Source organism: Oncorhynchus keta, chromosome 26, assembly GCF_023373465.1.
Source record: "Oncorhynchus keta strain PuntledgeMale-10-30-2019 chromosome 26, Oket_V2, whole genome shotgun sequence".
Lineage (NCBI taxonomy): Eukaryota > Metazoa > Chordata > Actinopteri > Salmoniformes > Salmonidae > Oncorhynchus > Oncorhynchus keta.
The window spans coordinates 19,822,603-19,966,781 of NC_068446.1; the positions used below are offsets into that span (position 1 = coordinate 19,822,603).

Sequence of the window (144,179 nt, forward strand, 5' to 3'; positions counted from 1 at the left end):
ACTATCCAAGGCACCTAGGCTACTATCCAAGGCACCTAGGCTACTATCCAAGGCACCTAAGCTACTATCCAAGGCACCTAGGCTACTATCCAAGGCACCTAGGCTACTATCCAAGGCACCTAGGCTACTATCCAAGGCACCTAGGCTACTATCCAAGGCACCGAGGCTACTATCCAAGGCACCGAGGCTACTATCCAAGGCACCTAGGTTACTATCCAAGGTACCTAGGCTACTATCCAAGGCACCGAGGCTACTATCCAAGGCACCTAGGCTACTATCCAAGGCACCTAGGCTACTATGCAAGGCACCGAGGCTACTATCCAAGGCACCTAGGCTACTATGCAAGGCACCTAGGCTACTTTCCAAGGCACCTAGGCTACTATCCAAGGCACCTAGGCTACTATCCAAGGCACCTAGGCTACTTTCCAAGGCACCTAGGCTACTATCCAAGGCACCTAGATTACTATGGGAAAATAAGATGTGGACTGAGTACGGGTTTAGTCAGACATTTCAGCTCCACACTGGGGCCAACTTAATCTTTGTCTAGGATCTCAACACCATAATGTGGGCATTGCGATTTTCCAAATGAGTGTAATACAAATCATATACACATGCACATGCACATGCGCACGAACAAACACACGCATACTGAGCCCTGGCAGGACAATACAGAGGGGTAGACTATGATGAACATGATTCTACTTTTGCGTCTCAGGGTATAGATCATCGTTGGGGTTCTGCTACAAACCAGCATAAGGTCAGGCAGGCGTTGAAGTCTGGGGCTGATGCCCAGAGCCATCCCTAGCCCTCAGTGTCCTGTCCCAGGGCAGGGAGAGAGAGACCTGTGAACCCCTGTCTTCAAACAACCTCCATCTGCAAACCCCAGCTGAAGGACTCAACCAATGTATGGCTGCAGTGATAATAAACTAACACTGAATTCACTGTTTAAACTGCCGGTCATTTACCATCTAGGAGTGTGTGTGTGTTTCAGTGTGTCTATGCATGTGTGCAATGTGTACTAAGTCTATTTACGTTTTATGTATATGTATGGAGCGTGTGTGTGTGTGTGTGTGTGTGTGTGTGTGTGTGTGTGTGTGTGTGTGTGTGTGTGTGTGTGTGTGTGTGTGTTGTGTGTGTGTTCATGAGTGTTATACATGAACATGAAAGGAAACATGTGTTTGTGTACACTTATTACAGTATGAATGCCTAGGAGGACCCTCGTTGGGGTGGTCCCTCGGTTCTCTGCTCACTCCTAAGTGCCTGTAATTTCTCACCCTTCATCAGTACTGTAATCTCTGTAGACGCCCTCTGAAGAACCTTCTCTAACAGGGTCCGCCGGGGACCAGGGGTTGACAAACGAAAACATAATTTATCCAGTGACCTCGGAGCTGCAGGAAATGGTTTGCTGGCTGTTTTACAATAGCCTTGAAATAGGGGGTTGGGGTGGTAGGGGACTGAGGGGGTTTGTGAAACCTGAAAAGGTGGTCTGGCCTCTAAACCTACAGTATCAGGTTTGAGTATTTCAACAAAAATGCACTCATACATTTGGAAAATCCTATATGGAACCATTTGTGTGTTTGCCAAACTGAGGTTTCCCTGCAGTGAAAATATTTAGAAAAAAAGAAACTGAAAGTGTTTATTTCAGGTCAATCTTCTGCCATGCCCTAAATGTGATTTCTGTGCTCTGTGGCCCTCTCGTCATTGGCAGTACAGAGAGAGGATGACTGGATCCTAGGTTCCATGGCTCATTGCTCTTTGTGTTCTAAGTCCTAGTCCTGTTGTGTTAGTGATCTCCTGGCCTTTTTTGATTCAGTATAATGGTCTGATAGATGTTATGATAGGACCCTGTTGCTGATCTAACCTGAATTTAGCAGTCCGGGTACATCCAGCTTTTTTAACACAAGACCTGATGAAAAGCCCAGGGAAACCGGTGGCCATGTTATGATAGTGTGTCTGTCTGACTGTATGTCTAACTGTGTGTCTGACTGTGTGTGTGTGTGTATGGTTACTGGTCAACAGTAGATGACCAGGGTTGGTCTGGATCACCTAGGGGTAGTCATGAAAGCTGAGTGAAAGTTTATGGGTAGGGGGGTTCTACAGGGGTCTAAAGAAGGAGAAAGGGTTCGTGGCCTTTAATCGTCTTGGTCCTGACCCCCCCGAGCGTGGTACTGACAGGGATGTCAGAAGGGGACAGGAGGGGAAGGGGGGCTGGGGGCACAGAAAGAGCCTCTCAGTCCACTGGTCACTCCTGTCATCCAATAGATCCACCTAGACTTCCCCCCTACTGCTCTTCTATAATGTCAGTGGGGTCTTATAGCACACCTGGAACACCGGCTAGCGGTTAGACAACCTCAAATACAAAGGTGAACTGAGACAATACACAAACAGATGAGGAGAAACAGACAAGAATTTGAAAGAATACGATTAGTTCCTTCAGGTCTCGCGTGATATAAAGGAAGGGACAAGTTAGAGCCAATTTTGTTACCGTATCAACTGCATTTCAAGGTAGCAGTTGTACAGTTTCAGCATGAACAATGTGTCCGCTTTGAATTCATGGCGATTTTGTGTAGGTAAATATGGTAGGCTACCGCACACAAACAGACACACATGCAGAGCATTGATTATTGATCATGCAGATAGCAGAGCAGAAATGGCTGTATTAAGACAGATTTAGACTTTGCATATAATTTAACAGTTCCATTTCACATCACACTGTTGATAGAAAGAATGTTTCTCACAATTATTCATTTCTGGAAAGAGGAGTGGGCTTTGGCAGGTAATCTTGGTAAATCGTGGTAACCCGGTTCCCGCCAGCATGCCACGTTCACGTAATAATCGTAACTAGGAACCTCTAAAATTTCTGACTCGCTAACTGGTTGAATGTGGCATATGTATATCTACAACCAATTAGCAAGTTGGGAATTTCAGAGGTTCCTAGTTCCAACTAGCACATGAATGCGGCATTAAACCCAAATGAGCAGCAACATGTGAAGTTCATTTTCCATCCTAAAAATCGGAATAAGCTAAATGTTTGATTTCTGGTCAGATGAAAAAGGAGTCTTAGACCACATCTACCATGTATTAGAAATACATCAAAACACATTCATGTTGAAGTTAAGACCCCTGCCAGCTAATTTCAACATTTATATTAAATTTTTCAGAAATGATTTGCCTTCTGTAAGTTTAAGAAATATTTCATTGTACGTATCATGTCATTTTGTGACAAAAAAACTGCAAATCGTTAAGATATTTTCAAATTTCCCTCCCTCATGAGTGAAGAATAACAACAGAATAATACACCAAAATGCAATGGAGGATATTGCATTTTTCTACATTTGTAGTCAGGATACATCTCAATGAATACATCACATATCTATAATTACGCATTTACAGTGCCTTCGGAAAGTATTCAGACGCCTTGACTCCACATTTTATTACGTTACAGCCATATTCTAAAACGGATTAAAAAACAAAAATCCTCAGCAATCTACACACAATAACCCATAATGACAAAGCGAAAGCTGTTTTTAGAAATGTTTGCAAATTTATATACAAAAAAAAGAAATACCTTATTTACATAAGTATTCAGACCCTTTGCTATGAGACTCAAAATTGTCCTGATTCCATTGATCATCCTTGAGATGTTTCGACAACTTGATTGGAGTCCACCTGTGGTAAATTCTATTGATTGGACATGATTTGGAAAGGCACCCACCTGTCTACACACTGAAAATTAATTTAAGGTTAAATCAACCATGTCCTTTTACAGTGTCGAGAACTGGCTCACTGCTCTTGGCTCTTCTCAAATACGTTTACCACAGGAGTGCACATGTCCCCAATGGATGTAAAGACCTGCTCATTTTAATTTAAATATGAATCAAGATTAATTAACAGGAGGTCCCACAGTTGACATTTCATGTCAGAGCAAAAAAACAAGCCATGGGGTCGAAGGAATTGTCCATAGAGCTCCGAGACAGGATTGTGTCGAGGCAAAGATCTGGGGAAGGGTACCAAAAAATATCTGCAGCGTTGAAGGTCCCCAAGAACACAGTGGCCTCCATCGTTTTTAAATGGAAGAAGTTTGGAACCACCAAAACTCTTCCTCGAGCTGACCGTCCGGCCGAACTAAGCAATCGGGGAGAAGGGCCTTGGTCAGGGAGGTGACCAAGAACCCGATGGTCACTCTGACGGAGCTTTAGAGTTCCTCTGTGGAGATGGGAGAACCTTCCAGAAGGACACCCATCTCTGCAGCACACAATCAATCAGGCCTGTATGGTAGAGTGGCCAGACAGAAGCCACTCCTCAGTAAAAGGCACATGACAGCCCGCTTGGAGTTTACCAAAAGGCACCTAAAGGACTCTCAGACTATGAAAAACAAGATTCTCTGGTCTGATGAAACCAAGATTGAACTCTTTGGCCTGAATGCCAAGTGTCACGTCTGGAGGAAACTTGGCACCATTCCTACTGTGAAGCATGGTGGTGGCAGCATCAGGCTGTGGGGATATTTCTCAGTGGCAGGGACTGGGAGACTAGGTAGGATCGAGACAAAGATGAACAGAGAAAAGTACAGAGAGATCCTTGATGAAAACCTTCTCCAGAGCACTCAGGACCTCAGACCGGGGTGAAGCTTCACCTCCCAACAGGACAATGACCCTAAGCACACAGTCAAAACAATGCAGGAGTGGCTTCGGGACAAGTCTCTGAATGTCCTTGAGTGTCCCAACCAGAGCCCGGACTTAAAACCGAAACCAAAAATAGCTGTGCAGCAATGCTCCCCATCCAACCAGTCAGAGTTTGAGAGGATCTCCAGAGAAGAATTGGAGAAACTCCGCAAATCCAGGTGTGCCAAGCTTGTCGCGTTATACCCAAGAAGACTTGAGGCTGTAATCGCTGCCAAAGGTGCTTCAAAAAAGTACTGAGTAAAGGGTCTGAATATATTTATATAAATGTTATATTTCCGTTTAAAAAAAATAATAATATGAGCAAAACATATCTAAAAACCTGTTATTGCTTTGTCATTATGGGGTAATGTGTGTAGATTGATGAGGAAAAAAATATTGAATTAATTTTAGAATAAGACTGTAACCTAACAAAATGTTGAAAAAGTCAAGGGTTCTGAATACATTCTGAAGGCACTGTATGTACAGTATAGTACAGATCAGGGACCCACAAAGTCATTCTGTTACTGTCACTACGTTATCAGATGTTAATCCACTTAATTTACTGTTTTTCAATCTCAAGGTGTCCTATCATAGCTCCCTTCCGTATTTCTTCTGAAGACATCTTGGAATCTTAATTCAGAGTAGAAAATTGACATCTGCACTGTTCTACAAGTATTTGTGTTTTTGTAAACTTTTCAGTGGAATTTTTTAAAAGTAGTGTGCGTAGTTGTCACGAATCCCGCCGAAGATGGTGCCTCTTCCTGTTCGGGCGGCGCTCGGCGGTCGTTGTCGCCGGCCTACTAGCTGCCATCGATTCCCTTTTTTGTTTCTTTTAGTTAAGTCTGATTGGTTACACCTGTTTTGAGTTTAGTTTTGTTTGTGGGCTGTTTAAGGGCACTAGGCCCGCCGGGCTTGTTTTCTGTTCATGGTGTTGGATTATTTGTGGATTCTATTTTTCCGGACAGTTTAGTCCTGTTTGTTTGGACTGGGTATTTTATGAGCCCTTGTGTTTGGCATGTCCGTTTTCACTGTCTTTGGAATAAAGATCCACGTTCTGAACTACCTGCTCTCTGAGCCTGACTCCTCCACCCACTACTCCTAGAAGCCGTAACAGTAGTTGAATGGCTTGTTTAGCTTTGCAATCAATGGTTTTGTTTTTAAAGTGAAAGAAATGGTCACTTCAGTGTCATTCTGTTACCAATGAATTGCCCATATACTATGTGAGAAAAAAAATTGGTAGTAAAGAAATGTTTTGTTTTTGTGTCTTTGAAAGGAGAAATATACACAAAATAGACACCGTTTAAATTTAACACTGAAAGGGAAACAAACAATCACCAGCTTAACTAGGATTTGGACGACGGAGTGCTGAGTCTTAAACAAATGTTCCTACCCATGGAAACTCATCCTCTTTCAAAGAAACAGAGCAGAGATGTATGCCAGTTCATTGACTCTCTAGTAAACAAGAACATCATGACGCAAAGGCACTGTGGTAACCTAGTCAACTCACACTGATCATGTGAATCAATCATGGCAGTGCGGAACACGGACCCATAATGCAACAGGAAGTCATTAAGATAAACAAGAGCTACAAACACTGTAAACAACACTATCACAATGCTGACACAACACTGATTAGAGAGAAAGGAGATTTGTTGAAGATGTGCATCCAACAACATATACAGTTCTTCAGACAGACAAACACACCAACAGTACCAGAGTATATGTGTACTTGATGACACTAATCTCTGTCCCGCGGGGTAAAAGTCAACAAATCAAGGTGGGTGATGTATTTCTCCCTCACTAATGGTCTGAGATTGAGTTTGTACTGAGACCTAATGTATTTGTGTATAGTCTCTCATCCACCTTCCACATGTGAAGTCACTTAGACAGTGTGATGTCCGCCTGCACAGATGGTTTCTAAATACAGAAAGGTATATTTTCTAGTAAGTTGGCCGTAGTATCATACTCTGACCTAGATAGGCAGATTAGGAGGTACATGAGGTCTACAACATAGAAAAAGTGCAAGATGTTTAGCTAAGGATAGCAAATCCACCATATTAACATGCACACACACACACGCACACGCACACACACACACACACACACACACACACACACACACACACACACACACACACACACACACACACACACACACACACACACACACACACACACACACACACACACACACACACACACACACACACACACACACACACACACCAGAAGCCATAAAGAGAATATACAGACAATATTGGGACAGCAATTGGATCAGAGTACCATAGTTCTTTGAAAAGGTTATTTTAAAGCACTGGAAACAAAATGCTGATTTTGGCTCAGTGTTGGCCCTAGAGCAGTAACTGATATTATGCTGTACACCCACTGTGATTGGGTTCCTACTGTTAGGCCAACACTTTTACCTTCTATCATAAGGGGTTCATAAAACTCCAGGTAAGCTAGTTTGGTAGAGGAAGGCCAAGTCAATTAGCATGAAACAGCTGCCATGACTGTTTATGCCATTATGTTACAGTTATCTGTATTAATCATAGATAAAAGCAATGTCATGGTGGAAATGCAATTATTGTCATCAAGCTTTCAATTAGTCTGGTTTAATAGGCTGTCACGTACGTGAGGAGAGACGGACCAAGGCACAGCGGATGTTGAGCTCCACATATTTATTATAAAGTCAAACTTAGCAAGAACAAAACAAATAAATCAATAAACTAACAACGAAACGTGACTATGTGGTGCACATGCCAAAACACAAAATAATATCCCACAAACACAAGTGGGAAAAATGCTACCTAAATATGATCCCCAATTAGAGACAACGATTACCAGCTGCCTCTAATTGGGAATCATACAAACCACCAACATAGAAAAATAAACTACAACACCACCTATAAATAATAACCTGGAATACCCCCAGTCACGCCACAAAACCTGAAACCAAATGGGGAGTGTAGGGTGGGTGATTAGTGTTGGTGGCGGCTCCGGTGCGGGTCATAGCCCCCCCCAGACCCCGGAACCGACCATGGCGCCGGGCTGAACGACGTGCCCGTACTGGGCATCGGCACAGAGGAAGGCTTGTGCCTTGGAGCTGGGCTGGTAGCCGTGCCTGGACTGGTCACCGGCGCTGAGGAAGGCTCGGGCCTAGGAGCGAGACTAGATGCCGTGTCTGGACTGGACACCGGCGCAGAGGAGGGCTCCTCCCATGGAGCTGGACTGCATGCCGTGCTTGGACTGGACAACGTCGCAGAGGAAGACTCTGACCTTGGAGCGGGACTGAGCACCGTGCCTTGACTGGACACCGTCGCAGAGGAAGACTCCGACCTCGGAGCAGGACTGAGCACCGTGCCTTGACTGGACATCGGTGCAGAGGAAGACTCCTGCCCTGGAGTGGGACTGGACACCTTGCCTGGAAGCTCTGGGCCGTCAACCGCAGCTGGAGGTTCCTGACTGTGGACCGTTGCAGGAGGTTCCGGACCGTGGACTGTTGTAGGAGGTTCCGGACCGTGGACCGTCGCAGGAGGTTCCGGACCGTGGACCGTTGTAGGAAGTTCTGGACTGTGGACCGTCGCCGGAAGCTCTGGACTGGGAACCGTCGCCGGAAGCTCTGGACTGGGAACCGTCGCCGGAAGCTCTGGACTGGGAACCATCGCCGGAAGCTCTGGACTGGGAACCGTTGTTGGAAGCTCTGGACTTGGAACCGTCGCCGGAAGCTCTGGACTGGGAACCGTCTCTGGAAGCTCTGGATTTGGAACCGTCGCCGGAAGCTCTGGACTTGGAACCGTCACTGGAGACTCTGGACTGCGAACCCTCGCTGGCGGCTCTGGATTGCGAACCCTCGCTGGCGGCTCTGGACTGCGAACCCTCGCTGGCAGCTCTGGACTGCGAATCCTTGCTGGCTGCTCTGGACTGTGAACCCTCGCTGGCGGCTCTGGACTGTTAACCCTCGCTGGCGGCTCTGGATTGTTAACCCTCGCTGGAGGCTCTGGACTGTTAAATGTCGCTGGAGGCTCTGGACTGCGAACCCTCGCTGGCGGCTCTGGACTGCGAACCCTCGCTGGCAGCTCTGGACTGTGAACCCTCGCTGGCGGCTCTGGACTGTTAAACCTCGCTGGCGGCTCTGGACTGCGAACCCTCGCTGGCGGCTCTGGACTGTGAACCCTCGCTGGCGGCTCTGGACTGTTAAACGTCGCTGGAGGCTCTGGACTGCGAACCCTCGTTGGCGGCTCAGTACTGGAGACCTGGTGGAAACATGGAAACATGACCGAATACAAACAGTGTAAGTATTCCCTCCGCAAAGCAATCAAACAAACTAAGCGTCAGTATAGAGACAAAGTAGAATCTCAATTCAACGGCTCCGACACAAGAGGTATGTGGCAGGGTCTACAGTCAATCACGGATTACAAAAAGAAAACCAGCCCCGTCACGGACCAGGATGTCTTGCTCCCAGGCAGACTAAATAACTTTTTTGCCCGCTTTGAGGACAATACAGTGCCACTGACACGGCCCGCAGCTAAAACATGCGGACTCTCCTTCACTGCAGCCGACGTGAGGAAAACATTTAAACGTGTCAACCCTCACAAGGCTGCAGGCCCAGACGGCATCCCCAGCCGCGCCCTCAGAGCATGCGCAGACCAGCTGGCTGGTGTGTTTATGGACATATTCAATCAATCCCTATCCCAGTCTGTTGTTCCCACATGCTTCAAGAGGGCCACCATTGTTCCTGTTCCCAAGAAAGCTAAGGTAACTGAGCTAAACGACTACCGCCCCGTAGCACTCACTTCCGTCATCATGAAGTGCTTTGAGAGACTAGTCAAGGAACATATCACCTCCACCCTACCTGACACCCTAGACCCACTCCAATTTGCTTACCGCCCAAATAGGTCCACAGACGATGCAATCTCAACCACACTGCACACTGCCCTAACCCATCTGGACAAGAGGAATACCTATGTGAGAATGCTGTTCATCGACTACAGCTCGGCATTTAACACCATAGTGCCCTCCAAGCTCGTCATCAAGCTCGAGACCCTGGGTCTCGACCCCGCCCTGTGCAACTGGGTACTGGACTTCCTGACGGGCCGCGCCCTGGTGGTGAGGGTAGGCAACAACATCTCCACCCCGCTGATCCTCAACACTGGGGCCCCACAAGGGTGCGTTCTGAGCCCTCTCCTGTACTCCCTGTTCACCCACGACTGCGTGGCCGCGCACGCCTCCAACTCAATCATCAAGTTTGCGGACGACACAACAGTGGTAGGCTTGATTACCAACAACGACGAGACGGCCTACAGGGAGGAGGTGAGGGCCCTCGGAGTGTGGTGTCAGGAAAATAACCTCACACTCAACGTCAACAAAACTAAGGAGATGATTGTGGACTTCAGGAAACAGCAGAGGGAACACCCCCCTATCCACATCGATGGAACAGTAGTGGAGAGGGTAGTAAGTTTTAAGTTCCTCGGCGTACACATCACAGACAAACTGAATTGGTCCACCCACACAGACAGCATCGTGAAGAAGGCGCAGCAGTGCCTCTTCAACCTCAGGAGGCTGAAGAAATTCGGCTTGTCACCAAAAGCACTCACAAACTTCTACAGATGCACAATCGAGAGCATCCTGTCGGGCTGTATCACCGCCCGGTATGGTAACTGCTCCGCCCACAACCGTAAGGCTCTCCAGAGGGTAGTGAGGTCTGCACAACGCATCACCGGGGGCAAACTACCTGCCCTCCAGGACACCTACACCACCCGATGTCACAGGAAGGCCATAAAAATCATCAAGGACAACAACCACCCGAGCCACTGCCTGTTCACCCTGCTATCATCCAGAAGGCGAGGTCAGTACAGGTGCATCAAAGCTGGGACCGAGAGACTGAAAAACAGCTTTTATCTCAAGGCCATCAGACTGGTAAACAGCCACCACGAACATTGAGTGGCTGCTGCTAACACACTGACTCAACTCCAGCCACTTTAATAATGGGAATTGATGGGAAATTATGTAAAATATATAACTAGCCACTTTAAACAATGCTACCTAATATAATGTTTACATACCCTACATTATTCATCTCATATGTATACGTATATACTGTACTCTATATAATCTACTGCATCCTTATGTAATACATGTATCACTAGCCACTTTAACTATGCCATTTTGTTTACATACTCATCTCATATGTATACTGCACTCAATACCATCTACTGTATCTTGCCTATGCCGCTCTGTACCATCACTCATTCATATATCTTTATGTACATATTCTTTATCCCCTTACACTTGTGTCTATAAGGTAGTAGTTTTGGAATTGTTAGCTAGATTACTTGTTGGTTATTACTGCATTGACGGAACTAGAAGCACAAGCATTTCGCTACACTCGCATTAACATCTGCTAACCATGTGTATGTGACAAATAACATTTGATTTGATTTGATTTGGTGCGTGGAGCCGGCACAGATTTGACCAGACTGATAGCACGCTCCTCAGGACGAGTACAGAGAGCTGACTCAGGTGGCATTAAACTGATAACATGCTCCTTAGGGGCAAATGTTGTGCATCCTCCACCAACTCAACAACTCTCTCCATTCTTTCTCCTGCAATATCTCCATCCACTCACTGACGGTTTCGGTTAAGACATTTACTTTGTACATGACACAAGTCATTTTTCCAACAATTGTTTACAGACAGATTATTTTACTTATAATTCAGTGTATCACAATTCCAGTGGGTCAGAAGTTTACATACACTAAGTTGACTGTGCCTTTTAACATCTTGGAAAAGTCCAGAAAATGAAGTCCTGGCTTTAGAAGCTTCTGAAAGGCTAATTGTCATAATTTAAGACAATTGGAGGTGTACCTGTGGATGTATTTAAAGGCCTACCTTCAAACTCAGTGCCTCCTTGCTTGACATCATGGAAAAATCTAAAGAAATCAGCCAAGACCTCAGAAAACAAATTGCAGACCTCCACAAGTCTGGTTCATCCTTGGGAGCAATTTCCAAATGCCCGAAGGTACCAAGTTCATCTGTACAAACAATAGAACGCAAATATAATCACCATGGGACCACGCAGCCATCATACCACTCAGGAAGGAGATGTGTTCTGTCTCCTAGAGATGAACGTAGTTTGGTGTGAAAAGTGCAAATCAATCCCAGAACAACAGCAAAGGACCTTGTGAAGATGCTGGAGGAAACATGTACAAAATTATCTATATCTACAGTAAAACGAGTCCTATATCGGAATAACCTGAAAGGCCGCTCAGCGAGGAAGAAGCCACTGCTTCAAAACCACCATAAAAAAAGCCAGACTATGGTTTGCAACTGCACATGGGGACAAAGATCGTACATTTTGGGGAAATGTCTTCTGGTCTGATGATGCAAAAATATAACTGTTTTGGCCATAATGACCATCATTATGTTTGGAGGTAAAAGGTGGAGGCTTGCAAGCCGAAGAATACCATCCCAACCGTGAAGCATGGGGGTGGCAGATTCATGTTGTGGGGGTGCATTGCTGCAGGAGGGACTGGTGCACTTCACAAAATAGATGGCATCATGAGGTAGGAAAATTATGTGGATATATTGAAGCAACATCTCAAGACATCAGGAAGTTAAAGCTTGGTCGCAAATGGGTCTTCCAAATGGACAATGACCCCAAGAATACTACCAGAGTTGTGGCAAAGTGACTTAAGGACAACAAAGTCAAGGTATTGGAGTAGCCATCACAAAGCCCTGACCTCAATCCTGTAGAAAATTTTGGGGCAGAACTGAAAAAGCGTGTGCGAGCAAGGAGGACAACAAACCTGACTCAGTTACACCAGTTCTGTCGGGAGGAATGGGCCAAAATTCACCCAACTTTTTATGGGAAGCTTGTGGAAGGCTACGCAACACGTTTGACCCAAGTTAAATAATGTAAAGGCAATGCTATCAAATACTAATTGAGTGTATGTAAACTTCTGACCCACTGGGAATGTGATGAAAGAAATAAAAACTGAAATAAATAATTTTCTCTCCACTATTCTGACATTTCACATTCTAGGATTAAATGTCAGGAATTGTGAAAAACGGATTTTAAATGTATTTGGCTAAAGTGTGTGTTAACTTCCGACTTCAACTTTATATACAGGGTAACCATGATGACCTGCTTAACGTTAGTTTTGGCACGTATTTGTGGTTACCGTTTGTCATCTAAAGTTAGGGGACAGAGGGACTTCAAAGTGCACGAGCATCCTTCACTAAATATGTAGCTCCTGGTAACAAACTTTCAACCAATCAGGACGCTCCGCTACAGTCTTACAGCAAGAGTGGAAGTTGAACCTGGACCAAATTACGGAAAAACAACCCGCTGAAAACTCTGTGCTCTGTGCGAAAACAGACAATATTCATTACTTTTGCCGTCGGCATTGTTTCGAATGATCACTTTAGGGATTCGTTTATAGTAATGACAATGTTGGGTATGTATGTGCCAGATAGATTTTCTTTGAAGTCATCTAAGGTCCAGGATGGAATCGGGCTTTACACGGCGAGACGAGTGAAAAAGGTTTGTTCTTTTGGCCAGGACAACTTTGTATGTTTTGGGTATGAATACATTTACCAACGTGCAAAACTAATTCGGTGAAATAGAGAAATAGGCAGTTTTCTGTTCGCATTTTGTGTTCTTTTGCGAGTCGCTTCCAAAACCTAAAGCCGTAGCCTACACGAAAGCTGCTCTGACGTAAAGTGCCACGTAGCTAGATACTGTAACTGTGATTTCAGCACTACTGTAGCTCATTCCACCATGTCCAGTCAGGACTCTCGTATGTTACACTTTAACACATTTGCTGATACATTATAGCATTGCTTCATTGCATATTGCTGTCATTTAACTTTCATACTCAACAATAATCGTGCTTTATAGGCTATTCCACAATATTGTAGCAAAGTTGACAATGGTGCAAACCATTTTTATTTTTTTAACTTGTTTTTAACTTGAAGTTAATTCATTATGTAATCTCACATTGTTCCAAACCTTAAACGTGAAAGCTTCATTCATTTGGAACACATTGATTTCCCCCCCCCCCTGTAGCGTGTTCTAACTAGTCTACTACTACTAGTGGGTCCAACGTGAAATGCATAGGATGGATTCAAGGACAATAGTATTTATTATAATACTATATAGTCCTATCCTGTTGTACAACTGCGCATTTCTTTGGGGGCCTTTATTACATCGCACAATTTATATATGGTTACCTTCACATAGCCCCTGACAGTTCTGGACACGACCTCTAGTAAAAAAGAAAGTGAATATCCTGTACCCTATTCCTGACAATGTGTGTTTTTTCCAAGGGGGAAAAGTTTGGCCCTTTCGCTGGAGAAAAGAAACTGCAGAGTGAGCTGGATGAGAGCACGGACACCAGACTGATGTGGGAGGTGATAGCACTGCAGTCACAGCACATATTTCTCTTCATAGGCACAATAGATAGATGATAAATATACTATATACACTGAGTGTACAAAACATTAGGAACTCTTGCTCTTTCCATGACAAACACTGACTAGGTGAAAGCTACTGTATGATCCCTTATTCAAATCAAATGTATCTATATAGCCCTTCGTACATCAGCTGATATCTCAAAGTGCTGTACAGAAACCCAGCCTAAAACCCCAAACAGCAATGCAGGTGTAGAAGCACGGTGGCTAGGAAAAACTCCCTAGAAAGGCCAAAACCTAGGAAGAAACCTAGAGAGGAACCAGGCTATGAGGGGTGGCCAGTCCTCTTCTGGCTGTGCCGGGTGGAGATTATAACAGAACATGGCCAAGATGTTCAAATGTTCATAAATGACCAGCATGGTCAAATAATAATAATCAAGGTAGTTGTCGAGGGTGCAGCAAGTCAGCACCTCAGGAGTAAATGTCAGTTGGCTTTTCATAGCCGATCATTAAGAGTATCTCTACCACTCCTGCTGTCTCTAAAGAGTTGAAAACAGCAGGTCTGGGACAGGTAGCACATCCGTTGAACAGGTCAGGATTCCATAGCCGCAGGCAGAACAGTTGAAACTGGAGCAGCAGCACGGCCAGGTGGACTGGGGACAGCAAGGAGTCATCATGCCAGGTAGTCCTGAGGCATGGTCCTAGGGCTCAGTTCCTCCGAGAGAGAGAAAGAAAGAGAGAATTAGAGAGAGCATACTTAAATTCACACAGGACACTGGATAAGACAGGAGAAGTACTCCAGATATAACAAACTGACCCTAGCCCCCCGACACCTAAACTACTGCAGCATAAATACCGGAGGCTGAGACAGGAGGGGTCCGGAGACACTGTGGCCCCATCCTATGATACCCCCGGACAGAGCCAAACAGGAAGGATATAACCCCACCCACTTTGCCAAAGCACAGCCCCCACACCACTAGAGGGATATCTTCAACCACCAACTTACCATCCTGAGACAAGGCCGAGTATAGCCCACAAAGATCTCCGCCATGGCACGACCCAAGGGGGGCGCCAACCCAGACAGGAAGATCACATCAGTGACTCAACCCACTCAAGTGACGTACCCCTCCTAGGGACGGCATGAAAGAGCACCAGTAAGCCAGTGACTCAGCCCTGTAATAGGGTTAGAGGCAGAGAATCCCAGTGGAAAGAGGGGAACCGGCCAGGCAGAGACAGCAAGGGCGGTTCGTTGCTCCAGACCCTTTCCGTTCACCTTCACACTCCTGGGCCAGACTACACTCAATCATATGACCCACTGAAGAGATGAGTCTTCAGTAAAGACTTAAAGGTTGAGACCGAGTCTGCGTCTCTCACATGGGTGGGCAGACCATTCCATAATAATTGAGCTCTATAGGAGAAAGCCCTGCCTCCAGCTGTTTGCTTAGAAATTCTAGGGACAATTAGGAGGCCTGCGTCTTGTGACCGTAGCGTACGTGTAGGTATGTACGGCAGGACCAAATCAGAGAGATAGGTAGGAGCAAGCCCACATAATGCTTTGTAGGTTAGCAGTAAAACCTTGAAATCAGCCCTTGCCTTAACAGAAAGCCAGTGTAGGGAGGCAAGCACTGGAGTAATATGATCAAATTATTTGGTTCTCGTCAGGATTCTAGCAGCCGTATTTAGCACTAACTGAAGTTTATTTAGTGCTTTATCCAGGTAGCCGGGAAGTAGAGCATTGCAGTAGTCTAACCTAGAAGTTATTGATGTCTCCTGTTAAATCCATGTCAATCCGTGTAGATGAAGGGGAGGAGACGGGTTAAAGAAGGATTTTTTAAGCATTCATATGGGCCTTCGCGCTTCAGCAAACAAAGGAAAGGTGGGAGGTTCAACAATAATGACAGCCACCATGAGAAGAGCTTACCAAGAACAACTTCCAAAAGGACTAATTTGAGGTAAAAAAAAGGAGTTGGAGCACTCAACCAAAAAAAGGCAGTGTTTAGCACCTTAAGGGTCAACAGTGTCTAAGGAGAAGTGCCAGAATCACCTATGTATATGTTGACATGGCGTTTTAATTAACTAGAACACACCCTTTCTCTTTATTATTTTTGCCATTTACCTTGAAACATATTATCATTATACTTGTTTTACATGGCTGTGTCTCAATGGGTTAATGGGATATAAATAGGAGCTACGTGCAGTGGTCAGGTCACTGAGGAAGATGTCCAAACGTCAGTCGCCTGTTCGCGTCCTGTACAATGGATTAAAGTGAGCAAAAATAAATCAATCTCTGCCTTTTTTTGGTTGGGTGCTCCAACTCCTTTTTGCCTTGAATTAGTCATTTTTGATGTTTTTCTTGGTAAGCTCTTCTCAAAGATGTTTAAGCCTTGAGAAGATTGAGCTATGGATTGTGTATGTGTGCCATTCAGAGGGTGAACGGGCAAGACACAAGATTTAAGTGCCTTTGAACGAGGTATGGTAGTAGGTGCCAGGCGCACCGGTTTGAGTGTGTCAAGAATTGCAACGCTGCTGGGTTTTTCAAGCACAACAGTTTTCCATGTGTATCGAGAATGGTCCACCATCCAACATCCAGCCAACTTGACACAACTGTGGAAAAGCATTGGAGTCAACATGGGCCAGCATCCCTGTGGAAGGCTTTCAACACCTTGTAGAGTCCATGCCCTGACAAATTGAGGCTGTTCTGAGGGCTACTCAATTATACACTCAGTGTATAATACAATGCATTATGTTTATTTTCAGTGTAGGCCTACCGTTAAAATGAAAGGATAAATAGTTGAATAAATGCACTCTCTTGAATTCTGTGGCAGTTCAGATACAGCACAGGTGATGCCTAATCGGAACAGCTAGTTTGATGCACATTACTCTTCTTGACTGTAGAGTCTTGGCTTGGCAAACTCCACCCATATGTTGTGCCTCTGTTAATCAAAGTGCAATTCTGTTTCATCCCCATCATGAGTTTTTGAATTGAATTGATATAAGTGACATGCTTAATAACATTTCTGATCAGTGAGATTATGTGTATCTGTAAGCCATAAAGAATTCAGGTGTGGTTACATCTGAAATGACAGTATAATCATCTAGCAGCCTTTAACTGTCATGTTATATTGGATAGGACCACATAGTTTTATATCCCAGGTTTTTTTTTTTCCATAGCAACTGTGATTTAGTTTGTTAAAACTGCATGTCCAGATGAACAGAAAGCTAGATCAAGATGCTAAACCTGTATGGAAATAAGACATGTCAACAGTATTTCATGTCCTTGACAGGCATGTTTGTTCTCTGTTGCAGGTCCGAGGTAGTAAAGGCGATGTGCTCTATGTGTTGGATGCCAGTAACCCTCGCCATGCCAATTGGCTGCGGTTTGTCCACCAGGCGCCATCGCAAGAAGAGAAGAACCTGGCAGCCATCCAGGTACAGCCCCACTCTGAAGATAGGTCTGAAGGTGTTACTATCTCCACAGGGACAGACACAGGAAGAGCTCTGTGTGAGCACACATCTCAGAGAGAGAAGATGGACATCGGAGAGAAACGATAGAAGAGAAGAGGGAATGTTAGTGAGTTGAGATAGATAGTGGGAGTGAAGATGGAGAATATGGATTTTCTCGTTTTGTCTGCCTGTGCAGATCGCACCATGTGCTGCTGATCAAGCCTGCCATATCAGAAGGAGATATGAAGGTGGTTTTGCTTGATGACAATAACATGAGGCGTCTTTCCTAGCTGTAAGTAACTGTCTGAAATTACGATGAAAATCTTCTCTAGTCCCTTGTGCATCGCTTACATTCCAACAGATGAACATCTCTTCTAAATAGAACAAACCATGTCCGTCACTGTGATTAAGATCAGATTCATTACATCCATAATCCCACAAACATAGACAACCCATACGCAATCAGATCTATTAGCCAAAGTCATGAACACACACATCGTGTGTGTGGGAGGCAGGTAGCCTAGTGGTTAGATTGTTGGACTTGTAACCGAAAGGTTGCAAGATCGAATCCCTGAGCAGCTGACAAGGTAAACATCTGTCATTCTGCCCCTGAACAAGGCAATTAACCCACTGTTCCTAGGCCATCATTAATTCAGGTAAAAAGACAATGTGTCCCTGGCCTTAGCTTAAACTCACAAACACCTTTCTTTTACTGTCCTTGTGGGGACCAAACATCCCTTCTAAATAGAACAAACCACATCAGTCACTGTGATTAAGATCAGATTCATTATATCCATAATCCCACAAATATAGGATTTTCCCATTCAAAATCCTATTTCCCCTAATTTAAAACCCTAACCCTAACTCCTAACCCTGAGCCTAATTGTAACCTTAAACCTAACCCCTAAGCCTAAAATATACGTTTTCCTTGTGGGGACCAGCAAAATGTCCCCACTTGTCGAATTCTCCTTTGTTTTACTATCCTTGTGAGAACTTCAAGGATAGTTCAACCTAACACACTCCCTCTCACACACACACACACACACACACACACACACACACACACACACACACACACACACACACACACACACACACACACACACACACACACACACACACACACACACACACACACACACACACACACGGTTTGGCCTGGGAAATGTCAGCTCTCTAAGAACGTAATGGTTCACTAGAGGAAGAAGGGAAAACAACTGTAGAAGGAAGGGAAGAAGAACAGGACCTGTGGTCATCTGGCTGAGGTTCTGTCATTAATTCCAGAGTGCTAAAAGTGATTACTTATTCAAAGGTCATTCATGTGTGTTAGAGCTCTGTGTTACATCAAAAGTGACATTTATTGTGTTTTACCCTGTTAAATTAATATCTATGTCTATTTATAAATCCCTTAGCCAAAAGAAAATTACGCTTTGATTTCGTTAGAGCATGACCTTTAGGTATATGGAAGTTAATGACGACATGTTTAGGATTTTGAGTGCTTGACCTCTGACCTTAATCAAGCCTTAGCAGACGAGTGTCTAGGTTCAATGAGTTCAACCTTCAGCTAACCCCTTTCTTCCTCTGTCTGTGTGTGTGTGTGTGTTCTGATCTCTCAGGATGGAGAGAATATCTTCTACCTGGCAGTGGACGACATTGAGACAGACACAGAAATGCTGATAGGCTACCTGGACAGTGATATGGAGGAAGAGGAAGAGGATGAGGAAGAGGAAATCATCAAAGAGGAAGATGAAGACAGCAAAGAGGCCAAACATCTCATTGAAATGGGTACATGCCTATCAAAGTTTTACAGCAACCATGTTTATAAACCCTGTTTTGTCGGTCCAACAGTTTGCTTGAAGTGTGTAATATGTGCGCGCGTGTCCGTGTGTGTGTGTAATGTTTGTGTGTATAGAACTGGTGATCAAGAAGGAGGACCACCCGTGCCTGCTGTGTGAGAGCAGCTTCCCTAGCGAGGAGATCCTAGCAGCCCACCTCCAGAGCCTGCACCAGAGACCAATCACAGAGGAGAAAGAGTACAAGTGCAGGAACTGTGGCAAGAAGTTCCCCATCAAACAAGCCTTGCAGCGCCAGTGTGTAGCCTACATCATCTCTCTACTCTACTTACCTGACATTCTTTGAGTTACACAGAAGTATGCTACCAAATGGATCATATAGTGGAACTGACAGATTTGCACACACTCCAGTAAAAAATGTATCCACCCGATACATCAACTCTATTAGTTTCCTGTTATAAAAAAGATCTAACTTTTGATTTAACTAGGCAAGTCAGTTAAGAACAAATGCTTCTTTAGGCAAAACACGCCTCCTGCGGGGAAGGGGGCTGGGATTAAAAATACATTTTTGAAATATAGGACCAAACACACATCACGACAAGCGAGACACCAGAACACTACATAAAGAGAGACCTAAGACGACAACAACATAGCATGGTAGCAACACATGACGACACAGCATGGTAGCAACACATGACGACACAGCATGGTAGCACCACAACATGGCAGCAGCACAACATGGTAGCAGAACGAAACATGGTACAAACATTATTGGGCACAGACAACAGCACAAAGGGGAAGAAGGTAGAGACAACAATACACCACGCGAAGCAGCCACATCTGTCAGGAAGAGTGTCCATGATTGAATCTTTGAATGTAGGCCACTTGGATATTTTTTTTGTATAGTATTTTCTTCTACAGCATTTCTGTTAATACCTCCTTTATCTTCCCCTCAGTGTTCTGCACTGTGCTGAGACCCTGGGTCATTCAGGAGACTCCTCCAGAGGCCACCACCAGTGTTCCCTCTGCCACATCACCTTCAGCTCAGAGTCCAGGTAGGCCTACATAACTAGAACACAAACCCACATAGTAGCATAACATGCACACAGGGGCTGCTATCTGTCTGAGTTGTTGAATGTGTTCCTGTGTGTGTGTGTGTGTGAGTGACTTGTCTGTATTCCCTGTGCGTGTAGTTATGACCAGCACAAGGAGGCGTGTAGAGGAGACGCCAGGTTCATCTGTAAGGCTGAGAGCTGTGGGAAGAGGTTCAAGAGCAAAGACGCTCTGAAGAAACACAAAGGGAACGTCCACACAGGTCGGTTTCAGTTCTCACACATACGCAGGTAGTCAGTATATACAGACGCAGCCAACAATGATGATGAGTAGAAATACGTATCTGCCTTGATCTTTTAACCGGTCTGGTCAGTATCAGGAGTGTGTAGGCGAGGGGGGATGTGGTTTAACTCTACAGATGTGGCACACGTGACTCATAAATACATGTTGAGAATGGGGGAGTTAAGGTTTCGTCACTATACTGAATTGAGCTTTAATTGTCCAGTAAATTTTGTCGATGAGCCCAGTGGTGGCAGACGGCTTTTATTAGTGTCTTGTTTATGCTATGTCTTGGTTGCCCTGACAGTCAGAAGAGAACATAGTCAGGTCCAAAATTAATGGCACCCTTGATAAAGATGAGCAAAAAAGACTGCATGAAATAAATAATACAAATACTGAGCTACGTTGTGTGCTAAAAAAAATAGCTAAATTATGTTATTTTATACTAATACAATTGCTCAGAGAAACCGATTTTGTTTAACAAGTAATAAAATACAGATAGGGGTCATAGTGATTGGCACCACTGTTTTCAATAATGCTCCAGCACCCTCCCCTTGTGAGGATGACACTGAGCCTTTTTGTAACGGCGTTCTTCGTTTGTAGAAAGAGAGTCGGACCGAAATGCAGCGTAGTGGTTACTCATGACTTTAATAGAAAAAGTGACACATGAAATAACGATACAAAATACAAAACAACAAACGGAACGTGAAACCTATTACAGCCTATCTGGTGAAACTACACAGAGACAGGAACAATCACCCACGAAATACAAAGCGAAACCAGGCTAACTAAATACGGTTCCCAATCAGAGACAACGAGAATCACCTGACTGATAGAGAACCGCCTCAGGCAGCCAAGCCCATACAACACCCCTACTCAGCTGCAATCCCAATAATACAAAATCCCCAATACGAAATACAACAACATAAACCCATGTCACACCCTGGCCTGACCAAATAATTAAAGAAAACACAAAATACAATGACCAAGGCGTGACAGAACCCCCCCCAAGGTGCGGTGAGGTCCCGGACACACCTCAAAACCATAGGGAGGGTCCGGGTGGGCGTCTGTCCATGGTGGCGGTTCCGGCTCGGGACGTGGACCCCACTCCATTAATGTCCTAGTTCCTCCCCTTCGCGTCCTGGGATAATCCACTCCTTCGCCGCCGACCATGGCCTAATAGTCCTCACCCAGAACCCCACAGAACTGAGGAGCAGCTCGTGACTGAGGGGCAGCTCGTGACTGAGGGACAGCTCGGGACTGAGGGGCAGCTCGGGACTGAGGGGCAGCTCGGGACTGAGGGGCAGCTCGGGACTGAGGGGCAGCTCGGGACTGAGGGGCAGCTCGGGACTGAAGGGCAGCTCGGGACTGAGGGGCAGCTCGGGACTGAGGGGCAGCTCGGGACTGCGGGGCAGCTCGGAACTGAGGGGCAGCCCGGAACTGAGGGGCAGCCCGGAACTGAGGGGAAGCCCAGTACTGAGATGAAGCTCAGGCAGATAGTAGGCTCCGGTAGATCCTGGCTGGCTGGCGGATCTGGAAGATTCTGGTTGACTAGCAGATCTGGAAGAGACTGGCAGATCTGGAAGAGACTGGTTGACTGGCAGATCTGGAAGAGACTGGTTGACTGGCAGATCTGGAAGAGACTGGTTGACTGGCAGATCTGGAAGAGACTGGTTGACTGGCAGATCTGGAAGAATCTGATTGACTGGCAGATCTAGAAGATCATGGCTGACTGGCGGATCTAGCTGCTCTATGCAGACTGGCAGCTCTTTGCAGACTGACAGCTCTTTGCAGACTGACAGCTCTTTGCAGACTGACAGCTCTGGCTGCTTCGAACAGACTGACAGCTTTGACTGCTCCATGCAGGCTGACAGCTCTAGCTGCTTTATGCAGACTGACAGCTCTGACTGCTCCATGCAGGCTGACAGCACCCTGCAGACTGGTAGCTCCTTGCAGACTGGTAGCTCCTTGCAGACTGGTAGCTCCTTGCAGACTGGCAGCTCCTTGCAGACTGGCAGCTCCTTGCAGACTGGCAGCTCTTTGCAGACTGACAGCTCTGGCTGCTTCATGCAGACTGACAGCACCTTGCAGACTGACAGCTCCCTGCAGACTGGCAGCTCAGGCTGCTCCGAACAGGCAGGAGGCTCCGGCAGCGCTGTAGAGGAGGAAGGCTCTGATAGCGCTGAACAGGCGGGAGACTCCGACAGCGCAGGAGGGAAGGAAGGCTCTGATAGCGCTGAACAGACAGGAGACTCCAGTAGCGCAGGAGGGAAGGAAGGCTCTGGCTGTGCTGAACAGGCGAGAGACTCCGACAGCGCAGGAGGGAAGGAAGGCTCTGGCTGTGCTGAACGGGCGAGGCGCACAGAAGGCCTGGTGCGTGGTGCTGGAACTGGTGCTACAGGATTGAGGACACGCATAGGAAGCCTGGTGCGGGGAGCTGCTTCCGGAGGACCTGCTTACCTGGCTCGATGCCCACTCTAGCCCGGCCAATACGAAGGACTGGTATGAACCGCACCGGGCTATGCACCCGCACTGGAAACACCGTGCGCTCCATAGCATAGCACGGTGTCTGCCCGGTCTCTCTAGCCCACCGGTAAGCACAGGGAGTTTGCGCAGGTCTCCTACCTGGCATAGCCATACTCCCTTTAAGCCCCCCCCAATAATTTTTTTGGGCTGCTTTTCGGGCTTCCATCTGCGTCGCCGTGCTGCCTCCTCATACCAGCGCCTCTCCGCTTTAGCCGCCTCTAGTTCTTCCTTGGGACGGCGATATTCTCCCGGCTGCGCCCAGGGTCCTTTTCCGTCTAATATCATCTCCCAAGACCAGAAGTCCTTATATTGCTGCTCCTCACAATTAACAGGGAGAGTAGGCTCAGGTATGACTCCTGACTCAGCCACTCTCTCTCTGCGCCCTCCCCCAATAAATATTTGGGGGTTACTTTCAGTTTTCGCTCTGCGCCGCCGTGTTTTTCTTTTCGACTCCATTCGCCTATAGCCCTCTTCGCACTGCTCCAGCGAATCCCAGGCGGGCTCCTGCACTCTCTCTGGGTCGGCCGCCCACCTGTCGATTTATTCCCACGTCGTATACTCCATGCCTCTGCTGTCCATAACATCCTCCCTTCGCTGTTCAAGCTGTCGATGCCTGTTAACACGCTGCTCGGTCCGTGTGTGGTGGGTGATTCTGTAACGGCGTTCTTCGTTTGTAGAAAGAGAGTCGGACCGAAATGCAGCGTAGTGGTTACTCATGACTAATAGAAAAAGTGACACATGAAATAACGATACAAAATACAAAACAACAAACGGAACGTGAAACCTATTACAGCCTATCTGGTGAAACTACACAGAGACAGGAACAATCACCCACGAAATACAAAGCGAAACCAGGCTACCTAAATACGGTTTCCAATCAGAGACAACGAGAATCACCTGACTCTGATTGAGAACCGCCTCAGGCAGCCAAGCCCATACAACACCCCTACTCAGCCGCAATCCCAATAATACAAAATCCCCAATACGAAATACAACAACATAAACCCATGTCACACCCTGGCCTGACCAAATAATTAAAGAAAACACAAAATACAATGACCAAGGCGTGACACTTTTTCTCAAATGTTTAATGAGATTGGAGAACACATTGGGGGGGATCTTCTGTCAAATATGGTGGTGGATCTTCAATGTTATCAGGCTATTCTGTGTCCGCTGATCCTGGGGCCCTTATTAAGGTCAATGGCATTTTGAACTTTACCATGTACCAGGACATTTGAGCTAAAAACCTTGTTGCTTTGCCAGGAGGCTGACACTTGGCCTTCCAGCAACACAATAACCCTAAGCACCCATCAATATCCACAAATAAATAGTTAATTAATCACACTATCAGCATTTTTCAATGGCCAGCTCAGTCTCCGGACTTGAACCCAATTGAAAACCTGTGGTCTGAATTGAAGAGGGCAGTCCATATTAGCAGGCGAAAGGATATCAAGGATCTGTATGATTCTGTATGGAGGACTGGTCTTAAGATCCCTCCCAATGTTTGTCATGAAACATTTTAGAGAAGGCTGTGTTGTTATCCTCCCAAGGAGATGGTGCTGGGGTACTGAAAACAGGGGTTTGCCAATCATTTTGATCCCTATCTTTTTAAAGGTTGTCAAAACAAAATCTCTTTCTCTGAGAGATTGTATTAGTATAAAATAATATAATTTTCAGATTTTTTTGGAACATACAGTCAAGGGTGCCAATAATGTTGGACCTGACTGTACATCTGGTAGTTCAACTTTGACCTCAAGTGATTATCTGATTCAATATGTGTGTTTGTCTGGCTGTGCTTCAGATGGAAGTGGCTTTGCTATCAGGTGAGCGATGATGCTGTTCACTAACATGTGGAATGCCCTGACCATTGTTGTCATTGCTAGCCGCCACATTATCACACTGTAAATTGAGACATGTAGAGCAGGATTGGTCACTCTGCTTGTCCAATCATTGTGTTTCAGGAAGTTCCAGGCGGAAGCTTATGTGCACCATCTGCAACAGGAAATGCTCCTCCTTACTGAATCTCCAGGAACATCGTAAGGTCTGGCTCCTACCTACAACATCACTGTCTCACCTTCCTAACTGTCTCACTGTTACACTGTCTCTGGCCAACCCTTAGCCTGTATTCCTAGACACAGTTTGGTCCTTCAGAGATCTGGAAGGACTGGATAGGTGTTATTGGCCCCACCTATCCCTCTGGTATTAGGGTCCGGGGCTAGTGCTGATTTCACACTGGCCACGTCTCTTCCTTTAACGTCTATTTCCTTCATATCCATCCATCTTTTTTTGTTCAATTCCTTTGTGACCCTATCCCTTTCCTAATCCCATGCTCACCATCTGCTCCTGTCTCACTCTTCTTCTCTCTCAGTAGGAGTTTGGCTTTATGCTAAATTTGTTACATTTTCTGACCGTGAGACAGTAGAGAAAGGTTGGTTTTTATTTCACAAGCTCATCCCCACAGACTCTCATGAAACTTAAGAGGCATGGCGAGTAGACAACAAGGCTAACCCTGGCGTCAGGATTCTTCCTCTCAGAGATTGACCTCTTTAGGAAAAAAAATCAAACGGAAAAATGACAGGACCACAAAACCATTATATTACATTACTTTTAGAGATTAATGGAGGTAAGGTATTCCCATCACAAACTATCTCACAGTGAGGCATTTTCATCGGCATGAAATGAAATATGTTTGCAGTGAGTTATTTGATTGGTTTGTGATTGGTTTGGCTTCCCATCCAAATGAGGGTTTGATATTTATGACCAGTGAACTCAGCTGGTGTTTGGGTAAGGCTTCATTTTCCCTGTCAACATCCATCCAATAGATTAGTCAGAAGACATTACTATGACTCCACTCTAATGAACTGAACAGGGTCAGAAGGGATTCATCATGAACACACTTTATCAGCAGCTGTTAATCATTAAGAAATGTTTAGATAGGTGGATTGATCTGTTGTAGAACTATCAACCAACCAACCAATCAACCTGCCAGTCAGTCAATCAGTTTTCATATTGTGTTTCTAAACTTCCACCGTATGTATTTGAGTGCGTTGCCATATTCTGACCTTTTTCATGCTGTCAAAAGTCAGTTCTATAAATTCTATATGTGGTACATGTGAACTTGAAGACGTTTTTAGCGGTATTTGCTGTGTTTTTGTCTTTGTGAGAGGCTCTTTCCTCATTGACAGTAGTCACAGAAAAATGTGATTTTATAGGGAGATGTGGGTCAGTCACAAACTTGAATTCAATGAGTGCTTCATTCTCCTCTTGTACGACGTAGGTTATTCAGAAAGGTTTTAAAAGTCATTGGAAGAATCATTTTCGGAGGTTTAAAAAGCATTACGCAAAGAAAGAGGAAAGAATTGTTGGAGAGAAGTTCTATGGAACAGAAGACATATTACTGCTGAACTTCAGACAAAGACACTTTAGAACGTAGCACAAGAGTGATCTAACTTTACATAAAGACAAGTTTGCACAAAAGCTTCTTAAACCAGCTATTGTGATAATTTGCCTGAACTGCTCAATCTTAGTTTTATTATAGAAGCTCTGAGCAGAGGAGCTATTCAGTCTTAGCATTTTGTAGCATTAGGCAGAAGAGCTATCAAATGTGCTATTGTTACAACCATGCTCAGAGCGGACGAGGGATTCAAACTTTTCAGCAGTTTAATTATATTTCTGTGTGCAGACGTAGTTGTGTAAGGAGTAAAAGTGTGACTGTGTGTCTCTGAATGTACTCTTCTACCTGCAAGTGTGGAAAAGGTCACACAGTGTCATGTACAGAACACAGCGAGCCCAGAAATGCTCTCTTTCTGTGTCACCTCCAGGGTTGGGGTCCAAAACATACCATTTCAAATATGCGTTTGATTATAACTCAAAGACGTCAAACAGATGTTGTTGTTGTTGTAATGAGATGTTAAGATTGTTCACTTCCATACTGCAGTGTTTGATCTAATGCATTCTGATAAATGTATTTTTTCTGATATTTAAAAACATTAAGGGAATTATTATTATTATAGACATGATCTTAGAATATTTCCTTACCAATGTAATTATTCTATATATTTTTTTAGAAGAATGAGTTTTAAAAAGCAAATGGTTCAACCTTATGCAACATGGCTTTGGTAACCATACATAATGTCAAAATAAAAATGTCTTATGGCGATGTGTAGAATAAATAAGCCATTTGAATTTCATTGAATTAAATTCTACCTCCTTTCATTGAAGTTGAATTACAATTCTGCTTCCTTGGAATTAAAGAGCAATTCAGAATTGACCTCAACACTGATCACTTCACACCACGATCTCTAACTCTTACTTAACCACCCTGTGTGTCTGGTCTTTTGGGTACTGTATGTATCTCTAGGTACACGAGATATTTGACTGTACTGCCTGCGATAAGAAATTCATCTCTACCAATCAGCTCAAGCGCCACATGATCACTCACTCAGGTAAGACTCTGTACACTCAGAGATACACTCAGACATTGTATACTATCTCACTATCTCTCCCTCGCTCTCTCTGATTGTCTGTCTGTCTCTGGTTAGAGAAACGTCCGTACACCTGTGAGATCTGCAGTCGTTCGTTCAAGCGTCTGGACCAGGTGACGGCCCATAAGATCATCCACAGCGAAGACAAGCCCTACAAGTGTAAGCTGTGTGGGAAGGAGTTTGCCCACCGGAATGTCTACAAGAACCACAAGAAGGTGAGCAGGGAACAGGAAGGGTCTGAAAGCTCCAGATTTAAATGGGTGGTTATTAATATGCAAGTTCTATAATGCTGAAACTGAGGCAAGATTTTTAAGTGAAGACATGTTTGGCCTAGTATCAACAAGCACATACAGTGCATTCGGAAAGTACTCAGACCCCTTTACTTGGTTTCCTCTATCGTAATCGCTCCTTTTTAAACCCAGCTGCCAAAGTAACCCTGATTCAGATGACCATCCTATCCATGCTAGATTACGGAGACATAATTTATAGATCGGCAGGTAAGGGTGCTCTCGAGCGGCTAGATGGTCTTTACCATTTGGCCATCAGATTTCCCACCAATGCTCCTTATAGGACATATCACTGCACTCTATAATCCTCTGTAAACTGGTCATATCTGTATACCCGTCGCAAGACCCACTGGTTGATGCTAATTTATAAAACCCTCTTAGGCCTCACTCCCCCCTATCTGAGATACCGACTGCAGCCCTCATCCTCCACAAACCTCCACAAACACCCGTTCTGCCAGTCACATTCTGTTAGAGGTCCCCAAAGCACACACTGGGTTATTTGTCTTTTCAGTTCGCTGCAGCTAGTGACTGGAAGGAGCAACAAACACTCAAACTGGACGGTTTTATCTCCATCTCTTCATTCAAAGACTCAATCATGGACACTCTTACTGACTGTTGTGGCAGCTTTGCGTAATTATTTATTTATTTATTTATTTTTATTTCACCAGGTAGGCAAGTTGAGAACAAGTTCCCATTTACAATTGCGACCTGGCCAAGATAAAGCAAAGCAGTTCGACACATACAACAACACAGAGTTACACATGGAGTAAAACAAGCATACGGTCAAACATACAGTCAATAATACAGTAGAAAGTCTATATACGATGTGAGCAAATGAGATGAGATAAGGGAGGTAAAGGCAAAAAAAGGCCATAGTGGCAAAGTAAATACAATATAGCAAGTAAAACCCTGGAATGGTAGATTTGCAGTGGAAGAATGTGCAAAGTAGAAATAAAAATAATGGGGTGCAAAGGAGCAAAATAAATAAATAAAATAAATTTGGTAGGGAAAGAGGTAGTTGTTTGGGCTAAATTATAGGTGGGCTATGTACAGGTGCAGTACTCTGTGAGCTGCTCTGACAGCTGGTGCTTAAAGCTAGTGAGGGAGATACATGTAAGGGTTTCCAGTTTCAGAGATTTTTGTAGTTCGTTCCAGTCATTGGCAGCAGAGAACTGGAAGGAGAGGCAGCCAAAGAAAGAATTGGTTTTGGGTGTGACCAGAGAGATATACCTGCTGGAGCGTGTGCTACAGGTGGGTGATGCTATGGTGACCAGCGAGCTGAGATAAGGAGGGACTTTACCTAGCAGGGTCTTGTAGATGACATGGAGCCAGTGGGTTTGGTGACGAGTATGAAGCGAGGGCCAGCCAACGAGAGCATACAGGTCGCAATGGTGGGTAGTATATGGGGCTTTGGTGACAAAACGGATGGCACTATGATAGACTGCATCCAATTTGTTGAGTAGGGTATTGGAGGCTATTTTGTAAATGACATAGCCGAAGTCGAGGATTGGTAGGATGGTCAGTTTTACAAGGGTATGTTTGGCAGCATGAGTGAAGGATGCTTTGTTGCGAAATAGGAAGCCAATTCTAGATTTAACTTTGGATTGGAGATGTTTGATGTGGGTCTGGAAGGAGAGTTTACAGTCTAACCAGACACCTAGGTATTTGTAGTTGTCCACATATTCTAAGTCAGAGCCGTCCAGATTAGTGATGTTGGGCAGGTGCAGGCAGCGATCGGTTGAAGAGCATGCATTTAGTTTTACTTGTATTTAAGAGCAATTGGAGGCCACGGAAGGAGAGTTGTATGGCATTGAAGTTTGCCTGGAGGGTTGTTAACACAGTGTAATGCATTGCTGTCACTACCTCCTTGCCTATTTTTGCTGTTTTCTGTGCAAAATAATGTTTGTACCATGTTTTGTGCTGCTGCCATGTTTTTGCTTAATGTTGTTGTCAGGTGGTGTTGATACCATGCTATGTTATCTTAGGTCTCTCTTTATGTAGTGTTGTGGTGTCTCTCTTGTCGTGATGTGTGTTTTGTCCTATTTGTTTCATCCTCGCCCCTGTCCCCTCAGGAGGCCTTTTGGTAGGCTGACATTGTGAACGAATTTGTTATTAACTAACTTGCCGAGTTAAATAAAGGTTAAATAAAGGTTAAATAAATATCCCTTTTTCCACATTTTGTTATCTTACATAATCATTCTAAAATGTATGATCGTTTTTACAATCTAAACATAATACCCCATAATGACAAAGCGAAAACAGGTTTTAAATTTGTTTTGCAAAGTTATTACAAATAAAAAGCAGAAATACCTTATTTACATAAGTATTCAGACCCTTTGCTGTGAGACTCGAAATTGAGTTCAGGTGCATCCTGTTTCCATTGATCATCCATGAGATGTTTCTACAACTTGATTGGAGGCCACCTGTGGTAAATTCAATTGATTGGACATGATTTGGAAAGGCACACACCTGTCTATATAAGGCCCCACAGTTGACAGTGCACGTCAGAGCAGAAACCAAGTCAGGAGGTCGAAGGAATTGTCCTTAGAGACAGGATTGTGTCGAGGCACAGATCTGGGGAAGTGTAAAAGAAAATATATGCAGCGTCCCCAAGAACACAGTGGTCTCCATTCTTAAATGGATGAAGTTTGGAACCACCAAGACTTTTCCTAGAGCCTGCCGCCCAGGCCAAACTGTGCAATCAGGAGAGAAGGGCCTTGGTCAGGGAGGTGACCAAGAACCCAATGGTCACTCTGACAGAGCTCCAGAGTTCCTATGTGGAGATGGGAGAACCTTCCAGAAGGACAACCATCTATGCAGCACTCCAGCAATCAGGCCTTTATGGTAGAGTGGCCAGATTTAAGCCACACCACAGTAAAAGGCACACGACAGCCTGCTTGGAGTTTACCAAAAGGCACCTAAAGACTCTCAGACCATGAGAAACAAGATTCTCTGATTTGAAGAAACCAATATTGAACTTATGAAAGCCAAGCGTCACGTTTGGAGGAAACCTGGCACCATCCCTACTGTGAAGCATGGTGGTAGCAGCATCATGCTGTGGAGATGTTTTTCAGTGGCAGGGACTGGGAGACTCGTTAGGATCGAGGGAAAGATGAACGGAGCAAAGTACAGAGAGATCCTTGATGAAAACCTTATGCTCCATTACGCTCAGGACCAGAGACTGGTGTGAAGGTTCACCTTCCAACAGGACAACGATCTTAAGCACAAGGCCAATACTACGCAGGAGTGGCTTCAGGACAAGTCTCTGAATGTCCTTGAGTGGCCCAGCCAGAGCCCGGACTTAAATCCAATTTAACATTTCTTGAGTGACCATTAAATAGCTGTGCGGCGACGCTCCCCATCCAACCTGACAGAGCTTGAGAGGATCTGCAAAGAAGAATGGGAGACACTCCCCAAATACAGGTTTGCCAGGCGTATAGTGTCATACCCAAGAAAACTCGAGGCTGTAATCATTGCCAAAGGTGCTTCAACAAAGTACTGAGTTTTTTTCAGTTTATACATTTGCAAAAACCTGTTTTTGGTTTGTCATTATGGGGTATTGTGTGTAGATTGATGAGGAAAAACACAATTTAATACATTTTAGAATAAGGCTGTAACGTAACAGACTGTGGAAAACGTAATGGGGTCTGAATACTTTCCGAATGCTCTGTACATACACATAAGCAAACATACAAGCATACTCTGACTGGTTCAGAGCTAATATTATTATTGGTAGCCTAAAACCAGAGGTCTCTTCAGTTGTCTTTGGGGTTCTGTAGGGTCAGTGGCCTGTCCCCCCCCACCTGAAGACTCCCATGTTTACCTAAGGGAATGGGGTGTCACTCAAACACAGGTCAGAGCGGGGGAACAGATAAACACAAGCACTTTGAACCTAAGCCCCTCAAGCTACTTGTCTTCATCAAGTCAACAAACCAAATCAGCCATGGAGCCTAACCCAAGCTCTATCTACAACACCAATGGTCACACATCTGATCCCACATCAACAAAGACTGGAGACAGCGCTCAGATTGAACTAAGATGAGAACTGTTTAGATATATTTAGCGGGTGTCAGGACTGTTAGCTCTGCTAGTTGTTCTCATGAACCGACCGCAAACATTAGATACTTATTCACTCTATATCAATACATGTAAATAGAAAAGAAGGAAACTGGTACATTATGTACAGTGGGGAGAACAAGTATTTGATACACTGCCGATTTTGCAGGTTTTCCTACTTACAAAGCATGTAGAGGTCTGTAATTTTTTAAATCATAGGTACACTTGAACTGTGAGAGACGGAATCTAAAACAAAAATCCAGAAAATCACATTGTATGATTTTTAAGTAATTTAATGTGAATTTTATTGCATGATATAAGTATTTGATCACCTACCAACCAGTAAGAATTCCGGCTCTCACAGATCTGTTAGTTTTTCTTTAAGAAGCGCTCCTGTTCTCCACTCATTACCTGTATTAACTGCACCTGTTTGAACTCGTTACCCGTATAAAAGACACCTGTCCACACACTCAATCAAACAGACTCCAACCTCTCCACAATGGCCAAGACCAAGGAGCTGTGTAAGGACATCAGGGATAAAATTGTAGACCTGCACAAGGCTGGGATGGGCTACAGGACAACAGGCAGCTTGGTGAGAAGGCAACAACTGTTTGCGCAATTATTCGAAAATTGAAGAATTTCAAGATGACGGTCAATCACCCTCTGTCTGGGGCTCCATGCAAGATCTCACCTCGTGGGGCATCAATGATCATGAGGAAGGTGAGGGATCAGCCCAGAACTACACGGCAGGACCTGGTCAATGACCTGAAGAGAGCTGGGAGCACAGTCTCAAAGAAAACCATTAGTAACACACTACGCCGTCATGGATTAAAATCCTGCAGCGCACGCAAGGTCCCCCTGCTCAAGCCAGCCCATGTCCAGGCCAAGTCTGAAGTTGGATGATCCAGAGGAGGAATGGGAGAAGGTCATATGTTCTGACAAAAATAGAGCTTTTTGGTCTAAACTCCACTTGCCGTGTTTGGAGGAAGAAGAAGGATGAGTCAACCCCATAAATACCATCCCAACTGTGAAGCATGGAGCTGGAAACATCATTCTTTGGGGATGCTTTTCTGCAAAGGGGACAGGACGACTATACCGTATTGAGGGGAGGATGGATGGGGCCATGTATCGCGAGATCTTGGCCAACAACCTCCTTCCCTCAGTAAGAGCATTGAAGATGGGTAATGGCTGGGTCTTCCAGCATGACAATGTAATTGTAATCTGTAATTGAAAACAAAGGTTTCTGTACCAAATATTAAGTTCTGCTTTTCTGATGTATCAAATACTTATGTCATGCAATAAAATGCAAATTAATTACTTAAAAATCATACAATGTGGTTTTCTGGATTTTTGTTTTAGATTCCGTCTCACAGTTCAAGTGTACCAATGATAAAAATTACAGACCTCTACATGCTTTGTAAGTAGGAAAACCTGCAAAATCTCCCCACTGTATATACCAAGATGTAGAGACAACAGGAGGTAGGTGGCACCTTAATTTGGGAGGACTGGTTCGTAGTAATGGCTGAGCTGAATATGTGAAATGGTATCAAATACATCAAACACATGGTTTGATGCCATTACATTAGCTCTGTTCCAGCTATTATTAAGAGCTCTTAGCAGCCTCCACTGGTAAAGAGGAGTAGTGTTCAGTGATGCCGTGTACCTTAAAACTTCTTATGGCTGGGGGGCAGTATTGAGTAGTTTGGATGAATAAGGTGCCCAGAGTAAATTGCCTGATACTCAGGCCCAGAATCTAAGATATGCATATTATTAGTAGATTTGGATAGAAAACACTCTGAAGTTAGTAAAAATGTTTTAATGATGTCTGTGAGTATAGCAGAACTCATATGGCAGGCAAAATCCAACCTGGGACAAAATCCAACCAGGAAGTGGGAAATCTGAGGTTTGTAGTTTTTCAAGTCATTGCCTATCGAATATACAGTGTCTATGGGGTCATTGCACTTCCTAAGGCTTCCACCAGATGCCAACAGTCTTTAGAACCTTGTTTCAGGCTTCTACTATGAAGGAGGGGGGAATGAGAGTTCTTTCAATCAGGTGTCTGGCATGAGCTGATCATGCGCGCTCCCGTGAGAGCGACATGCGTTCCATTGCATTTCTAAAGACAAAGGAATTCTCCGGTTGAAACATTATTGAAGATTTATGTTAAAAACATCCTAAAGATTGATTCTATACATCGTTTGACATGTTTCTACGAACTGTAATGGAATCTTTTGACTTTTCGTCTGACCTGCGCGTCGTGAATTTGGATTTGTGAACTCAAGGCGCGAACAAAATGGAGGTATTAGGAACATAAATGATGGACTTTATCGAACAAAACAAACATTTATTGTGGAACTGGGATTCCTGGGAGTGCATTCTGATGAAGATCATCAAAGGTAAGTGAATAATTATAATGCTATTTCTGACTTTTACTGACTCCACAACATGGCGGATATCTGTATGGCTTGTTTTTGTGTCTGAGCGCCGTACTCAGATTATTGCATGGTGTGCTTTTCCGGTAAAGCTTTTTTGAAATCTGACACAGTGGTTTCATTAAGGAGAAATTTATCTAAAGTTCCATGCATAACACTTGTATTTTCATCAACATTTATGATGAGTATTTCTGTAAATTGATGTGGCTCTCTGCAAAATCCCTGGATGTTTTGGAAGCAAAACATTACTGAACGTAATGCGCCAATGTAAACTGAGATTTTTGGATATAAATATGAACTTTATCGAACAAAACATACATGTATTGTGTAACATGAGCTCCTATGAGTGTCATCTGATGAAGATCATCAAAGGTTAGTGATTCATTTTATCTCTATTTCTGCTTTTTGTGACTCCTCTCTTTGGCTGGAAAAATGGCTGTGTTTTTCTGTGACTAGGTACTGACCTAACATAATCGTTTGGTGTGTTTTCGTCGTAAAGCCTTTTTGAAATCGGTCACTGTGGTGGGATTAACAACAAGTTTGTCTTTAAAATGGTGTAAAATACTTGTATGTTTGAGGAATTTTAATTTTGAGATTTCTGTTGTTTGAATATGGCGCCCTGCACTTTCACTGGCTGTTGTCACATCGATCCCGGTAGCGGGATCTAAGCCATAAGAAGTTTTTAAAGGCATACCTCTGGATTTTAGCAATGACTATTCTCCCCCTCCCTCCGTACACACACACCAGCCTCCATAGCCCAATATGCTAACTAGAGTTAGCGAGCATGCAGTCATTGCGCTAACACTAGTTAGCATTGGCTCATGAAACTACCTTAAACTTCTTTCATACACTAGACACAGAAACCTAAAAATTGTATCCACGAGTTCATCTGACTCTGGGGAAGTTGATAAAGGGCCTCATTTGCTAAAATCCTGAAGTATCCCTTTAACCATGAATGCTTTCCTGTTCTTTCTCCAGACTCACTCAGAGGAAAGGCCCTTCCAGTGTGAGGAGTGCAAAGCCCTGTTCCGCACCCCCTTCTCTTTACAGCGCCACCTACTCATCCACAACAGTAAGTATAAGTGTGTTTGTGTGTGTATCTCAGAGTGTAAGTGTGGGTTCATACTACCTTAACTGACTGTAGCCACTAGTATCTACATTCAAGGCCCCTACCAACACATACGCTTACGGTTCCCAAATCCCTATAGATGCTATAGCCCTTAGTTCAAACCTCTCTTTACCAGCAGATACTGAGGGCTTCCACAGCCTCCTTCTGGTCTTTTGTGGTCCTCCTAGCTCTGAGTGTCATAGTCCTGCAGACAGAGACAGTGGTCCTTGAGGACTGAGGAGCCCTGCAGACAGTTGGTCTTTGCAGGATGGAGTCCTGAATGGTCTCCGAGTCGAGACAGATGACACAGAGATTGTGAAGCTCAAGGCATTTCCTTCCTGTGTCTCTGGATACAGATCACTATTCACACAAATCAGTGGGATACTGGACCATGGGGGCTGGTATTATGAATCAGGTGCTTAAGTGTGTGTGTACGTGTGTATGGGGAAAAAAGAGAATGAGAGAAATAGCATGTGGGAAGAAAGTGCGTGAAAGTCCGTATATATACTGTACAGTACAGGTCAAAAGTTTGGACACACCTACTCATTCAAGGATTTTCCTTGATTTTTAATATTTTCTACATTGTAGAATAATAGTGAAGACATCAAAACTATAAAATAACACATATGGAAACATGTAGTAACCAACAAAAATGTTAAACAAATCTAAATATATTTTTTATTTTATATTCTTCAAAGTAGCCATCCCTTTTCCTCGATGACAGCTTTGCACACTCCTGGTATTCTCTCAACCAGCTTCACCTGGAATGCTTTTCCAACAGTTTGAAGGAGTTCCTACATATGCTGAGCACTTGTTGGCTGCTTTTCCCACACTCTGCGGTCCAACTCATCCCAAACCATCTCAATTGGTTTGAGGTTGGGTGATTGTGGAGGCCAGGTCATCTGATACAGCACTCCATCACTCTCCTTCTTGGTAAAATAGCCCTTCCACAGCCTGGAGGTGTTGGGTCATTGTCCTGATGAAAAATACATGATATTCCCACTCAGCGCAAACCAGATGGGATGATGAATTGCTGCAGAATGCTGTGGTAGCCATGCTGGTTAAGCGTGCCTTGAATTCAAATAAATAACAGACAGTGTCACCAGCAAAGCACCCCCACACCATCACACCTTCTCCTCCGTGCTTCACGGTTGGAACCACACATGCAGAGATCATCTGTTCACCTACTCTGTCTCATGAAGACACGGCGGTTGGAACCAAATCGATTTCCAACAGTTTAATGTCCGTTTCTCGTGTTTCTTGGACAAAGCAAGTCTCTTCTTGTATTTGGTATCCTTTAGTGGTGGTTTCTTTGCAGCTATTCGACCATGAAGGCCTGATTCACGCAGTCTCCTCTGAATAGTTGATATTGATGTATCTGTTAGCATTTATTTGGGCTGCAATTTCTGAGGCTGGTAACTCTAATGAATGTATCCTCTGCAGCAGAGGTAACTCTGTGTCACGTTCTGACCTTAGTTCTTTTGTTATGTCTTTGTTTTAGTATGGTCAGGGCGTGAGTTGGGTGGGTTGTCTATGTTCGTTTTTCTATGTTGTGTTTTGAGTTTGGCCTGGTATGGTTCTCAATCAGAGGCAGGTGTTGTTAGTTGTCTCTGATTGAGAATCATACTTAGGTAGCCTTAGGTAGCCTGTTTCGTGGGTGATTATTTTCTGTTGAGTGTTTGTATCTGCACCAGACAGAACCGTTTCGGTTTTGTTCGTTCACTTTGTTGTTTTTGTTCAGTGTTCTATTACGCTATTAAAAATGACCACGCTGCGCATTGGTCCTCACCTTCTTCCACCGACGAGCGTTACACTCTGGCTCTTCCTTTCCTGTGGCGGTCCTCATGAGAGCCAGTTTCAAAGTTCAAAGTTCTTGAAAATTGACTGACCTTCAGGTCTTAACGTAATGATGGACTGTCGTTTCTCTTTGCTTATTTGAGCTGTTCTTGCCATAATATGGACTTGGTCTTTTACCAAATAGGGCTATCTTTTTTATACCACCCCTACCTTGTCACAACACAACTGATCGGCTCAAATGCATTAAGAAGGAAAGACATTCCACAAATTAACTTGTAACAAGGCACACCTGTTAATTGAAATGCATTCCAGGTGACTACCTCATGAAGCTGGTTGAGAGAATGCCAAGAGTGTGCAAATCTGTCATCATGGCAAAGGGTGGCTGCTTTGAAGAATCTCAAATAAATTATATTTTGATTGGTTTAACACTTTTTTGGTTACTACATGATTCCATATGTGTTATTTCATAGTTTTGATGTCTTCACAATTCTTCTACAATGTAGAAAATAGTAAAAATAAAGAAAAACCCTTGAATGAGTAGGTGTGTCCGAACTTTTGACTGATACTGTATACAGAGAGAGAGAGTAAATATCAGTGTATGTGTTCTGTGTGTTTATGAGATTTGTGTGTGCCCCTCACAGTGAGAAAATGAACCACAGCTGTCATAGCATTTTGACATGAAATAAAGTTGTTGATTTAAAATCAGTGGCTCACATAATAATAATAGATAGTAACAGCAGTGGTGAATGTGCGTGTTTGGAGAGTCAATGCAGGCGGTTCTAAGGTGCAGGCGAGTAGACAGCTAGGTTCTAGCTGTTCAACAGTCCGATGGCCCGATGGTAGAAAAGAGACCTGATGTTATTTGCCTAGTTGGGGCGGTTACAAGGACCTCCCTCCCCACCCCTTCAGCAAATCAGATCATGCCGCCATTCTACTTCTCCGCCTATAGGCAGAAATTAAAGCAGGAAACATCTGTGGTAATGACTGTACAAAGCTGTTCTGGCCAATCAGAATCTATGCTACAGAACTGTTTAGAAAAATGTGAAATGTTCCGGGTCGCCTCCGACAATAACGTCAACGAGTACACAGACTCAGTCACGTGGTTAATTAGGAAATTCATAGAAGACGTTGGCCCAATAGTGACAATGGTAGAAATCCCAAACAGAAAAGGCAGTACAGGGACAAAGTCGAATCGCAATTCAATGACTGACGCCAGACGCATGTGGCAAGGACTACTAACGATTATGGTTTATAAAGGGAAAACCAGCTCCATGGCGAACCCCGGTGCCTCTCACCCAGACGAGCTACCCTGCTAACAGTTCTAGGGAAATACAGACAATCTTGTTTCTCATGGTCTGAGAGTCCTTCGGGTGCCTTTTGTCAAACTCCAAGCGGAATGTCATGTGCCTTTTACTGAAGAATGGTTTCCGTCTGGCCACTCTACCATAAAGGCCTGATTGGTGGAGTGTTGCAGAGTGGTTGTCCTTCTGAAGGGAGCAGGTAGCTGACTGGTGGTGGCTATTCAGCAGCCTGATGGTCTGAGGGTAGAAATATTGGCCAGTCATTCAGTTTTTGGCATGATGTGTCTGAGTGATTAAAGCAGGGAGAACAGGGCATGGATTGGGTGGCTGGGGTCCCTGATGATCTTCTTGGCCCTCCTGCAACACCTGGTGTTTTAGGTGTCCTGTAGGGGAGGTAGTGTACACCCAACAGTGCGTTTGGTTTCCTTACCAGGCTGTGATGCAGCCCGACAGTATGCTCTCGATGGTGCTCCTGTAGAACACTGTGAGGGTCCTCTGACACAGGCCGAATTTCTTCAGCATCCTGAGGTTGAAGAGTTGCTGTCGTGCTTTCTTCACCGCGGTGTTGATATGGTTGGACTATTTCAGCTTCTCTGAGATGTGTGTGCAGAGGAATTTGAAGTTATTGACTGTTTCCACAGTGGGTCCGTTGATGAGGGTGGGGGCTTGTCCAACCTGGTTCCTTCTAAATTCCCCAGTTTCTCCAGGCAGCACGGGACCATGGACTCATGCTGCTTATGCCAAATCCTGACGCTGCCATCAACATGAGACAACAGAAACAGGGATTTGTCAGATCAGGCAATGTTTTTCCTCTCCTCATTTGGCCAGTGTTTGTGATCGAGTTCCCACTGGAGCCACTTCTTCTTGTTTTTAGCTGATAGGAGTGGAACCTGCTGTTGACGTCTGCTGCAATAACCCAACCGTGACAAGGACCAACGAGTCGTGCGTTCCGAGATGCCGTTCTGCACGTCAGTTGTTTTGCTATGTTTTTTTGCCTGCTTGTTGTCCACCTGTTAGCTTGCACAATTGTTGCCATTCTCCTTCAACTTCTCATCAACGAGCTGTTTTCGCCAACAGGACTGCTGCTGTCTGGATGTTTTTTGTTTGTCGCACCATCCTCTGTAAACCCTGGACACTGTAGTGCGTGAAAAGCTCAGGAAACCGGCCATAGCAGCGAACCATTTTAATGAATGGGGTGGTGTTCCTAATAAATTGGCTAATGGTCCCAACTGAACCAAGACTGAACTGATTATCGAGATTATGGAAGCGGCGATATGGTGTATAATACAATTTTGGACTTAATTAATAAGTTAATTAACTGGTGAGAATTTTTTTTTATGATGAGAAAACATTGTTCTATGTCACCTTCCAGTTCAACTGTTCTCCAAAACCTAGGAGTTCTGTTACAGATGGAAGTGACCGCAGGTGTCGGACGAGTTCAGTTTGGAGTAGAGAGTGGAGACCAGTCCAACAGATTTGGGAGTATTCAACCATGGGATGGGTGGCATCAAGGGAATCCCAGGGTACTGCGTATGCTTTTAGATCCGAGCGGAGACTAAGCAACAACAAAAAATGAAGTCACTGGGAGATTATATGATTCTTTGAGGTCTTGAATCGTTCCAATACCGAAATGATCAAAGATGTCACTGAGGGTGAAAATATTTCTATTAGACCATTGAGGAAAAACAAAGGGTTTGAGCCTGATAAGATTAGGTTATTGTTCCATCATGGAGAATGGCTGTGAAAAGGGAATGAGATCATGACATCATGAGATGTCTATTGGCCTGTCTCCACACTTTGACTGCATTAGCTATTATCGGACCCATTCAGAGACAGATGTTTATTTAGCCTTTTAACTTGAAGTGTTTGAGACTTGAACAGCCCTGTCAAGATAATTTGGTGTTTAGAGTAGTTACGATGTAGAATATTGATTTCGCCTCCCTACAAGAGACCCATTTGACAGCCAATGATATCAATAGATTTCAGATTTTAAAAAAATAATAAGATAATAGCGTACTCTTGTTTCCCCCCCCCCCAAAAGACAAAGGGTGTTATGATTGTAATTAACAGGAAACTTCCTATGAAGGTGGGGGTCTCTGGGGGATACACTGAAATATGGTATTATAATGCCTCTGTTGCTATTAATGGCACTAAATCATGTTTTTTTTGTCCTCCATTTATGCACCATATTCTTCTGATGAATCCTTTTTTAAGACGTGAAGCTTTTTAGACTTTTGACTGGCAATAAGGATTTCTTACAGGTTAATGCACAACCAGGGGTAGACCCACATACATTATGGGAAGTTGCTAAGTGTTGCATTAGAGAAATATTTGTAATTCCTTCTCATCACATCAGATTAAAACACACAACCTTCAGATTTCTTCATTAGAGTGAAATAGCCCGTCTAGAGTTGATGCAAAAGTCTAACTATACTGAAGATGGGAAGGCAGGTAGCCTAGTGGTTAGAGCATTGGACTAGTAACCGAGAGGTTCCAAGATCAAATCCCTGCGCTGACAAGGTAAAATTCTGATGTTTTGTACCTGAACAAGGCAGTTAACCCAGTGTTCCTACACCGTCATTGAAAATAAGAATTTGTTCTCAACTGACTTGCCTGATTAAATAAAGGTACAAAAATGGGAAGATAGAACTCACCACATTTAAAATTGAGCCGAAGATGGTGACTAGTTCTAGGGCTGAATGTATTTTTTTTTTAAACAAGTCTATGAGACCGTGATAATGTGACTATGAGAATGTGGATAGACTGAGTAGGCACAGTGAAACTGAAGCAAACTGAAATGTTTTTAATGTATTGATGTGATTAGGAACAATAACGGTGAACTTTGTACCTTCCCTCCCATATTAATCATACTTTAACTACTTTGTATTCCAATCTGTATACCTTGGAGTTTCCTGAAGACTCTAGGAAGATGTTATCTCTTTTAAGTTCCTTGGATCTTCCTTCCCTTTCTGTTAATCAATTCAGTCTATTAGATGCCCCCATCTCCTTGGCAGAACTGAAGACCGCCTTAGATTCAATGTCAAAATCCAAGTCGCCAGGGTTGGATGGTATGCCTCCTAAATTATTGTTGGCTGTGTGGGATTTAGTCTGGTCTGTATTACTGGACTCAATCTGCCACTCACTGGAGATTGGGAATTTCCATAGGGGACCAAAGACATCTCTTATTTCCTTGCTATTGAAAGGTGGAAAGGACCTGCTTGATTGTTCAAGCTACAGGCCCTTATCAATTTTGAACTGTGATTTAAACTCTTTGTGAAGGTCTTGTCAAAAAGATTAGAGACTTGCATATCATCATCATTGGTTAATCCTGACCAATCAGGATTCATAAAGGGTTGGTTGGCCTCGGACAACATACTCCGCCTATTCCATATTGTAAACTCTGCTGTCCTGATTAGATATAGAGAAGGCATTTGATGGTGTGGAATAGGGGTATTCATGAACTGTTTTGGAACGTTTTGGGTTTGGTTGATCATTTATTAGTGTGATCCGCACCCTATACATCGACCCCACTGGCCGTATCCAAACTGGCCATTCCGCCGCCCCAGAGTTTGTCCTAAAAATAACCACACAACAGGGTTGTCCTCTGAGTCCTGGCCTATTTTACCTTTCATTAGAACCGCTAGCCCAGGCCATTAGGCAAAATATTAACATCTTGCCTATTAAGATCAAAGAAACAGTCCACCATATCTCCCTGTACGCTGATGACATCTTACTATATTTGTCCGATGTCTTTAATTCTATACCACACGTACTTGACCACTTTAAGGATTCGGCTTTTTCTACGGCTATAAGATGAACTGGTCCAAGTGTATCTTAATGCCTCTAAACCCCACAGCCAAACAAGTGACTTTACCGTAATTGCTGGACTATTAAGCGCACCTGAATATAAACCGCGCCCACTGAATTATTAAAAAATATGTATTTTGTACATAAATAAGCCGCACATGTCTATAAGCTGCAGGTGCCTACCGGTACATTGAAACAAATGAACTTTACACAGCCTTTAAATGAAACACGGCGTTGTAACACAAATAAATAGGCTTTATCGAAACACGGCTTGTAACAAAAATTAAAACAGTAGCCTACCAAGAAAGTCTTGGTCACTATATATTCCTCCTCCTGTGCACTGAAACCACTGAAGTCATCTCCTTCGGTGTCGGAGTTGAATAGCCTCAGAATTGCTTCATCCGATGTTGGATCGTTTTCATTGTCGCTCTCGTCACTTTCATCCGGAGGCAAATACCCCGCTGAGCTCATGCTGCCCCTTCAACACGCAGCAGTCCAGCCTTTCGAAACCCGTTGATGATAGTGGATTTTTTGACAATGCTCCACGCTGTCAGGACCCACTGGCAGACTTGACCATAAGATGCTCTTCGCCTGCGGTCCGTTTTAGTGAAGGATTTCTCCCCACTTGTCATCCAAGCCTCCCACTGAACAAGGAGCGCCACCTTAAATGCACGATTTACACTGATGTCGAGTGGCTGCAAATACTTTGGGCCATCTGCTTTTCTTCCCTCTGAAAGCTCACGCTGCTGTTTCCAACGTCTTATCATCGGCTCATTAAGGCCAAGCTCCCATGCAGCAGCTCTATTTCCTTTTCCAACAGACAGATCGATCGCCTTCAACTTGAAAGCTGCATCATATGCATTTCTCCGTGTCTTTGCCATGATGAGGGTGACAAAATTACTACCGTAATCAGAATGATGGGAAGTTTGAGCGCGCTCGATTTACGTCACATTATGTGACGGTGCTCAGTTTTTTGGCGGCATGAATCTTGTGAAAGCGGGAAAAATCCATAAATTAGCCGCGTCATTGTATAAACCGCGAGGTTCAAAGTGTGGGAATAAAGTAGCGGCTTATAGTCCGGAAATTATGGTACCCTCTTTACCTATCACTTTAGAATATAAGGGATTTACATACCTGGGCATTCAAATTCGATCCAATTTGCAACTCATGATGAATGAGAAGAAAAAATTATGATATTGGGAAAAAAAGGTTTTGGTTATAAAAATGAATGTCCTCCCATGTATACATGTCCTGTTTCCAATGCTTCCCCTTCCTCCCCCATCTTCATTCTTTAAAGACATGAATATCTTGAGGATAATGGGAAACATCAGAGAATTAGTCTCTCCACCTTACAATGCCACAAAAAGTTTGGAGGGTTCTCTCCCCCGTTTAAACTCTACTATGGGGCATTTCAGCTGAGGTCACTGAGTATTTGGCTTGACTCTCCATCTGATGTGCCTTGGTGGAAAATAGAGGAGTCCAAGTCTCATGTAATTAGAATTCAGCACCTTCCTTGTTCTGGGTTAAAGCATATAAATGCCCATAAATGTATTCATTATCAATTTACTGACATTTAGCCCTAGCATTTAGTTATCTTATGAAGAGAGGCGGATTGTTATGGCTGCCATAACAGCAGGAAGAAAAACGATTCTAAGGAGTAGGTTTGAACCGGGTATTGCCCTTTGCAGATGTTGGTTGCTTATGAACTTGGACATTGCACAGCTGGAAAGATTCACTGCCAGACTGTGTGGGGCCAAGCCCGAAACTCTGGTCTATTGGTCACATGGTATCTCCCACTTGCAAGAGCTAATTTAACAACAATGTTTGGTCGTGCGGATGGGAGATAGCATTGCCATGCTCAGTCTTTAATCTATTTTCCTATGTGGCTCTGGGTTGGTAGCCTTTGAGAATTACATTTGAATATTTGTATTTGGAAATACTGAAACATGTTTGTCTTTTAATCTGTTTAGAATATTTTTTATTTGTATGTTTTTTTTTTTTTTTTTTACATTTACAGTTTGTTTTCTTCCTATTGAACTTTACATATTTGTATTGTATCTTGATACTGTAATTATCTAGGACATGCAAGTAAAACAAATAAATCATTCTTCACAAAAATAAACCCGCAAAATTGCTGAAATAAGTGAATACTGAGATTAAATGACACAGACATGGAGTACATTTACATGCACACTAATAATTTGATAGTAAACTGATTATGGCAGTAGGCCGAGTATGGCATTACTCACTTAAACACCTTACTCTGCTTATCTTAAACGCCGTAAGGTCATAATCGAAGTAAGCATATGCTGATTAAAACACCTGGGTTTCTAAACATTCTTTCGAGTTGTTAGGGCATGTAGACACCTTAATCAGAGTTGCAGAGGTGTATTTGATCTGCACATGTGCTAGCACCAGCAGCGCTAGCTTCCCTATTTTGCACGAGTGAAGTGAATTTGGGAAGAACTGAACAAATTGTATAGTTTTGAACTCAAAAGAATCAAATAGGCTTCCCAAACATAACATGGTCACGGTGGTGGAACGTTTATTTTGATTTTCTGCATTTATCAAAGTCCCATCAGGTGGCCTGATTTTCAGATGTGTCCATGTAAATAAACAGCATTATTAGGGAAATCGTTATTTTTGCAACGCGTGTGTGCAGTAGCGGTGCATGGGTAAAATCACTGGTGAAGCCAAGCCAGAAAAAAAGTGATATTACAACCTATGTGTTGTGATAATTGTGTTTTTTTCTCTATAACCTGTTATTTCATATGCCTTGCGACTGTGATACTGTAAATAGGCCTAAAGGCAGAGACAATAATATACAGTGGGGCAAAAAAGTATTGAGCCAGCCACCAATTGTGCAAGTTCTCCCACTTAAAGAGATGAGGAGGCCTGTAATTTTCATCATAGGTACACTTCAACTATGACAGACAAAATGAGAAAAAAAATCCAGAAGCCCCACTATATATTTTACCTTTATTTAACTAGGCAAGTCAGTTAAGAACAAATTCTTATTTACAATGATGGCCAAACCCAGACGACGCTGGCCAATTGTGCGCCGCCCTATGGGACTCACAGTCACGGCCAGATGTGATGTAGCCTGTATTCAAACTAGGGACTGCAGTGAAGCCTCTTGAAATTAGATGCAGTCTTAGACCGCTGCACCACTCCGAAGCTCGAAATAAGAAGACACAGTGGCAGAATGAATTCAACCACACCTTTGTTTCATCACAAAACCGGAGAGCAACATCTATTCGGTGAAGTCCACAAAGCATATAGCATGTAACAAACAGTTACATAACCTACAGCATGGTCAAGAAAGTTCATGTTTCCTACATTTTCAGATTACTACACTTCTATTGATTTAGAACCATGTCGAGTTACTGAAAGTCACAAAGGAAACAGGAGCTGCCTCCACTATTTCAGCACCATTTCAACATCATCAAAACACCTCTGCTTAGTTTAATACAGTGACAACTAAAAGATACCAAAAACAATTTAGTCCAATCAACGTAAGCTAAATATGATGTGGCTGTCCATGGTTCTGATGTGTGTGTGTGTGTGTGTGTGTGTGTGTGTGTGTGTGTGTGTGTGTGTGTGTTGACTCACCCTACTTGTAGAGAAACGCCAATGCCATCCTCCATCCTTTCATGTTGACGAAACAGTCTATGACTGTTATTACAGTACAGTCTTTTCTTTTTTTGTTGTTCTAGCCTACCTTGCTAAAATGCTTGCTCGCTAGCCTAACTTCCTTTCATGAGCAACGTTAGCTAGTTAACATTAGCCTTCTACATCTAGCTTTCATCCTCTCAGTCCAGGGGCACAATGTATTTTATGGTAGGATCAGAATTGCTGTTAAAATCATTGGCCAGTATGGAGAATAAAGTAAAAACACAAGTTCAAATCCCGATCCCCATCCATAGCAAATTTAGGAAAGGGCCAATTTTAGCTAGCTGGGCCAGCCACCGGAGGACAACACAACGAGACGCAACAATTCAAGTTGTTTCTGTCGATTTAAATATTTCTCTGTGATAGGAGTGAAGCCAAATCCCAGCTGGCATGTCTTGACACTTTTTGTTGGTGCGGCAGGACCATTAACAGTTGAACTCACTCAGTTTAGCTCAACAGTAATTGGCTATTATTTAATACTTTTTTTATCATGGGAGGCCAAATACTCACTGGCTTCCCTTGCATTCAATGCTGCGGGCGGAAACAATGTCATACTCTTTATGACCAGACCGCATCAGATAGATGGCCTACACATACAGAGACAGAGGGGCTCTGTTTCGCTCGCTCGGATGCTTTCTCCAGTGAGATACATTCAGCCTCTTGCGAATTGAAGGACAATTATGACAACACAGAGACAACATTTCTTGGTAAACATTTTTTTGGGGAAACCTGGCTTCCCTTGGCATCCATGAATACACGCCAATGACGGTGTGCATATGACCAATACGCTTTGATTTGACCTTTAAAGTAGGGTCAAATGTCACTCTCTGTGTTAAGCCCTCCACAGAATAACCCTTCATCTCATAATCATTCATGTTTGTGAATGTCTTAAAACCTCAGCATTAATGAAGTCTGTGTCTGGTTGAGTACCTGACTTTAATATTAATGGAGGGAATGGTTTTATTTGACTACTAGAGCATTAAAGGACACAGGCCTCTACTTGTGTCCTACTTTATTGTGCTGACCATCATGTTCATTCTTCGTAATGGGAGAATGAACACACGTTTGGGGCCAAGGCTCACTCTGCCAAGCATACACGCTCTCCAAACCACTCGATGGAAACCAACCCACTGATCCCTCTATAATGGAAAAAGGCACTTTTCAACAAAAGCCTCTGTTGTATGGAGTCACTGAGTTAAGGCGTAAAGAATAACACCATGCTATAGTCTATATGGCTCTGGTTTGGGAACAGCTGACAGATGTGCTTTTGTTTAATGTCAGAGTGATGTCTGGTGTTTTTAATGTTTTTAAGTGAATGAAAAATGTAAGTGTTGGTTGGTGTTTTTTATTGCTGTGAAATAAGAGACGCATTCAAAGAGCAAGCAGCTCTGTATGATCAGCGTCGGTCTCTTTCTGTCCTCTCCTTCAGTCTGGGTTGCTATGGATGCAAGATGAGCATCATTTTTGAGAAAGGGGACAAGGTAAAGGTATAAAAATAAGTACAGTCCAGATCATTTGTAAAGAAAATTGCAGGGAACAGTAATGTAAGACACAATGTTCTTTAGCCCATACAATTGGCCTGGAGAAATTGTTTTCAGGCCTACTGTGAGTGATGGTTATGCTTTCACAGATACAACAATGGATCCCTCTCGTTCTTGTCATTCTCCCCAGAAAATAAGAGGGTGCAGAAATAAGTGACAGAAAGTTGCTCTTTCTTTACTGTGTTGTGTTGGTCTTTTGTCATTTCTGAAGGTGAGAGGACATTCAAGTGTGACCAGTGTGACGCCACCTTCAAGAGGAAAGACACGCTCAACGTGCACATCCAGGTGGTGCACGACGGACACAAGAAGTACAAATGTGACCTGTGTGAGAAGGCTTTCGTCACCCCCTCTGTTCTCAAGAGCCACAAGAAGGTGAGTTCAGCCAGTCTGACGTACTGTAGAGCCCAGTCCAGACATTGTCAGTCTCTCCTAGAAGCAAATCCTCTTTCAAAATAATGATCCTGTATGTTTGTGTTTCTTCCTACATTTCCTATGTAAGAATGTCCTTCAAATGTTAAAGGATAGGTTCACCCATTTTGAACGTTATATTGTTTTTGTGTATCTCTGAGTGATGTTCTGTCGATTCCGTGGGTCATTTAATGTTTTCATGTGTATCTGAGTTATAGGGGTTCAACCAGGTAGAAATATGGCCAGTATTACATACCACCATAGTAAAGTCTCTTATCACTACACTGGAAGTTAATAAGAATAGGACTTTTAGATAGCGAAAAACATCTATCATACATGTCAGATTTCAATACTGGTCGATGTCTTCTCTCAAATGAGCCATTGAACATACTTTTTTAGATATTATATTTTTACCTTTTATTTATCTAGGCAAGTCAGTAAAGAACAAATTCTTATTTTCAATGATGCCCAAGGAACAGTGGGTTAACGGCTTGTTCAGGGGCACAGATTTTTACCTTGTCAGCTCGGTTACAAGTCCAACGTTCTAACCACTAGGCTAGATGCCGCCCTGGAGATAGAAAGGAGAAACAAATCAAATTTTGATGAACTCTCATATCTATTGGGTGAAATACCAGTGTGCAATCACAACAAGATTTATGACCTGTTACCACAAGAAAAGGACAACCAGTGAAGAACAAACACCATTCTAAATATTATATACAAAACTGTATATAGACATATGACATTTGAAATGTCTTTATTCTTTGGGAACATTTGTGTTTACGATACATTTTTTAATGGTTTATTTCACTTTAGTTTATTATCTATTTCACTTGGTTTGGCATTGTAAACATGTTTCCCATGCCAATAAAACACCTTAAATTGAATTGAAGTATTCCATAAATCAAGGAACGTATAACTCCCAAACCAGCAGACTGTCGGCCAATCGCGTTCACGTTGTCATGCTGCGTGACGCGGTTGCTAAGCTTACCGTCACACAATGCATTCTCAAAGTCAGTGTATATGTTGAGGAAGGTGCCTGTTGTCACGATTCCAAAGCTATACGATACTACAAATGGCGAGTTAATCATCTCCAATCTCGGAAAAGATTTGTCATGTTATACTTCTTGTTGATGAAATTCATGCTAATGTTGAGTTTTTGAACTAGCGCCCAATAGACTCTCATTCACTCTTTGAAGGAGAGCGCTCCTTGTCCCAGAATTGTCCAGAATGCACCGGTGCCCCCAATGACTTAGCACGGGCAACATTCCCATCTCCTCAAAATTCTATCTGCCACTGCAAATGTTAGACTCCACTCTGAGGCACATCGATCTGCAGGTTGAACATGGTGAGGTTGTAGACTCCTAAACTGATAGTGCAGTTTGTTTAGGCAATTGTACAGCTAACTACGTCACATGCTGATATTGTCTTTGGTTTTATTGTGTGTAGCTACGTTTGCTAACTAACTAATAATAATAATATATGCCATTTAGCAGACGCTTTTATCCAAAGCGACTTACAGTCATGTGTGCATACATTCTACCTATGGGTGGTCCCGGGAATTGAACCCACTACCCTGGCGTTACAAGCGCCATGCTCTACCAACTGAGCTACAGAAGCTACAGAAGGACCAAGCCAGCTCATAGAGAGCATTGCATTGTGGATTTTGTAGTCGACTTGAGCTGCAACAGATTTCCACGATGAATTTCCATGTTGCTACCAACCTTATTTATAACGCCAAGAGGAAACATTTGTTCACAACAAATGTTGTTCTCACATATTAGTGTTAACACTGTAAATGAAAGGAATGAGTGGTTTTGGGTGGATTTTTCCTTTCAAGAAAAGTAGAGAATATTGACATTTGATGTTTTCTTGTGATCTCTCTTGTATGCTGGACCGGAACTAGGCTACAGTGTATAGTCATCCTCCACCATTGTTCCCAATGCAGCCCAGGAATCATCCGGTCTCTGTTTGTAAATTACACATGGCATTTAGTACATTAGCTCCACAGGGTTTCAAAGCACAGGACAGATCCCAGAGCAGATTACCAGCCTCAATCTGACATTGCCCGCTTGGTTTATGGGTCAGATTGAGACCAAACAGTTTCTTGGCACATAGCAAAAGAAACAAATCAAACATAACATGGCCTTAGCACAGTAGGACTGAAAACAGACAGGCACATGAGTTGTCTCTCGGTCGGTCGGTGTTCAGAGACTGGAGACTGCTGAGAGAGTGCTCGGTTAAATTAAAGACAGGTAGCTGACCTCAGAAACCTGGCTGGGACTGAACACCAGGTCCGGGTCCCAAATGGCACCCTATTTCCTTTGTAGTGCACTACTTTTAACCCAGGGCCCTGGTCAAAAGAGCCTAAACCTCTGGTTAAAAGTAGTGCACCAAATATGGAAAATGGTGCCATCTGGGACACAACCCAGAACTCTGACTGGGGATCTGGGGAAAACATGGAGTACATAGTGTGCTGTAGTATACTATACAGAGGACAGTCTTTATCCTCCATTTCCTATTCCACTCATGGCAAGAGACTATGGATCGTCTTGTTCCTGTCATCTGTGTTTGTTTTCCTCCAGGTGCTTTTGTCAGTGTGCTGTCTGGGTGTCCTCTCAGCTGCCAGGTTGATCTGAAAATGAACAGTAATGATGTGTTTCCCTGGCAGCCCCAGTTTAGTCTTCCTCTCAGAACACCCTTAAATTGCCATAATCATTCTTAAAGGCAGAGATTTGTGTACATGGAGCATTTGTGCGGTGTGTGTGCACTACCTGTACAGTACCTGTACATTGTTTATTCTGCACTGCATTTGTTTGTGTTTATGTTTTGTGTGTGAAAAAATGGAGGTGTTAGCCAAGTTATTAATGTCACATCCGCACTATTCATATTAAAAGGATGGTGTAATGTTTATGTATAAGGAAAGGTGGTATTCCTGTCTGTATTGTTGTATTGCTGTTTAAACTGTCACACAGAATTTGAGCTTCTAATAGTTGTGTTTATTCTGGGGAATTTACATCAGGCCAGCAGCAGAATTCACATCATACTTACCTTTCAGCAGGAAGAAAGAGAAAGAAAGAAATAATGAGAGAGAGGAAGTCAAGGAGAATGAGGGAGGAGAGAGAGAGGGAGGGTGAGAGACATTTAGCCTTGCTGAGGGGTGCAGCACGCTCCTCTTTTTGCACACATTTTCTGCTGTGTATACATACAGTGCCCGTCAATCTGGACCTCGGAGAAAAGACTGACCTGCGTGTGTTTTTCGAAGCGAGGACAGGAGGAGGGAGAGGGCAGGTCGAGGAGGGGAAGAGGAATGCAGGCAGAGCAGATCCCTCTGGTCTCCACCCTGCTCCTCACCCTCAACCTCCTGGCTCTTTGACTCTAATGATAGGCCTGCTGAATCGTTTGGATTCTTTAATCCAGCTTTCCGCAGAGAGACTGAAACCACCCTAATGTCAGCCTGTAGAGTTCCAATTGGAGAGCTGGAGAGTTCCCACTGGAGAGCTGTAGAGTTCAGAGCTCACAGAGTTCTCACTAGAGAGCAGTGGAGTTCAGAGCCTGCAGAGTTTCCATTGGAGAGCTGTACAGTTCATATGAACACCAGTGTTAGTAACAGTGTCTAGCTCTATCTGCGCCATGCAGATTCCTGTCCAGCACCAGGGAGGTCTGGTCTCTCAGTGGGCACTCCCAGTGCTGAACAGATCTCTGGTTAAATGACTGACATCAAATATTTGTCAGAAGACCACCCTTGAATACACCCCGAAAGGGGGTCGGCTTTGAGGCTTTGTAGCTTTTGAGTGACAATATATATTAAACAACTTTGACAGCTTATCCAACACTTTATTTAAAAAGACGTTGTAAATGGCATATAACCCATAGGGCATTTAACAGGAATGGAACCTTTCAAAGTTTCTCTGTTTAGTATCCAAGAGTTTTAGCAGAGCTAATAGTATCCAAGTGGTTGGTATGCTCCAGCAGTGATCATCATGTGCTTTGTAACGAGGGAAAGATGTACCACTGAATGTTACAATTGTCTTTCCTAAATACCGACAATATGTTTTCTGATCTTTGCCGTACCAGACGCACACAGGGGAAAAGGAGAAGATCTGCCCATACTGCGGACAGAAGTTCGCCAGCAACGGCACGTTGAGGGTCCACATCCGCAGCCATACAGGTCAGTGGCCCTGCCATAATAAGACAATATATTATCATCATTGTTTAGTTAAATTCATCAACTGTCATTGAAAGGCACATAAAACGGTGTAAGATAAAGACCAATCCAGTCTACCAGATCCACACAAGGCCAGTCTGCTCCCCCAGATCCCAGTGGTAACAGTATCCCAAAGTGGATGTTCATTAAATTGCCTTTAACTGGAGAGCCACACATTCCAGTCTGTTTCCTTACCAACAGACTAGCGCAGAAACCTGGCACAGTTACACACACTCAATCTACCCCCTTCTCCCTCCCTCCTTTTCTTTCTGTTTCTCTACATCTACTTGTCTGTTTGGCTCTTGTCTTTCTCCCACTTAGAGACTCTCCCCTACCTATCTTTCCTGCACTCTCCCTATCCTCCTCTTGCCCTCCCTGTATTTGAGATTGAATCCTCACTCCAGTCCACTCATCTTGTTTTCATGCCACAGATACATCAGCTGAAATCATCTCAAACTAAGTAGCTCCCAACAAACAATGGTTGTTTTCTTTCCCAATTCCCTTCGTCTCGGGAATGCGTTTGCAGCTTTAGTACTAACGATTTCCCCCAGGCTTTTCTGCCATTGAGATCCAAAGCACACAATCAGTGCTATCACATCCTCACTGGGGCATCTATCACTATCACAACCATCACTGCTATCACTGACCACCATCCCATTTAATTAACTATGTCTCTCTCATCTTCCAATCATAGCTACCTAATCAGGGCTCTAGACTATGATTAAGCAATCAAAATGCCTTTTGACAGTTTTAATGAGCTTGCTCATATATTTATTAGCCTAATCTTTTTTCCCCCACTTGTTGGGGGAAAGGAAGTGAGAAGGATTACTTTATTTAACCAGGTAGGCTAGTTGAGAACAAGTTCTCATTTGCAACTGCGACCTGGCCAAGATAAAGCAAAGCAGTGTGACACAGACAACAATACGGAGTTACACATGGAGTGAACAATAAACAAGCCAATAACACAATAAACAAGTCAATGACACAGTAGAAAAAAGAAAGTCTATATACAGTGTGTGCAAAAGGCATGAGGAGGTAGGCAATAAATAGGCCATAGGAGCGAATAATTGCAATTTAGCAGATTAACACTGGAGTGATAAATGAGCAGATGATGATGTGCAAGTAGATATACTGGTGTGCAAAAGAGCAGAAAAGTAAATAAAATAAAAACAGTATGGGGATGAGGTAGGTAGATTGGGTGGGCTATTTACAGATGGACTATGTACAGCTGCAGCGATTGCTTAGCTGCTCAGATAGTTGATGTTTAAAGTTGGTGAGGGAAATAAGTCTCCAACTTCAGCGATTTTTGCAATTCATTCCAGTCACTGGCAGCAGAGAACTGGAAGGAAAGGCAGCCAAACGAGGTGTTGGCTTTGGGGATGATCAGTGAGATATACCTGCTGGAACGTGTGCTACGGGTGGGTGTTGTTATTGTGACCAGTGAACTGAGATAAGGTGGAGCTTTACCTAGCATAGACTTATAGATGACCTGGGGCAGGTGGGTCTGGCGACGAATATGTGGTGAGGGCCAGCCAACAAGAGCATACAGGTCGCAGTGGTGAGTGGTATAAGGTGATTTGGTAAAAAAAACGGATGGCACGGTGATAGACTGCATCCAGTTTGCTGAGTAGAATATTGGAAGCTATTTTGTAGATGACATCGCCGAAGTCGAGGATCGGTAGGATAGTCAGTTTTACTAGGGTAAGTTTGGCGGCGTGAATGAAGGAAACTTTGTTTTGCGAAATAGAAAGCTGATTTCTAGATTTGATTTTGGATTGGAGATGTTTAATATGAGTCTGGAAGGAGAGTTTACAGTCTAGCCAGACACCTAGGTATTTATAGTTGTCCACATATTCTAGGTCGGAACCATCCAGGGTGGTGATGCTAGTCGGGCGGGCAGGTGCGGGCAGCGAACGGTTGAAAAGCATGCATTTAGTTTTACTCGTGTTTAAGAGCAGTTGGAGGCCACGGAAGGAGTTTTTGTATGGCATTGAAGCTCGTTTGGAGGTTAGTTAGCACAGTGTCCAAGGAAGGGCCAGAAGTATACGGAATGGTGTCGCCTTCGTAGAGGTGGATCAGGGAATTGCCCGCAGCAACATCACTGATATATACAGAGAAAAGAGTCTGCCTGAGAATTGAACCCTGTGGTTGCCCCATAGAGACTGCCAGAGGTCCGGACAATCATGCCCTCCGATTAGACACACTGAACTCTGTCTGCAAAGTTGGTGAACCAGGCGCGGCAGTCATTAGAAAAACCAAGGCTATTGAGTCTGCTGATAAGAATACGGTGATTGACAGCCTTGTCCAGGTTGATGAAGACGGCTGCACAGTACTGTCTTTTATCGATGGTGGTTATGATATCATTTAGTATCTTGAGCGTGGCTGAGGTGCACCCGTGACCGGCTCGGAAACCAGATTGCACAGAGGAGAAGGTACGGTGGGATTCGAAATGGTCAGTGATCTGTTTATTAACTTGCCTTTCAAATACTTTAGATATGCAGGGCAGGATGGATATAGGTCTGTAACAGATTGGGTCTAGGGTGTCACCCCCTTTGAGGAGGGGGATGACCGCAGCAGCTTTCCAAACTTTAAGGATCTCGGACGAGACGAAAGAGAGGTTGAACAGGCTGGTAATAGGGGTTTCAACAATGGCAGCCGATAGTTTTAGAAAGAGAGGGTCCAGATTGTCAAGCCCAGCTGATTTATACGGGTCCAGGTTTTGCAGCTCTTTCAGAACATCTGCTGTCTGGATTTGGGTGAAGGAGAAGCTGGGGAGGCTTGGTTGAGTAGCTGCGGCGGGGTGGGGGTGGAGTAGCCAGGAGGAAGGCATGGCCAGCCGTTGAGAAATGCTTATTGAAATGCTTGATTATCATGGATTTATCAGTGGTGACCGTGTTACCTAGCCTCAGTGCAGTGGGCAGCTGGGAGGAGTGCTCTTGTTTTCCATGGACTTTACTGTGTCCCAAAACTTTTTGGAGTTAGAACTACAGGATGAAAGTTTCTGCTTGAAAACGCTAGCCTTTGCTTCCTGACTGACTGCGTGTATTGGTTCCTGACTTCCCTGAACAGTTGCATATCGTGGGGACTATTCGATGCTATTGCAGTCTGCCATAGGATGTTTTTGTGCTGGTCAAGGGCAGTCAGGTCTGGAGTGAACCAAGGGCTATATCTGTTCTTAGTTCTGCATTTTTTTGAAAGGTGCATGCTTATCGAAGGTGGTGAGGAAATTACTTTTAAAGAATGACCAGGAATCCTCGACTGATGGGATGAGGTCAATATCCTTCCACGATACCCGGGCCAGGTCGATTAAAAAGGCCTACTCGCAGAAGTGTTTTAGGGAGCGTTTGACAGTGATGAGGGGTGGTCGTTTGACCGTGGACCCATAGCGGATACAGGCAATGAGGCAGTGATCGCAGAGATCCTGATTGAAAACAGTGGAGGTGTATTTGGAGGGCAAGTTGGTCAGGATAATGTCTATGAGGGTGCCCATGTTTACGGATTTAGGGTGGTACCTGGTGGGTTGCTTAATGATTTGTGTGAGATTGAGGGCATCTAGCTTAGATTGTAGGACTGCCGGGGTGTTAAGCATATCCCAGTTTAGGACACCTAACAGAACGAACTCTGAAGCTAGATGGGGGGCGATCAATTCACAAATGGTGCCCAGGGCCATTTCTGGAGAGGTTAATTTTTATAGACCTGGAAAGTATGACAGAACTTTGCAGGCTATCTCTGCAGTAGATTGCAACTCCTCCCCCTTTGGCAGTTCTATCTTGACGGAAAATGTTGTAGTTGGGGATGGAAATCTCAGAATTGTTGGTGGCCTTCCTAAGCCACGATTCAGACACAACAAGGACATCAGGGTTGGCGGAGTGTGCTTAAGCAGTGAGTAAAACAAACTTAGGGAGGAGGCTTCTGATGTTGACATGCATGAAACCAAGGCTATTACGGTTACCAAGGCTTTTTTGATCACAGAAGTCAGCAAATGAGGGTGCCTGGGGACACCCAGGTCCTGGGTTTACCTCCACATCACCCGAGGAACAGAGGAGGAGTAGGATGAGGGTACGGCTAAAGGCTATCAAAACTGCTCACCTAGAGCTTTGGGGACAAAGAATAAAAGGAGCAGATTTCTAATACCTATTCATACCTCTTTGTTAAGGACTTAGTCCAACACCATTTTATTGCCAGCTCAGATCAACTCAACCTCTAGTTTCCAAAAGCATAAAATAAAGAGTGTGGGGGGGGTCTGCAAAAGAGCATACATATGTACAGTGCCTTCGAGAAAGTATTCAGACTCCTTGACCTTTTCCTCATCAATCTTCACACAATACCTCATAATGACAAAGTAAAAACAGTTTTTTAGAAATAAAAAACGGAAATGTCACATTTACATAAGTATTCAGACTCAGTACTTTGTTGAAGCACCTTTGGCAGCGATTACAGCCTCGAGTCTTCTTGGGTATGATGCTACAAGCTTGACACACCTGTATTAGGGGAGTGTCTCCCATTCTTCCCATCCTCTCAAGCTCTGTCAGGTTGGATGGGGAGAGTTGCTGCACAGCTATTTTCAGGTCTCTCCAGAAATGTTCGATCGGGTTCAAGTCCGGGTTCTGGCTGGGCCACTCAAGGACATTCAGAGACTTGTCCCGAAGCCACTCCTGCATTGTCTTGGCTGTGTGCTTAAGGTCATTGTCCTGATAGAAGGTGAACCTTCATCCCAGTCTGAGGTCCTGAGCGCTCTGGAGCAGGTTTTCATCAAGGACCTCTCTGTACTTTGCTCTATTCATCTTTCTCTCGATCCTGACTAGTCTCCCAGTCGCTGCTGCTGAAATAAATCCCCACAGCATGATGCTGCCACCACCATGCTTCACCATAGGGATGGTGCCAGGTTTTCTACAGACGTGACACTTGGCATTTAGGCCAAAGAGTTCAATCTTGGTTTCATCATTCCAGAGAATCTTGTTTCTCATGTTCTGAGAGACTTTAGGTGCCTTTCATGTGCCTTTTACTGAGGAGTGGCTTCCGTCTGGCCACTGTACCATAAAGGCCTGATTGGTGGAGTGCTGCAGAGATGGTTGTCCTTCTGGAAGGTTCTCCCATCTCCACAGAGGAACTCTAGCACTTTGTCAGTGATCATCGGGTTCTTGGTCAACTCCCTGGCCAAGGTCCTTTCCCCTGATTTCTCAGTTTGGCTGAGCGGCCAGTTTAGTTTTTATATAGACAGGTGTGTGCCTTTCCAAATCATGTCAAATCAATAGAATTTACCACAGGTGAACACCAGTCAAGTTGTGGAAACATCTCAGGGGTGATCAATTGAAACAGGATGCACCTGAGGTCAATTTCGAGTCACATGGCAAAAGGTCTGAACACTTATGTAAATAAGGTTTTTCAGTTTCTTAATTTTTTATTAGCAAAAAATCTAAAAAACAGTTTTGGCTTTGTCATTGTGGGATATTGTGTGTAGATTGAGGGTTATAAAACAAATGAATCAATTTTAGAATAAGGCTATAACGTAACAAAATGTGGAAATTAATACTTTCCAAGTGCACTGTATGTGCTTGTGTGTGTGGCAGTGTGGGACATGGCTGAGTCTGGTTTGTATTTATATCTAAACAAAAGAGCGGGCCATGGGGGAATGCAGGGGGAAGGGTGGGAGCGGAGGGGACACCTCAAAGAAAGAAAGGAGGAAAGAGAGAAAAGACCACTCCAAAGAAAGCATCCAGCAGGATGACCCTTGACCCTGACTGGCTGTAAATCTGTCCTCTCGTTCTATAGCCCAGAACTCACTCGCCCAAGCTTTTGTTGTTTCTTGAGTAAAGAAAAATAAGATTGAGGAAAAGTGTGAGTAGTTCCCATAAAAAAACTTGACAATGCTCATTTTGTTCTCTCACATTGATGAGTAATTGGTTGGGCATACAGTTCTTTCCAGAGTAATTTGAAGTGTTAGTTAGTGTAGCATAATACATTGAATATACATTGGATGCTTAGTATGGGCTTACAAAGGATTCTGTATGAACTGAATCAGTGGTGGGGGTATTTTAATTGGGGTAGAGTCCAGTGGCGGTCGGTGCCATTTAAGATGAGGGAGCACGCAAATGTTTTTTTCATGAGCATGGCCTTATTTCTATTATAACATCTTGGATGACTGTCATTCATATTCCATTCACCCAGTTCAATGTAACAGAGATAGGTTTAGGCTACTACATGATACTGATATTTTCCCTGTACCCATCACGAGGTTGCTACAACCTAGCCTATGAATGAAAGTTTACTACGTAGGTGCACAGGTCGAGAGAAATTTGAGTAATCCAGGTGACAAACATTGACACATTCAATACCACCGTGCACACTCTTGCCTGCATCTAGCTGATCTAGGGTGTAATTATTTGTCACAACAGTTGATAATGAGAGTGTCTATTGAACAAATGTAGGTATTTTTATCCCCGTTTTTGTTCCGTGTGCTTCTGTTTAGGAAAAGAATATATGCAGAATCGTCGGAATGAATACACCCCTGATCTCACGCAAATACAGTTCACTTTCATTGCAGACACATGCATACAATACAGAATGATCGTTGTATAATTTCTTCTTGCATCTATGCACTCTCCTCATCTTTTCCCTTCACTTGTGGAATTCAGTGCACAATACATCAGTTGTCTGAGACCAGGTGAAAAAACCTTTCCAAGCCAAACCTTCATATCATAACCGCTAACCGCTACACACAGCCTTCATCATTGTCACCATATAATGTCATAGCCAACATAGCTACTAGAACTAATGCATTAATAAACCCGCTACAATCATGCAGTACAGTCACAAAGGCATTTAGCAGTTGCACCGGCGGGTCCCGTTGGCAATACATCTATAAAACCAAACGCTTACCGTGACTTGGAAGAGTTCCAGTGTTGGATAGCCAGCTAGCCAACATAGCATCCCTCTCTGTTTGAGCCAAGTGTTTGAGTAGGCTTAACAAGCTAGCTGCATTCCCTTGCTAAGTATGTGAACGTTTTTTTAAAAACAACTATGAAATACAGCTAGCTTTGTCCATCTCTCGCTTCTCCTTCATTTTTGAAGAAATTAATTTGTTCAAAACTGTTCAAAAATTGTCTCTCTTTGAGTCAACTTCTCATCACATTTTATGCACTGCAGTGCTACCTAGCTGTAGCTTATGCTTTCAGTACTAGATTAATTTTCTGATCATTTGATTGGGTGGACAACATGTCAGTTCATGCTGTAAGAGCTCTGACATGTTGAAGGACGTCCTCCGGAAGTTGTCATAGTTACTGTGTAAGTCTATGGAAGGAGGTGAGAACCACAAGCCTCCTAGGTTTTGTATTGAAGTCAATGTAACCTGAGCAGGACAGAAACTAGCTGTCCAACAGCTACACCGTGGTGCTGCCCTACAGAGTGCTGTTGAGGCTACTGTAGACCTTCTTTGCAAAACAGTGTGTTTTAATCAATTATTTGGTGACGTGAATATATGAAGTATAGTTTTATCTAAAACTATCTTACATTTTTCTCAAATTCCCTGAGGAGGATGGTCCTCCTCTTCCTCCCATGAGGAGCCCCCACTGGTAGTCTCTCTTCTAGTTGTTTGACTTCCCTGCAGGGAGGAAGATGGAGGAGTGACTAATAAATTGCTAGATGTCTGGTTGGCTTTGTTAAGTACAGTTAAAAAGCGAGGTGCTGAAAGACTAGTGTTGTCTCAGTACTCCACTAGGTATGGGTTTGTCCATGTGGCTGCTAGTTCTGTAAATAAACCTTTAACGTGGCTCCTCTTCCTGTCAATAATCTCTTTTAAAGGAAGCCTGCAGCTGAGGTTAAAGGCCCGTGTGACGACAGTCTCTCTGGATGGTACAAAGTTAAATGCCTGGTATTGTTTGTTTTTACATTGTCCCCACACAGGAACAGCACAGCTTCACTTATTTACCTGGTAAACACTAATCACACAGGATGCTTTGTAAGGTTTTTCCTCACAGCGGTTTTCCGTGAGCGGTCACTCAACACTCTGGTCATCAATGTTTCACTGGTCATGGTGAAATTGTCTATGTGTTTGGCCATTACATTCATTTTGGATGTGGTTTGGCGAACACGTGGTTTCATGGGATTTAGCAGATTGATTCCCACACCTTCTACCAGCCAGACGGACAGGGTGGGACTTCTCCCGAGAGAGTGTACTGCCGACGATGTCAAGGCATCCTGGCGAGTGGCAACATCATTCACCTTAGAGAGGAGGGAACCTTCCCTGCCACTCACAATCAAACTCCATGTCTGGAACTCCAATTATAACTTATTTAATTCTAAACTAAAGCAAAGAGGGGGACTCCCTCATATTCTCATTAGCAGTTGATTCCAGAGAGTATGACTCTTCCAGAGAGTCCGTCCCTTATTTGATGATTAATGTTGATATAAGACTGGTGTAAATGCAAATGGCCATAAATAGATCATAGGTCAGTGTGACAGTTTTCTACAGCGTGCAGTGATGTTGTATGACAGTCCTGGGGTTGACCAAGGTGCTTACGCCCAAGGAAGTGTTCACAGAACCCAGTGCCCACTGAGTGTCACTGACATCATAGCACATGTCATAGTTTGTCGCTCACAAATTGTCACTATTATGGAATCACCCAGTTCAACTATTTAGTGTCTCTAAACAGAGAGGTTCTTTGTGTGATATTTTGATTCAGTTTATGGAAATGTAACATTTAGGGTTCCTAATGTATGACTGGCTCATATTACGTACAGTAAAACAGTGAACTTTGCAGTTATTGTTCAAACAGGCGTCATTGAAATCGAGATAAATTGGCATGTAAGACATGAGTTGAGTAAAACGGTTGAGTCATTCCACCTTTGACCCATCACTCTGCATGATATGTTTAAAGATATTGTACTGCATGTCGTTATAAAGACAGTGAAGCAGATGTCTTTAGTTTCCCTCGAAAACGGCCAGAAAAGACTGAGTAGTGGTGTGTCTAATGGACTGAAGAGGATCGGTAATTCTAAGGGACATGTACTCTGCTGGAGACCAGTGTCTTCACAGTTGTTTAAGTATGCAGTAGTCTCTCCGGGCACAACGGGATTCAGATGGAATCCAAATGTACATCTGGCAGACCTCTGGGAACACTGACGGACCACTTAGCGAGTAGCTATACTAGCTACTAGTTAACGTTAGGAGCTGGATTTTCCTGTCTTTGCAATTTGTTTGTTTGCGCTCGTTAGCATTTAGCTAAAAGCATCCATGAGAATTCGCTATTACTTTTACCTTGTGTGCTATGCCGGTAATAATGTAAATCCCAGGGTGGCAGAAGAACGGTATGACGGTTTGAAAATCTGGATACCGCCCATGCCTAGTACAACCCTCTCCTTCTCTCCTCCTCTTCTCCTCCCCCCTACTGAGGGGTAGTTTCCACTGAACAAGGTGTGTGGTGAGGGTTGTTTCAAAAGTGTGGGTCAGTATTGGGTGTGTGGTAGATAGAGGGCAGGGTGTGAAGTTCTCTGAAACAGGTTGTCTCACATCGGCCAGTTTTAAGAGAACCGTTTGAGGAAGTAAATCAATCTTTGGAGGCCCAGGTCATAATAGAAAGGTCAAGTGTAAAGTTGTTGGGCATTTCTGGGGCTGATCAAAGTCAAATCGCTTATCGGCTCAAACGGATCGATATCACATTACCACAGTGGCCCCTGTCGGCATGTAGAGAGCGAGAGGGGCCGAGGAGGGCCAATGTCTGGCTGGACTGGAGGAAGCCAGGAATTAATTTCTGATGGACAGCGCTAATGTCTTTCAGACCAGGGCCTGGAGCTACAAAGCGTTCTCCGTAACACGAATGCTGTGTGGCAGGCATGCGACGAGCAAGACCATCTGTTTACCAGACACTCACGCACACACAAGCACACACACAGGCACACTGTCAGAGGTGCCAAACGGATCGATTAGCAGGCAAGGGGTGTGAGGAGCACAGTGGGGGGGTGGGTGGCAGGAAGACTCAGGGTCACAGGGAGATGGTGTCCCATTTCAGCACATGCTAAATCAGTTACCATCTCCACCACACAAAGCCCAGCCTCCTCACACAATCCACAAACCATCTCACTCAATCTAGATAATAAGTGGATGGTTTCCAATTACGGTAGTGTTCAACTGAAAGTTGATAGCGCCTCTCATATGAACCATACCAGCTCAAGGAAATGATTCCTGAAATGATTGCTATTTCTGGTCCATGTTTGTATCCTGTAAAGGATTGAGCTGACCTTTTCAGACTATTCTGGATGTCAGGCGTGTGTTAGAGAGAGCTGGTCTGGTTTGATGTGAGTGGTGCCAAAGAGTTGGGGTTGTGTGTCAGTCAGCTGTGGATGAAGCATAATGTTACTGAACATGTACGTTTGATTGTAGCGAGCACATTGTATTGCTGCTACAATGGCGAGGACTACTGCCCGAGCTCTCTATTTGCAGGGTGTGGGTGTCTGTACAGTGTATCAGTATATCAGCCTCGTCCTCTGCTCTTACCCAGAGGGATGCGCTCTAAGCCACAGAGCACACTGTGCCGACCATATTAGAACACACTAATGCCTTAACCTGATACCCTGGCATGCTACATAACAGACAGATTCTCTCTCCTCTGCCTCTATGCACATGTGGGATTCAGATTTTCCTGTTTGTCAACAAAGGCCTTCTAGAGACTGAAATTGAGCAGAAGGATTTTTGGGGTTTGGGGTTTTGAGCTGCCGTCTCTGCACGTTTCTGAATGCGTGATCATTCTGTACTGTACGAGGCCTGTTGTTATCCCTTTACAAGCCATGTGTTGGATGGATGAAACAGGACAGTACTGCTCTGTCCCTCACTGGTCCTGGTTAGCTCCCTTGTGGCCACTGCTGGTTTATGAGGACAGCAAAGTGATGGCTAGCCTAACTTTGACTGGCAAAAATGTACTGGGTTGGAAGAAATGGTCAGACACAATTGAAAACAAATCAATAGAATCCCATCCTTGAGTTAGAGAGGACTGAAACAGATTGGATTTTATTTTTCCTCCCCTGAAAATGAGTGAATATGTAAAGGATGCACCCTCGCTGATTGTTCACTCTCAAAAAAGTCTGGTAATAGACAATGCCCTTCAATAATGTAGTGTTTAACCTAAAACCACATAATCCCGTACAGTACATGATGGATTTGAGTTGAGTTTGTGTCAGTGGGGAATTAGCCCCAAACAGAGCTAAATGTTTATTATGGGTGATTATTTCTCTGCTGATGTTCTCTCTCTCTCTCTGGGTGGTTGTGGTTCCTCTGATTGAATAGGCATCTCTGCTTGTTAACTCCCTGTCTCCCCGGGACACTCAGCTTATTAACCTTATTACATACAGGAGCAAAACATCTCCTCCATCAATTCCTCCTCTATCTAATTAAAACACTCTCGCTTTTTCCTCTTCAAATTTGAGTCAGTGAAGAGGTATTAGACTACAACAAAGTGTAGGAGGAATTAGATTGTGGTACCCACAAGGACACACACACACACACACACACAGTCATCAGTATCTCTTAAGGCGGTGTTTTATTAAGTTACCATTTTGCTGTCTCACTTCTCCCCCTGGAACTGTTCTATTTACACTGGCAGGAACAGCTCTTATTCCAAGGGGACTCATTTGGTCCAAAATACCCTGATTCTATTAACCCAGAAATGAGCCAAAATAGTCTTGTCTTTAGTTTCATACATTGGTGTTACCTGGTCGTGAGTGTTGTGGTCTAGTTAACTATAATTTACTGTGATTCTCTGTGAAAGGAATTTCATTCTCCTGACTTCAGTTGTTCAGAAGCAGTAAAATACAGTGCCTTCAGAAAGCGTTCACACCCCTTGACTTTTTCTTCATTTTGTTGTGTTTACAGGCTGAATTTAGATTTTTTTTTTGGTCTCTGGCCTACACACAATACACCATAATGTCAAGGTGGAAGTATGTTTTTTGACATTTTTACAAATTAATTAAAGATGAAAAGCTGAAATGTCAATACGTTTTCAACCCCTTTGTTATGGCAAGCCTAAATAAGTTCAGGAGTAAACATTTATTTAACAAGTCGCATAATAAGGTGCATGGACTTACTCTGTGTGAATAATGGTGATTAACATGATTTTTGAATGACCACCTCATCTCTGTACCCCACGCATACAATTATCTGTAAGGTCCCTCAGTCTAGCAGTGCATATCAAACACAGATTCAACCACAAAGATCAGGAAGGTTTTCCAATGCCTCGCAAAGAAGGACATCTATTGTTAAATGGATTTTTAAAAAGCAGACATTGAATATCCCTTTGAGCATGGTGAAGTTATGAATTACACTTTGGATGGTGTATCAATACACCCAGCCACTACAAAGATACAGGCGTCCTTCCTAACACAGTTGCCGGAGAGGAAGGAAACCTCTCAGGGATTTCACCATGAGGCCAATGGTAACTTTAAATCAGTTACAGAGTTTAATGGCTGTGATAGGAGAAAACTGAGGATGGATCAACAACATTGTGGTTACTCCACAATACTAACCTAATTGACAGAGTGAAAAGGATGAAGCCTGTACAGAATAGAAAAAATATTCTAAAACATACATCCTGTTTGCAACGAGCCACTAAAGTAACACTGCAGAAAATGTGGCAGAGCAATGTCCTGAATGCAAAATGTTAGGTTTGGGGCAAATACAACACATTACTACAGTTGTACCCTCTCTGTATTTTTAAGCATAGTGGTGGCTGCATCATGTTATGGGTATGCTTGTAATCATTAAGGACTGGGGAGTTTTTCATAAGATAAAACAAGAAACAGAATGGAGCTAAGCACAGACAACATCCTAGAGGAAAACCTGGTTCAGTCTGCTTTCCACCAGACACTGGGAGATTAATTCACATTTCAGCAGGAAAATAACAAGACCAAATCTACGCTGGAGTTGCTTACCAAGAAGACAGTGAATGTTCCTGAATAGCCGAGTTACAGTTTTGACTTAAATCTACTTGAAAATCTATGGCAAGACCTGAAAATGTTTGTCTAGCAATGATTAACAACCAATTTGACAGAGCTTCAAGAATTTTGAAAAGAATAATGGGCAAATGTTACTCAATCCAGGTGTGGAAAGCTCTTAGAGACTTACCCAGAAAGACTCACAGCTGTAATCGCTGCCAAAGGTGCTTTAACAAAGTATTGACTCAGCATTGTGAACACTTACGTGAATTAAATATTTCTGTGTTTCATTTTCAGTAAATGTTTGAACATTTGTTAAAACATGTTTTCACTTCTGATGTATTGTGTGTAGATTTTGAATTCAGGCTTTACTTAATACCTTCTGAAGGCACCGCAACCATGGTGGAACCCCAAAATACTACCTTACAAGTATTGCATTGTATTTTCCTTTGGAAGGGCTATTTTCACTGCGGTTATATGAGTTACCTCATATTCCATATATAGGTTGGTAATCAGTGCTGGTTGTGCTATCTGGGCTGCGGATCAGCTCTGGGGTAAATAGATCCACGTGTCTGCTGGCTGTTTGACTGACAGCCTGTCACATCCTCTTTGCCATCGTACAGAGCGTGCTCAGATAGGATCTCTGGGAGTTAGGCTGGCCTGTCTTTGATCCACTGGGCCCGGGCTCAGCTCAGCCGGGCCAGCCTGACTATGAGTTGTAGTGTGTTCTTACTTTGGAGCTATGTATTTTCATGAGACAAGCGATACTACTGATTGTGAGGCCTTTTCTCTCACTAGAAAGAACACATGGATTAGTGTGACAAATAATCAATCATTATTTCCTCACATAAAACTATAGGCAGATTTGTGAGTGTGTACCATTTTATTTGATTCAAATAAGATAAAAGCAGGGTTTTCTAAACTCGGTCCTCGAGACCCCAAGGGGTGCACATTTAGTTTTTCATCCTAGCACTACACAGCTGATCATTTGAATCAGCTGTGTAGTGTTAGGGCAAAAACCAAACCGTGCACCCTTTGGGGTCCTGAGGTCCAAGTTTGGGAAACGCTGGATAAAAGGATATTTGACTTTATCTGATCTGAGAAGGTTTATGGGAGTTCTGTTTGCTTTTCTTCATCATTGCCCAGTGCGGATCTTCTCAGAACACATCTACATTATAATAACCTCTACCCGAACCTAACAGCCATAGAATCCCTTCATAATTGTAGTTCCTGTGAGGACCTACAGCCTGGAGAAGGGTTTCCCTGCATAGAAAAGTATCAGAGCACAACCAGAGGCAGCATGGCTAGAGGGAGAAAAGGGCCTTGAGAAGAACCAGATTTATGCACAGAACAGGTCCACAGACCAACTTACTATTGAGAGTTAGAATAGTAGAATGAATACACAAGATGCAATTAGAAAATGTGCCTGTGCACCAGCAGTTTTTCTCTTATGTCACTTACTGACATTCACTCACTCATGTCACCTAACATTGTTTAGATTGGTAAATTAGTCTAGCCACCTATCTAAACTTGTAATCATGGTCAAATGACCAACTGCGGGACCCCTTTGATTTTGTTAGTCATTCTCACTCAGATATCCTATTAAAAACTGCATTTCTCTCTTCCCCATGGCAAAATGAGTAGAATTGTATGAAATTAGTTAATACTGCAACGTATTTCCTATGCCCAGTGCTTCATTTGTAAATTGTCAGGTGCCGGAACAAAAGGTTTGTAGCCTAGGGTCCGGGAAGACCTTTTTTATGTATTTATACATCATTTCACATGACTGCAGACTTTGGCAGAATCTTTTTCAATGGCGAAAAATGTATTGAAATGACAGGCCACTTTGACACTGAAACTGAGATCATTAAAAACGTCTTGAATCCATCAATAGCCGAGGCCGAGGTGTGTGGAGACACACATATTGTACAATACGAGGAGGAAATTCTAGTCCTAAACAAGCTTTCCAGTTTAACTGAATCATCCAATGATACGCAACTCACTCATCAGCGATGGCTGATGCCCTTGTGTCAAACGCCTCTCTCTTGTTTTCCTTTGCAAAACAATGCTGTTTGCTCAATAAGCCTATTTGGAAGTTGGTAACATATTTGGTAGCCTAAAGGCAGATTAGTCTTCTCTTTTCAGCAGGAGCCATTTGCTTTCCAATCTGTGTTTTCCCACGATTGTATTTGTAATATTGCGAAAGCCCTGTTTTGGCTGCATGCTATTCACTGACAGATTTGCCACATGTTCCCAACTGTAGGCACGGCCTGTTATTGGGCTACACACAATCCACAGCTAGACACATTTAAAAAATAAAATAAAAAATAAGCTATTGATCTTCTGTGACTTAATTATAGGTTTACTCCAGGTGTAGTCTTCTGAATTATTGCATTTCTTTCTGAACAGACAGCAGTAATTCTATAACTTCTTGGCAAATGTATTTCAATTCATCAGGGCTGCTGCCAGAACCTCCAGAACCCTTCACGTGGCTATCAGTACATAAGTACAACGCTGGAGAGATGAGTTGCAGTCTAATGTCTATCAGAGCAGAGAGAGGGAGAGCGATCATAGAAAGTAAATGGCATTCTAGATACAGGCATGCTTCTCTCTCTCCCCACAGCAATGGACATGCATTTGTCTATAGGCTACAGTGTTGTGCAATCCAAAAACCTGGGCCGGACTAACTCAAATCAATTCTTATCAGGCACGTTTTCACAATGTTTTTTAGGGGGAAGGGGAATTACAGAGGAGGCAACTCGAATTAACCCTGATTGCTTTTATTGCATTTTTTACATTGCAAACAGTGAAAAAAAGAATTATGCCATGAGGGGTACCAGATCCTGGCAAATGGGTTCCTGGAAGGAAACAGTCCAAAACTGAGAGGTGCCAGATCCTGTTCCGGCAGGATCCGGCTCAAATTAAGCACTGTCTACGCCCCATGGCAAAATGTGTAGAATTGCAGGAAATGAAGTGTATAAAACTTGTTTTTCTTTGCTATCAAGAAGGGGGCTGTTCAAATGTTTTGCTCCCAAGGGCCCCCAAAAGGCTAGGACCGGCTCTGACTGCATGTGGGTATGGATGTGGGTACGCAAACCCATGAGCCACTGCGGCCCTCATGATGAGTTCAGATTTTTTGTGGCCCCCATCAGTGTCAGAGTGCAGTGTAGTGCATCGGTGCATGGCAGCGCCAGCAGCTCTAGTTTAGGGGCAGGGGTGGCATAAACATGAAGATCTCCCCTCCCGTCTCTCTGCGGCACTGCATCAGAGCTGGAGGCCCAGCCGGCAGGAAACAGATAACTTTGATCAGGGTCTGCATGTGGCCAGCCGCAGCGCAAAAATTTAGATTTTCCCCCTACATTTTTTTCATGCCTCCAATTCTTCTGAGCTTAGATCTGCTCTGTTTGAAGATTACCGTGGTCATAGTAGTTTTGGGTGGATGTGTGTGTATATATGTCTAGTGTTTGATCATTGTGTAGTATTTTGTGTTTCAAAGAGTTTTTTGCATACTGCCTAGTGTGTAGACAAATGTGCGCTTATCTAAACTTAAGAGCATCTGCACACTGTATTTGTAATCCTCTCTGTATTGATTTTGATGTTTCCTTCTCGCTGATGTGTGTCGATCCTTCTGTTGATGCTTCTCTCTAGGTGAGCGGCCATACCAGTGTCCTTACTGTGACAAAGCATTCAGCAAGAATGATGGACTGAAGATGCACATTCGCACACACACTCGGGTAAGTCTCTTTTCCACTCCCACTTCTACCACACACTCTCTCCTCTCTTTGTTCCAGGAACAGTTTGAGGTGTTGGTGTTTCTCTGCCACATGGAATTGGTTAGATTTCCCTTTACCTCCTTCTCCTCCTGTTTCAATCCTCACACCCCTACGCGTGTGTGTGTATTCACACATGTATGTCTCTGTATGTATTTGAGTGTAAAAACCAGTCATGAAAGCCAAGGAATAGTGATAGTGATAGTGATGGAAATGATTACAGTTACATATCACAATATCAGGTTTGTACAATATTATATCAATATTTGACTCCCAAGTCCCCAGTTTCTTTTTTGCTACTGCAGGTAGTTATCTAGCGCTATTCGGTTGTACCTGAACCAAAACTCTGATATTGTTCACTCTATAGCTTGTTCTCCATCTTCTTTTTAAATAGTGAGCCAACATGTTTTCAGCGCTTTTATTTAATGACTGATCAAAACTCGTTTATTCATTGCTCTCTCTTGTCTCTCTGTAGTAGACATTGTGAGCAATATGTTTGGAACATCAAATCGCAATAGAATTGCAGTATAGAATCTAGGGCTGACCCCATTTAGTTGACTGGTCGGTAGAAATGGTAAGATATATTGGTGTAACCTACAAAGCTGGTGTAGCCTATTTACAATCAACATCAGGAGTGTAATGGCAAAATCTGCGAAGGCCAGCAGCAGCTGGAGGAGGGGGGTCGGGAATATAATATATTTTCTGGTTAGGCTATCTTGATCTCTGGCTCCCTCTTGAGTCATTTGTGTGTCTTAGTTATTTAATCAAACAGCGTGCTTAAAACATCAGACAAGTTTAGTACGTATAGTTGATTTTATAAAAACACAGGGTGTGTCTATATATGGAAAAATAGATATTTAAACATTTTTGACCAATTGATTGGTTGAAAGAAAAAATGACTCGATTGACTAATATTTTTTTGAGGGGTAAGTGATAGCCCTAAACGAATCACAATACATATCGTATCGTGATAATATCGTATTGTGAGGTCCCTGGCAATTCCCAACCCTACCAAGGAATAACAGTAAGATTCTGGATCTGTTTTCGTTGAGAGCTGTTTTTGCTGCCGGATGTTTTTAACCACCAAATGAGCTAGGAAATAACTTCTTACTATGACATGACTTTTGGTGTATTCCATAAGTCACATGAAATATCCTTAAGCCTACTTTTCTGTTTTTATGTAGGAACATCTACACATGCTACTGTGTTTATATTTGCAGTTGTGTGTGTCTAAGATACACTACATGACCTAAAGTGTGTGGACACCTGCTTGTCAAACATCTCATTCCAAAATCATGGGCATTAATATGGAGTTGGTCAACCATTTGCTGCTATAACAGCCTCCACTCTTCTGGAAAGGATTTCCATGAGATGTTGGAACATTGCTGTGAGGACTTGCTTCCATTCAGCCACAAGAGCATTAGTGAGGTCAGGCATTGACCACAGATTTGGAAGCACAGAATCGTCTTGAATGTACAGTTGAAGTCGGAAGTCATTAAAACTAGTTTTTCAACCACTCCACAAATGTCTTTTTAACAAAATAATGTTTTGGTAAGCCGGTTAGAACATCTACTTTGTGCATGACACAAGTAATTTTTCCAACAATTGTTTAGACAGATTATATCACTTATAATTCACTGTATCACAATTCCACTGGGTCAGAAGTTTACATACACTAAGTTGACTGTGCCTTTTAAACAGCTTGGAAAATTCTAGAAAATGATGTCATACCTGTAGAAGCTTCTGATAGGCTAATTGACATCATTTGAGTCAATTGGAGGTGTACCTGTGGCTGTATTTCAAGACCTACCTTCAGACTCAGTGCCTCTTTGCTTGACATCATGGGAAAATCAAAAGAAATTAGCCAAGACCTCAGAATAAAAATTGTAGACCTCCACAAGTCTGGTTCATCCTTGGGAGCAATTTCCAAACGCCTGAAGGTACCACATTCATCTGTACAAACAATAGTACGCAAGTATAAACACCATGGGACCACGCAGCTGCCACACCGCTCAGGAAGGAGACACGTTCTGTCTCCTAGGGATTAACGTACTTTGGTGTGAAAAGTGCAAATGAATCCCAGAACAACAGCAAAGGATCTTGTGAAGATGCTGGAGGAAACCGGTACAAAAGCATCTATATCCACAGTAAAATGAGTCCAATATCGACATAACCTGAAAGGCCGCTCAGCAAGGAAGAAGCCACTGCTCCAAGACCACCATAAAAAGCCAGACTACGGTTTGCAACTGCACATGGGGACAAAGATCGTACGTTTTGGAGAAATGTCCTCTGGTCTGATGAAAAACTAATAAAACTGTTTGACCATAATGACCATTGTTATGTTTGGAGGAAAAGTGGGAGGCTTGCAAGCCAAAGAACACCATCCCAACTGTGAAGCACGGGGTGGCAGCATCATGTTGTGGGGGTGCTTTGCTGCAGGAGGGACTGGTGCACTTCACAAAATAGATGGCAACATGAGGTAGGAAAATTATATGGATATATTGAAGCAACATCTCAAGACATCGGTCAGGAAGTTAAAGCTTGGTTGCAAATGGTTTGTCCAAATGGACAATGACCCCAAGCATACTTCCAAAGTTGTGGCAAAATGGCTTAAGGACAACAAAGTCAAGGTATTGGAGTGGCCATCACAAAGCCCTGACCTCAATCCTATAGAAAATGTATGTGCAGAACTGAAAAGGCGTGTGCGAGCAAGGAGCCCTACAAATCTGACTCTGTTACACCAGCTCTGTCAGGTGGAATGTGACAAAATTCACCCAACTTATTGTGGAAAGCTTGTGGAAGGCTACCTGAAACGTTTGACCCTAGTTAAACAATATAAAGGCAGTACTACCAAATACTAATTGAGTGTACAGTATGTAAACTTTTGACCCACTGGGAATGTGATGAAATAAATAAAAGCTGAAATAAATCATTCTCTCTACTATTATTCTGACATTTCACATTCTTAAAATAAAGTGGTGATCCTAACTGACCTAAGACAGGGAATTTTTGCTAGGATTAAATGTCAGGAATTGTGAAAAACTGAGTTTAAATTTATTTGGCTAAGGTGTATTTAAACTTCTGTCTTCAACTGTATGCTGTAGCGTTAATATTTCCCTTCACTAGAACTAAGAGGCCTAGCCTGAACCATGAAAAACAGCCCCAGACCGTTATTCCTCCACCACCAAACTTTACTGTTGGCACTATGCATTCGGGCAGGTTGCATTGTCCTGGCATTGGCCAAACACAGATTAGTCCGTCAGGCTTCCAGATGGTGAAGCGTGATTCATCACTCCAGAGAACGCATTTTCACTGCTCCAGAGTCCAATGACGGCAAGTTTTACACCACTCCAGCCGACGCTGGACATTGATGTGTTGATCTTAGGCTTGTGTGCGGCTGCTCGGCCATGGAAACCCATTTCCTGAAGCTCCCGATGAACAGTCCTTGTGCTGACGTTGCTTCCAGACGCAGTTTGAAACTTGGTAGTGAGTGTTGCAACCGAGGACAGATTATTTTTATGCGCTACGCGCTTTAGCACTCGGGCGTTTCGTGTTCTGTAAGCTTATGTGGCTTACCACTTTCCCCCTTGAGCCGTTGTTGCTCCTAGACTGTTCCACTTCACAATAACAGCTATTACAGTTGACCGGGGCAGCTTTAGCAGGGTTGACATTTGACAAACTGACTTGTTGGAAAGGTGGCATCCTATGACGGTGCCACGTTGAAAGTCACTGAGCTCTACTGCCAATGTTTGTCTATGGAGATTGCATGGCGGTGCGCTCAATTTTATACACCTGTCAGCAACGGGTGTGGCTGAAATAGCCAATTCCACTAATTTGAAGGGATGTCCACATACTTTTGTGTATATATGGTGTACCAGTCCCAGGTGTCCATAAATGCTTATCTACCCATCTCCAGCGCTACGCTTTAGTTGATCTGCTCCATGCTCAGCCAAGCTGTAGAACCTAACACCCAGGAATAGAGGTTCACACACCTCTGCCAGGCAGCCAGGAATAGAGAGGAGTCGTCTTGCCAGTCAGTGTCTCGCTCTGAAAACATGAAAGCTGAAGGACTTTTTTTTTCCATGAGGAGATTCCAGGACACTCACGTAGGCTTCTCCCACAGTTATTTCTTTTTAAAGTCTGGGGAGGATAATGATTACTACTTAGAGCTGTATATGGTGGACTAGAATACATCCACATGTAATAGCAATCTCACAGCAGACACTGAGCACAGTCTGAGAAGTTTTGAAAGTTTGAAAGACTGTGATTGGGTTCCTGACTGTACATTGTGAGGACATGACAGGTGTCGTTAGTGTTGATAAGATGAGCATGTAAATGTACACTGACTCAGAGCTTGGACCAAGCTGCTCAGGGTGGGGAGAGGAAGAGCATGGTCACCCTGCTCTCTCATGAGGTCATTTCCTGCCCGTGCCTCTGCACGACTTCTCTACCCACTGAAGTTCTCCACCTAATCACCGCTTTCCATGAGGTGTGTGTGTGTGTGTGTGTGTGTGTGTGTGTGTGTGTGTGTGTGTGTGTGTGTGTGTGTGTGTGTGTGTGTGTGTGTGTGTGTGTGTGTGTGTGTGTGTGTGTGTGTGTGGCCATGGTACTGTATATTTGTGTACAAGTATTTATTTATGACTTTTTACATGATCGTTAATTCATACGAGTATGCCCTGTCGGTTTTGTTGACACGTTTCAAGAACATTTCCTGTTTGCTCAAGCACACATCAGTACGTTGCACTCTATGAACCTGGACTGCAGGTACAGTATAAAGCTTCTGACCTAAAATAGTACAGTGGAAACAGGCAGCTGGCGGCACAGGGACACTCCTATCAGCTCCTATTCTCTAGCGAGGACTTGATGAAACATTCATGTTTGAATTGAGACATGGCTTTGTGTGTCCCCGGCTCTGTCTTTGCTCAGAGCACCGTGACTGCAGTAGTGAAATATGGGCTGAGCTGACACACAGCAGAGAGCTGGACGATGAAGTCACCCCTCAGCAGAACAAATGCCATTTGGCTGAAGGAGCTTCAGCTCAGTGTTAATGTATAGTTTAGAGATGGATCTGTTTAGAGTTGTGTGTTTATCCCACATTGCAAACCATCGGCAACTACAATAGAACACATGTGATTCGTATAAAGCGTCTGACATGTTGCCTGGTCAGAGATTTTTTATTAATCTCTTTAAGTTTCTCTGATGGTGACAAGAGTGATCTGACTGTAAACACACTGATTAAAATTCCACTGGTTCCCTCTGTGGGGGGGTGCCTGTTTGATTTTGTTTGACTTTGGCCCAGAGTTCTGAAGTTCCATCAGAATCTTCCAAGCTCCTCTGTTTTCAGTTTGGAAACCTCTGAACGGGTTTTACTGTAACACTTTTTCATTGGTCAGTTATAGCTGGTCCCTATTGGTCCAATATAGCAGTCTCTGATTGGTTCATCACAGCATTAAGTGAACGGACCAGTTTAGATGGGTATTAGCAATACGGCAGTTGCTCCACCTTGCCCTCTAGTAGGCTAGGCGGAAGCATCACCATATTGCTAATTACCTCCAATTCTTTCAAAGCCATAAGAAGTGCCTAGGGGTATATGGGTTTGATTTTGTATTGGATTACAGAGGATGTTGGTTTAGAGATGGCCATTGACCACGTTTGATATGAAATGTGATCCTACTGGATCTCTTAGAGTACATAAACAGAGCTTTATCCCTCCATTCATAACCCCGCTGGACAGATTCAGAGATGAGCCAATCAGAGGGTCATGTTGAATGTCACAAGGGTGAACATCTGCCGAAGAGCAGATACAGATGTTTACTGGGGTCACAGTGATGCATTCTGGGTCCTCTACATCACCCCTATACATCTGTGTGTTTTCTTGACCTCTGAATTTGAACCATTTTTGGTTTTCTGTATGTCATTCAGGGGGAAGTTTTCCCCTGAGTGTGAAAGTGATGCTTTATTAAAAAAGTGATACCAATTAAACTAGCAGGTTTATCTGGCGGTTTACAATACACAAACCGTCACTTATGTTCTGGTTTGGTCTCCACACCCAAGTTACTCACACACGCACACACACTGTTAGGCGTCTCTCGTTTTCTTTCTCACTCACACTCACACTCACACACACACTCATACACACTCACTCATATACACACACTCACAGACGTATGCATTGAACCTGATCTTTACCTCCGGTTGTATCCTGTGTCATTGGCCACTCCTTGTCCCGCCCACATGATAGCTCTTTTCCCAGGACCCTTACTTCCTGTATTCACCCGGCTCCCATGACAACTGTGCACTAAATGGGTAGAGACTTTGCTATCAGTGAGTCTTGTCAAAAAGAGCCACAGAGTGACTGTCCACCCAGAAAATCACGCACACACACACACAAAACACACACCCCCACAGAGCGATAGGAGCTTTTGAGTGACACCCAGACAGGCCTCTGAAAGGCACAGAGGATATGTTCTTTGGTAAACTGATGAGGTGTGGAGAACAGGGTGATATTCTACAGCCCCAGTGAGCCGGCGCACTGGTACATGTTCAAAGGGCTTTTCTGTGCCGTGTTTTCTTACGCTTTAGAGGGATCCATGTGTTCCTTATGGCCCCATACGCTTGCCATTTCCTCCCTACTGCAGGGGCTGTACAATCTCTCATTTCATATCTTCATAAACTCACTAGGGGGGCGGTGGGGTTTGAAGTGAGAGGATATGAGGGTGTGTGTGTGTGATTGTGGGTGTCCATTATTGTGTGAGAGTCCATGTCTCTGTTTGAGTACAGTATTTGTGTATAGTATACGGGTTGGCTGTGTGTTGAGAGGTGATCTGTCTGTAAAGTGTGCGTTTGTCTGTGTGTCCCTGCAGGAGAAGCCATATAAATGCAGTGAATGTAACAAGGCCTTCAGTCAGAAGAGAGGTCTGGACGAACACATGAGGACCCACACCGGAGAGAAACCCTTTCAGTGTGATGTAAGTTCTGGGCCTTTGAAGTTGCTCCGCCGTTTCCTGATTGCTAAGTGAAAGACGCATAACCAAAACTTAAGAACGGGAAGCATAGAAATAGCGCACATAGAACATATCTACCACTTCTTAGACTTGCTTTCAAGTAGAATTATAGATCTATAAATCACATTTCAATGTGAATTTGGTCAGGTGGCACCAAAAGTGACATATTTCCACTTTAACCATAACTCCAAATGGTGTGGGGATACAGTACCAGTCAATTTTATTTTTAATTTTATTTAAATGTTTTACTATTTTCTACATTGTAGGATAATAGTGGAGACATCAAAACTGTGAAATAACACATATGGAATCATGTATTAGCCAAAAGTGTTAAACAAATCAAAATATATTGAGAGATATAATGAGATTCTTCAAAGTAGCCACTCTTTGCCTCGATGACAGCTTTGCACACTCTTGGCATTCTCTCAACCAGCTTCACCTGGAATGCTTTTCCAACAGTCTTGAAGGAGTTCCCACATATGCTGAGCACTTGTTGGCTGCTTTTCCTTCACTCTGCAGTCCAACTCATCCCAAACCATCTCAATTTGGTTGAGATCGGGTGATTGTGGAGACCAGGTCATCTGATGCAGCACTCCATCACTCTCCTTGGTCAAATAGCCCTTCCACAACCTGGAGGTGTGTTGGGTCATTGTCCTGTTGAAAAACAAATGATAGTCCCAAATGATAGTCCCAAGTGCAAACCAGATGGGATGGTGTATCGCTGTAGAATGCTGTGTTAGCCATGCTGGTTGTGTGCCTTCTAAATAAATCACAGACAGTGTCACAAGTAAAGCACCCCCACACCATCACACCTCATCCTCTATGCTTTACGGGGGGAACCACACATGCGGAAATCTGTTCACCTACTCTGTGTCTCACAAAGACACAGCGGTTGCAACCAAAAATCTCAAATTTGGACTCATCAGACCAAAGGACAGATTTCCACCGGTCTAAAGTACATAGCTTTTTTTTCTTGGCCCAAGCAAGTCTCTTATTCTTATTGGTGTCCTTTAGTAGTGGTTTCTTTGCGGCAATTCGACCATGAAGGCCTGATTCACGCTGTCTCCTCTGTACAGTTGGTGTTGAGATGTCGGTTACTTGAACTATGTGAATCATTTATTTGGGCTGCAATCTGAGGTGCTGTTAACTCTAATGAACTTATCGTATGCACTTGAAGAAACATTCAAAGTTCTTGAAATGTTCCGTATTGACTGACTTTCATGTACTCAAGTAATGATGGATTGTTGTTTCTCTTTGCTTATTTCAGCTGTTCTTGCCATAATATGGACTTGGTCTTTTACCAAATAGGGCTATCTTCTGTATACCACCCCTACCTTGTCACAACACAACTGATTGGCTCAAATGCATTAAGAAGGAAAGACATTCCACAAATTAACTTTTAACAAGGCACACCTGTTAAGTTAAATGCATTCCAGGTGACTATCTCGTGAAGCTGGTTGAGAGAATGCCAAGAGTGTTCAAAGCTGTCAAGGCAAAGGGTGGCATTTTTGAACAATCTCAAATCTCAAATATATTTTGATTTGTTTAACACTTTTTTGGTTACTACATGATTCTATATGTGTTATTTCATTGTTTTGATGTCTTCACTATAATTCTACAATGTCGAAAATGGTACAAATAAAGAAAAACCCTGGAATGAGTGGGTGTATCCAAACTTTTGACTGGCACTGATTGTATGTGTACATATGTGTGTGTCCGTGCTTTTGTGTCCACACTTATGTATGTGTGCTTGTGTGTGCATGTACTCAGCTCAGCCAGACTGTGGCACGGGGCCAGATGTGGGCTAAAACTCAATATGAGGAAGATAAAGATCTCTCTCCTCTGGAGAGGTCGAGTCGACTGATCTCACGTAAACACATTGAGAAGATCAGAGGGAGAAATTACCCTCTGTTTATAATACCGCAGGAGTAATAATGATTCTCAGAGAGAAACACGCGACCACGGGTCCTGCTGATGCTCTGGAAGGATCTTTTAAGACCTGTTAAAGTCTCTGGATCCCCCTCACTTTCCTCTTAACATGTCTGGAAATTGAAAACATCTTTCCTTCCACTGTTTTTATTCTGTTTTATGGAAGACCCACAACGGTGTCTTTTTAAATTACTATAGTTTTACATCTCAAAGCCAATCAAATTGGCTGTTTCCTTAACCCTCAGAACCCTCTGACATGATGGGTCTTTTAAGCCCAGACTGGCTGGGTTAGCACTAGGGGGTTCGGGAAACGAAGGACAGTACTGTTATCAGTTAAGGCCATCTCTTTATTTTTAATAATTTCAAGGATGTGTTCGAGTTTAATTTATGTAATGCATTATTCATTCACTATTAAAGACTTTGAGTGTAATTCCTTTGGTATTTTGTATCTCCAGCCGTTTGTGTGTTATGACGCGCATCCTAAATGGTGATTAAACCTGGTTGGTGATGTGATCACAGAAACACACACACTGTCAGAGGAACTTTAGGGGACTTCTCTACTGCTTGCATTTTGAATGGATGATATTTAAGTGTGAAGAAGACATGCTGGGAAGCCTGAGTCCGGGTGTTGAACTGCTGCACCCATGCCAATGCAGGATTAAGATGACTGGTAGTGTGAAATTGAGTCGTTTTTTTGGGGTGTGAAAGTGATCATTTGTGATGGATCTTTATGTTTAATTTAATCCCTCTTTATGTCGGGGAAAATAGGATTTCTATCTAAGCCTTCTCTCGTGTGATTTCCAGTACCAATTAAATGTGGTTCAGTCAGCTGGCTGTACCCATAATAGGGATTGTAAAGCTTAATATTGCTCTGCAGCATACTTGTTTAGTTTAGGACTGAATTAATTCAGTAAGATCCATCAGAGAGCTACTATAACAGAGATGTGTATGTTTTGTAGTTAAGGTCTAATCCGTTCTAATCTCTAACAGAGCTAACTAACACACTTCTCTCTCCTCTGCTCTCTGTAGGTGTGTGATCTGTCGTTCAGTCTGAAGAAGATGCTGAGCAGGCACAAGCTGACCCACAACCCCAACAGGCCCATGGCAGAGTGCTCGCTGTGCCATAAGAAGTTCACCAGGAATGACTACCTCAAAGTGCACATGGAGAATGTTCACGGGGAGACAGAGGGCTAGGACCCATCTACTGTATATGATACTACTGAAGATAAACTACAGTGAACTCCAAAGGTATTGGCACAGTGACACATTTTGCGGTTGTTTTGGTTCTGTACTCCAGCTCTTTGGATATTAAATGATACAATGACCATGAGGTTAAAGTGCAAAGACTGTCAGCTTTTCTTTGAAGGTATTTTCATCCATATCAAACTTACAGCACTTTTTGTATAGTGCCCCCATTTTAGGGGACCAAAAGTATTGGGACAAATCCACTTACAGTATGTGTATTAAAGTAGTAAACAGTTAAGTATTGTGTGCCATATTCATAGAGCATAATGACTACATGAAGTTTGTGACTACAAATTTGTCAGCTGTATTTTCTGTTTGTTTTGGTTGTGTTTTAGATTATTTTGTGCCCTATAGAAATGAATGGTAAATAATGCATAAGAAACATATTCTATTTTTATTTACAATAAAAGTGACTACAAAATGACACTATTTACCATTCATTTCTATTTGGCACAAAATGATCTGAAACACAACCAGAATAAACAGCAAATGCATCCAACAGGTTTGTAGCTTCACAGTCTTGATGTAGTTGTTGTGTGCTATGAATATGGGACCAAATACTTAACTTGTGGCTACTCTAAAACACATGCAAGTGAATTTGTCCCATTAATTGTCCCATTAATTAATTTGTCCCATTAATATTATTTCAAATCCAAAGTGCTGGAGTACAGAGCCAAAGCAACAACACATTTATCTGTCCCAACACTTTTGGAGTTCACTGTATATTTACAGTGTTAAACGTACAGGATGGCCTGCTATGCATTTCAGATGTAGCAATAAGCAGTCTTTTCTTTTTACGATTAAATATATACAAATGAAAATATGGAAAAGATTAGAATTCAATATCGGAACATATCCTGCACATAGGAATTGTGGAGTATGGAGTACATATTCAATTCACAGGGGGTTTGGATGAGGCGCAAGACCCACACTGTTCTGATCTGCTTCCAAACCGCTCTTCTCTTCCTGTTTATACTTTACATTCAATTGAGTTTTAATAGGAAAGTTTGGGAGTGGCATGTCCAGACAATTCAGCGCGATACAATAACTAGCCTCGCTCCAAAAGTCTCTTTCCTGCTTATCGGCTTCTAGGTTCCCATCTTATGCCAACCGTACCGTGCCTTACTCTGTTACAACTATATGACCAGGTAACACACTTCCCAAAGAGTTTGAAAGACAGAGATGTTTACCAAACACAGCCAGCCTATTCCCTTCCTCCAGCCCACGGATTGTCTGGAAATGCAATAAATCCCTTATTACTGTTGTCAAAGTTACTGTTACTGTTTGTCAAAAGAAGAGCAACAAATTGTTCATAATACTGTATTTCATGTCTGCTAAGACTGTTTTATATGATTATTTCATATATTGAGGGACCAAGTAGTTTCTCTCTGTTTATACTCCTGTTTTTTCAATCCTGTATGTTAAATGGATAATGTATTTAATGGATGGTGCAATTGTGTATGTTTATCTGTCCTTTTTATGTGGTCAGACCATAGCCTTCCTGTGTTCCACAGACTGTTACACATTTAGTATCTTTTACTATTCATCTCAAACTGTGAATATTTCACATCACACTTTCCCGTTTTGAAATGTACTTCATAAAAACCTCATTACGTACCAAACAGCCATTTACTCTGTTAATTCTAAGTATGTGTCGATTAACTGTTGACGTTGGGGTATTTCGGAAAACACTTGAGTTGATTAAATTTGCTCGCTTTGTTGTTGTTAATTTAACCCTTATTCTTGGTTTGGCTGGCGGTCTGCCGGGAGCCTAATTGAAGTGTTTTTTCCCCCCAGTGGCCACAGTCACCACTGATCACCGCTGCCTGATCTCTACAGTTCCCACTTTGCCTGATCTAAAGCAACCCACTAAAGAGGCTATCCGATGGTTTGCTCTACTCTCTTCTCTCCTCTCGCTATAAAGGGACTCATTTCTCACACTCACCCACTGCTGAAGCTCCTGATAGGCTCAAAGGCGTCTGTTTTGAAGAGTTTACCGAGTCTGTGAGAATTTCCTGAATGGCAGCTGGATGCTGGATCAGACTCCCAGAGCTGGGAGTCTCTAAGCTTGTCATCAAATAGTCTGTTAAGAGTGGGTATAAATCCTGTCGTGTTTGACAGTCAGTCTCCGCAAACACATACTCTGGTTTATAAAACCAATGCATTCGGCATGTTTATTTTCTGTGTTTGGGTGATTGTTTGTGTTGTTGTTTTTGTGCAGAATCCATCAATAAATCAGATGTATTAAACTGGTAACACCTATCCCCCCCAGAGACTGATTAGGCATATGCTACTCTTGTGTGCTAAACACATGGGAGATGGTGGATATGGGAAGCGGCATGTACATGCGCCTCTCCATTCAAAGCCCCAGTGTTCCTGAGGACTGGGCGGCTGGCTGTTCTGCACGATTCTCAGATCAGATGTGGCCATGTTAACCTCCACTCCCTCTGAGGCTGGGTTCACCACATGGCTGTCCGGGCCGGGCGTGGTTCAGCCAGCACACAGGTCCCTGCACACACTCTGCCCACTGGGCCAGCTGTGCTCGCTGTCTGTGCCCACTGTCTGCTCTTAGTGGGCAGGCCTCAGGGCCATTTTTTTTTCATATTGTAAACAAAGTATGGGGGCTTTTCTCAACCGTGGAATAACCCTTTCCACACCTCAACGCAAAGTTTAGAGGGTTGATGGCTTTTCCCTTACCAGTGTGTGTTTTCATGGGACAGCCCCTGTCTCTACATACAGAGCTGTAGTATCATGCACACTGGGGCTTCCAGCAAGTCAATGTGTTTCTAATGACATGTTTTTACTGGAAGCCCCAGTTCCCTGTTCTGCCTCCCCATCTGTGAGTGTGACCAGACTGGGCCCAGACCAGACCAGCGTCCGCCCACAGCTCCCCACGCCAGCTACACCCACTGCCATGGAATGTCATTACCACACCAGCTGGGGTTTACAGCAAAACCACCATCACGTCGGGAATCACACGGACAATGTTGTCTCGCCACGCTGTTTGGTCGCCGTTGCCGTGGTAACGGATAGTCCGGAACACTTCCGTGACCAGGGGAATGCGGAGTTGTTGGGTGCCCATGTGCAGGATGCCATCCATGTGTATTTTGTGTAGGGAGGGTGTGTGGGTCTCTTCTGGGCCTCTGTACCAACATTCCTGGACATTCCTTTAAAGCTGGGTACCAAAAAACCCTGATGCCCAAAACCACTTAGATGTCAAGAACTTGACAGTCAGTAAGACAACACCAGCAGGAAAAAGAGTCGTAGAAAAGTGTAGTAAAGATAATTGAGTGTTGTAGGTGGAGAAAGATTAAATATCTCTAGTTTGACCTCAAAGCCTCTGCTGGTCAAAGAAAGCACTGCAGTGGAATACTCAACACAATTGTATCTGTCCTTGTTCTGTCTGTGTGTGTGCGTGTGCGCGTATTTAAATGAGGAGACGGTCTAACCTCATCTCCAGTCTCCCAGACTGCATGGAAAAGGAGGGGTCTATCAGGTCAGGTAGACAGGGATTATTTAATTAGTAGCAAATTGGGAAAGGCATATCCCCCAATTCCCAGCCTCACACACGCACCAACATAAATGCTTCCTGAAGATTCAAAACATGAGAAATGCATTTTAGAAAATGGTATCCTCCTCTAACAGTATTCAGCCCAGTATCACAAGCAAGATGCATTTATCAATCAAATGTATTTTATAAAGCCCTTTTTACATCCATTCATAGATGACCAGAAGGGTCAGATTATAACCATGGTGGCTGTAGAGGGGGCAACAGTTCAACACCTCAAATCTCAGGTGGCTTTTCACAGTCAGGGAAAAGTGAGAAAGGAACAGTGGTGTTCTCACATTGTTTGAGAAGATGCAGATTTGGAGTTCAGACATTGTGTTCTCATTGATTTACTGTAAATGCCAGGATGTGGGACTTGATTTGAACAAGATGCCTCAGACTCCAGGCTGAGGCTGAAGCTCGTGAGAAACGCCGTGAATGTAACAATGTACAGAGAACAAAGCTGGACAGGAAACAATGTTCAGTTCAAGAATGTCAGCTTCTTTTATAATGACTGTTTTTCCAGTTCTGTCAAATACGCTGTTCCTCCTGAGCAGTAACTGCATTTCAGGCCTGGGCTCTGAAATACAGGCTCTAACCAATATCTGATGAATGTGTTGAGGTTTCTCTTGATCCAACAAACACTCTTCCCCTCTTTCTCTCTCGGCGGAGAGAGGGGGATGATGAAAGAGGAGAATTGGACAGAGGTCTAGAGGCAGGATGAGAGAAAAGTAAAATACCACAGAGAAAACATGGATGTTGATAATGGATGTCTGAAGAGCAAAAGGCATCAGTCAGTAAGTCCACCTCTATAGCCCCAGCGGTCTTCAGTCCTGTCATCGGGTGCATTGCGTGTGCCTTCACTCTGCAGTGTCATTCGTGACCACAGCCCCGTCTGCACCTTTACAAGCCACGACCGGGAGAGACTTGGGGAATGTCGTCTGGCACAGTATCATACCTAAAGAAAAGGAGAATCTCCTCTGCCCTGTTCATTTGAAACTGAAACAGACATCATGTGTGCTCTTCACGATGAGACCTTGTGTAGAGAGCTTGTTGAGTATACAGATGAAATGACCAGGGTTCAACTTCACACCTCACATAACAACTGAGGGCGATTCCACGGCAGCAGGAGCAGAAAATGTTTGCGGTATCTCGGAATGTTCTGCCAATTCTCACATAGAAACTTCATTGAGAAGAATTGTGTTTGAAATGCTGTGACACTGTGTTGTTGTCTGTGTCATGTACGGTTCACACATCATAGGGTCTTACAGTAGGAATGTATCCAGTAGGTCTAGAAAGGCCTAAAATGGCAACTTTCATTATGATTTTCCCAAAAAATGGTAAGTGATGCAAATGTAAAAACATGTAAAACATTATTCCTCCCAATGAAGTTTCTATGTGAGAATTGGCAGAACAATCTGAGATACCAAAAAAACATTTTCCGCTGTCGCGGAATCGCCCCTAAGAGGATTGAACTTTTCTCCATCCAAAATGTTCTTGACAAAAACTCACTTTAACAGAAAACCCTATCAAATTCTGAGCGATTGCCAAGGTTCAATGTAGCTCACAAAACTAGAAACTAATGTCAAGAACCACCACATAATCTCATTTAACACATCATTTCTTATTAGTTTGGGAATGTTTGGGAAGGCTGTTGCTGTGTTCACTGATAGCTGTTCTGGGAATTAGGTGATTGGCGATGACAGAGAAGTCTTAATTGGTCTAGTCTAAACATTTGTGCAAATGTGATGAGAGTTCCACCCTATTTATTCTCTTTCGCATTTTCTTCTCATCCCTTTACCTGCCTCCTCCCTCTCCTTCCGTCTTCCCTCTCTCTTTCTTTTTCTCTGTCCTCCTAAACACGTCTTTCAGGGTTCGGCTACATTGAAACGCCCAGCACAAATCTCCCAAGAGCACACTGGAGCTCATGAACCAGTTAAGACAAGATGCCAAGGGTAATGACACGCAAAGAAATGTTTCAACGCCAGAATACACAGAGAGACATACACTGAGGCCCAAGGGCTCACCCACACAGACATGCACAACAGCACGGGTAAATGTAGCCATTGACTGACTCACACCATTTGTGCTTTGATACATTATCAACAGAGGCGCGCAGAACCACAAGTAAATACATGTAATGATATGTAATATCAGTAAACAGCAGGGAGTTGAATGTTAACACTGACATAAGGCTGTAGTTGTCCCTTTGTAGGATGAAGCTCTGTTTTAGATTTGTGTTTGTGTTTGAAAGTGAGCTGGTTGTACAGAGTCCCACTTGTGGGAGAGATGGAGAAACCAAACACCAGACTGAAGGTCTGTTACCCGTCAGAGCAGGGAGAGGAGCAACCCTAGGATACACACCTTTTATGTGCTGACTTAGCCTGCATTGAAAACACACACACACGCACGCGCACGCACACGCACACACACACACACACACACACACACACACACACACACACACACACACACACACACACACACACACACACACACACACACACACACACACACACACACACCAAGAGCTGTGACTTAGACACTGAGAATGACATGCAGTGTCTCTGTCCTTTTCACAGCTATGTGAGGTGAGACAGGGCCTCTGTCTGAGCTCTTTACATTAGACACGCTGAACCTGCTACTCCCAGACCACACACACAGGCAGACACACACACATACGTGCACTGAATGGTAATTCTCCTTAGCATACAGGGACATTATGCAAGGGGAGTGACTCTGCTGTCAGAATGAACAGCTGCCTGGGCCAAAACACATCTATCTTTCACAGGAAGTTATTGGTCAAACAAATGCAATTAATCCAGTGTTTCTGTCTTTTTTGTTTGAGCCATTTGACCGTGACTGCATCTTTCAAACACACTCTAACACACCCCTATACACACTGTCCACACACTCAAACACAGTTCACATGATTCAAACACACACACACGCACGCACGCACGCACGCACGCACGCACGCACGCACACACACACACACACACACACACACACACACACACACACACACACACACACACACACACACACACACACACACACACACACACACACACACACACACACACACAGGTAGCCTAGCGGTTAAGGGGAAAATCGGAAGACACATTTCAGTTGAATGTATTCAGTTGCGCAACTGACTAGGTGTCCCCTTTCCCTATATACACACCCAGCTACTGTAGAGTGGAGACAGAAGAGCAAGGCGGAGGTCCTGCTTCATAAAAAATGGCTCACTCCCATATGCATTGTGGTTTCAGTGCTTTGCAAACCCAGACTGCCTCTGTTGCACCGAGAGCAGTTTATCTGAACACATACATACTCTCATGTGTATTTACTTAGTGGTGTTTCTTCTGGGGACATCAAGGGTGACATTATGACGCTATGATGGCAGAAAATATTGGTAGTATTGTCACATTAGATGTGAATTGCCCATACCTAATATTCTACTTTGGACGCCATATTGAATTTGGTGATATCCATGGTGGCCCCTGGACATATTTCAAATGATATGAGCTCAAGATGCCAAAGCCACTGAGAAACTTTCAACAGTAAATGGCTGGCACCTGTCTATTACACTCCAACCACTGGAGGCTGCTGAGCGGAGGACAGCTCAAATTTGATGTATTTGATACCATTCCACAATTCCGCTCCAGCCATTACCACAATCCCCTTGTCCTCAATGAAGGTGCTACCAACTTCCTGGGACTCAAACTAAAGATGACTAAAACAGCACTACAAAAGACAGCACTGTAACAGTGTGCTGCCATGGTAATACAAAGCAGCACACATGTACAGTACAGATGTCCTATCTTCATTTGCCCAGTTTCTTAGAGCAGGAAAATAATCCTGCAGCAACAGAAAATGTGAATTATTATGTGGATTATAATTAATTCACATTTTTGTTGATGCATTTTTATTCACGATAAATCAGGTCTGGCATTTTAAAGTGGAAATTACAATTTTAGAAGCCTTTTTAAGCCTTGAATATGCTATAATTTGCATTTCCTGCTGCACAGGAAAATGATCTGCGACAACAGTGATCAAATTAAGATAGTGCATCTGTATGAGATCAGATAGTGCTCTCCCTCACTGCCTCTGTGCTGCCCGGTGATTTACGGAGGCATGCGTGCATGTTCACTTGTTGGTAAGCTGCTAAAATAAGGAAGTGTATTAGATACCTGCTCCTGGAGCGAGCGGTGGTCTGGGAGCCATCAGCCTTGATCCCATAACTCAAGTAGCCCAGCCCTGGACAGCCCTGTCAGCCTGAAGGATGAAACACAGACAGAGAGAGGCTGACCTGGGGACAGAGTGGCCGGGCACTTCACCCAACCATCCATTATTCCCTTGTTATAAATACAAACCTGGCTGTCCACACTCTGCAACTGGAGGAACCATGCTTCTGTGTACTGTAAGCCACAGTCAATAGCTGATAGCATCATGTGCATCATCTTTGCAAGGAAGAAAGTGATCACACACAACGGACCACAACGATGGGATTAAAAACAGGCACAGAAACATGACATGCCCTACTGTTGTTTGTGTTCATCGGATAGATAGACAACAACCGGACATTGAATCTAAACAACCATTGAATCTGAAAACGAATGAAATACCCTGATCCTATCCTCAGATTCCATTGTGTGTGACTGAGACTGTTTACCTCTATGTCCTTGAGATGGTCTTTGATGTGTGGGGTAGACCAGGGCCCTGTGTCTAAACTCCAAACCTCTCTCGATCTGCTTCAATAACACACAATGGTGTGTGTAGGACTTTCCACTTGTTTCTCCCCGTGAATGTGGGCAACCCGCATATTTAACCTCTGCAGCAAACCTTTACAATCACTGATCTCACATCTCTTTATCCTGCCAGTTAGTTTAAACTGATACCATCACCAGTTTACTCATGCACAACACAACTGTGGACCGCTCACGCTGCAGTGCGCTCTACCACTCTGTAAGAACCATTGTGCTTCGAGTCATTTCAAACGGCGTGTTCTTCACGGCCAATGAGCAGTGAGCGTCTCCTCTCAAGCTCCATTAAGCAGAGGCAGAGTTATTTATCGGCTCTGAACGTCGCTGGCCACAGGTGCAGTCTGACCTACAGACCAGGGCTTCAGGGGCGGCCGGGCGACCCACCAAACACTGGGGTCTCAGAGGGGAGAGGTATTAGGGGCAGGGCTGTACAGTAGGCCTGCAACACTGCGGGGTCCAATGGTCAGGTCACTGACCTCACTGTGACCCCAGGGCTCGAGGATTGAAGGCCTATAGTCTATGTGGAGCAGTTGGGCTGAAGATGTTTACTGTAAAATGGATGATACAAGATGCAATAGAAAAGCATATCAAAGCACATCAGCACCCGCAATCTAACTAGCTTGAGGCGCTTTGCTAGTAACCTCACATGTAACTCCCATAAACAGACTTACATCACTCTAAACCCATCTGCAATCTAAACCTAAACCCATCTACAATCACTCTAAACCCATCTGCAATTACTCTAAACCCATCTGCAATCTAAACCTAAACCCATCTGCAACCTAAACCTAAAACCATCTGCAATCACTCTAAACCCATCTGCAATCACTCTAAACCCATCGGCAATCTAAACCTAAACCCATCTACAATCACTCTAAACCCATCTGCAATCACTCTAAACCCATCGGCAATCTAAACCTAAACCCATCTGCAATCTAAACCTAAACCCATCTGCAACCTAAACCTAAACCCATCTGCAATCACTCTAAACCCATCTGCAATCTACACCTAACCCCATCTGCAATCTAAACCTAACCCCATCTGCAATCACTCTAAACCCATCTGCAACCTAAACCTAAACCCATCTGCAATCTAAACCTAAACCCATCTGCAATCTAAACCTAAACCCATCTGCAACCTAAACCTAAAACCATCTGCAATCACTCTAAACCCATCTGCAATCACTCTAAACCCATCAGCAATCTAAAGGGAAGATCTATGAATCTTTAGACTAATGAAATATAATCTGCTCAGGTAAACAATCCAATCATCGAATCAAAAACCTTCCACGATGCACTGGAAAGGTACATAGCTTGAGTGGCGTTAAATGAATGTTTTACTTGGGTGGAGGCAGTCCAAGGTGGGCTTGAAGCTGCATGGCGTTTCCTTGGGTTCTTCTGGGTGGAACGCCCCACTGCTTAACAACAGATACTTTAGTGATTTATAACATTCAGTAAGTCATTTTCATTTCCAATAAATCTCTCACTCCATCATTTCTTCACAGCAACATACGTTTGTGTAGCGTGGAGTTGTAAAAGGCTTTTTAAAGCTGCAGTGAAAAGCCATAACTTATCTGCCGACATACATGTTGTTCCATTTGCGTTCGATACTTTTCATGTGTCCTCGCTGCGTCCGAGAGGAACTCAACACTCAATGTCTTTGAGAGCACATTTGTTAAGGATTTACCGTTCATTTAACAGATTTTTGAAATCGTTTCTCATCTTCAAAGCTTTGCCAGTTTAGTTTCAGTAGCCTCTGCTCTCGGCCTCTACTGCTCTGGAAGTCAAAACCACTTGAATTGTAGTTTACGATTATGCCATTGAGCTTTAAAAACAATACGTAACTCTAGGCACCAACATTAAAACATGCAGCTTTCATTTGTCTACCTGTTTGGGAGAGAGATGGGGAACTGGCTGCTTCAGAGACGTCTTGTTTACAGTTGGACCATCATGGTGAGGCGTGCGTTTAGAGCCGAGAGCACACTCTACCCCGGGTCACCTCTAACGCTTTTGATTCTCCCTCTTTGTTCTGTGATCTGAAATGTGTTCCAGTTTGAGTTTCATTAAAAGCACATCCTGAAATTGGATCCATCCCTTTTTGTACACCAGCTAGTCCAAGAGGAACAGTGTGCAATCTAACTGGAAACAGACTGGCCTCATCTCTGGCGGATGTGTGGACATTGTTACATTAGTGTTGTGTGTGTGTGTGTGTGTGAGTATGTGCGTGTGTGTGTGTGTGTGTGTGTGCATGCGTGTGTGAGTATGTCTCAGTACCTGGGAGTCAATCTGGACCAAAGTGTCACTTTCTCCTGTGAAACATTATCCTAGTCTTACAAGGCCTGACGGCTACACATTTATTCAGTGTGCATGACATCATCATAGTACATTGCACCCCTCAGACACATGAATGGTTATTTCACCCTCTCCTCTGGCCAAGGAAACTCCTTGACAGAGTACAGCACACTTACCATCCCCTTTCCACAGGAACCAAGGGCCCAAACAGGTCACTGTCAGAACTAACTGGCCCAGGGTGACACTGACAACAGTGTACAAGTGTACACTGTACCCACTGCTATTGCTATGTTGTATGTAGGTAAGATTTGCATTTACTTAGGTTGCTGCCGCACCTGTACAATGCAAATGGAATCAAAGGGTTGTTTCTCAATCAGTTTAGTTTTTTGACGCCTTTTTAGGGTGCAGACCAAATTTTAAAAAATGCCCATACCTTTGAATTTTTTTAACATTCCGTACTTTTAAATTCCAGCCTGAGAAATCCCTTCAGAATAAACCAGGTGTGAACGCATCATTACAGGAAGGGACATATAGCCCAAATGGCATAGTAGGAATGATTTAAATCCTTTCTTATTGGACAACCAAATCCTTGAGCTGGTGTACTATGTGTGTCCCGACTACTTGAACTTCAACACAATGAGGTCGTGGTTTGCCCCTACACATAATCACAGGAGATTCACACTCCCAGCCTATAGGAAAGCAGAGAAATGTCTATGAGAATGGCGACGTAGCAGACCCACAGAAGAGCTTCCAGATGTGACAGGTCAGCATCAACGACACCCACCGAAGGGGGGGGGGATGAGTGACAGGCTCTCAAAGTGGATTGAAACATCACTCAGGCAGAGAGAGAAAAAGAAACGCCTCTTCAGTGCCAACCCGTGTGTGTATCTATCAACACAAGGGCATGCTTCAGTTTATGCGTGTGAAAGTGGCAGTGCTTTTCTGTATGCTTATGAGCATGTCTTTGCGTGTTAAGAGGAAGTCTGTGTCTGTTCGCATGTGTATACGGTTAGTTTGCGTACATACACTACAGTAGATGTGTTTGTGAGTAGCACGTCTTGCTCGAAGCGGCTCAAATGGAATGTATAATCAGACAGGGGAATCCCAGATAGAGGACTAAAGAGTAGGAATGCTGAATTCCTGAGCGTGAGAACAGGTCCAGACCAGACAGCCAGTCCCTGTGATGGAACAGTTACACTGGGGCTCACACAGTCGGGGAGAGGATTAGCACATTTCACCTACCCAGGGTATAACCTCCTCAGCCAGAAGGTCAACAACAAGACATACGCCTCCATTACGGCTCAAAGGTATCATTCAGGGCACATGTCCATTCTGGCTCAAATGGCATTAGGGAAAGGATTAGGACCCGCAGTTTCATGCTGGGCACAAAGTTACTCTCCCAACAGCCAGGCGGGGCAGGCAGGCAGCTAGCCATATGTCAACCAGATGCTGCTGGCCTTACTCCCCTTCAAAGAAACAATTAGGGACAATTATCGCAACATATAAATGAATTTCATCCATGATTAAAATGTTTGGTGAAGGGGGGGACTGGACTGTACCGCCAGGTGGTTGTAATCTTGAAGTCAGTCGTAGTGGGGCTTCAAAAAAATTCATGGAGAAAGAAAAAAGCTGCCAAGCTGTTTATTCAGGCACTTGTGCGTCTGGTCAAGTGTACCCCCCTGTGCTCCACGTTCACCCCACCAGCAAAGGCATCTGTCCTCTAGCTAATACTGCTTTAATGGTGGTCATTCATTTTAATAGTGCCTCATTTCAAACTCCAATAATTAAGGCATGTAGTGCTCTCATCTGGGTGGTAGTGTTGTAGTGTTGCGGCAGGGCAAGCTCTCCAAATAAACAGTCCCCCCGCAAGCAGCGGGCGTCTCAACCACGCCGTAATCCACCCAGTTGCCCAGTTCACGGTCACAGAAAGGGGAAAACTCAGCCCTGCTCCTCGAAAGAGAAATCTAAACCATGTTAGGGAGATGAAAACCACATTTTGGTAATCGGCAAGGAGGAGGAGGACGGGGTGGCTGGAGCTCAGTGCACTCAGGATAACAGAACAATCAAGTGTAATTGTGTTTGAAATGTGGAGAACACAGGAGGAACCGCCACGATACAATGAAAGTCTGATGTCAGCCCCCTTCAACCCAGAGTACATTATTATCGTCCACAACTCTATCCATCTCCAGCAACACACAAGCCAAGTAGAGCCCCCCCCGGCCAAATCCTCCCCTAACCTGGACGACGCTGGGCCAATTGTGCGCCGCCCTATGGGAATTCCGATCACGGGGATCGGGGTTCCTACAGCCCGGGATTGTCCTACAGCCCGGGATCGAACCCGTAGTAGACCCCTGCACCACTCAGGAGGCCTATTATGATAGATTTCTATTGTAAATCATGCCAGGTTCACAAGTGAGGAAATAATATCAGGGAAGATCAAATAATTACTATTATCAACAGTTTCAATGGTTATTAGTGATTTTTGCTGGTATTCTCTGTTCGACTTCAACATACATCTGTTAATCTTCGGACTTGGAACCATCTTCCCATTGCTAAGTGTCTCCCGAGCTGTAGGATACTTGATGTGTTTACGCCTCAGATAAAGACATCCATCTCTGAGGTGTGTCACCTACCCAGCATGCCTTGCCGTTTCCTGGCGTCAGTCTGCATAACGTTGATGCACGATCTGTGAAGAGCAGGATTGCTTTATCTTCCGCGTGGTGACACGGGATGGTCGTTTTATCTCCTGTGCAGGAAGCATGGGATGCTCCACCATCGCTCCTGGCCTGTCTGCCTGGAGAGGGCCTGATGAAAGCACAGGGCCACATGGACAGAGCACATCCATCAGACCTACAGCCTGTCAGACCAACAGGCCCAACAGGAGCACAGGAGAGTCATACTCTGCCCCTGGGAGCACCAAGGTTCCTGGCCAGGTTCAATGAGGCTTTATCTCACCGACGCTACACACAGACATATGCCCACATACTAGTCCACGTAAGCAAAAAGGTACATACAACATGTGCTCCCACCGGGAAGTTCACACTTGAATTCTGCCTGTGACACATGTTAAACACTTCCTACTGTATACATTTGTACTTGAAAGTGCACATTCACTCACACCCCATGTGGTGGACGGAGGAAGACATTCTTCCCTGTTCAAAGGGGGATTTCCTGCTAATGGTTCTACATCTCTACTAGTGTAATCTACTGGGACACTGTTCATACAATGCTGGATGATAGAGAACACAGTCATTATTGGATGGGCAGTTTGTCTATTATTAAAAATGCTGAGGCACGCTCATATGCCATGCACACATCACAGTCACATAATATCAGTCATATGGTTGACAATGACTTCCTGGGTACATCAATAGAAACAACATGAGACAAAGACATGGAAATGTTTGGTGTTCTCTTACATTCCGTTGAGTGACTATAAGGGGCTTTTGAAGTGGCTTTCCAGGGCTGATGATGGGCATGTAGCCCAGACACACAAAGCAAATGTTTCAATTTTCACAAAACAACCCTTCATCCTCCACAGACAAAAAGGCAACAATGCTGCATCAATTGCTGAGACAATTGCACAACCACTCACACCAGAATGTATTTCAACAAGCACTTTATGAGTTCCATAAGTCGTCCTAAGGGCTTGGTGACGCACAGGTCTGTGATCGTGCAATTATTTTCTCTCTCTTTCTCTCTCTTTCTCTCTCTGTTTACTGATTGTTTCCAAACACTGGAGGGGAAGTCCAGCTGGAGACTGTAAAAAATAAACTCTCTGTGTTTTAAAATGGGGAGATTAGCCCTTTTTATGGGTTTCCTTTCATGTTCGTGTCCCTGTGTGTCCAACCTGGTGAGGGAGAGCAGGTTCAGAACAGAACAGAGAGAGGAAGGTGATGTGCTCTGTATGCCAGAATGGGAATGTGTAGGAGTGAGGTTTTTGAAGTGATGAAAAACACTAATTGGCAAGGGAGCAGAGAAAGACCTGCATGCTGCCAGATGTTTCGGTAAAACACATTTCTGTGTTCTGTGTGTTCTGCAGGTCCGGAGTGAGGTGTCGGCGGCCTACACATGTAGAACCAGAAACACTCGCAGCAGTCCAGGACCAGCTCCTGATGCCATTTTTAGCTTGCTGTGGGCACAGGGCATCCCTTGCTTCCTGCCTCACTACACTGCTGGGTTACATGTTGCATCACATTTAGTCTGACTGGTCAGCTATAAGACTGTACCTGTATGTTATTGACTTCTGGATGTCCATAAGGTACACTGAAGCTGTACTAATTCCATTACAGTGCTTCCTTGTTTTAGTGGCATGGTTAAACAAAGGATGTTGATGGATTCAAAACCGGGCCATATATCCCAATCTCAATCTTAATCGTAATCTTTCAACATGGCCGTTATCTTCAGGTTGACTTGTACTGCTTCACAAAGCCCTTATCTGCTCTGTCTTCTCGGTATAAACAGGTAAACAGAGAGAAAGACTTCCTTTCATAAACTGTGCACATGATGTCAGTTGGGGAAGCACAGTGACATCCAGAGTCTGGTCATGGACTACAGGAGGGTTTGGGGCTCTCCTGTCTTAATCTCTGTGGCCTCCTCTGTTTTCACCTATCATGAATGGTTTGTATGTTGAGCGATAAAGATGATTTTTCACGTCCTCAGCTAGGCCTATATTGCACAGCTCCGGCTTTAATCACGTGTAGTATACTGTATCATGTATACATTTGTTCACCTATATTACTGCATATAAGACATAATTACACTTACATTAACTTACATTTACACTTACACTTACATTAACTTCGAAGACATAATAAATACTGGGGCAGTTTAAAAGAACATGACTTTGGAGATTAGGTTTCATTTACCATGTTCATCAAGTGCTAAACAAAAAGTGTTTGGCTTAATTGAGTTTGTAAGGAGCAAGTTCTTGTCGTAGCTGTCCCCCGGTTTTCAACAGTCTGTCATTTCTCTGTAACACATTATGAAACCCATTACTCTTCACTCATCACTCTGGGAGGAGAGGACATGGAGAAAAGCGTCTCAAACTGAAGCGTCTGTGAGGGTAATTACAGTAAGCTCTGCTTAATAAGCAGCGTACGTATCATGTGTCTCAGTTGAGCCTCTATAAGTGGAGAGAGGAACCTTCAGAAGCCCTGAAATGCCTGATGTTCATGTATAAATGTATACTGATGCATGCCAATGCTGAAGTGAGGAACTGTCTTACTCTATGGTGCCGTGTAACAATTTTCTTTGGCTGTGATCGGATCGCCTGTTTAGGTTATGTTGGCTGTGTTCGGCTGCCATGTTGGATTTGTCTGGTGCAGATGGGAATGGGAAGAATCATGATATGATTTCAGGTTTTATGATTGTGAGTGATGTAAGACAAATGCATACATTTACAACATAAGACATTCTCTCCTGTCTAATTGGACGCTGATGTTACTGAGATAACTAATTGAATATTGATGAACATAGTTGGGGTTAAATATCAAATGGCCCATGAGGAGTCAGTGGTGCCAAAATACATTTCATGTCTCCGATGTTTTTTTTCTGTGGTTTGGATTTCAGTGAGGTCCATAAGGTCCATACAGATGTATGATCTTAATTTGAGCCAGTTTGCTACAGCAGAAAAACATTCATGCAGCAACAAGAAACCGGAAATATTATGTGGATTATAATTAATGGTTATTTTTTTGGCTTTGATACATTTTTGGTAAGGTAAAATCAAGTCTGATATATTAAAGTGAAAATTACAAACATCTGAAACCTTTTAATACCTCAAATACATATTTTAAAGTTCTCGCGCAAGAGGATGATCAAATTAAGATCCTACATCTGTACTAACGTCATAGACACAGTGAACTTGCCCTTTCACTAAATCAAACAACAGACAGACTGACAACAGCATTCACTGCATTCACTTGTTAACAACTTTGTTTTGAAATGTGTTGTTACAGAAAATGTGTTATTTTGTGGTTTTGTTAAAGTTGATTTTGAAAACTAAAAATATAGGCTTTTTCCCACCAGGTGGGTCTATTATTCCAACTCTGGCCTGACTTCCCAATCGTTATCAAGTCATATATACAGTGACCTCCAAAATGATTGGCACCATTGATAAAGATTAGCAAACAAAATGAAAATACTGAGCTATATTATGTGCTACTTTGTTTTGTGGAAGATTATATTATTTTCTATGAATACAATTGCTCGGAGAAAGAGATTTTGTTCAACAGGTTAAAAAAAATCAATGGAAAGACCCCTAAAGACTCTGCATTAAATCCTTTTGTCATCCATCACCGTGGGGAAAGGCAATGAACTCACAAATGAAAATAGACAAATGGTTGTTGACACCATAAGTCAGCCAGTGGGTACAAAAACCCACTAACCACTATTAGGGCAACAATGAAGAAGTTTAAAACCACTGGAACAGTGGTAAACTTGCCTGGTAGACGACCCAAGTGTATCTTGTCCCCATGCACAGTGAGGAAGACGGTTCGGGAGGCAAAGAAAAGTCCAAGGGCCACAGTTGGAGAATTTACAGAACTTGGACGCACGTTGCGGTCACACATCTGCTGATAGTCCGTGAAAGCACCCAAAAAATGTAAACGCTAGGAGATTGCTAAACGGCATTGGCAGTTGGATCGCTAAGGTCAGATGAGACAAAAATCGAGCTCTTTGGCCAGGCTCACCAGTGATTGTTTGGACCCCGAAAGAAGGATGCATATGCAGAAAAGAACCTCACACCTACTGTAAATATGTTGGCGGATCTTTTGTGTTATGAGGCTGTTTCGCTTCTACTGGTCCGGGGGCCCTTGTTAACTCTAGAAAGGCCTCGTTTCACTCCCCTTCCTGCCGATGAGGAATCATTTTGACTCCAACATTCTCACAGTTTAATAAACATATTTCATGAATGCTATTGGAAAAACAATAATTTGGTCGCGTTCATGAAGGTCTTGGGTATCATTACTATACAAACAAAGTTACTGTTAAAAATAATACAATAGCATTTCCATTACTTTATGTTACTGTAGCCATGTGCATCACGTTTTCAAAGAATAACCACTTTCCTATAACCAAATTTCTGAGGCTGGTAACTCTAATGAACGTATCCTCTGCAGCAGAGACGACTCTGGGTCTTCCTTTCCTGTGGCGGGACGAATGAGAGCCAGTTTCATCATAACGCTTTATGATTTTTGGGACTGCACATGAAGAAACGTTGAAGTTCTTGAAGCGTTTCGGATTGACTGACCTTGATGTCTTAAATAAGCTCTTCTTGGTCTTTTTACCAAATAGGGTTATCTTCTGTACACCACCCCTACCTTGTCACAACCCAAATTATTAGCTCAAACGCACTAAGAAGGAAAGAAATTCCACAAATTCACTTTTAACAAGGCACACCTGTTAATTGAAATGCATTCCAGGTGACTACCTCATGAAGCTGGTTGAGAGAATGCCAAGAGTGTGCAAAGCTGTCATCAAGGCATAGGGTTTGCTACTTTGAAGACTCTCAAATATAAAGTATTTTTTGGTTACTACATGATTCCATATGTGTTATTTCATAGTTTTGATGTCTTCACTTCTATTCTACAATGTAGAAAAAAGCATAAATAAAGTAAAACCCTGTAATGAGTAGGTGTGTCCAAACTTTTGACTGGTAGTGTAAGTATTCAGACCCTTTACTCAGGACTTTGTTGAAGAACCTTTGGCAGCGATTACAGCCTCGGGTCTATGGTATGGTGCTACAAGCCTGGCACACCTGTATTTGGGGAGTTTCTCCCATTCCTCTCAGAAGATCCTCTTAAGCTCTGTCAGGTTGGATGAGGAGCATTGCTCCACAGCTATCAAGTCTCTCCAGAGATATTATATCAGGTTCAAGTTTGGGCTCTGACTGGGCCACTCAAGGACATTCAGAGATTTGTCCCGAAGCCATTCCTTCATTGTCTTGGCTGTGTGCTTAGGGTCGTTGTCCTGTTTGAAGGTGAACCTTCGGTCCAGTCTGAGGTCCTAAGCACTCTCGAGCAGGTTTTCATCAAGGTTCTCTGTGTATTTTGTTCAGCTTTTCCTCGATCCTGACTAGTCTCCCAGTCCATTCCGATGAAAATGATCCCCACCGCATGATGCTACCACCACCATGCTTCACCATAAGGATGGTGCCAGGTTTCCTCTAAACGTGTCGCTTGGCATTCAGGCCAAAGATCTCAACCTTGGTTTCATCAGACCAGAGAATCTTGTTGAATCTTGTTGTCACCTCCTTGACCAAGGCCCGTCTCCCCCGATTGCTCAGTTTGGCTGGGTGGCCAGCTCTAGGAAGAGTCTTGGTGGTTCCAAACTTCTTCCATTTAAGAATGATGGAAGCCATCGTGTTCTTGGGGACCTTCTTGGGGAGGCAGGGTTGCCTAGTGGTTAGAGTGTTGGACTAGTAACCGGAAGGTTGCAAATTCAAACCCCCGAGCTGACAAGGTACAAATATGTTGTTCTGCCCCTGAACAGGCAGTTAACCCACTGTTCCTAGGCCATCATTGAAAATGAGAATTTGTTCTTAACTGACTTGCCTAGTTAAATAAAGATAAAATAAAAAATTCAATGCTGCGGATATTTTTTAGTCCCTAGATCTGACACTTGACACAATCCTGTCTTGGAGCTCTATGGACAATTCCTTCAACCTCATGGCTTGGTTTTTGCTCTGATAAGCACTGTCTACCGTGGGACCTTATATAGACTGGTGTGTGCCTTTCCAAATCATGTCCAATCAATTGAATTTACCACAGGTGGACTCCAATCAAGTTGTAGAAACATCTCAAGGTTGATCGATGGAAACAGGATGCACCTGACCTCAATTTTGAGTCTCATAGAAAAGGGTCTGAATAGTTAAGGTAAAAAGGTATTTTTTTCATTATTTTTAAAAATCCATTTTATAGCTAAATTTGGAAAAGTTCAAGAGGTCTGAATACTTTCTGAACGCTCTGTATACTGTAGATACAGTGTATTTACTGTACCTGTCAAAGTTTGGACACACCTACTCATTCCAGGGGTTTTCTTTATTTTTACTCTTTCCTACATTGTAGAATAATAGTGAAGACATCAAAACTATGAAATAACACAAATGGAATCATGTGGTAACCAAAAAAAGTGTTCAACAAATCTAAATATATTTTATATTTGAGATTCTTCAAACTAGCTACCCTTTGCCTTGATGATACCCTATGGGACTCCCGGGTGGCGCAGGTGTCTAAGGCACTACATCGCAGTGCTAGAGGCGTCACTACAGATCCTGGTTTGATCCAGGGCTGTATCTCAACCGACTGTGATCGGGAGTCCCATAGGGTTGCGCACAATTGGCCGTCCGGGTTCGGGGAGGATTGTCTCAGGATGGTAAGTTGGTGGTTGAAGATGTCCCTCTAGTGGTGTGGGGGCTGTGCTTTGGCAAAGTGGGTGGCGTTATATCCTTCCTGTTTGGCCCTGTCCGGGGGTGTCCTCGGATGGGGCCACAGTGTCTCCTGACCCCTCCTGTCTCAGCCTCCAGTATTTATGCTGCAGTAGTTTATGTGTCGGGGGGCTAGGGTCAGTTTGTTATATCTGGAGTACTTCTCCTGTCCTATTTGGTGTCCTGTGTGAATCTAAGTGTGTGTTCTCTAATTCTCTCCTTCTCTCTTTCTTTCTCTCTCTCGGAGGACCTGAGCCCTAGGACCATGCCCCAGGACGACCTGACATGATGACTCCTTGCTGTCCCCAGTCCACCTGGCCGTGCTGCTGCTCCAGTTTCAACTGTTCTGCCTTATTATTATTCGACCATGCTGGTCATTTATGAACATTTTAACATCTTGGCCATGTTCTGTTATAATCTCCACCCAGCACAGCCAGAAGAGGACTGGCCACGCCACATATGCTCTCTCTAATTCTCTCTTTCTTTCTCTCTCTCGGAGGACCTGAGCCCTAGGACCATGCCCCAGGACTACCTGACATGATGACTCCTTGCTGTCCCCAGTCCACCTGACCGTGCTGCTGCTCCAGTTTCAACTGTTCTGCCTTATTATTATACGACCATGCTGGTCATTTATGAACATTTGAACATCTTGGCCATGTTCTGTTATAATCTCCACCCGGCACAGCCAGAAGAGGACTGGCCACACCACATAGCCTGGTTCCTCTCTAGGCTTCTTCCTAGGTTTTGGCCTTTCTAGGGAGTTTTTCCTAGCCACCGTGCTTCTACACCTGCATTGCTTGCTGTTTGGGGTTTTAGGCTGGGTTTCTGTACAGCACTTTGAGATATCAGCTGATGTACGAAGGGCTATATAAATACATTTGATTTGATTTGATTTGGCTGGGTAGACCGGGTAGACCGTCTTGGTATTTAAGAATTTGTTCTTCACTGACTTGCTTAGTTAAATAAAGGTTAAATAAACCATTTTAATTTTAAATGACAGCACATGACTTTGCACACTCTTGGCATTCTCTAAACCAGCTTCATGAAGTAGTCACCTGGAATGCATTTCAATGAACAGGTGTGCCTTGTTAAAAGTTAATTTGTGGAATTTCTTTCCTTCTTACTGCATTTCCGCCAATCATTTGTGTTGTGACAGGGTAGGGTTGGTATGCAGAAGATAGCCCTATTTGGTAATAATATATAATAATATATGCCATTTAGCAGACGCTTTTATCCAAAGCGACTTACAGTCATGTGTGCATACATTCTACGTATGGGTGGTCCCGGGGATCGAACCCACTACCCTGGCGTTACAAGCGCCATGCTCTACCAACTGAGCTACAGAGGTAAAGCATCTGTATGGCAAGAACAGCTCAAATAAGCAGAGAATCGACAGCCCATCATTATTTTAAGACATAAAGAAGAATCAATCTGGAAAATGTCAAGAACTTTGAAAGATTCTTCAAGTGCAGTCGCAAAAACCATCAAGTGCTATGATGAAACTGGCTCTCATGAGGACCGCCACAGGAATGGAAGACCCTGAGTTGCCTCTGCTGCAGAGGATACACTCATTAGAGTTAGCAGCCTCAGAAATTGCAGCCCAATAAGTGCTTCACAGAGTTCAAGTAAGAGACACATCTCAACATCAACTCAGAGGAGACTGTGTGAAACTGGCCTTCATGGTCGAATTACTGCAAAAGAAACCACTACTAAAGGACACCAATAATAAGAAGAGACTTGCTTGGGCCAAGAAACATGAGTAATGGACATTGGACCGCTGGAAATCTGTCCTTTGGTCTGTTGGTTCCAACCTCTGTGCCTTTGTGAGACGCAGAGTAGTAAACAGTTTATCTACGCATGTGTGGTTCCCACTGTGAAGCATGGAGGATGAGGTGTGATGGTGTGGGGGTGCTTTGCTGGTGACACTGTCTGTGGTTTATTTAGAATTCAAGTCACACTTAACCAGCATGGCTACCACAGCATTCTGCAGCGATACACCATCCCTTCTAGTTTGCGATAAGTGGGACTATATATTTGTTTTCAACAGGACAATGACCCAACACACCTACAGGCTGTGTAAGGTATATTTGACCAAGAAGGAGAGTGATGGTGTGCTGTATCAGATGACCTGGCCTCCACAGTCACCCGACCTCAACCCAATTGAGATGATTTGGGATGAGTTAGACCGCAGAGTGAAGAAAAAGCAGCTAACAAGTGCTCAGCATATGTGGGAACTCTTTGAAGACTGTTGGAAAAGCATTCCAGGTGAAGCTGGTTGAGAGAATGCCAGGAGTGTGCAAAGCTGTCATCAAGGCAAATGGTGGCTACTTTGAAGAATCTAAAATGTAAGACATTTTGATTTGTTTAACATTTGTTTGGTGACTACATGATTCCATATGTGTTATTTCAGTTTTGATGATTATTGACTGATTATTCTACAATGTAGAAAAGAGTCAAAATAAAGAAAAACCCTTGAATGAGTAGGTGTGTCCAAACTTTTGACTGGTACTGTATATATCAGTTTAATATATATATGCTTTATATATTTATATATATATATTCTCCGGACTTCGACATTGCTTGTCCTAATATTTATATATTTCTTAATTCCATTATTTTACTTTTTAAATTAATGTGTGCTGTTGTGTATTGTTAGATATGACTTCCCTGTTGGAGCTAGGAAGACAATAATTTTGCTACACTCGCAATAACATCTGCTAAATATGTGTATACGAACAATAACTTTGATTTGATTTGCTCAAACTACTGAAAACAAGGCTACCAAAATGTTTTAAACCTACCTTTTAGATAATTATATATTTGAAACTAAATATTTTCCTCTGAGCAATAGTATTTGTATTAAATATTCAAATTGTCTAATTGTTTGAGCACACAATGTAGCTCAGTATTTGCCTTAGATATTTTATACAATCTTTTTTGCTCTTCTTTATCAAGGGTGCCAATAGTTTTGGACCTGACTGTACATTACCGGACCTGCTCTGACACACACATGCAGCTATTGAAAAATAACCCAAATCCATTCTGGCTCCTCTTGCAAATCATTGGGTTACTCCATAAAACCCTCCACAGAGAGATTGCATTTACAAGTGTTGCTGGAGTGTGGAAAAGAGCTTGTGAGATCTATAAATATAAAATGGGTGATTTCACTTTTATAAAAAAGCACCCAAGAAACAGCTGTAGATTTATGAGTAAGGCAGGTCTGTAAAATAGAGCTAACTATCAGCAGAGACGATGGGAATCACACGTGTTTACGCACTAGTCACCCCTGAAGCAAGATAAAGAGAGAGAGAGAGAGAGTGTGTGTGTGTGTGTGTGTGTGTGTGTGTGTGTGTGTGTGTGTGTGTGTGTGTGTGTGTGTGTGTGTGTGTGCGTGCGTGCGTGCGTGCGTGCGTGCGTGCGTGTGTGTGTGCGTGTGCATGTGTGTATGTGCGTGCGTGTGTTTGTGTTTGTGCATGCCTGGGTCCATGTGACTGCATGCATTACGGTGTGTAATGCTACAAGTTCCTGTCCATTGTAAAATAACAATATTACGAAACGAGAAAACAATATAATTTTTGGGGTTAATCTTCTTGTTCGATACAGATATCACATAGTGTATGTCATCAGTTTGTCATTACGTCAGACATACTGCATGCGGTCTACACAGTGATCTGGTTTTCTAGTTTCTAGAGAAAGGTAGCCTTCCACATCCTTATCCTGATAACAATACCACATTGTCTAACGTAAACTGGTGAGAAGCTGAGGTCATTTCTATTAACGTCCTGCTTTCCACATCGACTCTGTGCAAGTAGTTCATCCTACCACACTACTGATCCAAAGTCACATTAACAATAACTACTGGTCGTTAAAAACATAGAAACACAAATATACACCTCACCTCATCACCAGTAAACAGGGGCTTCCCAGGATGACAAAAGCACAAAGGCTTTTAAAACATTGACAGATCAGCTGCTTGTGGAGAACATAGAACATAGAAGTTTCTTTAATCAGATGTTATCAGAAAGCTGTTTTCCCACTTTTTTATCTGATTATGCAGTATTTTCACAACTGTCATCGCTCATCAAGAGATAGACCAGACCAAAGCCCATGCTGTAGTTCACTACAACAATTGTAAACATTCCTGCATCAATATTCTACAGAATACTGTATTTCAATTGATGTCTGACATACAATCTCCATGGTAGTTAGGTACTTCAGGGAATAAGTCTGGTATTTCAGATCGCTTGCCCAGCTAGCCAATTATAAATAAACACCTGGTTTCTGGTGATAGAAATCTCTATGTGTGGGGCTCTGGGGAATAGCCAGAGACAGTCAGACAGCCTTTATAAACTTCACAGAGACCAGATGCTTTAAACAGCAAAACTTGCCCATCAACTTGCCCTAATCATTATCAGATTAGTCACTATGGAAGGCTATGATATAATAGCTCTATGGACAAAAACAATCACCACACACTTCTCGATTCAACGTTGTTTCCATGTAATTTCACAAAACGGATGTTGAAACAATGTAGAATAGACGTTGAATGACGTCTGTGCCCAGTGGGTGTTGTCAAACGATTCCCTTAAACACAGCGTTGTACTACCCTTAAAGGGATGTACCAGTCTTAAAGAATGCAGTCCTCTCACAGTCAAACGGGACAGAAGTTATGTCTGCGGCCTGTTCCAGGTTGCTGTGCTGTAGTCTATCTGTGCGTTAGTTCAGTTCTTTGCGCTTTGTCCTCTTCAAGGGGAGATGAAGGATTTTAGTCTTGAGCAATAGCCCGAAACTCTGAGCTCTAATCTGGGCCTGTTGATTGACATTGTCTTCAGTGGGTTTGTTTGTATAAGGTCCCCCCCGTTGGCGTCTGTCATCAAGTCACCTCTCATACATCTCATTAAGTTGCCCTCTGTCCCCCCTCTGTCTCACCCTGAGTCAGGGCAAAATATGAAGACCCAACATCAGGCCACACACTAACTAAAATCTCACATGCTCTTTAGTCACAGGCAATAACACTCTCTATAGTTAGGAAACACATAGTTTAAAGTCATTCATATGCACACAGCGTAAATTCACATCCACTTACTTACTCTACGCTAAATAGCTCACAATAATACTTCCTTTATTTATCGCTGAGGAGTAGTCTCATTTCTCTCACCTTTTAGTATTGGCTTTGATTTGTGAGTTCTGAGATAGAGTAAAGGATATATCTAAGTCAGGTAATTACATGCTACATAGTAGTCTCTGAGCTCTGAGAGCAACAGACCTCCTCTCTATGGCATGTCTCTGTGATAGGCCTCTGGGTAGGGAATTTCCCAGCAGTCTGTGCCCTTTCAGGTGTTCCAGTGAGGCTCCACGGGAGGATCCTCCAGAAGTCTTTGCTGTTTGAGGGAGGTAACTGATGTTATGGTTCTGGTGGAGCGTGGAGGGTCTTTGATGAATAACCTGAGCTCCTCAGAAACACTTCTTGGTCCCCTTTCATATGGGTGGTTCATTCATCAAAGATGTTCTTCTCCCAAACCAGGAGACATAAATTATTATGGACGTTTACCTGTAATGCAGGAAGTAAACAGGGGAAAAACAGCAGCCTTTCATGGAGGACAACTTTGAACTGCGGTGGCATGATCAAACCCGACCGAACCGGAGTGAGCACTGGGAAAGAAGGGGGACGGATTGGGTTTCGTTCAGGAATAATTTTAACGCTTCTGGAATGTCTCACGTCAAACACATGGCCTGGGCAGGGGGAGAGTTTTATTTCACCGCCCCAATGCAGCCATGTGTGCTGCATGACATCAGTTTCCCCTGTGCTCTTTTCCCTTATGTCTGTTTGACGCAGGGCAATGTCACCCCTCACACCTCAGTCCTCAGTCTGCAGAGGCCAGCGGGTATGAATGCCCTCTCTCCTGCCTTGGGCACCACGAGATGACTTTAGTGTTTAGTCTACAAGCTGTTACCGGTTTGGCCCCAAAAAACATGGATCATAGGCTTAGGGTTGGTTTCTGGTTGAGCCTGGATGTGGACATTAAGCTAGGTTTAGGGAGAGGGTTAGGGTCAGGTCTATGATACAACAGGCCGTATACATCTTAGAGTAAGTTTCAACTGACAAGCCAGTCTTCCTTAATGTACAGTACAGAATATCAAGCCTCTTACAGATTACCCTATTTGGTAGCAGGCAATGACTCCACACTGACAGGGGCTCCTATGAGCCCTCTCTCCACTACAGCCATGATGAAATACACAGCCCATACACCATACATCATAGGGCGAGCACACACACACACACACACACACACACACACACACACACACACACACACACACACACACACACACACACACACACACACACACACACACACACACACACACACACACACACACACACACATGCGCGCGCGCGCGCACGCACGCACGCACATACACACACACACACCAAGTAACCACAGCCCCATTAGGACATGGAGCCCCTGAGTCATTTCGAGTCCATCACCATGTGAAATGCTTCGATGCATAAAATCACCTGAGTTGTGATCACCTCACTCCATTTTCCTGATGTCCGTCTTTCAGCACCGGTGATTAAACATGGCCAGGTTGTGTTCAAAGCATTTCAGAGATGTTTTGGTGTAGTGAGAGGACGGCGGGTGGCAAATTGACGCCACACAGCCTTCCAGCTCACCATCATCACTACAATATTAGAGATGATTTATTAGTTAGAAATCTGAAATACAGGGAGAGGCCTGTAATTGCTTACATGCTTTTTGAGTTATGTCCTGCGCTCAGGGTTTGATGAGGGACTGTTATTTTTAGAAAGCCGTGTCATATACTGAAACGTCGGCCCTTTCCATATCTATCCTCATATCACCGCCTAACCAGCGTGATAAATCACAACAGCCAGCAGCTTTTATGAGAGTATCAAAGGCAATTCAACATTGACTGCCTCTAACCATGTTGGGGCAGGAACAAAGCTACACAGCCATGTTTTTCATTAAGAAGCAGCGTAGATGTACATTAGCAACAAACAGTTCCATAATGAACTTGGGAATGTTTTTCTATAATGTCTTCACTTGTGTGAAGGTCTGTTGAGAGAGACAACACCTTTCCTTGCTGTGCCGCTGCCAGATGCTTAGTATGGCTGCCGTCTCGCTAATTCTAATATACAACCCAGACCATTTATTAGGTACATCACCCTGTACACAAAAATGGTTTGCACCTACAGACAGTGAGTCACTTGGTTTGCTGTATGAAGAGGCAGATTGTAACGATGTGCGCTGAGAGTCGGGAAGCAAGTTCAGGGAGTGAGTGTTTTAATGAAATAAACTCAACATAACGAGAAGCGCGAACAACGAACAGACATGAAACTGAAACAGAAACAATAACGCCTGGGGAAGGTGTCACGCCCTGATCTGTTTCACCTGTCTTGGTGATTGTCTCCACCCACCTCCAGGTGTCTCCTGTTTTCCCCATTAGTTCCCGGTGTATTTATCCCTGTATTTCCTGTCTCTCTGTGCCAGCTCCTCTTGTTTTCCAAGTCAACCAGTATTTCTCCTAGCTTTCCCAGTCTCTGTTTTTTTCTAGCCCTTCTGGTTTTGACCCTTGCCTGTTCTGGCCTTTTGACCCCTGCCTAACCCCTTGCCTGTGTTCACTGAACCCCTGCCTGTCCTGACCTCGAGCCTCCACCTCTGGTACTGTTTGGACTCTGACCTGGTTTATGAACTCTGCCTGTCCTGACCTCGAGCCTGCCTAACCCTGGTACTGTTTGGACTCTGACCTGGTTTGGAACTCTGCCTGTCCTGACCTCGTTCACCTCTGAACCCCTGGTTTATGAACCTGTCCTGACCTCGAGCCTGCCTAACCTCTGGTACTGTTTGGACTCTGACCTGGTTTATGAACTCTTGCCTGTCCTGACCTCGAGCCTGCCTAACCTCTGGTACTGTTTGGACTCTGACCTGGTTTATGAACTCTTGCCTGTCCTGACCTCGAGCCTGCCTAACCTCTGGTACTGTTTGGACTCTGACCTGGTTTATGAACTCTTGCCTGTCCTGACCTCGAGCCTGCCTAACCTCTGGTACTGTTTGGACTCTGACCTGGTTTATGAACTCTTGTTTGGACCTGACCTGGTTTATGAACTCTTGCCTGACCTCGAGGCAGTTATGCCTGCCTAACCTCTGGTACTGTTTGGACTCTGACCTGGTTTATGAACCCCTGCCTGTCCTGACCTCGAGCCTGCCTAACCTCTGGTACTGTTTGGACTCTGACCTGGTTTATGAACTCTTGCCTGTCCTGAACCTGCCTATCCCCCGGTACTGTTTGGACTCTGACCTGTTCACTGAACCCCTTTCCTGACCTCGAGCCTGCCTAACCTCTGGTACTGTTTGGACTCTGACCTGGTTTATGAACTCTCGCCTGTCCCCGACCTGGGGGAGGGGAGCCTGGCTATCCAACGAAGGCATAAAAGCCTGATGTGCTGGCTGAGGCAGGGGAGCCTGGCTATCCAACGAAGGCATAAAAGCCTGATGTGCTGGCTGAGGCAGGGGAGCCTGGCTATCCAACGAAGGCATAAAAGCCTGATGTGCTGGCTGAGGCAGGGGAGCGTGGCTATCCAACGAAGGCATAAAAGCCTGGTGTGCTGGCTGAGGCAGGGGAGCCTGACAATCCGGCTGAGGCATGAAAGCCTGTAGTGGCTCCCGGACCTGATGTCATTCCACCTGACACAATTTTATTTTATTTTTAAAAGCACTCCCTGATGCTTCCCTTAGGTGAGGTGTTATTTTGTAACAATGTGTGCTGAGAGTCAGGAAGCAAGTTCAGGGAGTGGGTGTTTTTAATCAATAAACACAAAAAACAACGCACAGACATGAAACAGAAACAATAACACCAGGGGAAGGAACCAAAGGGAGTAACATATATAGGGAAGGAACCAAAGGGAGTAACATATATAGGGAAGGAACCAAAGGGAGTAACATATATAGGGAAGGAACCAAAGGGAGTAACATATATAGGGAAGTGATGGAGTCCAGGTGAGTCTGATGAAGCGCGGGTGTGCGCAACGATGGTGACAGGTGTGTGCCATAACGATCAGCCCGGTGACCTAGAGGCCAGAGAGGGAGCACACGTGACACAGATAGGCATCGAGGCATTCAGTTACTGTTTGAATGGGCAAAACGAGTGACCTATGTGACTTTGAGTGTGGTATGATTGTCGGCGCCAGGCGTGCGGGATCCAGTATCTCAGAAACGGCCGGTCTCCTGGTCTTTTCACGCATGACAGTGTCTAGGGTTTACCGAGAATGGTGCGCCAAACTAAAAATATCCAGTCAGCAGCAGTCGTGTGGGCGAAAACAGCCTGTTGATGAGAGGTCGAAGGATAATGGCAAGAGTTTAATGCATACATGGGTGTCTCTGGGAAATGTTCTCATCAAATTTTTCACATTTAATGATATTGAATATCAGCCTAAAATATTGGCCATCGGTCTCCTTAACCCCCCAAAATCGTTATTGGCCCTAAAGGGATGAGAGAGCCAAGCCTATGGGATCGTAGCCTCAACCCCGCAGCACACACACACAACAATTGATTAATGGAATGCTGAATGTATATTTTTTTCTCTTGCTTTATCTGCTCTTTTCAATATTATGTCAATAGTATCTCTCATAAATAAGCTACCCAGGAAAGGGATGAAAATAGCCCATATGAATATATGTAGCCTTAGAAATAAGGTTCATGAAATCAATAACTATCATATATATTAGCCATTTCTGAGTCTCACTTAGATAATTCCTTTGATGATACATCAGTAGCGATATAAGGATATACCATTTATAGAAGAGACAGAAATGCTTATGGGGGAGGAGTTATATGGGGGAGGAGTTATACATTCAGAGCCATATCCCTGTAATGCTTAGAGAAGAGAAGTTCTGATGTCATGTGTTATTGAAGTGTTGTGGTTGCAGGTTCACTTGGCATATCTAAAGCCTTTTCTTTTGGGGGGTGTTCCTTTAGGCCACCAAGTGCTAACGGTCAGTATCTAAATAATATGTGTGAAATGCTTGATAGTGTACGTGATGTAAACAGAGAGGTCTACTTTCTTGTGGACCTGAATATTGACTGGTTTTCCTCAAGCTGTCTGCTCAAGAGGAAACTGCTCACTGTAACCAGTGCCTGTAATCTGGTTCAGGTTATTAATCAACCTACCAGGGTATTTACAAACACTACAGGAACAAGATCATCCACATGTATCGATCACATTTTTACCAATACTGTAGAACTTTGTTCTAAAGATGTACCCGTACCCATTGGATGCAGTGTTCACAGTACAGTGGCTGTATCCAGGAAAGACAAAGTTCCAACAGCTGATCCTAAAACAGTGTATAAGGGATCATACAACATATTTTGCTTTGACTCTTATGAGGACGATGTTAGAAATATTTGTTGGTCTGATGTGATTAACAAGGAACATCCGACACTGCACTTGATGAATTTGTGAAATTGCTTTGTTCCAAGTATTGTTAGAACTGTTAAGGCTCCATGGATTGAAGAGGAATTGAACAACTGTGTGGTTGAAAGAGATGGGGCAAAAGGAGTGGCTAATAAAGGAGTGGCTGCACATCTGACTGGCTTACTTACTGCAAATTGAGAAATTATATGACTAAACTCAACAAAAAGGAAGAAGAAACTGTATTATGAAGTCAAGATCAATGACATAAAGAACGCTGAAAAAAACTGTAGAGTACTTTAAATTAAACTATGGGCAGAAAGACAAATTCCACTCCATCTTTCATTGAAAGTGATGGCTTATTCATCACAAAACCATTTGATGTTGCCAATTATTTTAATGATTATTTCATTGGCAAAGTGGGCAAACTTAGGAACAGTCTCCAATGTCAAACATGTAAAGTGTGGTGTACCGCAGGCCAGCTCACTGGGCCCTCTACTCTTTTCTATTTTTACCAATGATCTGCTACTGGCATTAAACAAAGCATGTGTGTCCATGTATGCTGATGATTCAACCATATACGCATCAGCAACCACAGCTATTGAAGTCACTGAAACCCTTAACAAAGTGTTGCAGTCTGTTTTGGAATGGGTGGTCAGTAATACACTGGTCCTGAACATCTCTAAAACTAAGAGCATTCTATTTGGTACAAATCATTCGTTAAGTGCTCGACCTCAGCTGAATCTGGTAATGAATGGTGTGGCTGTTGAACAAGTTGAGGAGACTAAATTACTTGGCGTTACCTTTGATTGTAAACTGTCATATAGATTCAGTGGTTGCAAAGATGAGAGGTCTAGCTGTAATAAATAGATGCTCTGCTTGACATCACACTCCAAAAAGCAAGTTCTGCAGGCTCTAGTTTTGTCTAATCTTGATTCTTGTCCAGTCATGTGGTCCAGTGGTGCAAGGAAAGACCTAGTTAAGCTGCAGCTGGCCCAGAACAGAGCGGCACATCTTGCTCTTCATTGTAATCAGAGGGCTGATATAAATACTATGCTGCCAGTCTCTCTTGGCTAAGAGTTGAGGAGAGACTGACTGCATCACTTCTTCTTTTTATAAGAAACAATGTGTTGAAAATCACAAATTGTTTGCATAGTCAACTTACACACAGCTCTGATACACACACTTATCGCACCAGACATGCCACCAGGGGTCTTTTCATGGTCCCCAAATCCAGAACAAACTCAAGAAAGCGTACAGTATTATATAGAACCCGTATTGCATGGAACTTCCTTCCATCTCATATTGCTCAAATAAACAGCAACCCTGGTTTCAAAAAACAGATAAAGGAACACCTCACGGCACAATACCTCTCCCCTATTTGAGCAAGATAGTTTGTGTGTATGCATTGATATGTGGCTACGTGTGCCTTTTTAAAAACGTATGCAGTTCTGTCCTTGAGCTGTTCTTATCTAATGATGTTCTTGTTTTGTCTGGACCCCAGGGAGAGTAGCTGCTGCTTTTGCAACAGCTAATGGGGATCCTAATAAAATACCAAAATATCCATATCGGTCATTTTCCAGGTACTAGATGGGTGTACCTAATAAAATGTCCACTGAGTGTATATTGAAGACAAGGGAGGATGATGAGGAAAGTAGAGGGAAAGCTTGAGTTAGATCTAAGCTCAAGAGACTAAATTAGTGGCTTCTCTTTCCAGCCTTTGATTCAGATGGAACCTTCTATTACTGTTCTAACATGCCATCTCTCGCTGTTCCTGTAGCTTCAGTCCTACATTACTACAGATGTAGGATCTTCATTTGAGCCAGCTTGCTACAGCAGGGAAATGATCTTGCAGCATTAGGGAATGTGAATGATTATGTTGATTGTAATTATTGGACATCTGTGTAGGTGTTGATAGGATTTTTCACAAGGGAAAATCAAGTCTGAAATTTCGAAATGGGAAGCCTTTTTAAACCTGAAATACACTAAAGGTTTTAAATGTCCAGCATGGCAGGAAAGTTCTCCTGCAGCAGAGTGATCCAATTAAAATCCTAACCCTGTACACAAGGTTAGCATACTTTTGAAATATCTTGAACTTCATAGACAACAAACCCAGGTAAACTGTACTGCTGCCAATTACTCATCACTGTGCGGAACTGAAAACATGTAGTGAGAGAGATGTACACACCAGAGGAGGCTTGTGGTGGAGCTGTAGGAGGACGGGCTCATTGTAATGGCTGGAATGGAATTAATGGAACGTTATCAAACACATCAAACACAAGACACAGAACGCAAGGACTATATTTTGATGACTGTAATTAAAAGCTAAAGTATGGTCCCGAGGCAATGCAGCCCCAGGCTAATTAGCAGTGTCTTCTCCACACAACCTCCAACCACTCAGAGAAATAAGCATAATTAGCTCTGGAAATGTTTTGGCTCTTCTGGTAATCTCCACTGCTGAGCCTCAACTGTTCGCTACTGATTTGTTTGTTCTCTTAATATCAGTTTGTTCTTTTGTATAGCGTGACCTGTTGATGCATCCCAGAGAATTAAAGGCAACATTTTCTGTCTCCATCTCTGTCTCGTTGTCTCTCGCTCAGTCTCTCTCCACTAAATCACAGGGTCAACCGTTCCTTCATCTCTGCAACTGTTACAGGCCTCCCTTACACATAAATCCTCTCTGACACTGTCATCCTCCCAGGAAGTCGTGAAAACGGTTCCTGTGTTACGGATGAGCCAGTAAAGCCATGTGTTGAAGGCTTTTAGCACTCAGTGTGGGTCAGGCCAATGGAGTGTCAGCAACAGACCAGTCTGATCTGAGGACTCATAGTCACTGCACCCAAAGACAACCCGGGCAACATACAGTAAGAGATTCCATTCTGTCTTCACAATGCACCTAAAAGATGTGGTCCATCTTCTCATTCCCCTTGATCACAAAGGGACTGTATAGAGCAGGACTCTACAACACTGTTCCTGTAGAGAGCCACCATCCTGTGGGTTTTCACTCCAACCCCAGTTGTAACTAACCTGGTTCAGTTTATCAACCAGCTAATTATTAGAATCAAGTGCTCCAGGTTAGGGTTGGAGCTAAAACCTACAGGACAGTAGCACTCCAGGAACAGGGTTGGAGAACCCTAGTGTTAGACTATAGTTATTAATACACAAATTCATCAAATTAAATATTGAACTTGGAGTCTCGATGACAATATTCTGAAGAGAGCGTCATGTGCGGATGAGCTTCTCAAGAGAAGGACTGGGGTGGTACATTAGAGTTGAGTACCTCCAGACTGCAGATAACTGAAGGGAAGTGCAGTGTGTGTGTGTGTGTGTGTGTGTGTGTGTGTGTGTGTGTGTGTGTGTGTGTGTGTGTGTGTGTGTGTGTGTGTGTGTGTGTGTGTGTGTGTGTGTGTGTGTGTGTGTGTGTGTGTGTGTGTGTGTGTGTGTGTCTCCAGACTGCAGATAAGAAAGTGCAGAGAGAGAGAGAGGAAGAGAGAGAGAGACATGGTATCCATTACTCACAGGATGCCTATGGAGAGCAGAAGAGGCAGTCCCACCTGAATCTTGTTTAATGGTGGAAATGGATGCACACTCCCCTCAGAGTAATCCCCTTTACGGCCAACACTCACCTCTGATATATGGAAATAAGACAGATGCCAGCCCGGGAGGTAGGGGGAGGAGACCGGGAGAGATGGGAGAGATTCTTAAGGTGATGGGGAGGCTGCACATACCTTTGAACTCATGCCACGGTCCAGGGTCACAGTGGGGGTGATAGAGGGCTTCCGTGTCGTGTCTCCCAGAGGAGAGGGAAAAGTAGCAGAGCATCTTTCTACCATCTGTACTACACCTTGTGAGACCACCCCAACACCCAGGTCCCAGGTTCTAGGGCTCTGTACACTCACCTATCACACTCAGGTTCAAAGTAATATGCTGTATCAACAGTATTGCAGGAAAATAAGGATGACAGGGGTGGTGTGCATTACTGTAACCAAGCTTCTGTCGCCCACTGTAACACCTACTCAGATTTGAGCCTGTTTTAGCAGTCCAATGCTCCATCCAGTATCCACAACTAATCCAAACCCTGGCATCAGTAACTGCCACCACATATGCCTGACTAATGTACAGCCCCTGACCTCTGATCCCTGGCCTGCTCAATCTCTATTGGCCAGAGGAGTGGAGTAAGAGACTTTGATACATGTGTGTCCTGTTATCCCCCCCCCCGCCTCCTCTTCCTCTACTCCTCTACCCTGAGGCCAAAGGTCTTATTGGAACATGGGCCGGAGGGGAAAGGAGAGATTACAGGTAAACTAATAGAGAAAACAATAAATTAAGAATATTAGCTACCTACAGTATTGTCTGTATTCCGAGTCTAACGGTTTTGAAGTTTCCTCAAAAGCTATGATGAAGCCATATTAATGAAGGGGAAATAATCTATGTGGGGAAAGCAAATGATTGAAAACCTATGTGCCTTTATAACTTCTTAAATATGTATAGCATATTTATCACAGCATAGAGGATATGAATGCAATAAAAGGCATTGACAGTAAAAACCATAGGGTATTGTGAAATTATAGGGTCTTTCACTCCTCTTCCATAATAAAGATTGCTTTTCAGGGTCCTCCCATGTATTGTAGTTTTTGGCCATCCTCACTAACAATGTTTTTTTGCCTATTCCCTGCCTATATTCCCTGCTATTCCCTGCCTATATTCCCTACTATTCCCTGCATATATTCCCTGCTATTCCCTGCATATATTCCCTGCTATTCCCTGCCTATATTCCCTACTATTCCCTGCATATATTCCCTGCTATTCCCTGCATATATTCCCTGCTATTCCCTGCATATATTCCCTGCTATTCCCTGCATATATTCCCTGCTATTCCTGCCTATATTCCCTACTATTCCTGCATATATTCCCTGCTATTCCCTGCATATATTCCCTGCTATTCCCTGCATATATTCCCTGCTATTCCTGCATATATTCCCTGCTATTCCCTGCCTATATTCCCTACTATTCCCTGCATATATTCCCTGCTATTCCCTGCATATATTCCCTGCTATTCCCTGCCTATATTCCCTACTATTCCCTGCATATATTCCTGCATATATTCCCTGCTATTCCCTGCCTATATTCCCTACTATTCCTGCATATATTCCCTGCTATTCCCTGCATATATTCCCTGCTATTCCCTGCCTATATTCCTACTATTCCCTGCCTATATTCCCTGCTATTCCCTGCATATATTCCCTACTATTCCCTGCATATATTCCCTGCTATTCCCTGCCTATATTCCCTGCTATTCCCTGCATATATTCCCTGCTATTCCCTGCATATATTCCCTGCTATTCCCTGCCTATATTCCCTACTATTCCCTGCATATATTCCCTGCTATTCCCTGCATATATTCCCTGCTATTCCCTGCATATATTCCCTGCTATTCCCTGCATATATTCCTGCTATTCCCTGCCTATATTCCCTACTATTCCCTGCATATATTCCCTGCTATTCCCTGCATATATTCCCTGCTATTCCCTGCCTATATTCCCTACTATTCCCTGCATATATTCCCTGCTATTCCCTGCATATATTCCTGCTATTCCCTGCCTATATTCTCTACTATTCCCTGCATATATTCCCTGCTATTCCCTGCATATATTCCCTGCTATTCCCTGCCTATATTCCCTACTATTCCCTGCCTATATTCCCTGCTATTCCCTGCATATATTCCCTACTATTCCCTGCATATATTCCTGCTATTCCCTGCCTATATTCCCTGCTATTCCCTGCATATATTCCCTGCTATTCCCTGCATATATTCCCTGCTATTCCCTGTATTCCCTACTATTCCCTGCATATATTCCCTGCTATTCCCTGCATATATTCCCTGCTATTCCCTGCATATATTCCCTGCTATTCCCTGCATATATTCCCTGCTATTCCCTGCATATATTCCTGCTATTCCCTGCATATATTCCCTGCTATTCCCTGCATATATTCCTGCTATTCCCTGCCTATATTCCCTGCTATTCCCTGCATATATTCCCTACTATTCCCTGCATATATTCCCTGCTATTCCCTGCATATATTCCCTGCTATTCCCTGCCTATATTTCCTACTATTCCCTGCATATATTCCCTGCTATTCCCTGCATATATGCCCTGCTATTCCCTGCCTATATTCCCTACTATTCCCTGCCTATATTCCCTACTATTCCCTGCATATATTCCCTGCTATTCCCTGCTTGTATCAGATTTCCTGTCATCAACCTCTTGCCTGATCTCCCGGACTACGTTATTGGCCTTTTTCCTTGCATGTACTGTTACCTTTTTGGATTCCCTGTGTGTGACCTTCTGCCTGTCCCTGGACCCTGCTACCTGCCTACTCCTTTGGTCCTTTACTAAATAAACACCTGCTGGGCCCTGCGCTTGAAACCAGCACTCTGTCTCCCATCATACTCATCACACCTGTGTGCATTCATTTGACCCTACAGAGTAATGGGAAGCAAGGCAGATGGGTTTCTGGTGAATACTTCATTTCTTTATATGAACTAACGTGCTCATATTGTCCTGAAATGACTCAAAACAGAATATCGCAAAACTCAAAACAAAAACATACTGTATAAGAGTGTGTGAGAGAGAGTTTCAGATGCATACTGCTGGCCATGATCAGACAGTGCATCTTAATGCGTTGCGTGCTCTGCTCTACCACAGAGAAATTGCTTTCAGTCACATAGTCAAGGGATACCCACAGTCATACCCACACACACACACCACACACACACACACACACACACACACACACACACACACACACACACACACACACACACACACACACACACACACACACACACACACACACACACACACACACACACACACGAGCGCGCACTCGTTAGTGGTCATGGATCTGTCACCGGGCCCTGTGTTTCACACGGCGGCACAGGGGGAGCCAGTGCAGAAAAGAAAAGCCAAGGCTTTTATTGCTTTGTTGCTTCCTCCCAATACAAAGAAAAGAAGCACAAGGGACGGACCACCCCCCCAGACCTCCACAGATCCCCTCAGCCCCCACAGACCCCTCTTGCTGGGAGGAACAGGCCTGCAGTGAGCCAGAAGCCTCCCTTTTGAAGGCTGGCGTCTGTTTTGTTGGCTGTGGTCATCGTTATCCTACCAATTAACACTCGTTTGTCTTCATTGAATTGAATTAGAGCCATATTCATGAGTGACCAGCAGGGAAGGGGTATGTGTCCGTGTGTGTGTGTGTGTGTGTGTGTGTGTGTGTGTGTGTGTGTGTGTGTGTGTGTGTGTGTGTGTGTGTGTGTGTGTGTGTGTGTGTGTGTGTGTGTGTGTGTGGCAGGTCACTGCCCAATAGAACCATCAGAGAACTCTGGGACAACTCCCATCACAACACACACACACACACACACACACACACACACACACACACACACACACACACACACACACACACACACACACACACACACACACACACACACACACACACACACACACACACACAGGTCACCATATGCGAGGTGCCCCCCTTTTTACTGCAACCATTTTCCCTTTCAGCCCCCTACCTTTTCAAGGAAGAAGAATAGAAAGGGGAGAAGCGGAAGGTCATACAGGGTTTATGAAGAATATATGGGGATAGAAAAATGTGGACCAACCAAACAATGACTGATGTATACTGGAGTCATACACATCCTCCTCTCTCTCTGGAGGAGTTCAGTCACAGTATTGACTGCTGTTTCCCATAAGGCTAAAGTGCTGTATATATGTACTAGTTTGTTATATCAGTTTGTTATATCTGGAGTACTTCTCCTGTCCTATTCGGTGTCCTGTGTGAATTTAAGTGTGCTCTCTCTAATTCTCTCTTTCTCTCTTTCTTTCTCTCTCTCGGAGGACCTGAGCCCTAGGACCATGCCTTAGAACTACCTGACATGATGACTCCTTGCTGTCCCCAGTCCACCTGGCCGTGCTGCTGCTCCAGTTTCAACTGTTCTGCCTTATTATTATTGGACCATACTGGTCATTTATGAACATTTGAACATCTTGGCCATGTTCTGTTATAATCTCCACCCGACACAGCCAGAAGAGGACTGGCCACCCCACATAGCCCGGTTCCTCTCTAGGTTTCTTCCTTGGTTTTGGCCTTTCTAGGGAGGTTTTCCTAGCCACCGTGCTTCTACACCTGCATTGCTTGCTGTTTGGGGTTTTAGGCTGGGTTTTTGTACAGCACTTTGAGATATCAGCTGATGTACGAAGGGCTATATCAATAAATTTGATTTGATTTTAATTACTAAATATCGGTGACGACGGTCATTTCCCTATGAAACAGTGAAATCTCACTTGTTTTTCCATGTTCACAGTTTTACAGTGGAACTCAAAGCATGCCATTCGGAGAGGGCAGTGGTATAATTTGAGGAAGCTGGTGTCTGTTCAAAACAGAAAGAAAAGCTTTAAAAGTGACCCTTTGGAGTGTGTTTAGAGGTTAAAAATGTTCTTATTGGGTGTGACAACAGTGAAATAATGCCAGGTGACTGCGGTGTGAGGCGGGGGAGAGGAGAGGAACGTTCAGGTTCAGATTTCAGTCAGTGACTTTGACTCTGGCTCTGCCCTAAGCTCAGTGCCAGTGGGAGGGTAATGCTGTCCTCGCATGCGACGCAGACAGGATGTGTTAGCAGATAAAGCCAAATGAAACACATCTGTCTGATAGTCTGGACCTGGACCTGTCTGACTCCATAGGACTGTGGCAGAGCTGGCCACGCTACACTACAGCCCCTTATCTTTAGTGGGAAACGAGTCATTTCTAAGTGATGAAGTTACACTAGAGAAGTGCTCATATCCCCCTGTCTCTGACACAGCGCGAGAGGGAGATCAGATAAGAGGAACGGCTGAGGTTGAGGGAATATGAGATTTTAATCCTGATGTCAAGGTGTCCCTCTTACCTCATGGACCACTAGGTGGTCTTACTTGAAGTGTTCTGTCTAGATAAAGGCCAACTCGTACAGTATGCAACTGAAATAAAACATGATCTAATCAGGGAATATGTTTGATATCTATAGGAAATAGGTGGATATTATGCCCTAATTATATCAAACCAACAATCATAATAACAATATTAACATTGAGTCATCTCATAAGAGTGATCTAATGCTTTACAGATGTAGGTCCTTTATTTGAACTATACAGCAAAATAATCCTGCAGCAAGAGGATTTGAACGTTTAGTCATTGATCGGAAGTTAGGCTATTATATTAGCTGGCAAAAAGCAGGCTACATGAAAAGTGCAATACTGGTAATATAACCTTGTGTTAGTGTAGGTTTTCAGTGAATGTATGTAAACCATAAAGCTCATCTGCATTTCCTGCAATGCATGAAATGTATGCAGAGGATGGAGTGGATGAAAAGATTGATTTGCCTTTTTGGACAACAGTGGATGGATGTGCATAATAACAGCATTCAAAGTGAGGGATGAACCCAGAGAACTCAATGTGACACTAAATCATCATGCTTCAGAACTGCAGAGGAAATGATACCCAAGCCGACATGGTGAAAAATCTGTCAATGTGCCCTTGAGCAAGGAACTTAACCCTCGTTTGTCAGAGGGGCGCCAGACTATTATGGCTGACCCTGTAAAACAACATTTCACTGCACCTATCCAGTGTACGTGAAAATAAAACATATTTTTTATACTTATTGCTGCTTAGAGATAGAGAGAAAGGGAGAAAGGGGGTGGAGCAAGTGTGTGTGTGTGTGTGTGTGTGTGTGTGTGTGTGTGTGTGTGTGTGTGTGTGTGTGTGTGTGTGTGTGTGTGTGTGTGTGTGTGTGTGTGTGTGTGTGTGTGTGTGTGTGTGTGTGTGTGTGTGTGTGTGTGTGTGTGTGTGTGTGTGTGTGTGTGTGTGTGTGTGTGTGTGTGTGTGTAAATGTAAACGTGTACGGTCCTCTTGCAGACCATTACCCCTTATTGTGTGTGTGTGTGTGTGTGTGTGTGTGTGTGTGTGTGTGTGTGTGTGTGTGTGTGTGTGTGTGTGTGTGTGTGTGTGTGTGTGTGTGTGTGTGTGTGTGTGTGTGTGTGTGTGTGTGTGTGTGTGTGTGTGTGTGTGTGTGTGTGTGTGTGTGTGTGTGTGTGTTTGTGTGTGTGAGGTACACTTGTAGACCCCTCAGCCCTGTAGCCATGGCACAGAGGCCCTTGTGTCTCTTGAAATCACCTTCATGCGGAGTGACGTTTTGCTCCACTGCGACAGGGCAATCCCACTCTTCATTTAGTGCCTCATAATTACTTCAGAATAGTTTAACGATGGCGCTATATCCGAGTTGAAGTGTTTTGGCCTCCTTTGTCCGGGATACGGGATTGTCCTGGCATCAGACTGAGAGAACTCCCCCACTACATCCAACGCCCCCACAACCATCTCATGTCCTGACTAACTGGTGGAAATAGGCACACAAAAGACAGTTGTGAAGAAATGAGATTCATTTCATAGTCTGTTTTTCGAAAGGCCAAAACAGAGACTGTTTCAGAAATTGCATCCAAAAATGTGCATCCACTTAACTCCTTCATGTCCCCTCCAGAACAAATGGATATGATAGGCTTTCCTATAATTGTAAATCTCTAAGGCCAACTACTCGAAATGGCAAGATTTACCTCGTCATACTGTAGACACATGCACCCACAGAAATCAAAGATCTTTCAGTTTTTCTTTGGACGTTTTGTGATTCTTCAAATAAACCTCTTTCATCTGTTAGAGACATCCTTCTTATTATGGTAATCAGGGGCTCCTTTCAATCAGATCCACTTTAGCCAACAACTGCATAGCAGTAGTTTTGATGGTATTGGAGGTGGAGCTACGTTAGAGCTTTCAAATCCACAAGTGGCTCCCGGCATTATACCTGAAGCGGTATATTGCCATTGGCTGCACGGAGTCGCATCAACAGAAATCCCATGCAGCCTTGTTTTACAAGTTCGAACACTGGAATGTGAGATGTAATCTACACCTCCATTATGATGATAGAAACCCTCATTATTTAGCTGAATTATATTTACATTTGAGCGTAATTATTTCTATATAGCCTACACTTTCTCATTCTGAACTTCTAACACAAGTGGGCAGTTGTGGCTGTGTGACAATGATCGCAAGAGCAGCTGGTCACCGATTGGACGCTCCAACACAGTTTCACCTCTGACTCTGCCAAAACATCCTCTATGCAGGTGTCTACTATCACTGGTTAAATGCTTGACCTATCAATGTTTATATACTTGAAGACCAAGACCAAGAGGAATGACAGACTACCGGTGAGCAAAAAGGCAAAGAGATGCCTCCCTCTCCCTCTTGTCTGAGAGTGTTTCATTGAAGTTCATGACGATGAACAAATATCCCCAGATCCACCACAAAAATCCTAGACCCCAGCACCACATGAAACCCAACCCTAGATCATGGGTTATGTCTATGAGGGGAGCTGAGGAAGCTGCCATCTCTATTCCCAATCACAGGGCTTGATGTTAGTACATGTTTCACTATGGAAAGACATACCGGTAAGCCTACAGAAGAAATGAAATCATAGAATTGATTGGTACACCAAAGGGTCACTGGACGAGTTCATGTGTGTACGTGAGTTAGGAAGTTTGTGGTCATACGCACATCCTAAAAAACATAGGTGCTGTGCTAATAAAGAATAGTAGTATAGAAGGAGAAGGCCCCGCACACTGTTAATGCTCCCAATTCACAGATTTATTGACAACGTTTAGATCCGAAACGGATCTTCGTCGGGTCTGTGAGTTAGGCTCAATGTTGGCATACGTGTGTAACCCAGTCAAAACACGGGGAAACAAGGATGTGTTCATAGTTTGTGGTGAGTTCATGGGATCACACAGTCACCCTGCTATCTAAAGGTCACAGTGGTGGGGGAAAACAGACATCTGGAGGAACCGATGACACAGAGGTACCACATATCAGGTAACACTCAGTCGTATTTTCTCCACACGTGTCAACCTCAGAAAACCTTCAGCTCTAATGTGTATAAGATTGACATAGTTTATTTCTATGCGGTTCCCAATAGGCCTGCCTTTTAACACTGGCACACACTGAAGTCTACACTGCAAACAGGAGCTTGTGTTTCTGCCGGTCTGAAAATAGTTTCTACAAATACCATTGTTTTGTAAAATGGTTTTCTTTTGAAGGAGGCTCAACTGGGTAAAACTCTATAAGTGATATTCTTTATTGCTCATAAATGTTTCTTTTGTCTCTGTTGTGACAAATAGCTTAGGTAGCCGTGACAGCCAGCAGTTGAACAGGACACTTTGATTGTATGGAATTAAACACATGCAGCTGGAAGCCCTAATCGAAGGATGCCATTTGGCTTTAATTACAGAAATGTCGTGAGAGCACCACAGAGAAAGTGGCTGTAGTTTAGAAGAAAGGAAGAAAAGTTGAATAAAATAGCGACATAATAAGAGAGGTCTTCTTTCTAATTTTCTTACATCTGAAAAAGAACGACACCATGGAGATTTGTAGAATGCACAAAAGATCAATGGGTGACTGATTCGGAAAACGAGGGAGGGGAGAGACAACAATGCTTCTTCTTTCCCCTGTAGGCCTGTCTGTGTTTCTTTATGAGCCCCATCTGGCTGAATTGAGACATTTCTTGAGCATCGTACACTCACCGTAAATTACTGATGCCATATATTTACTGCCCTGTCTCCCTGTCCCCACACACCACCCCTCTTCCCATGCCTTAAAGATCCAGGATCACATGTGCACTCCCATGAATCACCGTGTGGAGTGATGTCCCAACCCACTGCTTTACAGGAAAGATACATATCAATACTGTAACACAGAGGGGGAGAGCTCTTTGGCTTTGGGGCTTTGTAGTTCAGGAACAATGACAACACCTTGTTTGATTTGTGAAGCCATCCCTTCCATGTAAAGCCAATGCATGCTATCCCTTATTTCACTTAATGTAACTGTAATGGATAAAATAACCTTCCAGACATCTACCAGCAGTATATTACACTAATATTGTCCATACCTTTTCCTGTATAGAGTATTAACTGGAGCAGGAACATTCTTGTTAAACTGTAGTATTCAGGTCTTCTTTCATTATTCATTTCAGGCAGCCAGGTCATCAGATAGCTGACCAAAACCCTACTGTATTCTACTTCCTGCTCAGTCAAACTCTCCACCAATCATCAAGCCAGGGCCTATACTGTACCGCTCAAGGCAAGAGGTTGCGGTGCACCCTGCGCCTGGCTCAGTTCATTCTCTGGAAGGTCACCCCAGGGTGAGAACCAACCAGGCAGTATAAAAAGAAGTGTGCTGCGTGTGAACTTTAAACAAGTGAGCAATGGTAGAGCCCTTAAAAGGATGCACTGGGATCGAGGGAGAAGCGGGGGTGAGGCCACACCCAGTCTGGCACAGATTCATCACACTTGATTGATTAATGTGTAATTAGGTTAGTCAGTGATCACAGGTTTATAAAAATACCATACGCCTCTTTCTCATTTCCCATGCTTTTCTCTGGGAAGGAATATGGTGCTGGATACTCTGGAGTCGGGACACAAGTCACAATGGCGATCAGCTAGACCAGAGAGAGAGAGAGAGAGCTCCTGTCTACAACCAACTAGACCAGAGAGAGAGAGAGAGAGAGAGCTCCTGTCTACAACCAACTAGACCAGAGAGAGAGAGAGAGAGAGCTCCTGTCTACAACCAACTAGACCAGAGAGAGATTTGATTTGCTTTATTAGGATCCACCATTATTTCCCCAAGAGCTCCTGTCCAGAGAATGGATAGTGATCTCATTCAGAAAATACAGTATCCTACAAAGTGTTTATTTTTTAAATGTTACATTTTATTTCACCTTTATTTAACCAGGTAGGCAAGTTGAGAACAAGTTCTCATTTACAACTGTGACCTGGCCAGATTAAGCAAAGCGGTGGGACACAAACAACACAGAGTTACACATGGAATGAACAAACATACAGTCAATAACACAATAGAACATCTGTATACAGTGTGTGAAAATGAAGTAAGGAGGTAAAGGCAATAAATAGGCCATAGTGGCGAAGTAATTACAATTTAGAAATTAACACTGGAGTGATAGATGTGCAGATGAGGATGTGCAAGTAGAAATACTGGTATGAATACCTATGTGCAAAAGAGCAGAAAAAATATATGGAGATAAGGTAGGTGGTTGGATGGGCTATTTACAGCTGCAGCGATCGGTAAGCTACTCTCACAGCCGATGCTTGAAGTTAGTGAGGGAGATATAAGTCTCCAACTTCTTTTTTTGCAATTCGTTCCAGTCATTGGCAGCAGAGAACTGGAAGGAAAGGTGGCCAACAGGGGTGCTGGCTTTGGGGATGATCAGTGAGATATACCTGCTGGAGGGCGTTCTACGGGTGGGTGTTGCTATGGTGACCAGTGAGCTGAGATAAGGTGGAGGTTTACCTAGCAAAGATGTATAGATGACCTGGAGCCAGTGGGTCATCTATACAGCCAACGAGAGCATACAGGTCACAATGGTGGGTAGTGTATGGGGCTTTGGTGACAAAACGATGGCACTGTGATAGACTGCATCCAATTTGCTGAGTAGAGTTTTGGAGGCTATTTTGTAGATGACATCGCCGAAGTCCAGGATCGGCAAGATAGTCAGTTTTACGAGGGTATGTTGGGCAGCATGAGTGAAGGAGGCCTTAGGAAGCCGATTCTAGATTTAAGTTTTGATTGGAGATGCTTAATGTGAGTCTGGAAGGAGAGTTTACAGTCTAGCCAGACACCTGGGAATTTATAGTTGTCCACATATTTTAAGTCAGAACCGTAGAAAAAAAAAGATTGAAATGTATACATTAAAAAGAAAAAAGCTGAATATTTACATGGGACCAAACAGGGGACGAAAACATACACGTCTCGCTGCTACACCATTTTGGTATGTGGACAGTGAAGTTCTCCTTATCAGGTCTGCTGCTTCCCCAATCAAAAGCCCTGTATTAACACAGAGGTTGGCGCTAAGCGAAATGACAGGTCTACCACACACAGGGCTATCACAGACAACCCTGAGGCTACGGATGAGGACAGGAATAAGTACAAGAAGTCCCGCTACGACCTCCACAGAGTCATCAAACAAGCAAAAGGACAATATAGGAATAAGATGGAATCATGTTACACAGGCTCTGACACCCGCCGGACGTGGCAGGGGCGAGACTCCGATTACGGATTACAAAGGAAAACACAGCCGTAATCTGCCCAAAATTGCCTCTCTTCCAGATGAACAATAACAACACCATACAATATGTGAGGGCCCCCATCGACCCAGAGGACTGGGTGATCTCTTTTTCCTGATGTAAGGTCTTTAATCAGGTCAACACTCTCAAGGCCGCGGGGCCGGACAGTATTCCAGGGTGCATTCTCAGAGAATGCACAGAACAGCTGGCAGGTATATTAACGCTAATGTTCAATATCTCCTTGTCCCAGTCTGGAATCCCCACGTTTGAATTTGCATACCGCCCCAACAGATCTATAAATGATGCAATCTCAAATGCACTCCACACTGCCCTCACCCACCTACATACGTGGGATACCTATGTGAGAATGAGGTTCATTGACGACAGCTCAGCGTTTAATACCATTGTCTCCTCCAAGCTCTTCACTAAGCTTAGGATCCTGGGATTGAACAGTTCCCTCTGCAACTGGATCGTGGACTTCCTGGCGGGCCGAACCCAGGTGGTGAGGGTAGACGGCCCCACGGCCACCACAGTTCAGCAGGTCGCTTCCCCATGGGATTACATCACGACCACCATCAGTGTGGGAAGCTCGATGGTGAGAGATTTTGGCCTGCCTACTGACCGACCAAGGTCCACTGTCACCCAGGAACCTGTGTCCAAGACATCAACTTCCTCCTGCCCACAGTTCTGGCCAACTACTCCAATATTGACACCATCATCACTCACGTAGGTTTTAACAACCTTCAATGTAAACAACCTCGCTATCACAGTGTCACGTTCTGACCTTAGTTCCCTTTTTATGTCTTTATTTTAATTGGTCGTAAGTTGGGGTGGGCATTTTAGGTTGTTTTTCTGTTTTGTTCTGTTGTTATATTTCTATGTGTTTGGCCGAGTATGATTCTCAATCAAAGGCAGGTGTCAGTCGTTGTCTCTGATTGGGAGCCATATTTAGGTAGCCTGTTTTCTATTTCTATTGCTTTGTGGGTGTTTTCACCATACGGGACTGTTTCAGTTGTTTGTTTATACTTTTGTTATTTTGTTCAGTGTTCTGTTGATTTATTAAATATATTATTATGGACACTTACCACGTTGCACATTGGTCTGATCCTTGCTACTCCTCCTCTGAAGAAGAGTAATTCCGTTACACACAGGGAAGAGAATGATTATGTCTGGCCCCCACCCGTGCTACCGAAGAGGTTCACAACGTTTCAACCGACTCTTTGCCCTGAAAGAAATTTGAAGATACTTTGCAATGACAGGAAAGTCTCTTTTTGTGACAACTTTGATTTGCTGTTGAAGCAACCAGCAAATCAGGGGTTCCGGGATTATTTCCAGCAACTGTTTAAGAGATATCAACTCCTGTAGAAATGGCACGATGGTTATTGTGAGTAACCTAATTTATGAGTTTGTATAAACTCATCTTCTACCATTCTCATAGATCGGAGACTGTCAGAAAACATGCTTGTAAGATGAATATTTTGGTTGTTATTCCATTGGCTACCTTGAGGCAGATGCCCCCATGGGCAGAGTGGCCCACACTCATTGAAAATGGAACTTTTAAATGTTAGAGCAATCACTATTACAACTTTTCTCATGAATGACCTCATTACTGAGCGCAAAATCGATTGCATGTTTCTCACTGAAACACGACTGTCTTGAGACTGTAGTGTAGCTCTTATTGAAGCCTTACCCCTGGACTGCTGCTTTTCATACTCCATCAGAAAAGGGGGAAAAAACTGCTATGGTGAAACCCCTTCTGAAGAAAAGTTATCTAGATTCTTCAGCTCTTTGCTATTTTAGGCCCATCTCCAACCTTCCATTCTTAAAGAACATTTCTGGAGAACTGTGAAATCCAGACTGTAAAATCCCAATCTGGTTTTCGTGCCCACCACAGCAGACAGCCTTATTTAAATGATCTTTGAGCCAACATTGTTGCCAAACAACTCTTGGATTTAAGCGCTGCATTTGACACTGTTGACCATGATGTCCTTCTGGACAGACTAAATTGGTTTAGGACCAGTTTAACTGGTCATAAGTTTCTTTTGTCACCCTTGGTGAACACAACTCAGAGAAAATACGTATCACATGTGGCGTTCCACAAGGTTCGATTTGGGTCCGGTACAGTTCAGTTTATATACAGTTTATGTCACCCTTTGGCAGCGTTATCCGAAAGTACAGCATTGATTTTCACTGCCACGCAGACGATACACAAGTTTGCATTTCTGTGTCACCAGAGGATTTTAGCTCCATTGGTAAATTATTAGACTGTATTAGTCATTTAAATACTTTTGATGGATCACAACATCCTCCAGCTAAATCAAGTCAAGACCGAGGTACTTATTGTTGGAGCAGAAGCATAGAGAAAGAATCTGGCCGCATATTTTAATTCACGGGCAATACATATAAAACACCAGGTAAAAAAAACCTAAGTGTTATTTTAGATTCTGAACTCAATTTCGAATCACACATTAAGAATGTGACCGAACTAGCTTTTTACCACCTGAGGAACATTGCCACGGTGCAGCCGTTTCTCTCAGGCGGATACAGAGAGACTCAATCAATCAATCAAATGTATTTATAAAGCCCTTTTTACATCAGCAGATGTCACAAAGTGCTGTACAGAAACCCAGCATAAAACCCCAAACAGCAAGCAGACACAATGTGCTATACGGAAACCCAGCCTAAAACCCCAAACAGCAAGCAATGCAGATGTAGAAGCATGGAGCCTATGAAAAACTTCCTGGAAAGGCAGGAACCTAGAAAGAAACCTAGAGAAGAACCAGGCTCTGAGGGGTGGCCAGTCCTCTTCTGGCTGTGCCGGGTGGAGTTTATAAACCTAGAGAAGAACCAGGCTCTGAGGGGTGGCCAGTCCTCTTCTGGCTGTGCCGGGTGGAGTTTATAAACCTAGAGAAGAACCAGGCTCTGAGGGGTGGCCAGTCCTCTTCTGGCTGTGCCGGGCAAGAGTACATGGCCATTTAAGGCCATATTGTTCTCCAAGATGTTCAAACACGCATAGATGGCCAGCAGGGTTAAATAGTAATCACAGTGGTTGTAGACGGTGCAACAGGTCAGTACCTCAGGAATAAATGTCATTTGGCTTTTCATAGCCGAGCATTCAGAGGTCGAGACAGCAGGTGCGGTAGAGAGAGAGAGCAGAAAACAGCAGGTCCGGGACAAGGTAGCACGTCCGGTGAACAGGTCAGGGTTCCCTAGCCGCAGGCAGAACAGTTGAAACTGGAGCAGCAGCACGACCTGGAGTCATCAGGCCAGGTCCTCCGGGACGGGAGGGAGAGAGAGAGAATTAGAGGGAGCATACTTAAATTGACACAGGACACCAGATAAGACAGGAGAATTACACCAGGTATAACAGACTGACCCAAGCCCCCCGGCACATAGACTATTGAAGCATAGATACTGGAGACTGAGACATGGGTGGGTCGGGGGCCACTGTGGCCCGGTCCGACTATACCCCTGGACAGGCCAACCAGGCAGGATATGACCCCAACCACTTTGCCAAAGAACAGCCCCCACACCACTAGAGGGATATCAACAGACCACCAATTTACTACCCTGAAACATAGCCCACAAAGGCTGAGTATAGTCCACGAAGATCTCCTCCACCGCATGACCCTGAGGGGGCGCAAAAACCATCCATGCTTTTATTACAAGCAGGCTCGCTTGACTACTGTAATGATCTCCTGTCTGGTCTACCCAAGAAAAGTCATTGGTCAACTGCAAAACATACAGAATGCTGCAGCACGCGTACTGACCAAGACCAGACGAAGAGCACACATTGCACCGGTTTTAAGGTCTCTTCACTGGCTGCCTGTGAGTTTTAGAATACATTTTAAATCAATCCACGATTGTGCACCCCAATACTTGTCAGACATGCTTTTAAGTTATGTACACAGTAGGTCCCTCAGGTCCTCTGGCACTGGCCTTTTAACTATCACAAAGCCTAGGACCAAGAGGCATGGAGAGGCAGCCTTTAGTTATTATGCCCCCAGTCTCTGGAATAGCCTGTTAGAGAACCTGAGGGGGGCCAAAACGGTTGACATATTTAAAATAAATCTTAAAATGCACCTTTTATCTTTGCTTTTCCTTAGGGTGCTTTTTTTTGCTCATTCCGTTTTATTGTTTCGTTTTTTATTTTCATTGTTTTTATTCGTTTTTTTCCTGTGAAGCACACTGTGTTGCATTGAAATGTGCTGTATAAATAAAGCTTGATTTGATTTGACCAGTACTTCCTTTTCCCCCACGACTATGTGGCCATGCACAAATCCAACACCATCATCAAGTTTTCTGATGACACGACGGTGGTAGGCCCGATCACTCTGCGATGATGAGACAGCCTACAGGGAGGAGGTCAGTGACCTGGCATTGTGCCGGGACAACAACCTCTCCCTCAACGTCAGTAAGACCGAGGAGCTGATCGTGGACTACAGGACACTGAGGGGGGGCATGCCCCCATCCACATCAACAGGGCTTCAGTGGAGAGGGTCGAGAGCTTCAAGTTCCTTGGTGTCCAAATCACTAAGGACTTAAAATGGTCTCCTGACACGTGTACAGTCGTGAAGGAGGCGCGACAACACCTCTTTCACCCAGGAAGTTGAAAAGGTTTGACATGTGCCCTCAAATCTACATAAAGTTCAAAAGCTGCACCATTGAGAACATCTTGACTGGCTGCATCATTGCTTGGAATGGCAACAGCACCGCCCTACAGAGAGTGGTGTGGAATGGTCCGTAAATCACTGGGGCCGAGATCGCTGCCATCCAAGGACCTCTATATCAGGAGGTGTGGTAGGCCCAGAAAACCGTTACGGACTCCAGCCTCCCAAGCCATAGACTATTTTCTCTGCTTCCGCAAGGAAAGTGGTACCGGTGCATCAAGTCTGACACCAACAGGCTCCTGATCAGCTTCTATCAGCAAGCAAAGACTGCTAAATAGCTAACAGAATGGCTACACAGACAATCTGAGTAGTGTTTAAAGTGATTTTTAAACAACAGGGATTTCACCATGAGGCCAATGGTGACTTTAAAGTTACAGAGTTTAATGGCTGTGATAGGAGAACACTGAGGATGGATCAACAACATTGTAGTTACTCCACAATACTAACCTAATTGACAGACTGAAAAGAAGGAAGCCTGTACAGAATAAAAAATATTTCAAAACATGCGTCCTGTTTGCAACAAGGCACTTAAGTAATACTGCAAAAACTGTGTCAAAACAATTAACTTTTTCTCCTAAATACAAAGTGTTATATTTGGGGCAAATCCAATACAACACATTACTGAGTACTAATCTCCATATTTTCAAGCATAGTAGTGGCTGCTTCATTCTATGGGTATGCTTGTAATCGTTAAGGACTGCGGAGTTTTTCAGGATAAAAAAAGAAACAGAATGGAGCGAAGCACAGGAAAAGTCTTAGAGGAAAACCTGGTTCAGTCTGCTTTCCACCAGACACTGGGAGATAAATGTACCTTTCAGCAGGACAATAACCTAAAACACAAGGCCAAATATACACTGGAGTTGCTTACCAAGATGCAAGTGAATGTTCCTGAGGGACCGAGTTACAGTTTTGACTTAAATCTGCTTGAAAATCTATGGCAATGATCAACAACCAATTTGACAGGGCTTGAATAATTTTGAAAATAATAATGGGCAAATATTGTACAATTCAAGTGTGGAAAGCTCTTAGAGACTTTACCAGAAAGAGTCACAGCTGTAATCTCTGCCAAAGGTGATCGTAACTCAGGGGTGTGAGTACTTACACGACCGTTCAAAAGTTTGGGGTAACTTAGAAATATCCTTGTTTTTGAAAGAAAGGCACATTTTTTGTCCATTAAAATAACATCAAATTGATCAGAAATACAGTGTAGACATTGTTAATGTTGTAAATGACTATTGTAGCTAGAAACAGCAGATTTTTTATGGAATATCTACATAGGCGTACAGAGGTCCATTATCAGCAACCATCCCTCCTGTGTTCCAATGGCACGATGTGTTAGCTAATCCAAGTGTATCATTTTAAAAGGATAATTGATCATTAGAAAACCCTTTTGCAATTATGTTAGCACAGATGAAAACTGTTGTTCTGCTTAAAGAAGAAATAAAAATGGCCTTCTTTAGACTAGTTGAGTATCTGGAGCATCAGCATTTGTGGGTTCGATTACAGGCTCAAAATGGCTAGAAACAAAGAACTTTCTTCTGAAACTCATCAGTCTATTATTGTTCTGAGAAATTAAGGCTATTCCATGTGAGAAATTGGAAAGAAACTGAAGATCTCGTACAATGCTGTGTACTACTCCCTTCACAGAACAGCGCAAACTGGCCCTAACCAGAATAGAAAGAGGAGTGGGAGGCCCCGGTAAATCCTCAACTGGCAGGTTCATTAAATAGTACCCGCAAAACACCCGTCTCAACGTCAAGAGTGAAAAGGCGACTCCGGGATGTTGGCCTCTAGGTAGAGTTGCAAAGAAAAAAACATCTCAGACTCGCCAAAAAAAAAGAAAAGATTAACATGGGCAAAAGAACACAGACACCGGACAGAGGAACGCTGCCTAGAAGGCCAGCATCCCAGAGTCGCCTCTTCACTGTTGATGTTGAGACTGGTGTTTTGCGGGTACTATTTAATGAAGTTGCCAGTTGTGGACTTGTGAGGCGTAGGGAGAATATGTTGTGTTTAGATGGCTCATTGGTGTCTTGGTGTCACTGTGGATGCTTGGGTTGAGCTGCGTCACACATGGTCAGGGTTTCCTCTATAACAGCTGTGGTTTTGGCAGCCCGCCTCCATGGGATTAGGCTTGTTGTAGGTTTGAGGAGGCTGGCTGGCCACCCTGTCCAAGCCTAGTGCTCTTTCCTTGCTAACTCAGCTCGTTCTTTCCCCACTCATACCCACACAGCCCCCTCTCCCTCTACACACATAACACCAAGCTGTCGTCACCAGTTTGACCATTCTTGCCTTTGTGTCTGTCTGTCACAGAGGCGTATAGAGTTAGGTTAGCCAGCCTGGTCTGAGGCTTGCTGCTCCAGACAGCAGAGCAGGTGAAGGTTCGGTGAGCGCTGAAACCCTGGAATCCAACTTCATAAATAACAAACTGTTTAAATGCTTTGGGGTAACAAGACCTTGTGACCACCTGGAGTTTTCCACCTTCCACTTGGTAAACTGAATCCTTATTTGTTATATGTAGAGACCTGGGTTTTTATTACTAAATGTAAAATACATCAGGCAATTGATGTCAGGTAAAATAATTACATGATTATGATATATCACATGTTCACAAATACATATTATCTGTTAATAGTTTCATATCACACACGCAAAAAAAAAACTAATTGGGAGACTGCTGCTTTTACAATAGATACATCTGCTTGATACAGACAGAATAAACAAAAACCTCTGAGATTCTACTGTTATAGATGCTTTTAAAAGTTATTCTTGAGAACTCTCTATCTGTGTCCATAACACTGTTATCAGATTCTGTGCACATGCAGGCCACGGACCCATGTGTCTTGTTTCAGAGAGGTGTTGTGAACCCTGTTCAATTCCCACTCTCCATTGCACCCCACAGGTCCCCTGAGGTCTGGGTGGAGGACCAGGGCCTCATAGCTCACGTGTGGGAGGGAGGGATGGAGGCAAGGGTGATGGTGAGGGAGGGCCGTAGCCCGGGCTAATAGTTCTCTCCATGACCCTGAGTTAATAACTTCCTTCCATACAGAGGTGACCTAAAGCTTGGCTTTAAGAACTGCATCACACTGACCTCAAGATGCATGGAAAGTCTCTCTCTCTCTTTCTGTATCTTGCTTTTTCTCTCTCTCTCTCTCTCTCTCTCTCTCTCTCTCTCTCTCTCTCTCTCTCTCTCTCTCTCTCTCTCTCTCTCTCTCTCTCTCTCTCTCTCTCTCTCTCTCTTCTTTATCCCTGCTGCTGCCCTCTCTCTCTCTCTCTCTCTCTCTCTCTCTCTCTCTATCCCACTGCTGCTGCCCTCTCTCTCTCTCTCTCTCTCTCTCTCTCTCTCTCTCTTTCTTCTTCTTTATCCCACTGCTGCTGCCCTCTCTCTCTCTCTCTCTCTCTCTCTCTCTCTCTCTCTCTCTCTCTCTATCCCACTGCTGCTGCCCCTCTCTCTCTCTCTCTCTCTCTCTCTCTCTCTCTCTCTCTCTCTCTCTCTCTCTCTCTCTTCTTTATCCCACTGCTGCTGCCCTCTCTCTCTCTCTCTCTCTCTCTCTCTCTCTCTCTCTCTCTCTCTCTCTCTTCTTCTTCTTTATCCCACTGCTGCTGCCCTCTCTCTCTCTCTCTCTCTCTCTCTCTCTCTCTCTCTCTTTCTTTATCCCACTGCTGCTGCCCTCTCTCTCTCTCTCTCTCTTCTCTCTCTCTCTCTCCCACCCCTCCCCTTTTTCAACTATTTTGTGTTAGCTTTTTTGACATAATACACTGTGGCTTTGTCATGGATCCCCCCGGTACTGCTGCTCATTCTGTTCACCAGTTCCGGAGGTCAACGTCACCGGCCTTCTAGGCTGCACTGAACTATGTCATTACGCACACCTGGTTCCAATTCCTCACTGATTGTATTTGTTTAAATGTGCCCTTTGTTTCCCCCCATTGGGCCGTGGATCATTGTTCCCATGTCCGTTGGTGGTGTGAGTGCCTATGTGTTGTCTCAGCCTGTGCTGTGTGTATTACGGGTCTCTACGAGGTTTACCCTCGCTCTTTTGTTTGGGAACATCCCAGTGTTTTGTATACGTGTTTGTTTTGGGTGTATTTAAAACCCAGATGTGTCCCTGTGCCTGTCTCCACATCCTTTACACCAGCGTGACAGGCTTCCTGCAGTTATCCTATTATTCTTTCCTCCTTCTCTAAATTGCGGTCAGCCTTAAAAAAGGATCACTGCTAAGCATCTTAGATAAACAGTGTTCTCTTTTCTCCAGCCTGAAGTTTATAAATCCATCAGCGAGGTATTTGGAAACCCAGCATTATGGCAGCTGAATTTTCTTGTGGGCTCCCCCAGCTAACCTCAGGCTTACTTCCTGACACCCCTTCAACTCCCTCCAACCCCCTCTCCCTAGGATAGGAGACATTCCAAATAACCCAAGGGGATCCAACACTCTCACAGGGAACACCAAATACACACACACACGCTCTGGACACTCAACGATCACATTTATCTAGTAATAACATCACACATGTACACACACACCAGACTGATTGATTGCCCTAACAAAAATGGTGGTCAACATGTGGTACAGTGGCATGTGATACTAATTTGTCTTGCTACCATTCCATTCAGGTGAACCTCGTAACACCAAGTTTCAATGGATTCCGGAATTCTCGATGCTGGGTTATTCAGCACAACCCTGTAGTAGCCTAGCCCTCTCCTCACAGAGAGGAGAATAAAGAAGAAGAATCTTTAAGATGTTACAGCCCCTTGGACATATTGCAAATACTAAATACGAGGCTCACAAATCTTAGAGACAATGTGACACAGGGTTTTAATGTCCACACAGAGACAGGCAGCGAGGCAGGGAGCACTGTGAGAGAGGGTGAGCTAGCCCCAGCCTATTCAAAGCCACAAGCCCCTTCAAACCGCCTAACCCCCTTTACACCAAAACCGTTAGCTGCTCATCACCAACTCGATGAAATTAGGTTCCTGTCGTTCTTTTGTCTCAAACATTGGTTAACATAAATGGAACCCTGGCTCATTAATTAGTTCCAGTGCACGATCACGACTCGCTTCTCTCTCTCTATTGCTGCATGGCGAAAACCAACTCGCTCCCAGGCCCTGCTTTAAGTGTGGTCGTGAAGGCCGGCCATAAATGAAAGTAGAGCATCAATCATGAGGAGGTGATGGGGAGGGAGACAGTGTCAGAATAATGAAGAGAGCAGACCAAGCCATGCAGAATGTGCTTGTGACGATTCTAGCTTAAATAAATATTGAGTAAAAACCAGCAAATATTGGCTTACAGTCAGACTGTTGTTCTACCAACAAATTGCAAACACTACATACTCACTGTTCATGTACACTCTTAAAAATAAAGGTGCATGTTGGAACCAAGTAATGGGCTCCTGACTGGCGCAGCGGTCTAAGGCACTGCATCTCAGTGTCACTACAGTCCCTGGTTTGAATCCAGGCTGTATCACATTTGGCCATGATTGGGAGTCCCATAGGTCGGTGCCCAGCGTTATCTGAGGTAGGCTGTCATTGCAAATAAGAATTTGTTCTTAACTCACTTTGCCTGGGAAAATATATATATATATATTTTTAAATATGGTTCCTAAGAGTGATGCCATAGGGTAGTGTTTCCCGACCCTGGTCCTCCAGTACCCCAAAGGTGGACATTTTCATTGTAGCCCTGGACAAACACACCTCATTCAGCACATGAGGGCTTGATGATTAGTTGACAAGATTAATCAGGTGTGCTTGTCCAGGGTTACAATAAAATGTGTACTGTTGGGGGAACTCAAGGAGCAGGGTTGGGTAACATTGCCATAGGGGAACCATTTTAGGGTCTCTGAAGAACCCTAAATGGGATGTTTTTTTGAAGAACCATAAAAAAGTCCAAAACCAGAAATGTTTTGGCCCTCCGGGATCAGAATTGAATAGTCCTGCTGTAGGATGCCTTTCGAGTGAATTTTAAAGTTACCAGTAACACCCATGACTGTGTTTGCTAGTTTGCCAGTGTCAGAGTGATCCCACTGGACACACATTGGTTGAATCAACGTTGTTTCAACGTAATTTCTGTAAAATTACATTGAGCCGAAGTGGAATAGACTTTCAATTTACAACTGTGCACAGTGGGATGGTTATGCATTCAATTTTTTTCAGTCATGTGGAATTCACCAAGTAAGACCCCAAGTGAATATGTTGTCATTAATACAAATTTCACAAGGCCTTATTTTGAGGGCCTTGTTTTACCCGAATACAGTGACCTGAAACTCATAGTTTACAGGCCACATCAGAAAGTGACATTATATTGACCTACAAAGTTATGTGTAATTCCTATTGGAATACTGACAGATTGTGGGTATCCACCATTTAACATATTTATTCAACCTCAACCTGCATTCAGAATTACTGCCAGGGTTGGGAAGACAAAGGTATTAGACTACCTAAAGCATCTAAATGGAAACAAACATTTCCGTAACCTTGTGCAATAACTCCAAGCAACAGATTGGAATAGTTTAGAAAAAATGTATGTTATTATATTTGAGTAGCATAAGAATAATTATTCAATCAATGTACATGCAAAAACAAACAATTCCAAAAATCAAGTCTGGTTATTAATACTAAAACTGCACCACTGAGTGTTAATTTAACTCTTTACAGTGTTAATGTAACTCTTTACAGTGTTAATTTAACTCTTTACAGTGTTAATTTAACTCTTGAATCAACACTAGAAATGTTACACTAAAACATCAACACTAGTTAACACTGGCCAATTTGCTGTGTGCTATGTAAGGGGCACGTATGCAGGCTTCCATACATTTCAAGTACCTTTTGAAGAACCTTAGATGCCATGTCAATAACCCCACACTTAACGCAAAGGTTCTTTATCGTGCAAGACTTCTTCAAGGAACCATAAGAGCTGAGGTAGAACAGTTTCAAAACAAATCAAACTTTATTAGTCACATGCGTTGCATATCTTACAGTAGACATTACATTGAAATGCTTACTTACGAGCCCCTAACTAACAATGCAGTTTTAAAAAATCATAATTATAATAAATATGAGTAAGAATAAGAAATAAAAGTCCCAAGTAATTAAAGAGCAGCAGTAAAATAACAGGAGCGAGACTATACACCGGTACAGAGTCAATGTGAGGAGACACCAGTTAGTTGAGGTAAAATGTACATGTAGGTCAAATCAAATTTTATTTGGTAGAGTTATTAAAGTGACTATGCATAGATGATGATAACAACAGAGAGTAGCAGTTGTGTAAAAGAGGGGGGGGGGGTGCAAATTGTCTGGGTAGCCATTTGATTAGATTTTCAGGAGTCTTATAGCTTGGAGATGGAAGCTGTTTAGAAGCATCTTGGACCCAGACTTGGCGCTCCGGTACCGCTTGCCGTGCGGTAGCAGAGAGAACAGTCTATGACTAGGGTGGCTGGAGTCTGACAATTTTTAGGACCTTCCTCTGACACGGTCTGGTGTAGAGGTCCTGGATGGCAGGAAGCTTGGCCCCAGTGATGTACTGGGCCGTACGCACTACCCTCTGTAGAGCCATGAGGTCGGAGGCCGAGCAGTTGCCGTACCAGGCAGTGACAAATCTATGTTGGAGATGTACAGTACAGGTAGCTAGATGAAGTTCCTAGATGCTTTCATCCTCTTCAGACGCAATTACACTGTTACAGATGGGCTGTACTGATTAAAACAGCCCAGTGATATACAGCAGCATAAAATGAAGGGAATATTTATGAAGTCCTTTAATCTCCCTTTACAACAGTCTCATACAGTATGAGCCTGAGACACTCATCTCCCTGTACCACATTAGACCAACTGTTCTCCTCCATGAATTGCCCTTGTCACCTGTCTGATATTTCACAGCACAGCCAGCGCCTCATATTGAGGTCAATTCTTTTCCCCCAGAAGATCAGTGGGTCCAAAAGGCAAGATGATAAAGTTTCGGGATTTCGAAAGAGCGAGGATTATAGGATCAAAAGGCGACTGCACTAATCCCTCCCTGTTATTAACGATGATAGCGCTATAAATGACAACACATGCAAAACTTCTACCAACTCCGACAAGACTTCTGGTGGCGTATGTAAGTACTTAACGAAACCAGGCTCTGGGGACGAGGCCGCCTCCGAGCAGGATTAACCAGTAGAGATGTAGGGATGTTGATCCCAAAGTTCTCCCTCCCTCTCACACACATACACACACACTCTCTTTCTCTGGTCTCTTTTTGTGACAGAGCGCATGACTGTCTGCAGAAATTAAGCGTGATTGTGTCAGCCGAGGCTGTCGAAGCTCCTGTCTCTCCACTGTATGCAGCAATTATCTCCAGAAGCTCACAAAACTAATTGGAAGAGATGTCGGATAAATCCCAGCCTGGGGGAGTTGTGCTAATTTTCCACTTCCAGCTGACCCAGTAAGAGGGCCAGTCTCTGGAATTGTGTGTGTGTGTGTGTGTGTGTGTGTGTGTGTGTGTGTGTGTGTGTGTGTGTGTGTGTGTGTGTGTGTGTGTGTGTGTGTGTGTGTGTGTGTGTGTGTGTGTGTGTGTGTGTGTGTGAAAGAGAGCCTGCTGTCATGCTCCTCATACTTTACAGGTGTACTGGGCAAATCAACAGTAATGGAATTACACTTTGACTCAGATTTTTCACTTTAAAATGTATGCCAAACATGAAAAACATTTATTTCAAAGTTTAATTAACAAACCATATAACTCTATGCACTAGGAATATTTTGAACAATTTACACCAACACATTTACTGGAAGAACTGTGCAGATGCAATTTTTGGTAACAGAATTACGGTAAAAAAAAAGGAAGTTTTTTTGTGACCACGTTTTCCAAAAACTCTTAAATATCTGCTCCGAATTAAGATTCTAAGATGGGGTGTCAGCTATGACATGACACCTTGAGTTTGAAAACATGTATATTTTGGTTACTGAACTACAGTAGGTGAAGTGGATTGACATCCTTTAATGGAATTACGGTTACAGAATTACATCATGGGTCTCTTATCTTTACTATACAGAAATGCATAATTATGGACATGAATATCACTCTCTTCATGGTGATGTATCCTTAATAGGTACACAAAAGGTGGAAATATGCAATATCCTTCTTTTTTAAATTTAAAACCACATTTGGTTGGACCGGGCCAGATCAAATCTGAAACAATCATAGACGTCTATGTTTGACAACTTTGGACATCACAGTACAGCACAGTAGAGCACTGCACAATAGAGTAGAGTTCAGTAAACTACAGTACAACACAGTATGGTAAATTACAGTAGATATGTTCACATACAGTAGAGTACAATACAGCACATTATACTGTACTCTACTCTAGTGTGCTGTGCTGTACTGTACTATACTGTTCTGTACAATACAGTACTGTACATGTATTAACTGTACTGTACTGTTCTCTACTGTGTTCTACTGTATTGTACTGTACCATACTGTACTGTCCAAACTTGTGAAACTATGATTTGATCCGATTTAGTCCGGCCAGAGAGACTGGACAAATTTCAAATACCTTTCAACGTCAATGGACATCTGGTGTCGGTCGGCACTCAGTGGGTGAGGATGCTTGTTACAGTAAATGGAAAGAGGGTAGGTGGTAGGTGTCATGGTCGGTTTCATTAAGAGCCGGGAGAGGTGACATTAACTGGAGATGGGAGGGAGGGAGGGTGAGAGGGCAGGGTTGTCCCAACTGTTTTCACACTCTTGCTTTGACCACTAGACAACAGAAAGAGAAAGAAAACAGTTATGAGCTGAACATAACAGTATGCCAGTGGAAGGGAGGACAGTAGCAGGTGACACAACTGTATTTGTATTGTATTTATTATGGATCCACATTAGCTGCTGCCACAGCAGTGTTGGTTTTTGGTGACAGAATTACAAGGCAGAAGGTCATTTTTCTTAAACTTACAGAAGGTAAATCATTTCTCCTAAACTCAATATAAGTGTTGATATTAGTTGTGAGGGGTCTTTACTTCAACATTATTGTGTTTTGATGTATTTCTAATACCTTTTACGACTTTTTCCTGATGTTGTCTAAGATCCCTTTCCCATCTGTTTGACCAGAACCCATCTGTTTGACCAGAACCCATCTGTTTGACCAGAAACCTTCTGTTTGACCAGAAACCTTCTGTTTGACCAGAAACCTTCTGTTTGACCAGAAACCTTCTGTTTGACCAGAAACCATCTGTTTGACCAGAACCCATCTGTTTGACCAGAAACCTTCTGTTTGACCAGAAACCTTCTGTTTGACCAGAAACCATCTGTTTGACCAGAAACCTTCTGTTTGACCAGAAACCATCTGTTTGACCAGAAACCATCTGTTTGACCAGAAACCTTCTGTTTGACCAGAAACCTTCTGTTTGACCAGAAACCATCTGTTTGACCAGAAACCATCTGTTTGACCAGAACCCATCTGTTTGACCAGAACCCTTCTGTTTGACCAGAAACCATCTGTTTGACCAGAAACCTTCTGTTTGACCAGAAACCTTTTGTTTGACCAGAAACCATCTGTTGACCAGAAATAATTTTTTAGGATGTAAAATGGTTGAAAAATGGATATCTGACTTCATAAAAAAAGAAGACTCTTATCTTCCATTTGACACCCAATTTGATATGGTCCAATGAACTTCACGTGTTGGTGCTCATGGGTCATTCTACATGGAAATGCCCTACTGTCGATCACAGTTCAGTTTCCCTGCTCAGTTATTCATCCCTGTCTTACTTACACAAACATTCCATCATTTCCATAAGTGCATTATTTCTGGGAATGGACCCTGTCTGTTCTCCCCATCCAAAGTTGCCCTCATATTACGGTATCCGCAGAACATCCCAAACAGCACAGTGGATGGCCTATCAGATTCCCCCGGAGCACTGGAGTGTGCACAACCACAACCAGGGGTCTTAAACGTATGACAGATATAATCCTCTTCCCTCCAAGGTTTAATGGGGTAACAACCAGCCTCGGACTTGACTTTGACTGCGTCGTGACCATGTCACCGGGCCGTAGCTGCCTCTTAATTTGACCCCTCACCTTGTCTCCTAGTGTAAATAGTTGTGCACATGAAGAGGCCGGTTTGACAGGAGGGTCTTAACTCTGTGGTTCATCCACCTCATGGGATGTACTGCTGTGTTTTCAGAGCGAAAGCTTTTGAAGTTCATTCTGCGAAGAAATGAACACGTTTTGTAGTTCTGTATTGGCTGTCTGTCACTACATGTAACTGTCAGCCTTTGTTCTGTCTGTTCTCTGGTTGCCATCATTTCCAGTTCTGTTTCAAGTGTGAATACAATCTCTGCCATCACATTGTTTCTAAATCATCTGCTTTCGATGAAGCTCATTGATCGGTGACGGCGGTGATGATGATGCTTCAGTCACAAACAGATCATTTAGCAGCAATGCAGTCAGCCAACTCTCTGCCGTCACCCCGGTGCTTTTCATTGGATCGCTCCATGTCATTCTCAATATTTCCACTGACTTCCACAACACTTAGGAGTGGAGTCATTCTGGCATAATCAAAAGAAACAAGAACACACAGACCCCAGAAACACGCTCCAACAGATGCAATCAATGACATGTAAAAGCCTTTCCAGAGGCCAGCTCATAATGCCTTTTAATGGCCTTGTTTAACAAGCATGGGAAGTGGTTTTCTCCCCCCCATTACCCACAAACCCCCCAAATCCACCCCAGCCAAAGACAGGGATATCCCAGAGTTCAATAAGAATGCTATCAATCTTCCTGTCCCCAAAAAACGTGCTTATTCAATACAGAGGGATCAGCAGCGATCTGGACTGCGTCAAAACCGACTGAACACACATCATACAGTAGATACAACACAACCCTGTCATTCTCCTCTGGTCCCAGCCAAACCACCACGCGCACTCAACTCAAATGCCACCAGAAAAATCATTTTTTTATTGATGTTTTCTCATGATGTTGTCTGAAGAACCACACAAAAACTTCAGGGATCCCGAATGGCGCAGCGGTCTAATGCACTGCATCTCATTGCTAGAGGTGTCACTGTAGACCCTGGTTTGAGTCCAGGCTGTATCACAACTGGCTGTGATTGGGAGTCACATAAGGCGGTGCACAATTGGCCTGGCATTCTTAGGGTTTGGCTGGGGTAGGCTGTCTTTTGTAAAAAAAATAATTTGTTCTTCACTGACTTGCCTAGTTAAATAAAAGTGGGGAGGGATTTTTGCCCACTTTGGTCTACAGGTACTCTCATGACAGAAGACTATCATGACATCATATCATGACAGTGAGACAGGTGTGTACAAGCATGATTACAGTACAAGCCAAGGAATGAACGATCAAGATTATAATATGATAACTGACTAAACCTTAGATGAATGAGTGGTGGAGTGAATTGAGATGTACGGTATATGTGCTAATCCATAATGCTACTCTTTAGGAAAATGATAAAACATTTAAAACCCCCATTCATTTTCTGAAATGCTACACTGGGAAAAAACAGCATGTTTGGAAGAGTGGCTTAGATTTTCCTATGCTCAATCTGTAATCATTGCTGAGGATGAGGGGAAAAAACAGCATGTTTGAAAGAGTGGTTTAGATTTTCCTATGCTCAATCTGTAATCATTGCTGAGGATGAGGGGGAAAACACGGACAAAATTCCTTACAGAACAAAAGACCCAGGTCCCAGGTGTCAGTGCACATGCAAGCGTGCATGCCTGTGTTTTCTAGGTTTACAGGTGATGTCCGGACAGCTTATCCTCTGTGACAGAGGAGTAGAGTCTCCATCCTGTTAGCTTTCAGGATTGACTGGATTAGCCTGAGAAATGTTATTGTTTTGTCTTCACTGTCACACTGATCTCTGACCACCTGAGGAAGGCTTTCTCTAAAACCCTCTGTTTATTTGATATGTTCTCCCCTGATACAGAGGGCACCATTAGTGGTGACCCTCCATTTCCCAAATGTGTTTTTTTTCTAACCATTTCTAATGGACGTGTTCAGGGGAGGACAAGGAATGAAAATCGGCCCTGGCATTTCTAACACACCGGGCCATTATTTTCTTTGAGGCCCCCACACTGGCCCATTTTCTTAGAGTCCCCCGTTAATAGCCAGCCAAGGATAATTTTGCGCTAAAAGCCCAAGTTACACAGGTCCACTAGGCTAAAAATAGACCCGCCCATCTGGGCTGGCCATCTGAAATTCCAGATGGCTAGTCCACCCCTGAATGTGTTTCCCATACACCTCAGCATCAAGACTCTCCTATAACAACAACATAGTCCCATGGTGAGTTCTCAAACTGTGCAGAAGGTCAGTGTGTCTGCCCCAAATATGCCTCATAGTGAACTATTGCTGTTGCAATTGGTGACCTTTGGCTGGGTGGATGGGCTTATTGAACTGAGAAAGATCATGAAGGTTCAGCATACAGGTACCTGCCAAAATAATGGAAACACTTGAGGAAATTAGGGATGCAAAGTATATTGAAACCAGGTGCTTCCACACAGGTGGTTCCTGAGTTAATTAAGCAATTAACATTCCACCATGCTGGGCAGGACATTATTTTGGCTACCATGTCTATTTTCTTATTTAACTAGGCAAGTCAGTTAAGAACAAATTCTTATTTACAATGATGGCCTAGGAACAGTGGGTTAGATGCCTTGTTCAGGGGCAGAACAATAGATTTTTACCTTGTCAGCTCAGGGATTCAATCTAGCAACCTTTCAGTTAATGGCCCAACACGCTAACCACTAGGCTACCTGCCGCCCCTGGGGTCTATGCCCCCAGTGGATGACAATGTTCCCATGCACAGGGCATGAGTGGTCACTGAATGGTTTGATGAGCATGACAATGATGTAAACCATATGCCATGGCTGTCTCAGTCACCAGATCTGAACCCAATTGAACACTTATGGGAGATTCTGGAACGGGGCCTGAGACAGAGTTTAGCAGCAACATTTACAAAACCCCAAATGGTGTCGCATCCCCCCAATAAAGTTCCAGACACCTGTAGAATCTATGCCACGGTGCATTGAAGCTCTTGTGGCTCGTAGTGGCACAACACCCTATTAAGACACTTTATGTTGGTATTTCCTTTATTTTGGCCGTTACCTCCATTTGCTATTTCTCTCTGCCTGAAAGTCCAGGTTAGGAACTTCTGTAGGAACACCTTGCCCTAAACCTAACCCATAACACAACAGGATTGTAATTTCTCAGTAGTGTTAATCCCAATAATCCCCACAGACCAATAAAAGATCTGGATTCAATCACACCCAGAGAGCCATAGAGGAACACTGTAAAACTCAAACCGTAAACCCCACCCATACTCTGATAACCCAAATCTGAACTATGGTGACTTCTGAGGCCTTGCCTTGACGTCAACATGCCAGGGCAAATCCCAATGTCTAGGTTGGACTAGGCATGAACTGTACGTCACAATAAGTGAGTACTCCTTCTCAGATGTAACGCCAGTTAAGCGAGGCCAAAAACAGGTTGGGCCAACTTACACCACATTGTAACATGGCTCCGACCGGGCTTTGATGTTGACTGGCATTTATGAGTGTAGTTCATAAAAGTTTGTCAGCTCATATCCTGCTAGTCATATTGGGCCTGGTCTGACAGACAGGACCATCCCTCCATTCAAGAGCAACAGGACATTAACTGATCCCTGAGAGACAGACAGGTACCAAAACCACCATGATTCTGGTCATGGTAACAATTT

The 144,179-nt window shown here is 43.6% G+C and overlaps 1 protein-coding gene across 1 annotated transcript; it reads left to right on the forward strand.

The window, feature by feature from the left end:
- The first annotated feature begins 12,949 nt into the window (after positions 1-12,949).
- LOC118359060 (PR domain zinc finger protein 5-like) lies at positions 12,950-80,865 on the forward strand. The gene is made up of 16 exons (XM_035737268.2): positions 12,950-13,203; positions 13,989-14,072; positions 17,379-17,501; positions 19,133-19,301; positions 19,429-19,606; positions 20,266-20,364; positions 20,503-20,624; positions 25,129-25,208; positions 27,528-27,612; positions 27,709-27,866; positions 35,405-35,498; positions 47,864-48,024; positions 52,138-52,231; positions 68,837-68,922; positions 75,822-75,926; positions 78,921-80,865. The coding sequence occupies exons 1-16, from the start codon at positions 13,105-13,107 to the stop codon at positions 79,083-79,085; spliced, it is 1,902 nt and encodes a 633-aa protein (XP_035593161.1). The 5' UTR covers positions 12,950-13,104; the 3' UTR covers positions 79,086-80,865.
- Positions 80,866-144,179: the final 63,314 nt, after the last annotated feature.

Excerpts from the sequence above, each read along its gene's own strand:
- LOC118359060 (XM_035737268.2), top strand. The coding sequence starts at position 13,105 with ATGACAATGTTGGGTATGTATGTGCCAGATAGATTTTCTTTGAAGTCA. Across the intron at positions 13,204-13,988 it reads CGGCGAGACGAGTGAAAAAG|GGGGAAAAGTTTGGCCCTTT; the intron begins GTTTGTTCTTTT and ends GTTTTTTCCAAG. Across the intron at positions 27,613-27,708 it reads CCACATGATCACTCACTCAG|AGAAACGTCCGTACACCTGT; the intron begins GTAAGACTCTGT and ends GTCTCTGGTTAG.